The sequence below is a fragment of the Limanda limanda genome, chromosome 7 (assembly GCF_963576545.1).
Source record: "Limanda limanda chromosome 7, fLimLim1.1, whole genome shotgun sequence".
NCBI lineage: Eukaryota > Metazoa > Chordata > Actinopteri > Pleuronectiformes > Pleuronectidae > Limanda > Limanda limanda.
Genome location: NC_083642.1, coordinates 6367497 through 6474400, shown reverse-complemented (window position 1 = coordinate 6474400; position 106904 = coordinate 6367497). Strand labels below are relative to the sequence as shown.

At 44.0% G+C, this 106904-nt stretch overlaps 7 protein-coding genes across 9 annotated transcripts in view; 2 read left to right on the top strand and 5 right to left on the bottom strand.

Annotated features, from left to right (window-relative positions):
• The window catches only part of camta1a (calmodulin binding transcription activator 1a), a 294400-nt gene extending 278343 nt beyond the window's left edge, over nt 1-16057 (top strand). The window contains 13 exon segments of the mRNA XM_061075151.1: nt 7321-7502; nt 7617-7813; nt 7924-8002; nt 8099-8447; nt 8531-9006; nt 9652-9830; nt 10630-10873; nt 11672-11743; nt 11863-11883; nt 12028-12227; nt 13619-13693; nt 14043-14073; nt 16025-16057. Coding sequence (XP_060931134.1) covers nt 7321-7502; nt 7617-7813; nt 7924-8002; nt 8099-8447; nt 8531-9006; nt 9652-9830; nt 10630-10873; nt 11672-11743; nt 11863-11883; nt 12028-12227; nt 13619-13693; nt 14043-14073; nt 16025-16057 — 2138 coding nt within the window.
• A 5302-nt stretch (nt 16058-21359) lies between these two features.
• On the bottom strand, nt 21360-22280 carry LOC133004782 (urotensin-2-like). Its single transcript, XM_061074299.1, has 4 exons — nt 22175-22280; nt 21794-21919; nt 21559-21602; nt 21360-21473 (listed from the first exon to the last, which is right to left on the bottom strand). The coding sequence occupies exons 1-4, from the start codon at nt 22278-22280 to the stop codon at nt 21360-21362; spliced, it is 390 nt and encodes a 129-aa protein (XP_060930282.1).
• A 3224-nt stretch (nt 22281-25504) lies between these two features.
• ccdc187 (coiled-coil domain containing 187) lies at nt 25505-46930 on the top strand. Of its 3 annotated transcripts, XM_061074293.1 has the most exons (13): nt 25505-25781; nt 26714-26812; nt 32863-32925; nt 33328-33466; nt 33742-33832; nt 40640-40718; nt 41898-43235; nt 43697-43833; nt 43920-43994; nt 44081-44215; nt 44879-44973; nt 45180-45274; nt 45544-46930. In XM_061074293.1, the coding sequence occupies exons 2-13, from the start codon at nt 26764-26766 to the stop codon at nt 45690-45692; spliced, it is 2445 nt and encodes an 814-aa protein (XP_060930276.1). In that variant the 5' UTR covers nt 25505-25781; nt 26714-26763; the 3' UTR covers nt 45693-46930. The 3 variants fall into 3 exon arrangements, with proteins under 3 accessions (XP_060930276.1, XP_060930277.1, XP_060930278.1); XM_061074294.1 differs by lacking the exon at nt 32863-32925; XM_061074295.1 differs by lacking the exon at nt 41898-43235.
• Nucleotides 46887-51740, bottom strand: tnfrsf9a (tumor necrosis factor receptor superfamily, member 9a). The gene is made up of 7 exons (XM_061074297.1): nt 51377-51740; nt 50768-50887; nt 50536-50673; nt 49631-49703; nt 49440-49543; nt 49187-49351; nt 46887-49051 (listed from the first exon to the last, which is right to left on the bottom strand). Exons 1-7 carry the CDS (start codon nt 51504-51506, stop codon nt 48939-48941), a joined length of 843 nt encoding a protein of 280 aa, XP_060930280.1. The 5' UTR covers nt 51507-51740; the 3' UTR covers nt 46887-48938.
• Nucleotides 51741-54109: 2369 nt separating this feature from the next.
• Nucleotides 54110-83582, bottom strand: LOC133004780 (segment polarity protein dishevelled homolog DVL-1-like). Its single transcript, XM_061074296.1, has 15 exons — nt 83196-83582; nt 75756-75825; nt 73586-73707; nt 68989-69107; nt 64917-65055; nt 64127-64220; nt 63925-63994; nt 63675-63814; nt 63132-63208; nt 61673-61740; nt 61475-61552; nt 61248-61382; nt 60472-60639; nt 59375-59590; nt 54110-56604 (listed from the first exon to the last, which is right to left on the bottom strand). Exons 1-15 carry the CDS (start codon nt 83363-83365, stop codon nt 56027-56029), a joined length of 2244 nt encoding a protein of 747 aa, XP_060930279.1. The 5' UTR covers nt 83366-83582; the 3' UTR covers nt 54110-56026.
• Nucleotides 83583-85092: 1510 nt separating this feature from the next.
• mxra8b (matrix-remodelling associated 8b) lies at nt 85093-95304 on the bottom strand. Its single transcript, XM_061074572.1, has 10 exons — nt 95191-95304; nt 91163-91189; nt 90762-91067; nt 90566-90667; nt 90014-90484; nt 86994-87152; nt 86766-86796; nt 86601-86680; nt 86459-86512; nt 85093-86342 (listed from the first exon to the last, which is right to left on the bottom strand). The coding sequence occupies exons 1-10, from the start codon at nt 95219-95221 to the stop codon at nt 86317-86319; spliced, it is 1287 nt and encodes a 428-aa protein (XP_060930555.1). The 5' UTR covers nt 95222-95304; the 3' UTR covers nt 85093-86316.
• A 2560-nt stretch (nt 95305-97864) lies between these two features.
• aurkaip1 (aurora kinase A interacting protein 1) lies at nt 97865-100384 on the bottom strand. Its single transcript, XM_061074988.1, has 4 exons — nt 100320-100384; nt 98851-98956; nt 98300-98763; nt 97865-98155 (listed from the first exon to the last, which is right to left on the bottom strand). The coding sequence occupies exons 2-4, from the start codon at nt 98900-98902 to the stop codon at nt 98039-98041; spliced, it is 633 nt and encodes a 210-aa protein (XP_060930971.1). The 5' UTR covers nt 98903-98956; nt 100320-100384; the 3' UTR covers nt 97865-98038.
• Between the last annotated feature and the right edge of the window lie 6520 nt (nt 100385-106904).

Sequence of the window (106904 nt, the reverse complement as noted above, 5' to 3'; positions counted from 1 at the left end):
AAAACAAATTTCCCGCCTGGAACAATAAAGAATAATTCTCTCTGTTGCTACTAATATGATAAGTTATATATATATGCAGCTGTTGTGCGCAAATTAGGTGAAAAATCAGATCAATATTATCAATTATTTAATGTTGGATGCAGTAATATCACCGGTGTGGCTCCGCTCGTCCCATAATATGAGAAACAGGAGCCTTATCAACAGTAGTAATTCTACTCACAGCAGCTCTAATGTGAGAGAGCTTCCACCTGCAGGTGATGGATCACCTCAGACTGGAGGCTTTAAAGAGACAGTAGTGGGACATTGGAAGAAAAACAATTTGGAGAGCGCACATCATTTCTGGCTGTTTATGTGCCCGAGTCCCAGTTCAACACTCCTGATTTATGGACTTCTAATGTACTTCATACTGTTACATATTTGATTACTGGATTTGGGTTCTCATTCTTTCACTTTATGGTCTATTTGAATCCAAAATACAGTAGTAGGAAGGTGTGTAACACGGTGATGATTGAATGCTTTCCCACATCATCGTCATGCAGAATGCCTTTGTGCAGCTCGTTGTGTGTAGTTTGGGCTGAAAGTGTCAAAGACGCCTTGATTTATGCTTTTGATCGCTTTTTGTGAAGCTGTGTTTTGTGATTTGCATTTGATTACATTATCAGTCAGGATATGTCAGCGCTGTGATGTGAAATATGCATTTCGCTGCCCACTCCTGTCCTAACAAGACCCAGTCTGCTATAAATCATAAGGGGATAATGTGTTTTTTTCCTGTATTCTCAGCTAATTTACTGTCTGTTTCAATAAGTGCAACCCAGGGAATGTGCTTGTTTAATGTTATGTTGTTAGCTCTGCATTTGTGGGTCACTCCGCTATCCTTCCTGCCGTGCAGTCGTTTCTCTCTGAGCGGTCATAAGAGCAAATTAAAACAGAGGGGGTAATTTAGTCCCTCACCAAACATAACTTACATCATGTTCAAGATCAGATGGCTCCAAGTCTCAGCTCTGCCTCTGCTCTCTGTCCTCAGTTGTAAATTACAACCCTACAATATCCTCTCCATTCTGCAGCCTTCCAGTATCTGACAAAGGACTGAAATGTGATTCAAAGTAGCTGCCAGTTTTATAAACCACTGAGAGGAGGAAGAGAAGGGAGGCTGAGGATCCTGTGAATGCATTTCGTCTTAACCGTGTTGTCCTACTATTAATGGAAAGCTTGGGAGACGTCCTGTCCCTCCGGCCGTGGTGGTGTTTTTATCTCTGATGGATTCATCTTTGAAATCATTCCTCCACTCATCTCTCCTCTGCAGCTCATGTGTCAGGCAGGATACAGTGGCTGATGCAAATAAGGGGCTAATCGTATGCTGTTGTTACTGTAGCGATTGAACGCCTATAAAAAAAGAAAAATCAAACCACCCTGCCGTCCAAGACAAAAAGCCAATAGTGAATCACTCTATTAGGGTGATAGCGGATGACAGTAAATCCCCAGTGGTGTACGCTCTTGGCATTTTACCTTCAACGTGACACAGTGTATCTATTCAGCGTTCAGACTAAACTCATATTGACCTATATAGTTGGGTAAATGCCAGTAGGTTAAGAGCTCCTTCACCTTTGTGGCCGAGCGGAAAAGTATCATTCAAGCTTTGTGACCTTTGTTTGCAGTTATTCAACTTCAGCTCCCTGTGTAGTCGAGAGTAAATTAACAGTGTGGGAACATCATTTTACAAATTGACCCACCTGTTGCTGTAGTAATTTGTAGTAATATACTGCAGGATAAATATATATATATACCAGTGATGCAGGCATGTGACTGGCTTGACTTTTGTTTTAGTCTTGAACTTAAAATGTTGGTATCTTGTGCGTTTCTGCTTTTGAAAACAAATTGCAAGCAAAACTAGTAAAGCGATTAAAACCTTTGCCTGCTGACTAAATGATTTTGGGTTGAGTTACAAGATCTGATCAACCATCTGACAAATAGAAAATGGCAACGTATGGAATCTCTAGTGGGCGTTTTATTGCTCTTTTAAAAGAAAGATTCACTTTGTGTGTTCGCTCCATGTCGGAGGAAGTTCCTCCCGTTTCCCCTCGGCTGTCCAAAGACTTTCAGGTTAAGTGCATTGGAAACTAATTTACTGCTCAGTGTGAGTGTGAATGCATTTGTCCGTTTGTGTGTGTGTTCGCCCTGTGAAGGATTGACGAGCCGTCCGGCTGCACCTGCCTCTCGCCCCACCCCCCCCCCACATCCCGGAGCAGAACAGCAGATAAGACGGATGGATGGATGGATGGATGGATGGATGGATGGATGGATGGTGTCTTCGAATTGATTTGATGCCGGAATAATAGACTCAACAAAAGAAAGATGTCTCTACCACATATATTATTGTCTTTCGGGCAGTTTAAATCTCTGCTAACGGGACTGAAATGGGAGGTCAAATAACAGTAGATGGAATGAAACCTGCACCATATGTCAAAGTTAAGTTGGTCTTTGATCAATAGACCCCCCCCCCGCGTGCTCCAGCTGTGAGGGCTGCTGCTGCCAGATGGCCAGAGCCCCCTTCCTCTGCTCAGTCACAAATACCAGCCTCTGTCAGTCAGCTCACACAGACCCAGAGGGGGGGGGGGCGGCCTCTGGTCTTCCTCCGGGGTTACAAGCTGGGAGCCGCCTATCTTCAGAGAGATAACGAGGTCCAGCCCTAGATTGATTGGCACGGACACAACCGGGGGGGGGGGGTTCAGAAGTGAGGATTCAAGTTGTCCACCTACACTCCATCAAAAGTTCCCTATACGTTTATGAGCTATTCCCGGATTAAGGATAGAGGAAGGGTTCCATGATCTATAATCGGGAAAACAGATGCTGGACTATATAGTTTGTCTAAGACCCCCGACTGCTGCTGAAGATGAAAGTTGTTTATTTGCAGAAGTGTCCACATGTTTCTAAGATAACGCAGCTCCACGGGTAGTTCTCCTCCTGAACTCATCCTTGACATTTCCGAGTCGTGACAGATGACGCTGCCTCTCGCTGCCTGCTCACCTGACCCAGCCACGGAATTCGTCAACCTGTCTCAATGACGACGGCTGCCTTGGCGTCTCCTCCCTCTCTCTCTCTCTCTCTCTCTCCTGACCTCTTCCTCTCCTCTTCTCCTCTCGCCCTCCCTCCCTCCCTCTCATCTCATCTCTTCCTCCTTGTCCTGTCCTTACCTGCGATGATGTCTCCTGCCGTCTCCTTCCTCCCTTCAGCGTTCTCACTCCCACTGTTCTCCACCGCATGTCAATAAACAACCCTGTCCTTCCTCCCGTAATCCCTCTGTATGTCAACCTGCTGCCATGTCCCCGAGACGAGGCGGATCACGCCGGGCAGGGCTGTGACGCTGCATGCGCCTGTGTGGGTTGAAACCCAATGCACATCTTGCGGGTCCTTTGCTCTCTGAGTCTGGTAGAGGACACCCATGTCCTCTGAGAGCAGCTAATAGGAAGCAACAGCAGAGCACTTCTGACTCAGCACAGATCAGGCACTCGTTTTATCACACACAGAAAGTATGTTACAGTAGCTCTACTGTAAAGTGACTTCCCAAATTAGACTTGTGACTTTTTCCCTATGGAAGCCGGCTGTTTTATCTTTATTATGGGACGTGGTCACGGGACTCTGTCTAGTGGATCTCACGTGGCAGCAGTTGAAATTCACTTTCACTAGTGCAGCTCTTGTTTAATACATGGTTGTTTGTGGGGGGGCTGTTTGGTGATGCTGGTTACAGCTTTCTTTTGGAAACTGTAAAAGTGACCTCCAGTAAAGAGCGGCTGCAGGACTCAGTCCACAGAACCCTGAAGCTGCACCACGCTGCTGCACATCGGTGCTTCTGGTTCCTTGTTTATTGAAACTTTATTGATATTGAATTTTTTTCTTGTCCAAAATGCACCAAAATTGACAAAACCCTTAACAATTCACACACAGACAGAAAGACCTCTGTAATTAGCAGATAGATGAGTGTTGGTTCAAATCCAAGCTACAAACTTGCTCATTTGCATTATCGGTCATTAAGGTTCAAAGCCTCTCTCACTAATATGTGGAGGTGCTCTTCACATTCTCGGTGCTCGTAGTTTTCCTCTTTCAGCAAAGACAACAGTTACTCTTTTAAAAGACCTTTAATTGAGGCACTTTCCCTTCATCTCCCAGCTTTCATCTCAGAGGTGAGAGGGTTTCCACTCAGTCATTTCAAAAAGACACTCTCCGATTGTTATGTGACAGAGTGTGCAGCCTTAAATTATATTCGTATTAATATAACTCACAATAGATGGAACCAAGTACTGCACAGGATAACCCACAGTTCAGATGAATCCAGGTAGATACAAGTGTGGGAGAAGTGATATTCATAGAGGAGGGGAACGAGTTATCTCTCCTGTCGTATTTTTTTTCATATGCAATTTGAAATCCTGCAGTGGAAAACAGCACCTAAAGCACGGGAGTAAATTTATAATACATCTCCATAACTGTGGAAACTTGTCTCATCCATGGAAACATTTTTCCATTTATGGAAGAAATGGAAAAATACAAACAAATGCATAAAATACACAAATAATGAAAGATCACCACGCAGAATAAAAAGGAAAATCAAAAAGAAACTTAGTCTGGCATTGAAATGGATTGTACTTTCGTTTGACTGATGATTCCAGTGCTCACAATATAATGAGTGCTGCTCATTTCTGCACCCACTTGCTTTTTTGTATTTATTTTTAAAATAATAGCATGTCACAGTCTACGCTAAATGTGTGCGAGTGACCACGTCTGCTGCCACACACTGTCACAAGGGAGTAAACCGGGAAAGTGGGAGGGCGTTAACGGCGTCACCCTGTTGTTACAGTTCTGTTTGGCTGCGCACCTTCCCCGGTTCCCTCCCTCTCTCCTCCCCCTCGGCTCCACCCCCATCCTCCCTCTGCAGTGGACGTGCATCGCATTTGGAGCAGCAGGCAGCAGGTGGAGATGACATCATCTGCACTGCAGCACACTGCAGCACTGGGTCTGAACAAAGACATGTCAGCCCACCGCTAACTATCCCCCCCACTCTCTCTCTCTCCCTCTCCTCTCTCTCTCCCTCCCTCTCTCTCTCTCCATCTCTCTTCCTTTCTCTTTCTCCCCTCATCTCCCTGTCTACGTCTTTCTTTCCCCACCTGTAAACCAGTGGGAGAGAAGGAGCAGAGCCGTGTGCCAGGGCAGGTTGTAGTGGGGTGGCCTGTCTCCCCCCTTCCCCCCCCATGACTCCCCTCTTGACACGAGCGCTCCGTCTGGAAACAGGCTTTCAACTCTTCACCTCACCTGTCTCGAGATGGCTGCGCACAAAGCGAGAGTCTCTGCGAAAAGAAAAAAAAACATCCCAACTGCTCGATTATTGGAGCAATCTGCTGATCCGACAGCAGCCTCACTTACGCAGTCTATAGCACACACACGGGGGATCGAAGGGGGAGAACTCAATGTTGTCCTCCAAGTCCATTATTCACACTGCGGCATGTTGTCACTGAAGGCAGTAATTTACCAGCCGGTGACATTATGTTTTCCTGTCCAATGATAGCACTTACTTGACCTGGTTTTTCAGCAGCTTATAGGAGGTTTGCCTGTGACATTCGCTCTCTCCACGGAGCCCAGAGCCACGAATGCCGAGACAACGTAAAAGCGCAAATGTCACCGGGTCGTCCTGTGACGGCTCCCCACTTAGAGTCATTAGCTCCCCTACACCTACAGCATCAACGCTGAGAAAAGACAGTGGGCAAGAGTACACAAAAGCACAGCGATGAAGATTTATGGACTCCATTTTTTCATTGTTTGCCTTTCTCTCACCATTTTTTTTTTTTTTTTTTTTTTTTTGCTGGTGTACAGAGTCCTTCTCCTCCCCTTCATCAATAAGCCAATAGCACGCTGGCAGACCATACACACACAGCCATGTTCCTGTCGCCTAGTTACCGCTCGGCAGCAGGTTGCCACAGAAACGGCCTCATAGTGGCTAAATGGGGAATGCTAATGCAGTCTCTATACTCCCTGCTGCAGTGGTCTCTCTGTGCCCATCCCATTCCACTGTCTGCACATAGGATTGTGTGTGTGTGTGTGTGTGTTTGTCAGTGTGTGTGTGTGTGTGTGTGTGTGTGTGTGTGTGTGTGTGTGTGTGTGTGTGTGTGTGTGTGTGTGTGTGTGTGTGTGTGTGTGTGTGTGTGTGTGTGTGTGTTGGTAAGGGAGGTTTGTTTCCTAAATGTCTCTGTGATCTTTGGCTCTTAGATCGTATTATCTCACGTGCACATATTGCAGCAAGAACACATTGCAGTGGTTGTAAGAGTTTAGAATTTCTGATATAAATGACCATAAATGAATAGTTTTTTGTGTACTTGTTTCAATTAAAGTCTTTAGAAGAGATTGTCTCTGCCCTTTGTGCACTTGGGTCGCAAATTATGCAACATGGTCCTTAATTCTGACATCTGGATGAGCTTTTTCTTGTCGCAACTGAAAAGCTGATCAGACACGACTCTGCTAAACTACTTTGACACGAGGTACAAAGCAGCGGTCGCCTCAAAAGCAGCAAGTAAACACTCCGAGTCTTATACACCTCCCTCCATCTTGATGCATAGAAAGGCCGCATCTCAAGGGCCGTGGAGAGGTGCGAGTGGTGATTGATTCCGTACTGTCATTCTCTGTGGTCCTCCTACCACACAGGCTTCTGGAACCAGGGTGGGCTGGAACTCTGTGACCATCACAGGCTGCACTTAATCAGCTGGAGAGGCCCGTCAGCTGCACACTCCCCCCATGAGTGTGTCGGAGGCCCTGTGTGAAAGGCTGGACACATTCAGCATGCCCCCACTCATTGGCCAATCATTCAACCTGTATTAGCGTGCTGGGCCGGTGCTTGAGTAATGCATGAGAGAAGGCAGCAGGAGTTCGGTGATGGGAGCCATTAGCAGATGATTGATGGGCCTGAAAGGTTATTTTAGTAAAGTCGATTGTTTTGATGAAGTGAATGATTGATGCCATTGTTTTTCACTCACATTCTGGAGAGATTAAGAGTGATTATCGGGGGGGGGTTGTGTGTTACAGCTAAAAGTAGGAAATTATATTGCCATCAGCGTTGCAGTATCTGAGAAATTTGAGTTAATTCCCTGGTGATGTTAATCCCCGAGTCACTGCGACAGTCCTCCTGCCGCTCAGAGCCCCTCATGGTGCATTCTACCTGATCATGTGTCTTGTCAGGAGGACTCAGGGTTGTTTGTGCCGGAAACAGCAAAGACATATTTTTCTCGCTACTTGTGTGCTGACGTGTTCTTCATCTTCTTCTGTGTCCCACTGTTTGCCTAGATAACCAGTTCAGAATGTCTATCCTGGAGCGCTTGGAGCAGATGGAGAGGAGGATGGCGGAGATGGCCAGCCACCAGCAGCCGGGCGGTGCAGGGAGCGGCGGAGCCGGGGGAGGGACAGGGGGGACAGGGGGAGGTGGCGGAGGAGGTGGAGGAGGTGGAGGCAACAACAGCCAGTCACAGGTAAAAGGCGACATCATGTTCCTCGTGCTTTTAGCGCTAAAACAACATTTTCCATGTGTCAGTACACAACACGCACATACTCATAATAACGTCCTGCTCCTTTTGGTATGTGAGTGTGTGTCTGGCCAGATTCAAGCCGGCAGCTCCTTTGAGAGCCGCGTGGTGGTGGTCTGTGAGAAGATGATGAGCAGAGCTTGCTGGGCCAAGTCCAAACATTTAATCCACTCTAAGACCTTCCGAGGAATGACACTCCTTCACCTGGCTGCGGGCCAGGGATACGCCACCCTCATCCAGACACTCATCAAGTGGCGGTGAGAACCAATCTACTCTAGAAACTCTATAATGGAGCTTTGGTTTGTAATTGGTGTGCACCACACCGAATGCCAGTGGGTTGCTGATTGTTTTTCTCTCCTGCATACAGCACTAAGCATGCTGATAGTATCGATTTGGAGTTGGAAGTGGACCCTCTGAATGTGGATCACTTCTCCTGCACGCCTCTGGTAAGTGAGCATCCGAGAAGTTATTACTGAACCTGTAGTCGGTGTAGATGGATGTTTCCTGATCTGACTTCTCTGGTCCATCTGTTCTCCACCCAGATGTGGGCGTGTGCCCTGGGTCACCTGGAGGCAGCAGTGGTCCTGTACAAATGGGACCGACGTGCTCTCGCCATCCCGGACTCTCTGGGCCGCCTCCCGCTGTCGATCGCCCGCTCTCGTGGCCACACCAAACTGGCTGAATGTCTGGAGCAGCTACAGAGGGAAGAGCAGCAGGTTCCGGCCCCTCTCCCCCCCGCAGCTCGCATGTCCTTCTCCCCCGGCCCGGACGCCCCCACCACAGACAGCTGGATGGTCAGCTGGGCAAACGACAGTGTAGTCGCACCCAGCAGCAAGAAAGGAGGTGCTGCCACCACCACAACCACATCCAGCACCACCAGCCTCAATCCAGGTCAGTGGACTTCTCTCTTTCATGTTTCTAACACTTAGAAGAAAAGGGTTTCACCTCATGGTTTCATGTTTTGTTTACTGCAGACCTGAGAAGGCCCCGATCAGAGCCTTCCAACTACTACAGCAGCGAGGGCCAGAGAGACCTCCCACTGGCTAAAAAACATAAACCCAACCCAGAACTCTCTCAGACACGGCCGGACAAGGCCATGTCTGTTCCTCTGAGCCTGGAGCAGCAGCAGCTCCACAAGCTGTCCTCCAGCCCCAGAAGCCTGTCCTCCGAGGGCCTGAGCTCAGACAAGAGCCTGTCCACAGGAGGCTGCACGGGTTCGGTCCGATGGACCTCGAGAGAGAGCTTCTCCAGCAGCGGCGTGGGGAGGAAGCCGCCGGGGGTCGGTGGAGGCAGCAGCCTCGGGAAGGAGAAGCTGGTCAACCGGTTGCGTCAGCGAGAGCAGCTGGGCATGCTGGTGATGGCAGACAGAGAAATGGCCGATGCAGAGCTGTTGTCCTACCGGGAGGATCTGGAGAACCAGGACTGCCTCACGCAGATGGACGACCTACAGGTGATTACACAACAAAACACAACAGCGGTGTGCGTGGTCGGTGTGTAGAACCTGGCACCGGCAGTGCCGAGGAATTAATTTGGGCCAAAAGCATTTTGCGGTTGATGTAAAAGACTGCATCACAGAACTGGACTGCAACACCACAGCAGCAGAAATGTCAGCAGAAATGTCAGAGAGTCCGGAAGAAAAGCATCGAGCAGAAAAGTGGCAAAGTGAACTGATCTTCATACTGTGAGTGAGAGAGAAAAGGAACAAGCCTTTCAATACAAATACACATCAGAAGCTTTTGCATATAAAGCATTCGTACTATTAGACGGAGGCTGTTGTTAGAGCTGCACAGTCGCCAGTGAAGAGTGAAAGACTTTTATACAGTTCCATGCCATCTCTATAATGTCCGCCCTCTCCACTGGGCAGGCAAAGTGCACCAGGACAACCTGACACATAATAATGACCGTCACAGAGTAATAAACTCTCTCTATTGATCCACGTCTATAACCTGGGAATTCTTCCAGTCGTCTTTCTCCGTCTAACGTGTCCTTCAAGAGATGTGCTTAGTGCTGGATTAGAAATGTTTCTCTATAACCAGTCGTTCCCAGTTTGATCCCTTGCTTTTCTCACTCATCTCTGTTTGTCTCCGTCGAACAGGTGAACATGATGACTCTGGCCGAGCACATCATCGAGGCCACGCCGGAGAGAATCAAGAGGGAGAACTTCACCGCTGCCGACTCTGTGCCCTCAGACACGTCGGGGGTCAGCAACACCATGAACTGGCTGGCCAACTACCTGGGAGACGTGGAGCAGCTGCCGAGCATCATACACCTTCGGTAAGGAGGCATTTCAATATCCATATTGAAATGACAGTGTGTGTGTGTGTGTGCATAGTACGAGTTCCCCTCCCTGCAGAGGCATTAATATTCACTACCTGCAGTTTTCGTCCAGTAACAACAAAGAGGAAGAGGAAGTTTATTTTGAAGAAATTGGACTTTCTTGATTCTTGTTGTTCTGGGTCTGTACCCTCGGGGTTGAATGCACTTAATGTAAGTCGCTTTGGATAAAAGCGACAGCTAAATGAAATGTATGTTAAAGTGAATGTCGTATATTCGTTAGAGTAGATCATTTTGGTATGTGTTCAAAACATAATGACAGGCTTACGTTTATGATACCTGCTTTCTGGACTCTCAGACATTCTCAGAGAGTCCTCCAGATGTTTAGAAGTTCTCTACCTTTTTGAAATGATCCTTGACTTTGGGAATGACCTCTGACCAGCTAATGGATGGGTGTAGAAGGAATGTTCTTGACCAAATGTGTCTTCATGTTCGGACACAAAAACATGTCCCTCTTTAGCCAGAAATCCCATGGGGGACGGCATTTACCTGAAGTCATGGGCGGAACCAAACTCTCTATATAAATGTGTGTAAGACCACGGCTGGTCAGATTTTCACTATTTGGCCTGGGTGATTTCTCCGAGTTCTAGAGCTCGTCTTGACCTGTACTACTTTTGTGTAATAAACATCATTATACTTGTAAGTACTGGGTCCGCGGTCCAGCTTCTACAACAAACATCGACATCTCGGCTGACAAGAAATATACTTCATGAACACGTGTGTACTGGTCTCTCCTCAGATCTCTGTACAACGAGCCCCTGACCCCCTCGTCCAACACCAGCCTCAGTCCCGGGGGGTCTCCGCTCAGAGACACGCCCCTGGAGCGCTCCACCCTCCCGTCCCCGGCCGACTGGAGCGAGTTCATCAACGCCTCCAACAGCAAGGTGGAGCGAGACCTGGCCCAGCTGACTCTGTCCGACCCGGAGCAGAGAGAGCTGTACGAGGCCGCCCGCCTCGTCCAGACCTCCTTCCGCAAGTACAAGGTACAGGCCCGGCCCCGGCGCCTCATGCTGTGAGTCCTGCAGCCCACAGCGGCAGGGCTGTTCAGTGGTGTTTCTCTTTTGGGGTCTTCGGGGAGATGTTGACAGGTTCCAGGGCTGTAGAGTTCTGGTGTTAGCAGGAAAAGGTCGTGATGCGTCTGGAGATTTCCTGTTTCTAATCACGCTTAATCTGATGCTCACATTTTTCTATGTCTCTGTCTCATCCTCCTGTTTCTCCGATCACACGCCAACACAAACAGAGACAGACTCAGAGACGTCCCTGTGGTTTCAGCATGGGAAGGTGGCTTGAGCAGAGCATGGCCTTGCTTAGAGGAACGATGCATTCCCCCCCCCCCGAACCCCTGCTCCAATTAGACACAATTAAGTTTATGTTCTCTTCTCTCTCTCTCTCTCGCTCTTCTCTCACTTACTTGTTTGGAGCCTGCTACTGCCTGTTTTTTAACTAGCTCTCCACACACCAGTCCTCCCCCCCCACCGCCCGATCCCATTCCCTCAACTTGCTACCCGACCTCCCGAAGCTACATGAGGAGTTCATATGACAAATCCTTTGTGCTGTCGTTCACAGTCGTCTGTGGTGTCAGCTGATACCGAGCTTGACCTTTGGCTCTGTGACCTCCTTCTCCCCCCCCCCCACTGTCCAGTTCACCAGGTGTGGACTCATTCCAAGGTGGCAGCCACCGGGAGACCTCAGCGAGACTTGACATGGCAGCTAATGTCCTTTGTGGCGAAATTGCAGGTTCTACTGTGACCTCTGACCTGTTCCACTCTGCTCTCCAACAGGGCCGGCCGCTCCGAGAGCAACAGGAAGTAGCTGCTGCTGTTATTCAACGTTGTTACAAGAAGTACAAACAGGTAGGGACCACAAAGTGCTGAGCGAGACAAATGCAAGAGGAATTAATGACTGAACTCAGTACAGAGCTTTGGTGAATATCAGTGCATCATTCACAATCTTTCCCTTTTCTGTTTGCAAGCTAACATGGATAGCCTTGAAGGTAAATTGCTTTTCACTACCAGCAGCCGAATTCATTGCCAAACTTCAGATTGTGATCCTCTGCTGCAGCGGGATCCCGTAGCGTTCACTGCAGCGTTCACACACTCAGCGAAATCCCCTCACGTTGTTTTGTTCTCGTCAACAGTACGCACTTTATAAGAAGATGACGCAGGCCGCCATCCTTATCCAGAGTAAATTTCGCAGCTACCATGAGCAGAAGAAGTTCCAGCAGAGCAGGAGGGCGGCCGTGCTCATTCAGCAATACTACCGCAGCTACAAGGAGTTCGGGAGGCTGAAGCCGCACCACCGGGGGGCCGCTGCTGCCCTGGTGCAGCACAAACTGAGGTACATATGTGCATCCTGCTAGGAACAGTATCTTAATGAAGGAACCACTCTATCTTGCTGCCTATTACACAATTAACTGCAGTAGTTTTGTTATTGGAATTGATTAAGGAGAAGTTGGGACTTAAAGGCCGGCGCATGCTTCTGCAACGGCGTCTGCGGCTTTTCACGCAGTTTTGACGCAGGACTCGTCATTCATGGTTTTCCAAGCGTTGCGCGTGTTGCCATGCAATTCCCCGCCAGAACACTAGGCGGAGTAATTTTTTTTTGTCGAAGTTTATTTACATCGCCGTGGCGGCTCCTCATAGCCTTTTTCCGGCGGACAAATCCACCAGTCAGTGATGGGTTATACTAGTGGTCATAGTTTCGGATCTCTTCTGCCAAGTGCTCTTCTATTTGGTCCATATGCGTTCTTCTAAATCTTCCGTGGTTTCCGGTATTATCGGACAGGAACCGGAAATGACACTCCGGAAATGATGTAGTTAGCAGACCAATCATAGCCTTGCCGGCTCCGTGACGCTTGCGGAGCTTTGCCGTCTAGTTAAAAAAATTGGGCGACGCACGTAAGCACGTAAGAAGGGCTACGTAAGTACTTAATGGGCCCGGAAGGGCTCTTACGCTTCCGGGCCGGTGAAAACACAGAAGCATGCGCCAGCCTTAAATCAGATACTTTTGAAGATGGAACCCTGACTGAGCACTCACACGTGACGCGTTGCTTGAACACAGCGATGAACCTGATGCTCGGCGATGATTCAATCATCATAACCATAACAACCAGTCAGTTTCCTGCTCAGTTTTAGTGGTTACCTGAAAATGCTCAAGTGAAGGAAATAAACTCCACAACTAGATGAGCACTGACCAGGTTCAGCAGTTGACTCTGCCTATTCTCTACAGACTCATTTTAACGTTAAATGGGTGTATTAGCATTATGTCTATTTCATTTTTATGATGATTGTGGCATTTACCGAAGTGTTCGGATGAAATATTGGAAAGAGAACTCGATAAGAGAACGTCTTGCTCCCTTTCGGACATAATTTATTTCCTTTCAACATTTTGGTTAAAGTTCAAATGTTCTTTGAGCCATTTTCTCACTTGCTTGTATTAATAATTCTATTTTTATTTTAAACCTCTTTGAAATATAACACTTTAACCTAACCATTAATATGATTTGTGATAGTTGAGCTTTTCTCAGTTAATTCCTCACAAGGAACAGAACCACAGTGAACGAGCAGCGTTTTGATTGAAGCCGACGTGTGAGTGCTCGGTAAAGACTCTCAGGATGATGAACAATCAGTTTCTGGTTATTAATAACTGTACAAATTGCTATATTCAGTTGCAGCTGAACTGTTAACATCGTATTAACATGAATCTGTGGCTCTGTGGTGTTTTTATAGAGGTAGTCTGCTCACAAAGAGGCAGGACCAGGCTGCCAGGAAGATCATGAGGTTCCTCCGTCGCTGTCGCCACAGGTACACCCCCGACACCTAACACACACACACTCACATACACACACACACAGGACTTAACATAGACAAAGCAGAACCTCAGTGGTTGACTCCTGGTCTAAAGGAACAATCTCCCACTGAGCTAACCAGTAAGACACAGTACAAACTTCATACCTTTCCTCTTTACTGTGTTTTTTTTATTTACCTTTTTTAATTGGGTGGTTAGAAATGTCTTCCAACACCTTAGCTCCACCTCCCCCCTCCCCTCTCACTGTATTTGGCCCTCCCACCTGTCCTTGCCCCCCCCCCTCCCTCACAGTGCCTACTGTGTGCTAATAGCTCTCTGGTATTGTTTTGCTGTTTATGCCACAAGCCCCTTGATGGACCATAGACTGTTCAAGCGGGTGAGTGCAGCCTCAGCAACTCAGTTCGTGCCTCTCTCTCTCTCTCTCTCTTTCTCTCTTTCTCTCTATCTCACTCACTCTCTCTCTCTCTCTCTCCCTCCTTATCTCCCTCTTGGCTCTGTTTTTCACTCTCACTCTCTAATAATACAATTATTTCCTCCTGCCTCGACCTTTGCATTCTCTCCTTTCTTCCTTCTCTCTCTCTCTCTCTCTCTCTCCTTCTCTTCCTCTCCCACCCCTCCACCCAATCTGCCTCCTTCTCCATCACTGTTGCTTGATGCCTGCTTGCATGAAGGGCTGCCGACGGGAGCCACAGGTGGACTGAGACGCTCAGATTTTAGAGCCGAAACCGATTCTCGAACTAACAAAATGCTTCTGAATGACGATGTCACTGCTACACTGACCGGGCACTTCTCTCTGACTCTCTCTGTTATCTCTCTGTCTTTTTTCTCCCTTGGAAATGACTTTCTGTTTCACGACGGTTTCTTCCTTTTTTAGTTATTTTTCTTTTGACTTTTGGTTTTTGTGTGGTTATGCAGATGATCGGCAGCTTGAGAGAGAGCGGGAGGCTTTGTCCTCCGTCATGTTTTTGATTCTGCTGCATGTGGAGTGGTGACACCTCTGGGCCTTGCTCCTCTTCCTCCAGGCATGCTATGGGCCTGCTGTCTCTCAACTGGATGTCTGTCTGTCTGACTGGCCTTGTGTCCTGTTTCTAGCCACTCAACAGACTGGGATGGGAACCTGTCCCCCCCGCCCCGCTGTCTTCCATATGCTTAAAGCCATGTCCGACTGTTGAATGCAATTTGCCCTTTGGTTCATCAAAAGCACAATAAGATCTCTGCTGAATGAAGCTACACCAACACCACGTTATGGAAGATTTAACATTTGATTATCACAGACCTTCAGCCTGCTTGCTGTTGACATGTTTACCTCGGTTGTTTACCGTCCTGAATGGGGACACGGTGTCTTTAGAGAATTGTGGAAATACCAACTCTAATTCAGGCGTGTCTGCTATAGTGTGATGTTACAGTAGGTTAGGAAGCTGTGATAGCATATAGGTCACAGTGGAAAAACAAACAATAGGTTCCTTTACACCCAACCCCCCCCCAGGACTACTATCACAAAGCTCTAATGGATTCATTCCTCCAGGGAGCTCAGCAGTTGTGCATGAGAGGATGCAGCAAACACACACACACACACACACACACACACACACACACACACAGGCTGCATCTAAACATGCATCCAGCTCGTCTGCCTCTCTTCAATACATAAATGTTCCAGTATTTACCTTCTGCTCAGAACTGCCGGAGCAGAACCAAATCCATAACTTGACGGTGGTTGATGTGTTAAAATCAAATTTTTAAGGGTAAAGAGTTTTGTGCACTCAGCAGAAACACTTTCACTCGTCCTCTGCTCCTCCGTGAACTAATCACTCAAATCTAAATTGTACAGCTCATATTCACAAATCAGTTTTGCCTCACTGGCTTATTAACCCACGACAGAAGTCCAAAAAAAACTTTAAGTATAAACCCCAGGGAGAGTCACAAGTACTAGCTACATTTCAAAATTCTATGCTGCAGTGTATCCTCTTGTCATAATTAAAGTCAGTTACGTGAGTGTCACATTTTATAATTAAACTCATTTCATGAAAAGAATGCCTGTCCTTATTCTGTCACTTAACTGTAATTAATCATTAATGTAATAAGTTAATAAAGTAATGATTTTGTAATTGTGCTATGATAATAATCCCTTTTGTCCAGCTCCATCCTGACCAACGCTTCCTTTCACAGAGCAGCCGCAGTTCCTGTTGTTCTGGGCGGACTTGATATTGTTCTGATACTGTGTGTGTGTGTGTGTCTGGTGTGTGTTTGTGCGTTTGATGAGCTTGTTACTCGAGTTGTGCCCGTCATATTTTCACTGACACCTGTCTCCTCTGTCTGTGTTCCAGGGTGAAAGAATTGAAAAGGGCCAGGGAACATGAGACCCCCCAGACGAGCCCCCTGGCGATGTGACATCACTCTCCTGACTCCTCCTGTTTTTTCTTTTTTCCGTTTGTACCCAAGACATTTTACAAGAGAAATGGGAAATGAAAAAAAAAAAAAAAACATCAATGCAAGCACTGCAATTATTACTACTTCTGCAGTGTTACTGGTTCAACTACTATTACATGTACGACAGCATTTTTTTCACATATCTTTTCTCTCCACTGACTTGATTCGGTCAGAGAGTGGCAACTTCTACGGGATTATAAACTCTAAGGGTCGGGGTGGGAGGTGGGGGGGGGGGGGCTTGCTGAACATTTGCTTCATGGCATTTTTTGCACTTTTTTCGTGGATTGCTTTGTCTTTATTTGGACGTGAAGAGGTTTTGGACGATGGAGGGACATGTCCGAGGAGGTCTGTCACACGAGGACCTGGAGAGACGTGAATCACGGCTGCTGCAGAAGATCCCAGAGGTTTTCGGGGCGAACACGCAGAAAACACTCTGGGCTCTAATCGTAATTTCATATTTTTTTAAGTGACCAGTCATTCGAGGACGGATTTTTTTCAACCAGATGTATTGGTGACCCACACGCTCATTTCTACCACTGCTGTAGATGGTGATTATTCAATTTAGCTCCACACTTCCTCCTGTCCCACTGTGCTCTACCCCACCAGTCCGCCCACACGGGTGGAGCTACAAACGAATGTAGTCCGGGGGTTTGACCATACGGATGCAGATGGGGGTATAAAATATTTCTGTTTTGCCATTTCTTAAAGAAAACCCTATGCTTTATGGTATATATCGTCACTTTATTACTTGAATTTGCTCCATACTGTCCGATGTATTCGTTCCATCACGTCTAATGTATTGATGATCTGTATCTTCAGACTCTATGTTGTTGAATCCTACCAAGAAAAAAAATGCATGAATTCTTGGCGAGAAAAAGTCTTTGCTTGTGTGCTTATGGTCTAGTCTTTCAGCCTATCCTATGATTTCCCATTGGTTCCCACTCTAGTGGCGCACACATCCATCTTCTCCTCCATGAGTTCTGACATCTCGGTAATGAAGCTATCCCTGTATTCGTCCATTCTGTTCGATAGATTGCTCCTCTCACACCTAACGAGAGAGAGAAGAACTTGCCTATTTTGTGTTGTAACGGTTCTGGTCATGCAGGTTATTACTGTTCTTTTTAAACGAACTTCAGAGCCTGTGAAGGCTTTTGAGGGGAAGATCACATACATTGCCTTGACGTCTTAGAGATTCTTTGAGGGGTCCCTAAGCTTGTCCCAAAATAGGGGTTTGACAAATCCATATTTTTGACAATTGAGCGATTTCTGTATATAAAGAAGGCTGAAAGTACGTAGGAAAAAACATTTACCCAAAAGGGATTGTATTTTAGAGATATATTATTTTATTCATTAAAAATGGGTCAAAAACAGGTACGAGACAAAAACAGAATATTTGTATAGTTTTGTTTGAATGCCTAAGAAGTATGGTTGTATTGTTTGTATATAGTGTAAATACCTGGGATAAAAATGAGCTATGTGCATGAAAAGTATGAACAGAGTCAAAAGGGAAAAAAAATAACAAAAGCAGTAGTGGCTATGCTCTGTAAAGTTAAAACTATTTCACTATTAGAGTATTTTATTTTATTTTGATCGTTCTTGAGAAGAACATTTTGCTAAAGCATGATATTAATGCAATATGAAAAAGTAAAAAAACTGTATTTAGAGTTAGGAGAAGTCTGCAAAAATTATCTTTAAAGTACGGTTACGTTTTATTTATTTTTTTCTTTCCCTTTGTTTTGGGCTACCAAGAAGATTTTTGCCAATGGTGCCAAGGTACGTGAATGCTAATAATAGCTTAAGAAGAGAATTAAGTTCAAATTTTTTGCAGAACAGATAATCATACAGTGAAATTCACACTAGCACTAAAGACCATAAGATCACAACTGGCAGAGGATCAATAGATCACCGAGGTCACAGTTTGCAGAGGGAGTCGTCGTGTTCTAGCGGAAAGCAGTTTAAACCTCTCATGCCCCCCCCCCCGACCCCACAGATACCTGAAGCATTTACCATCACAGAATTTACCACAGATGCGTTTGAGATTTTTATTTCTTGTTGTCATTGCAAATGGAATGTGACGCGTTTCTGAGATATCTCGTCTGCTCTTGAAGATTGTAACAGGCAGCCTTGCCCTCGGCGTCCCTATAAAGCAAATCCACGTTATTACTCTGTGTCACTGACAGAAAGATTGAACTCCCCAGCCCCCCCCCCCCCCTCTTCCAAAGCTCTGATTTATCCCCTGTCGTACTAATCCGGGGGACCAGATTTGACTAATAAATGTTTTAATGAAAAAGAGAACTCCTTGATCAAGGCTGCCAGGCTTGAAATGTGACCTTGTTATTCCAAAAGTTGAAAAAAAAAGCCATGTGTAGCGAACTGTGCATGAGTGGATTAGCGAGCTGAGCAGTCGCAGGTGCTAAAGCGGCGTTTGGAGTCGCCGCTCACCTCGATGCAGGGTCAGTGATGGCTGTGATGTACCGGTGCCATTTATAATTGTGCGACCTGCGATGTGTCTTGTGTGTAGCAGTTCTGATCGACCCAGTGTAGGAGGACACACACAAGCCTATAATCCTTAAATAATATATATCTATCCCCAGCAGAAATACCAGAAAGTGTTTATTCTGTGTCCTAGTGATAATTCAGCCAAGTGCCACTGAAAAACATGAGTCTTCTCTACCCACGTGTTGTCGTGTTTGTTAAAAAAACGATTATTAGGCTCCAATGGTTGGTTCTAAATTGTTTGCCTGTTTTTTTTCCCGCTCATCTGACTCGTGAACTTTATTTCCTGAGTGTTAATGTAGAAAGTGCCTAATCATATCCTGACAACAGCGAGCTAACGTCCGGAAAACGCAGGCGACGTACCCGAGGTCGCGAGGAATCCCAGAGAACATGGTCGCCCCCCCCCCCCCCAGTCACCTCCCACTCACCACAATACCAAACCACACCAGTATCAGTGCAGCACTCCAGCTTGTCTACATGCTACGTTTCTTCTTCTTCTTCTTCTTCTTCTTTTCTGTTTTGTACTGGGAACAGCTCGTTCAAATCACACTTAGGAAAAACGCCACTACTGGGGTTTGTTGCCTTTGCACTCCTCCCCCGGTGCGTGTGGTATGGAATGCATCGCCGGTGCAGCGTGGTGGCGAAGCGGAGAAGGATTTATTATGCTTGCATGGGTTAAAATAGTTAACAGGGTGACAGAACTGCACCTAAAGCATGCTTACTTTCCTAGAATCGATAGTCAGATAGACTCGTTAAAAGAATTGCTGTTCTGTCAAAACAATGGGCGTTGGTTGGACGTGTCACAGAACTCCGAAAGACAGAGGTCATGTGACTGGAGGGCACACGCCGACCATCACACACCCAGTCGCCGCTGACGCTTCCGTGGCCGAGCATGAGGACAGGGTTGTTTTTCGAGCTTTTTCCCCCCTTTGGTTTTTTCGATTCATTTCGATTTGATCAGTGTGCTCCCAACTTCAAACAGGAACAAACGGACGAGGGGTTAGGAGGCCGTGGTTACAGCATCGACACGTCACACACACACACACACACATGCACAAGACGCCACACGGGACAGGACACACACACGCAGTCACGTCCAGGTGTCAGATCCTCTGTACAGGACACCGGGCAGCACCGCTCTTCTCCGGGCCGAGGGGCCGGTTCACCTCCCTCACGTATTTTACTCAGGGTGCCAAAATGGGGAGGAGGAAACAGAGCGCGACACGTGATTGACAGCAGGAGAAGCTGAGAAATGAACCTGAACGTCTCAGCGATGCTTTCTGGGGAAGAATCTGCGATAAGTCTTTAGAATGAGTGAATATGAAGTTTAATCCATTTCCTCTCGGTATCGCTGAAACCTTACAGACACCGGTGGAGCCCTGGACAAAAGAGACCAGTTATATATATAGCTCATTAAGATAAATGATTTGACGTTCTCCTGTCGAATTCCTCGTATAACTCCGGCCCGTTCTTTAGGCCTCGAATTCATCTAAGTGACAAAGTGTGTTTGAGATTAAGAGGGAAATTATACAAAAAAAGTTCACCTGCAAATCTTGTTTTACTGCCATTTATGAATGGGATGACAGGTTCGCTGAAAGCTGGCTCTCTGCATTAGTATATCGCCGACTTCAAGGTGTTCTGTGAAACTGAGGATCTGCCTTTCCTCCTCCTCTTCTTCTTCCCCCCCCCCCCCCACACGCACCCACACCGGAGAAAGGCAGGCACATCAGGACAACACAACAGAAACCGTTTTAACGACACGTTCCCCTCGGGGGACACAGAGCAATAAAGAACTCTTCTTGTGGAGACCTATAGGCCGAGTGAAGTTTCAAATGATTGGACACATGTAGTCGACTTACTCTTATGCAAATGCCAGTATTGCAAGACAAGCATTCAGTAGTTTATGGACAGCAATTATATGGCACCCTTTACTGAACTGCACGTTTTCATCAATTCCAAAACCAAGAAGAAAAAAAAACAGACCCTGCTTTGATAGAAAGTTCCGGGTCCTCGACACTTTGCATGTGAACTAGTGTTAGATCTATTTTCCTCTCCTCTATAGCTGTCTTTCTCTCTGTCTCTCCCTGTTATGTGACCCCCCCCAACCCCGCCCCCTCCCTTAAAAACGTTCATCTCCTCTCGGTTCTCCCAATGTGTCTTTGCGTTACCTCCTTTTTCTTCCCTTCTCCTGTTTGTAAGTTTTATTTTTGTAATTGTGCATGTACAAGCGTCACTGACTCGATGGATATGTAAAAAAAAAAAAAAAGATTTCAGCTGCTGAAGCCATGCAAAACGTTTTGAATTGCCCTTAAAATATGGAAGATGTTTTTCTGAATGCTTTATATTCTTTCTGCTGTAAAATAATAAAAAAATGAAAAAATTGAAGAAAACTCGAGAACCAAGCTTGGAACGTCTTTTTGTTTCCTCCTTTTACTCTGAAGTGCATTTCAAGAAAATGACAAAATAGCAGATTTGTACAATATAGCTGTTTATTTCTATTCGGCTTTAACCTTTCACATCACTCAGAGGACTTTGTACACAAATGTAGTTTCAAATAAACGTAGAGGTAAAATGAATAAATCATCCTGAACTGAAGCAACATGTCCCAATGATTCCTGCCTATAAGTGTGTATAGTGAGAACATGAACTAGGCAAATGTGCACAGACAAGCATGATGTGGATTTTGTCTGCACGTTTTTGTTTCTTGAGTGTAGCGTTAAGTTAAGTTAATCAGTTTTAAACACAGTATTTCCAGAAACACTCAGAGGTCCCTGCTCTCTTCCTGAACTGCTTCCGGATCCCGAACACGTGGCTGAACGGATTCAGGAGACTTTGCTTCTCCAGTAGAACCTGAAAGAGAAAAGAGATAAACATTTTACTCACAACTTATAGTTCTTGTATTTTGATACTTTGGTGTTGTTGGTAGAAAACCCACCTCTCTTTTCATCCCTCTGGGAAACAGGCCTGTTGTTCTCACACCTGAGAGAACGTGAAGCACAACATTAGGAGCTGGCCGTGCACGAGCGGCATTAGGAGCAGAGGTAAGATAAAGACTTAAAACAATTTAAACTACCCACTTCTGATCAATGCCTCCAACGGCCTCATGCCGGAGTGGATGCAGATTATTCCTGGATTAAGTGGATTAACTGATATTTCATGTGTTCTCTTACCGTCTCTGTTGATCTCCCCAGATATGAGGGTGGCGTATCTGAGACCAGCTCCGTCCTGGGGGGGGTAGTTCTGCTCGGAGAGAGAGAGATCATCCAGGGAGGCGACTCCTCGGTCCTCTAGTGATGCTGAGGACGACGGAACAGGAGACACAGGGTATGCTTCCAATGCTTCAACACATCTGTCATGATAGATTCTACAACAATTACTAATAACTGTTTGAATATTTGAACAGAGAACTGAAATTTGTAAGGTTTTAGGCAGAGAAATCCAGCATTGATGGTCCAGGATACATGATTTGTCCAAGTTTCATGACTAAAAAGTCCGATCAAGTACCAAAGTAGTAAATAGCAGGTGTAACGGAGGTGTGACTCTCCACCTACCAGGTCCTGGATAGGTCATCTCAGCCGACTCTGTGATGGGATGACTCAGCGCCGGGCCGGAGGCGGCGAGCAGGAAGGCCCAGGACAGGAGATGGTTACACTTCATGGTCAGGCTGCGGTCGGAAGTCGCTCTGACTCTTCTGGAGGTCGTCAGGCAGGAAGAGAAGACTTGTCCATGCTCTGCTGGTTCCAACCGGGTTATATACTTTGAGCTGTAGCCTCTTCCCCCCCCCCCCCCCGCCGCCCTCCTCTTCCCTCTTACTGGCCACCACAGCCGTCAGCAGCATCCTCAGTCCCATCCTGTCTATCTACCAGTCGTAAATCAGCCGGCAGTCACAGGTGAATTATGGGATCAATAAAAACACAAGTGCCGTGGCCCCTGCTTCAAGGGCACGGTCATGTTTTACCAGCTCCTCAGCCTGATTGACTCTTTTCACTGACTCTGTAAACGCCGGTGTTTGTGATGTCACTCTCCGCGGCGTCCCCCAGGGGAGCAGCTGGACAAACCGCCGGCAAATCACTAATGTTTTTGTTTTTTTCGAGCCACCAGTTCATTAAACTCTGGGGCCATTTGACTCAAAAGAAAATCTCCTGGATGGGAGCTGCATACAAAGCAGGGAGAACTCATAAAACCACGTAATTACTCCCGAGGAAATGCTAAAGCGTTCAAGGCCTCGTGGTGCGTAAGGCGTCTGACATTTTGAGGCAGCGGAGGATTTTTCCGACGGGTCACTGAGTCAGGTTGATTCATGCACATTATTCAGAGGCCTTGTTCTGGGGAGATGTTATATTTGTGCTTTCACTTCTTTGTTGTCGTGCAGTAAAACTCTCCTGTCTGCTGGAGAACGGGTGACAGGTGGAGACGGACGCTCACAAAGCCCCACTTTGCACCTCTGTATGTGATTTGTATATTTATGGCACGTGTGACGTCAGGGTTTCGGTGTCTTGTATGTTAATGATCTCCGATGAAACGACGGTGACATTTAATTTTACGGTCAGAAGGCCAAACTCTCCATTAGCTGATGCCGTATATCATGAAAAGCCATTAAGATTTATGGTCTTTATTAATAGGCAAGGACCCGCTGCAGATCCCAGGTTATTCAGCCTCTAGAATAAATGTTGTCTCTTCCGTGTTTAAGCCTCAAGTTGCTCCCGGGGGAGATGATTGATTCCTCTGTGGCCTGAGGTGGAAGGAGGTGAGTTAAAGGTCTTGTTGCGTCTTAGGTGATTTCTTTGGGTTGTCGTGCAGAAAGTTTGACGTTAGAACTTTAGCTGTGTTTCTGTTTTGGGTTATTGAACATTTTAAGTCTGCAAGGTGTCATAAAATAGATAAAAACGGCCTTTGTGCAGTCGTCTGCCGCCTCGATGTCAAGGACTCATCACCGAGAAGGTCCAGGAGGACGGGGGGGGGCAACACGAGGACAGGGGGCCCATTCATCATTCCTAAAAATATTTAAACATATTTTTATATCCTTTCCTTGAGGTAATAAATACAAACTAATACATTTCCTTGAAGTAAATCTTCACCTGATGTTTTGGAGCAATATATCAATGGAAAAACGTTGATTATAATGAAGTTCTGCCTCTAAAGCAGTAAAATAAACTTAAATAACAACATTAAAAATCATAAATGTGAGAAAAGGTCCTGTTTAGATTCCTTTAACATATAAGCAGCATTGTCTCAGACCGAAGTGTTGCTTGGTCTGACTGGATCTCAGCTGGTGGGAGGTTTAAAACATAGAATACATTGTGTTCTGTAAGTGTTTCACAATAAAACATTTTTTTTACATGAAAACAAACCTGCAGCTGTTGGTTAAAACTAGAATAGATCATTTTATCTGTTTAATGTACTTAAGTAAGTGCAAACTTTCAAAAACAGTAATTAAACAGGTTTAATCAATTAATTATAAGCAAATTAATTAGGATTAAGCAGATTAACTAAATCTTCCAAAGCGACAACACAGTAGTATAAATTCCATTTTGCTGGTTTTGTTCCGTCATCAAGAAAACACATGGAAAACTAAAAGGAGACTTGGCACAAAAGTAAAATGTTTGGAAGATATTTGACTTTCTACAAATGTTGAAGCCGCACTGACCCACAGAGATTTTCTATCCTCATCAGTGTATAGAACTATTATATAATGGGATAATAATTTCCATCTTTCATTATATGTGCAATAGCAATGTGACTTTTCCATTTAAGAAATCAACAGTTGATATGTGGAACAGCCTGATATGCAATACACACCAGCCATGATTCTATTACACTAACTTATTCAGAGTTTATCTCTTAAAATATCTAATTTATAGATTATCTTAACCTCGTGACAGCCATAAAACCCAAAGTTACCTATTAATCCAAACAACTGTAATCAGTCACTCGTCATTTCCAGCCAGCAGGGGGCAACATTACGTTTAAAACCAAAGTAACAAGTGCACAATGATCCTGTAACAAATTGTCATTGTTCTTCCTTCATCTTTATTTCGTCTTCAGACTGAAAGAGAACAAATCATCAACATCTGCAGCTCAACGACAACAGACAGTCACTGACATCATCGAGAGAAAAGACACTTTTCACATTATTTATGAACCTTTTATTCTCATCTGAGTTTATCAGAAAATTCTCACATTCAAACTGTTTTCATAATCACTCCCCTCTTGATTTACTCAGTTCTTATTAATAATATACAGATTGTAAGTTAACTGTTAGTTTGGAAAAGCCATCATCATTTGAGCAACTTCTGACTGGTAAACTGCTGCGTTCAATAACTGTTGGACAAATTGCCACTTATTCTATGTATCTATTTATCTATTTATCTATTTATCTATTATTTATTTATCTATTTACCTATGTATTTATTTATCTGCTCATCTTTTTTACTTGAGGATCTTGGACTGAGATTCATTCAATGATGGTTTAAGAAAAATTACTTAACACGTATTGCAATCTTTTAAAATACTTTATTTGTTCACCAAGATGTAGACAAATAAATCAAATGTAATCATCCCAACAAAGGAAATGTGATATAAAGAAAATAACCAATTGATAAGAGGACAATATTTATACAAACTCAAAATTAAACATAATATATTAAAGAAAAACACATTTAAAAAATGTAATACATAAAGTTGATTATTATTACTATTATTATTATTACAATTTACTTTCCAAGGGAGCAAATGAAAACTGTACAAACTGTATAAACTGTATTCAGGGTGTTTCTACGATCAGAGTCCAGCAGGACGGTTGTGAGATTCCCGGGGGACCGTGAAGGCAGCAGCTGCGGAACAGGAGCCGTCAGACAGATGAAGTTTGTCCGTCCCGGCTTCCGTCCGCCTGCAGATCTTTTTGTTTCTCTGTAGCGACTCGAATCCAAAGTTCAGAAGAGAGAAAGAGACCGAGACGTTTGTTTGAGGAGAATCCGACTCAGAGATAGAGAGGAAGAAGAAGGGGAGGAAGAGGAGGAGGAGGAAGAGGGAAAGTGAGACTGAGGAAGACAACACAGACGGACGCCTGTTGAATAGTCTGTTGTGTGTCTATGTGTCTGTGTGTGTCCCTGTGGGTGCATATAACACCACAGTGCGGTGCGTGGGCAGCTGGAACAGGTAGGTTTGAAAACAGTGTTGATTTAACTCTAAGTGTTTTAATGTATCTATAGTTTATGTGTTAATGCAGCTTGTTGTTGTTAATGTCACTGGTTCTGACACTAGATACTTTATATCAATTTAATGTAGGAATCGAACTTTATAATGTTTGCTTGTTTAGTATATGAAGTTTTATATTGTTTTAACCCAAAGGTGTTATTTATTTGTGTCAATAACTATTTAACTAACATTTAATTAACTGAAAGACACTGAACGATCAGTAATAGAGCTGCATGATGTGTCCCAAGATGTTATAAAGACAAAATTGCTAATAATTATACGAAATAATCATGATAATAAACTTTATTTGTATAAAATATGATCTGTATTTCAGCAATGACTCTAAAACCACAGAATAAACTTACTGCAGTTTTGTTTGTTTTGTGCCAAATCACAACTTTCTCTCTGCACTTTGCGTAATGAGGTAGAGACTTTACACAATTACAGAGGAACCCAACAAACACTTAGCGACCTCGGGTAGAACCAGACTCAGTGTGGGTGGACGTGTGGGCGGGAGAGGAGAGGTAGAGAGTCATGAGCTCACTTAAAATGTAGATTTTTCTGTTCAACCTTATGTTAAACACGATATGAGAATAATTTCTCTGTGAGCCATATTTAAGGAGATATGACAAATCAAAGTTACGTAAAAGTTCAAACTTCCTGAGCTCATATCGCCTTTAATTAGGATGTGAGACACATTAAATTGTGGGATTTCTCCCATGAGCAAATCGTTAAAATTAGTGACAGTAAAACCCACGAGTGTGATGATTTCACACAGAATGACTTGTTATTGTTTTGTCTCCCTGCTCTTCTCACTTAATGTCTCTTTGTGTAGCTCGGTGGTTTCGGTCCTTCTTCATTTTGCTTCACATGAACTTCCTCTCTCTTCTCAGGCTCTTGTGTATCAGCTTCACCATGAGGCAGTGACAGCACCGGGACAGCGATGGCAGAGCTGGAGATCGACCAGTCCAACCTCCCACGTGTCCAGGAAGGTAAGAGCGTGGGGAGTTTCACCATGCATCCCACAGGTTGTGTGAAATGTGTGTCCTACCGTACACGCTCTTTTTCTGGGGGGGTTTAAGTCCCTGCACAGGAAGGTCAGAGGTCAGGTTCAGCCACTGAACCACAGACATGAAGCCGGTGGAGATTCAGTGTTTCAACACAGATGATACTAAACACAGAGATGTCAGCCGCACACTCGAGAGCAAATATGACGACTTCCCATCTCTTCCTTTTGTGTTATGAACAACTGACATTGGCACCAGATGGCCGCTCTACTTTTGACCTTGTGTGCTTGTGCTTGACTTCTATTCTTCAGGGTTCAGCTCTGATAAGAAGCGGTTTGATACAGCTTGTGTTTTGACTAAACGCAGCTGACTCAGGATCAGTCTGGAGCTTTGCCAATGAAATCAGCCAATATGAGACTTTCACAGATGGATCGGTAGCAGCACTTTTGAAAACCTTTTGAAAATATGTATTTAGATTTACATTTTCCTTATATTTGAAAAAAAAAATCCATATATTTGGTTATATTTGTGTTTTATTTTTATTTGTAATTATTTCTAAATTGTGATTAAACTGTAACTGCAGCCATTTAAACAATGAAAGTATATTTATGAGTAAATTATTTATTTCTGACTCCTTATACTGGCATCGGACACCCCAAATGAATCGATATCGGTCGGGCTCCAGCTCCTCCAGCTGCACAGAGATGTTTCTCATCATAGACAGGTCTGGTGTACAAGGTGCAGATAAGAGCAAGGAAGGAGACGGATGTTTATGATCCGTGATGTCTGGGAGAAGAAAGTGCAACAACTCCAGATGGAAACTTGCACCGCGACATAAGTCAAGTTAGAAACAGTCTGACTTGCGATGTAAATACTTGCTACAGATCGTTTAGAGAGAGGACCAAAAACCAGCTGCAAAACTCTGCTGGTGATAAAAAAAAAAGCACATATTCAGACACAGAATTGTCTTATTGTTGTTAAACTGCAGCTTTAAATCAGTTTAATGAAAACCCTCTCAGGTAGGAATGTGTCAGCTGCGTCCCGGCTGCGGACCGTTGACTCAGTCTTCAGCGTGTACCCGCTAATGAACGGGATGGAAATAGGTCTCTGAGTCTTTTATCAGGGGAGATAACTCAGCACTCCACTCTTGTTTCCACACACACACACAAAGGGCGCAGTGTGCAGCTTTGCATTTCCATGCTTTATTGAGCAGGACGCTGTGCACAAACAAAGACGGTGACACCAGCTGGAGAAACTGCCTCATTGAGACAATCGCTGTCTGTAAATCAGTCATTTTTTCACTCGTTGTTGTACTTTCATGTGTCACGTTTGTCAAAGTGTGTCATCGAGAGTCTGGGGTTGTTTCCATAACGGGCAGTTGTCTGTGTTTATGATTCCATTTCCCTAAGAGCTGCTGCTCCTCGTGTTCTTCTCCTCCTTCACTCTCCTCCTCATCCCAGCCTCCCCCGGGGCCAAGTCGACTTTCTTTGTTTTCACTTCACCCCCTCTTATCAGTTCCTGTTTTGTCCCTCCTCTGGTTGCTCCTGATATAGCCTGATGTTCCGAGGGAATGCAGCTCCCAGAGGAATTCCCCCGCCCCCCCCCCGTCTGCCCTTCTTTCCCTCGTTCCCAATCTCACTCTCACCAACTGACCCAGAGTCCCATTGCCCCTCACCTCTCTTTGTTCTCCTTGGCAACACAGTCCGGTTCACGAGCGGCCCGGCCCAGTCCACCTAGTTTCCAATGCAGCAGAGAGAGCAGGAGGATGGACCGAAACTTTACGGTTGAAATATTGTGCAAAACAAAAAGCAGAGAGGAGAAGGAGGAGGAGGAGAGAGGGAGAAAGAGCGCGTGGGCGGTCGATGGGGATTTTTGGCTGAAAATAGACCCCTTGTCATTCTCTCCTTTCGCCAGTTTCTTTGTTTGGGAGGCACTTGCCACCGCTGCTCTACGAGTGGAAGTGAAACAGAAGAAACATCTCTGCTGCTCCCTCACGCTTCGTAATTTTTATTTTAGCTGATTGGAAGTCAGTTTTTATAATGTTGGTGGGAGTTTTTCCAAATTTACATCACCTGAAATAAGAATAATAGTCACATATAGATTTTTAACCAACAACAACGAGGGGAGCAGAGGCATTTAAATCCACTTTGTTTTTGCAGTTTAGTCTCCGAGGTCACTCAGGTCACGGTTTCCTGCTTCGTAATATCCTCTTCTTTCCAGAGCCGGTCCGCACGCACTGCTGGGAAACACTGCTGCTTTACATACTGGGAGCGGGTGGATGCTAATATTCTGAGATTTGATCTAGTGGCTCTTGTTGCTTTTTTCACTCTTTCATAGAAAGTCCTAGCCCCCCACCCCTCACACACACACACACGCACACACACACACATTGCACTTTAGCTTTACGTGTTCAAATGCTTCGTCCAATTCCTGGATCTTCTATTCACTATCCTCTTAGGAAAGACACACAGGATCTTTTTCGGTGTCCTTATTAAGCAGCTTAAAGTCAGAGTTTCTGTACGATTATGAAACAACACTCAGTCTGGACCCGCTCTGGTTTTAGAGAGTCGGCCTCACGCCCTCTTTCAAACCTGTTCAGCAGTCAGAATAGCACAGACTCCTTGTCCCTCCCAAAGAAATGTAAGGTGGCCATAGTTTAAAGGAGTTTTGGAAAAACAAGTTAAGCCACAATGCAGACACACCCACAGACACACACACACACACACACACACACTCTCTCTCTCTCCTTCAAACAGAGGAGACTTGTCATTTTTCACCACTTCTCCTCTCAAACAGACTTTAGAGTAGTTTCGTGTTTTGAGCCGTGAATTTGTCCTTTAGGCTTAAAACCGAACGATTTGACTTAATCCCTCCTCATTGACAGACTGGAACCAGACGGGGTGGAGATCCAGTTAGTAGATAGTCTCTTAATCTCCTCAACAGGTGTAAGTTGTAATGCATGTCTGTCTTGGTCTGGGTTGACTCTGGACTGGGGACTTATGGGACATTCTGGTGTAAATGGAACCTTTCAATGGCCTCGAGGTGATTTCCTTGACCTTTGACTGTTGAACCCAGTAAACCGAAACAAACCCGCTGACTTATGCTCAGCAGGAAGCTTTTTTTTTCTTCTTCTTCTCCATTTTGAGGATTTGGAGAAGTGAGTCTGAGAGACAGAGTTATGTCACGTTGTTCTCAGACGTGTTTACAGACCAGGACAAAGACGAGACATCCTCAGTTTGACTGGTTACATCAACTCACAATCCATTCTGTAAATGTTGTGAATTTAGCGTTTTCATTGTTTAGAGCCGGCTCTCGTGGTTCATGTAAGGTTCAGCAGCGATGAAACAGAGGAGGGGAAAAAAGAGACAAGATAGGGATCAAGAAACGCTAAGTGTGTTTGTTACTTATCACAAAAGCAAATGTGTTTTGCGTGTTTTCATATAGTCACAACTGTTCTCTCGACTCTGAGGTCAATGCTTCCCTCTGATAATGAACCTTGAGGCTTCCCACTCCTCCTCAGCCTCCATGACACCTCCCAGTGCTCCTCCCGCTAGTAAGTGAACTTCCAGCGTCTTTGCTCGTCTCCTGATCTCAAGGATTCTTTGTTAATGGGCTTGTTGTAAAATCTGAAGAAAACAAACTGAGAAGGAATATGGGTAGCTGTTGTTCCTCCTTTCCAGTGACAGCAGGTGTTCGTGCACAGGGTTCAGACAGGAGATCATATCTGCTTTTACGGCTCTACCACACAAGTCCTATTTGGGATTTACTGTGTTTGGAATGGATTTACCAAACCCAAAGATATATAACTGAGACTTGATATTTTGCAGTTTAACCGTAAACTTTGTAACAAATCTCAAAAACAACCAAATGTATAGAACTGAAACCAAGAAAATAAGCACAAGTTCTCATATCGGCACATGTCAGCAAACATAAACAGTTTTAATGCAGTTTAAATAACTTACATCTGTACGACCTATTGCAACAGCTCAGCCTTTAATTCTGTCTTTACTAAGCTCATAATGGTGTTTTTACTTTTAATCCTTGCTATTTATATCCTTGGTGCATTTTAGGCAAAAACAGTAGTGTTGGATATATAGGATTAAGCTTTATTTATGTCTCAAGCATTTGAAGTAGCTTAAGGTGTCCCAGCAGTATGAAATGCGTCCGAGTTTTCTCCAGCTAGTGTTAAAGAACTTTAACGGGCTATTATAAATAACATTTGTCATTTCTGTGTGTCAGCTCGTAAACTGGAAACTCGAGTATCCGGAGCATTTGGCACATGGATGTGAACATGGCGCTCGTGTCCACAGATGTGACTCGGTCTGGATCAGCGAGGGGGGATTAGTCGGACAGGTGTTTTTAATTGGGCTCAGACATGGAGGCTTTTCCCGCTGAACGCCGTCTTCTCTCCGTCTCTCGGTGTTTGACAGCAGCTCAGTGGGCGAGGACAGACGTCCCGGGCTCCCTGATGGAGAACGTGTGAGAGAGAGAGAGAGTTGAGGTTTTGTCTGTTCTCGGTGCGGGAATCCGGGAAGTGGAGACAAACAGCTGGGCCCCGGTGCCGCTGTCCGTCTTTGTTTGTTTTCTCTCCAGTAACTTTTCAGTTTGTTTGACATCCTGTAAAACACACACACGTCGAGTGAAGCTGCAGACGCTCCTCAAAGACGACTGCAAACACTCGGCTTGTTCGGTGATGAGAGGAACAGTCCACAAACGCTACAGCTATTAAATCCACCGTAGAGACAAATATAAACTGTGGGTTCACGACATTCTGCCACGGAGGTTTTATACTGAATCTCTTTGTTTGACTTCACACTTTTGGAAGGGAATTCTTTCTCTGGATAATTCCATAATCGCTGCCTTGTGTTTATGTCTTTGTCAGCTTTCTGACAAACGAGGACAAGGCTCAGAGAGGGTTAATGACATGAAACCGATATGTTTTACGACCTCATGCAGCAGCTGGCCAGACTGTGGGATCATGGGAGAGGAAAGACAGAAGGACTGGATATGGAGGAGCAGACAGATCTGGTGTACGGAGAGATCTCTGTCAAAGCCTCTGGATTTACTCTGCATACATTTGTGCCAACTGCACTTCCCAGTGTAAATGTTTGCAGGAGGTGGCGCCTAAACTTTGCATGTTCATTTGGTAGTGAGAGTCAGCATCATGGTGAAATACCTGCCTCCTCCTTCAAATACCTTTTCAACAAGGCTTTTAAAGATCAATTTATTTTCATACTAGCGTGCATATATATATATTTAAAGACTCTGTCTTAAACCAAATTATTGTTTTTGTTAGAATCAAGTCGACTTGTAGCAGCTACTGAATTCTGCAACTTTGGGAAGATGGTTAGTACTGTGGCCACTTGTGTGTTGCTCTGGAACGCTGGTGCATTTTGTTAAAGACAACAACAAAGACAATAACAGCAGCAACAGTATCCGTCTTCATCAGGATATCATTGACTACACTTACTGAGTTGCTGTCAGAAACCTGATTAAGTTGTTTATTGTTGATATAGTCAGAATGATCAGAATAATGTTTTGGACATTAGTCATCTTAAAATAACGTGAAACACACCCAGAGGAATAATAACTGTTTGTGAGTAAATCTCACATTTTCATCATTTGAATTAATTGTGGCACCAGAAGGACCTGGGTCAACAAACCAGTGGTTTTGAATAAGAAACCAGTTTGTGCTGGTTAGAGGTGATGAGCTTTGAGAAATATGTGGATGCCAGTGTATAGTGGATTCATGCCAGAGCGACATCTGGTTTGTTTTAAAGCTCCCTGTCATTGTCTGTGTTGTATAAACAGCAATCAACACAACCAGGACTCATCTTACTGTTTCCTTTTAGACAGCACTGCTCTACAAAGCGTTTCTGTTTTCACACCATCTAAAGAACCAACTCTGGTTCTATACGGAGCTTTAAAGAACCGTTAATTTTCTTTTCTTCCCACTTTATTAAACGCTTGTATCCTCCTTCCACTCTTGTTTGATTTGGTCACTGAACTGCTGCTCCTGTGTCCTGTGGTTTCAGTGTGCCAGGGTTTTGCCGTTCTGGAGGATGGAGCGTTGGCACACAACCTGCAGGAGCAGGAGAGTAAGTACCATGTTCAGCTGCCTTGTGTCTCTGTGGAGTGAACGTCTGTATCACTGAGTCGCCACCTTCTGTGTTGTGGGGCTTCATCTTTAGTTATCCAGTGCAAGAGTTGGATTTATACTTCAGCATCTATACAAATAGCAGATTTACAATATCAATCAATCAATCAAACAAATTTGATTTGTACAGCCAATATTCACAGTCCCAAGAGAAAGGAAAAACTATAGAAACCATAGAAACATAGAAACCTCAGAATTAGCCGCATGTGAAGGATCCCTCTCTGTTTTTTGGATACTTTAAAAGTTCTCTGGTCTGACAATTCCTATAATCCTGATCGCACCTTTATTGCCACACATTTTATATTTGCGTAACCTTTCTTTTTTGTCTCTGCCCCCCCATTAGTTGAGCAGTACTACACCACCAACGTCCAGAAGAACCAGCTGGTGCAGAACGACATCCGTGTGGCCAAGAGGCTGCAGGATGAGGAGGAGGATCATCGAGCCCAGCAGAGTGCCGACCTCCGACAGGCTTCCAGACAACTGTGGGTCCCTCCTCCTGGAACTCCTCACACTGTCACACCACTCATAAAGCTGCTAAACTATCCATACACTGTCCTTATACTGATGGTACATATCTATTGGGCTTCAGTGTCCTTTGGAGAGTTGACAGCATGTTTACAGAGTCTTGATGTTTTTAATTGCAACGATTAAATGCTTCAGTTCTGCTTTAAGAATGTGTGTCATCGTGTGTTAGGAGTTGAATCAGTAATTAAGAACAATAACGAGGCTCTTCCTTCTGACCCTCACTGTCCCGTAGAGAGGAGCAGGACCTGGAGTACGCCCGGATCATTCAGGAGGAGCTCCAGCGCTGTGCTGAGGAGGCTCACAGAAGGGAACAGGATGATGAGGTGAGTCCAGACACTACAGCTGCTTTCAGACATACACAGATATTATAGAAATCATCCAGAGGGGCTGTGTCACCCCTTATTAATAACTCCTCATAATGTCAGAATGAGGCCACGTGAGAACACAGCCGGATGTCGTCTGGAAGGTTGTGGATGCATAACTAGAAAAGAAAGATGCAATATAAGTAAAAGACGCCGACGAATATGTGAACTTGGAAAGACAAGAGATTCTAGAGCTTTTGGTGATAAAGGGTCAACGCCAGTGTGGATGTGCTGTAAACAAATCACTTGATCCCTGCAGCAGAATTTACATGAGTCCTCCCTCCTGCATGTTGCACCAGCCCTTGTCCGAGTGATCCACAGAATTTCCTGTTGTCTGACTGGAGAATCTCCTGCTGCTTCTTCTAACGCTAAAGGCAAACTCGGGAAAAATTAAAGGCCGCTGCATGCTTCTGCATGCGTCTGCGGCTTTTCACTCAGTTGTGACGCAGGATTGTCATTCATGGTTTTCCAAGCGTTGCACGTGTTGCCATGCAATTCCCTGCCAGACCACTAGGCGGAGTAATGTTTATTGTCGAAGTCGGCTCTTCTTCGTGTGTGGCACGAAGAAGAGCGGTTTATTTACATCGCCGCGACTGCTCCTCAGAGCCTTTTTCTGGCGGACAAATCCGCCGGTCAGTGACGGGTTATACTAGTGGTCATAGCTTCGGATCTCTTCTGCCAAGTGCTCTTCTATTTGGTCCATATTCGTTCTTCTAAATCTTCCGTGGTTTCCGGGCATGAACCGGAAATGCGACTCCGGAAATTATGTAGTTAGCAAACCAATCAAAGCCTTGCCGGCTCCGTGACGCTTGCGGAGCTTTGCCGTCTAGTTAGAAAAATTGGGCGACGCACGTAAGCACGTAAGAAGGGCTACGATAGCACGTAAGGGGCCCGGAAGGGCTCTTACACTTCCGGGCCCGTGAAAACGCAGAAGCACGCGCCGGCCTTAAGGGACCCTGTTGTCTGAAAGACTGATAATAAAACATGCAACTTATTGTGTCAACATTTATATTGACAGAGGATCTCTGATTCACAGCCGTCCTGGAGGGAACACATGTGTCGGACATATGTGTTGCAGGAATCTAAAATGCTCAGACGGATCCTGAAGTCTCTGACATCATCTGGATCTGCACTAAGTCCTATAAATCTTTTGGATGTTGCAATCTGAAGCCATCAGTGTTTGCATGAAGCTCTGTGTGTCTCTCAGTACACACATGGTCCTGTTCGCTCATACTTGGCAAACCGAAAGCAGTCTCACAAAAAAGAGGTTTCAATGATGCGTGAAGATATTTGATGAAGTTTTCTCCTCTTTGGACACAAGTTGCTGATCAGCCCGTACCTGAATACTTCAAAACCAACATTTATTGCATCACCCTTTCCTTTGCACAACATCCAAATCTTTTTATGGATAGAAAAGAGGCTTGTCAGCTAACACCCCCCATACCCCTGCATACTATCTGCTATTGGCTCGGAGGTTAGCCACATTTAACACACAGAACATTATCCAGGCATATTTTTAGACTACGAGAGGAAATTCATAGTCAACCATCAAGCAAGACATCGTTTGATACGATCAATAAACTCTGCAAAGGCCAAACAGTCCGCCTCATGAAACCACATTTAAATTCACTAGATCTGGATTTTTTTATGTGGATCTGCACCAGTTTGCACACACTCATTAATATCAGTCCCCTAAACATGTCCAACAAGATCCAGGAGTTAATCTCTGGGAGGTTAACCAAAAGAAAAGAAAGAAATAATATTTTTATTTTCAAACCGGTTTTTGATTTTATGCTCCAGTGTTGTAGAGAAGTTTTGAAAATCAGCGTTCCTTTACCGGTTGCTCATTTTATCATTTCTAAATTTACAGCTCTAACTCTGTTGGCCCAAGTGATAAGACGACTCAGACAAAAGTTTGTAAGGAGAAATATTTTGAGGGATTTGCTCCTGGAAGGGGAACAAATCCTCCCCCGTGGGTGTCGTGTTGCCGTCGGTAACCGGAGCCGAGCAGGACACTGAGTGAACAAATCCAAATTTAGCAGAATGCCGTCATGAAAAAGAAACAGGGACGACACCAAAGTGACTTTAAAGTATCTGATACTCACACATGTTAGTTTTAGTTGATCAGTTCCTCCTGATTCCAGACGAAGAAAGTGGCATTGATGTATTTTGTTTCCCAGTTACTATTTCCGTGGCAACGAAATTGGTTTAATCCAAAAAACCTAGTTTTAGACTCATTACTGTGATTCATGCAACAGAAATGTGTGTAATGGATTATCTGACGTCTGTAGAAAGTTAGTTACACGGTGCGCAAAGCTGAAAATGGGAACGTGCGAAGGTAGATTCATGACACGATGGTGCAAATGCACTCAGGACATAATTGTGCATATTTTAATTATCAGCTAGTGGGGGGGGGATCATATGCTTCACTTCGCTCTTTCCGATGAAGAACAGAGTCCGTGGTGAACGGCCTGTTGCTGCAAAGTGCTGCTCTGATCCTCTGATCAGAATCAGGTTTTATTGGCCAAGTAAGTTTACACAAACAAGGGATTTGACATGGAGAAGTGGCTCTCAATGTGCTTGCACAGAATACACATCACAAAACAAAACAATACAAACACAAACAGTACAATGGTCTAGGAAAAAGAAAGAAAAGAAGTGCAGGGATAAATATTAAGCAGTATGATACAGTAGGGGTGAATTAAATAAATATAATCATAATAAAATATAATTCCGGGAGTAATTTTACAGTGGTTATTATACAGATCCAGGGTTATTGCACAGTGCAACAGTGGGGTGGCTGTTCAGAAGTGAGACGGCGAGGGGGAAGAAACTGTTTTTGAGTAAAGTCCATGAGCAAATTCAGCTGTTGAACAGAGACACAACCTGTCAGCTTCCCACACCCGGGTGGGGGGGCTGGAGCAGTTTCTGTGGCGGTCTGTCGTCATGGACCCCCGGCTGCATGGACGACTTCACACGGAACGTACTCGTGTGGAGCCCGATGTGCATAATCAACACGTGTAAAACCTTAACGATGCACTTTCTGCAGGAGACGTGTGGCGTTAAACTCTAAGTGCCGAGTTTAATCAGGAGACTTGATGAATGAGTTTGATTTAAAGCTCCTACGAGGACTTTCTAACTGGCTGTGAAACGGCCTCATTTTAATATCGCTGCCTCTTTATGACCGACAACAGGTTCTGTCCCTGTGACGAATCACCTGCCGACAAACAGATCACACCCATCAACACTCATTTCCTTCTGTACATTAAAGACACTGAAAATAGGAAATCCCTCCCGACAGTGATGAACTAAAGGCCGATTTATGCTTCTCCGTTTTTACGGATACGGACAGATAGGACCGCCCTCTCCGCCGTGGAACGCCCTCTCCGAGCGCCTCGGAGAGCTTTTCGTGCACCTCTGATTTTTCTAACTATCCGTGGATATTTCGGATAGCCTACGGACAGGCCTGGGCTGTGATTGGTCCGCTAACGACATCATTTCCGTACGACGTCATTTCCGGATTTCACATTTCCGGACCTCAAACTTCCGATTTTCTTCCGTATATCATAAGACGGCCACGTTAAAATCCAAACACAACTACGATACGAATATGGATAGCAACATTGAAGAGCGTCTAGTGGCCTCTGTCTGTTAGTTGCCATGGTTCAGTGTGTGGGAGGCAAGCCGACAGAGGTAAATAAACACACGTGGACTTCTTCTTCCCAGAAATGGGGTAGGCTTCTCTGAGCTCGTCTTCCGTTGCGCCACCTACTGTTTGGCGGTGAATTGTTTTCAGACGGACGGTCTTCGGAAAAGCATAAATCAAAAAGAGTCCGTGGTATCCGTGCGTCCCTCTCCGCGACACAGATACGTAGAAGCATAATGGAGCCTTAATGCAGATGAATTGATGAACCGTTAAAAAGTAAAGCTTTACTCCTGCTCAATATCAGCATGTTATCAGTGTGTTAATATTAGCATGATAATTATAGCATATTGCTCAAAGTGATATAATCACATGTACGCTTTCCATATATATCCTTTATTGTGGTTTCTTTAAATTTTGTGTTAATGTGTACAAAACCGATTCCTCTTGCAACGCAAACACAACAGGGAAAGCAGATGGTTTCCATCAATCTCTTCCCCCCTGTTGTCCACACAGAAGCCCAACCCCTCCAAAACTTTATTTTTAAGTCCCTGTACATTTTCTTTTTACAGCGCACATGTGCATTTCCCTCACTTCAGTTGCTTCACAGACCCCCCCCCCCCCACTGACTGCCCACCAGTAGAAGTGAAGAGCTGAGCTGTGTAACTCCCCAGCTGGCCCAGTGCGTCACAAGGCGGCTCCAGCATAATATTTTCCTTCACCCTGCAGTTTCCTCTGTCGGGGGGGAAGGAGGCTGCCATGGCCGGGCTCATAAAAGCTCCTTGTTTGGAGGATGTGAGGTCCGAGAGGCTGTGGGTTTCATTCATCAACATTAAAGTGGTTTTGGGTTTGAAACCCACACGAGGCGTCTCCACTCAGATTAAAGACGAAGCCTCATTTACCTGCTGAGTTAAGAGTCGAGCCACTTAATGCATCACACGGCTGGTGAATACATCTCTTCCTGTTCTTAGGGTTGCAAAATTCCTGGAATATTCAATGTTGGAAACTTTCCATGGGAATTAACGGGAATATACGGGAATTAACGGGAATAAACTGGAAATGTTGTGGGTAATTTATACTAACTGTATTTACCTTGTCATATACAGACATAAATATAAACATTTATTTTTTTCATAGGCTGATTTGAGCCCTGAGGAAACTTTGGGCACTTGACTATTAGTGGTGGGGGAGAAAATCGATTCTGTTCAGTATCGCGATATTTTGCGCCCGCGATTATATCGATACTGTAGCACAAAGTATTGCAATATTTACAATTATATATGTAACAGCCCCTTGCTGGCAAAGCATGACGAGGAGAGTTTCAGAGTTTAAAAGATACCTAGTGTGTATGAAAGGATGTTCTCCACTGCAGGAGATATAGTAACGGCCCAGAGGAGCACTTTAACATCTGAGCATGTTCACCAACTCCTTTTTCTGAACAAAAATGCCAATATTCCCAAATGAATTTAACATTTTGGGTCATGACCTTGCAGGTCTCAATTTGATTGAAGCTCTAGGTTACTCTTATTTATATGATGGAGGTCAGTGTTCATGTGAGAGGTCTCCTATTCAGTAAATAATTACAAAGGTCCTGTGTCCTGAATGTTCAAGAACAAAGTTTTTGCACTACCCTTTCTTAGTTTTTGCACTTCAGTTAATAAGTAGGAGACAATGTTGTTCACAGAATTAAATGTGACATTTAAAGTGAGTTGAGCAGTCTTATTTTCCTCATTTTTTGTAATGCCTTTGAATAATATGGGGGACATGAATCGCAGTATATCGCAGAATCGAATCGCAATACTTGCAGTATCGCAACATATCGCAGAATCGCAATACTATTGAATCGTAGCCCAAATATCGCAATACTATTGAATCGTCACATTTTTGCCAATTCCCACCCCTATTGACTATATGCCTCTGTTTAAAGACGAAGCCTCATTTACCTGCTGAGTTAAGAGTCGAGCCACTTAATGCATCTCTTCCTGTGTGGTTCTCATCATTTCCTTTTTACGAGTGTTGATGTTCGGAGCGAGTGATGACCTATTAACGCTCCCATTAACTTACCTTCTTAATGACGGGCTGATCAGAGGTGTTGATTAAATATTTGCCTCCCTGCAGATCGTGCCTTTAATCACAGGAACAGAAGGCGTGAGGCTGTGCAGGTTTTAAATGCCAGATCCCCGTGGCACTCAGCACCTAACCTGCCATGGCAAGCTGCTAATTATCCGCTGATGCTGGCAAAGTGGCCGACGTGCCTGCCCCTGATTGTGAAGCAAAATGAGCTGCGTTGGCTTTTAGTGTTGATTTATGATGCAAATGCCGTGTTCGGAGAGGGATTTCATAAGATGCACCGGGAGAATTTCGCTGATTTGTAGAGAACATAATTAGTCCTGGCCTTTCTTAGAAAAGTGGCACAGGGACGTGGGTGGGGGGGGCTCTGCCTCAGGGAACAGACGCATATCACAGCTCTGGTGGGAGCAGGCATTCCTCAGTGACAAGGTGTTACTTCAGGAGAAACAGTCCCGGTGACCGGCCTCTGTTGGCATGTTTCTGCTCCTGAGTCCAGGGCTGGATTCTGTGTTGTTGTTCCGATCAAATCAGAAGAGGCAGAAGAAATGAATCAAAGCAGTTTCTAAATGAGCGATTCTCTCTGCTTCACCACGTGGAATGAGCAGAACAGAAAAGCGAAACCATGGTGGCTAAAAATGTTTAGAAGTTTCCTAAAGACTTTTCCACTTTAATGAGTCACTGGCTCCTGTTCGGTGGCTTTCGGTTTCACTCAGTGTGTCATGCTGCCACCTGCTGGTTGGAAACTGCCAATTCTGTCTACTTCTGGCAGTCGAGTTAACGAATGGCTGAGCTCTTCACTGACTTTTGTAAAAACGTCAACATGATATCATGATGAATTCCAGGATTGTGAGGCTGTAAATTTACAGTCTAATTTGAAGGTAGTTGGCAATTTTCCTCCTGCTCTTCGATGATCGGTCGTATATCTCTGTGTTTATTTGCCTCTTTGACAGAACAGCTCCATCTCCCTGTGATCCCAGTTCAACATGATTTCCTATGTGGTCACTCATTGTGATTTACTACCTAAAGAAGCAATCAGCTCTGCCTTGTCTCCACAGGAAATAGCTAAGAGGATGCAGGAGGAGGAGGAGCAGAGGATCAGAGCGAGGAGCCGAGGGCAGGAGGGCCGCAGCCAAGGTACAGATTCAACTGTCATCATTTCCATGAGTGTTTTATTGCCTTTGTGTTAATGTGGAAACCCAACATGATAAACATTTATTTACAATATTTGTATATATAAATATTTAGTTTTTTCACATCAGAAGATGTCATTACACATCATTACAGATGTTCCAATTCCATTTTTCCCTTTCTGATACCTGGAATTTGCATTGTGGCCAATAGTGATTAACAATCTCATACCAGTTTAGTTAATAAAACTTGTATTACATATTTAAACAGCTGTTTTTATATTAACTTTTTATTGAAGTGATGCTATCGCTGCTGTTTGGCCTGGTTCAGGTTTAAACCCTTTGAAAAACAAATACATACAGATAATGGAGTTATTATCTAGTCTGGTCGTCCAAGCTGAAAACAAAGAAACACAACTGAATGAATGTTGGCAACACAACAATTTATCATTTTACATTGCTCGGAACTGAAGTCCTACACATGGTGCACGTGTTTGTTTCATCTTGTGGGACTTTCCAGCCTAACTGACATTTTACAGCTCTGGCTACACATCTGGAAATCACTTCCTGTTCGCTGGTCTGAAATCAGTGGCAGCGCAGCGCAACTACTGATTTGGAGCAGCGAAGAAGAAGAAGTTATTTCCATAAAAAGAGAAAAATGCATTTATCTGGGTGAAACTAATATACTTTAAAGACCTGGTGTTTGACCAATACATAGATTAAAGCACTCGTCTTTGCCCGACCTGGTACTTTCAGCAGTATCAGAGACACAGAGAATCTGTATCTGAATCAAAATGTGTGTTGTATGAGTGGAATATTTGTTTTTACTGGCTCACTTTCTCCCTAACAAAGCTTTAATCCACTGCTACTTTTTACTACTGTTGTATTTGGAGATATAATATTCACAGATATTATAACAGCATGAACAAAAACATCCCCTAAGTAGCTATAGCATGATATTGTCATCTGCATGAGGTGTTGCATGCATATAACATGTAGCTGTTATTCTATCCATGTATTTGAAAGCCTCAGTTGTGTTTTAAACATTTATATATATATATATAATACACTGTTTTTAATGCTAAATGTTACCTCATCATTAACTGCACTTGTCTACTGCCCCCCCCCCTGACATCCTCACCCACCCTCCCTGCTTTTGTGTTTGCATGTCTTGGCTTTACTAAAGACAGCGCCGGTGACTCTGCTCTGCCGGCCTCACACCAGCACACACTCAGCGGCCAAGGAGGGGAGCAGTGCTCATCTTCCAACACGAGGTGGCAGTATTCTACCTCTCACAACCATTCAGACCTAACTGTGACTCGGGCTGCCTCCCACTGGGGACCAGTAGCTCGGGGAAGCAGAACTTCAGGGTCAAATCAAGGACACGCAGATTCCATTAGGCCAATCAGGGAAGAGTTGAGAGAAGCTTTGAGCGAAGACTCCGAGGAATCAGACACAGTTTTCTCTGCCCAGCTCTCCAACTGGTCCCAGAGACCCAGTAGAAGAATAAACACAGCCCCCCCTCAACACCGGGCCGCTTCACGCTATCCACAAGAGAGAAACTTCAGAAGTCTTAGCTCACGCAGCAGCTTCAGAGGCTGGAGCCAGGAGAGAGGGGAAGGGGATTATTATGACAATGAACTTTATGACAGAGAGAAGAGGAGGAATGGGAGTCGGCAGCAGGAGAGGAGCCACAGAGAGGATTATGAGCGATGGCACAGGGCCGGGGATCAGGATAGAGACTCCGGGTCGGTCGAGGGGAGAGAGAGGCGATGCAGCCGCAGTGAATCCGTCCGATTACCTGACCGGAGCAGACACGGCAACCGAGACCTGGCCAGGACCTGGAGCCAAAGGGACAACCCAGACAGACGTGTCCACTTCCAGGAGGACGCCAGGAACTCTCACAGGCAGCCGGACGGAAGCGGACAAGTCTGGGAGATGCTGGGCCAGGTCCTCAGGGAGAGGGGCGTGGCCGTGAAGGTCGGCGCCAACGGGGTGCCGCTGCAGATCGGCCCTCAAAGCCGAGAGAGCCAGGTGCTTCAAGGGAGCGAGGTCTCCTGCTGCAGCTCCCAACCACATCAGAGAGCCTTCCAGAGGGCGGCCACCACCAGGCACAGTTTCCATGGAGACATCAGGAAGAGGAGGATATCGTCACACCGGGAGAACAGCGGGAGAGATCACAGAGAAGACCCGGACGGGCGCTGTGACACCGGGGAGCGTGGTGGAGAGGTTTACGAGATCAGCAGCAGAGACTCCAATCTGGCGAGAGGGGAAAGTGGAGGAAGTAGAAGGTGGAGCGAGCATGACGAGGCGAGAGGGAGGAATGTGAATGATTCCAGGGTCAAGAGGACAGCGAGTGAACGCCGGCCTCGGCACACGACCACGGAACGAAGGTTGAGCTCGGAGGAGGTGCGGGAGGAGGAAGGGAGGGCGGAGTGGCCCCCCCGACGAACCCCACAGCGTAGCCTCAGCCTCAGCAGCACCGGGGCCTCCTCCATGGACAGGTCAAGGCACGAGGCAGAAGGTAACACCTCGGATCTGCCTGAGGGAAACTTCCTCTCTGTGTTCCACTCGTTTCCTCTCAATCAGCTTCTGATCTGGACAAAATTTGGCTCTATTGGTGATTTGGGGTCTCTTCACTTGAAGTGGGACGTTTGCCTTGTGTGTATCTTTTGATTTTCCCTCTAGCCCTGAGATCATCTTCAGTGTGTGCTTTCCCCTTCACCTTCATCCTTCATCTTCATCATCAGTCTTGATGTAGTGACAGGGTAAACACTCAGGAATCTGTTGTGTTTCTCAAAAACAGTTGAGAAACGTGCCTTCACACGCTGTTATCTTCTCTTATCGGTGTGATTCAAATGTCACCGGGATGACTCACCACTGATTGGTTTTGTATTATTTGTACGCTGTTTTTCATCCAACTCACTCTGTGGTTTTTGGGATTTGCATGTTTGATCTCTGATGTTGTGAAACCCCGGTTCTCAGGTGTGTCACTGCAACCGGATCCGAGTGAAACGAGCCTGAACCTTGGGGAGCTGCAGCAGGTCCTGAGGGATGAGGAACTCGCCCGCAAGCTGCAGGAAGAAGAGGACAAGCTGCTGAGGAGGATGAGTGATCCAAGGGTTCGTCGTGACTCACTGTGATTTACGAGCAAAGGAGGAAGGATGGATGATGTGTTTTTCTGACATTAATCGTCTTGTTCTCACAGAACTCCCAACCCCCTCCTCCACGTGGTCCCTACCCACAGGGAGACTTCAGGGTAGCACAAGTGGCGCAGGACGAGGTACGACTGGGATCCGACACGTCTGCTGCATCCATGTCTCTCGTGTTTAACATGCGCCTGTGGAATGACGCTTTGCTGTGTTGTAGGAAATCGCACGTTTCATGCAGAAGCAGGAAGTCAAGTCGAAGCGCCGATCGCGTGAGCTGGAAGGGCCGGGGTCGTGGCGTGAGCACAGATCGATGATCAGTCACCATGACAGACGATCGGCAAGAGAGAGACAGGTAAAGGTTAGGGTTCCTACGGTCATGAAAAACCTGGAGAAGTCATGGAATTGTAAAATGTGTCTTTCCAGGCCGGGAAAAGTGCTTGAATCCCAAGTGCTTTGGAGAATTCATGGAAATTTGTTATGTCCAGTCGTTCATTGCTGAATTTGAAATAATTCATATGCTTTTAAAAGAAATACGCTCAAAATATAAGCAGGCCGGTTAATGCACTATGCCAGGGAAGTGTAGATTTAACCAGGCTTGGCTACAAATGGAAAAGTACACACCATGGGTTACAACAGACTAAGACCTCAATCAAACTATTGTCTCTCATTCATTTGTGTCATATAATGTATACTGTATGGTTTGGAATTCTCATTGTTAGCTTAAATACTAAATGTTGTCAATTTTTCATGTATACATTGAGATTTCACAAAATGTTCGGTCATGGAAATTTGGTTTAAAGTTATTGAAAAGTCATGGAAAAGTCATCCATTGGTCAAAATGTGTGTGAACCCTGGGTAAAGGTTTGACATCCCAGTGTCATGCACGTCTTTTGAAAGATCCACTTTACGATATTTGACGTTTGTGCCCTTTTGCTGCTGTAGTCAGAAGTTTTGTTTTAATTTTCTAAAGAAGCCGATGAAATGAGTCAGGACTCCTTTGTGCTCTCTATCCCAGGTCCAGCGAGAGAGACTGGACTCCGAGGGACTTCCTTCCCCCACGGACGACTGCTGCCCGGAGAACCAGCCGCCCAGTCCCAGCGCCACTTTACTGTAATTGCTCCTACATAAACACACACGTCTACATGTGGCAGACACATCTCCAGAATCGTTCATTTTATCAGATTCACTGTTGTTAAAGGCCACAGGAAGTGCAGTGTTGAGTCTGCACCCACAGACCAAACAATCCGCCCAGTCACTGCACTGGTTTGTATAAACCTGATACTGTGTGTGCTGAAGTGTTACTGCTGCGTCCACAGCCCGGCCCAGCAGATCAGGAACATCGCAGAGGAGCTGGACCCGACCTTCCAGGCCCGGAGGCAGGACACGGAGCGCCTCCAAGTGGAACAAACTGGTACTTATCAGGGTCAGAGCCACTTGACATGATAATGTTCAATCAACAGCTGGATACCTCACATGTGTCTCTCTGAGGTTTCTACGTATTTTTACCGGTAAAAGGGTTTTTAGTCGTTTTTCCTGACTCTTGCTGAGGGTTAAGGACAGAGGATGTCACACCATGTTAAAGCCCTATGAGACGAATTGTGATTTGTGAATATGGGCTATACAAATACAATTTGATTGATTGATTGATTGATACTCACAATCCTTTTCCTCCGTGGACAGGTCCGGCGTGTCAGTCACTTCCTGTGCCGCATCCCGGCTTAAACGGCTTCCTGGTGGAGCCAGCGTTCATCCCGCCCACCAAGCGGCAGCCCGAGAAATCAACGCACTCGAAACCAAAAGAGAAGAAGGAAAACTGCAAGCAGCAGTGATGTCCAGCACAGAGTCGGATTGATGGATTGAAAATATATCTCATAGCACTAAATATCCGTTCTCACGATCCCATTACTTTGAGGTTAAAAGAGTTGACTGGCCACTCCCATTAGCACTTTAGACCAGAGAAGTGACATTTTAAGAAAAGTCCTTGATTGAGTGAACAGTGACAACACTTTGGACTCAAGCCTTTACGATTATCAAAGGGAAAACTGAGGCTTATTGAAGTATTGTTTGAATTCATCAGTGTTGCGTGTTTAATTTAAACAGTATAACATTTTATATTTGTATCCTGTGTGACTGTGTTGTCAGCATCCAAAATGTCCTCTTTGTTTATATGTGTTTAAAGAGCAGCAGCGTGTACATGATTCATTTTCCACAAGAAAGACACAGAGGAAATAACCAAGGTTGAATCAGAGGTAACTTCCTCACCTTCAGTTGAGCGATGTCTGACTGTACAGGACAAACCCTGAGTTGTTCACTTTACCAAGAGGAGTAAACAAGAAGTTAGTCTGATAAACTGAGTGGGGGGTTTTCGAAGCTTTGTTTCAGAGCAGTTTGACCAGACTCCTGCTGTGTCTGCAGAAGCACTACGACAATCACATGAACTTATTTAATCATTATTTAAATACGGAAACACATATTACAACTGTCATCATTTTATGTCACGGTGCATTGTTTTATCAAAATGTAAATATAACCCAACCTGAGAGGACGGATGTTCGATCTCTGGGATCATTATGTATTCAGCAAAGTAATCTAAGCACAAAGGTTAGCAGCTATTTTGGACATTTTCAAGATGACCCTGGTTTCCCCACACATCCGACCGCTTGTTATCGTGTGACGGATTTTTTACACTGACACCAGGTCACATGATCACACCCCTGAGGTCAAGAGATGCATTTGAAAACTCCAAAAAAAACGTGTATGTGGTACTTTAGGCTTAGATTAATCGGTACAGTATCCAGAGCATGGTTTGTATATTTTCTTAGGAGGATTTTTGTATCAGTCCAGACCTGCAGGACACGAGAAGGATTCGATTTTTTACACACACAACAGCTCTGTAGTTGGTTTGTTTGTATAATGTTCATTTTATTCCCACATTTAGAACACCAGTTTCTTTTCTTTCAGTTTTTTTATTCTTTACAAATGAAATGTACCACTCTGTGTAGTGGACCACAATGAATGCGACTGTACAACAACAAATAATAAAATATTTTTATTGGCTGTTTCAAAACAGTACAATGTCATGAATGTATAATGTAGCACAGTGTAAACCGGTGTTCATAGATAATAATGAAAAGATGCATATAATAGAAAAACAAGTAATATAAACAAACGTGATAAGGCAGAAAGATACATTTACAGACGTGTGTAACATTAATTCCAGGAGCGGGGGGGTGAAATAAAGTGCGTCAGCTGTTTTGCTGGTTGACTGGTGACGTTCACCTGAGGTCTGTGGTCTTCCACCTGACGTGGCGCTCTGGCTGTGACTCATCGCGATTACAAGTTCATCACAAGCCCAGGCAGCGTGTTGCACAACTTTTCCATTCAAGCCTGCTGTGTCTCAGAGAAGAAAAGGTCGGGGTGGGGTGGGAGGTTTCTACGTGACGATTGAAACTCGATCTCATTTAATGAGCGCCTATAATTAGTTTGTCAAATGTGTGTCATTAAGAGGACGACTCACTTAAAAGGAATCTCAAACTTGTGTACTTGGGACGTCCCGATTGAAAGGTTGGACGAGCTCCAGCTTGTTTAGTGTAAAGCTGGACTTTAAACAAGTGACTCACTAATGACAAGCTGTGTTGATTTGCATTCTGTGGAGTCCCCGGTGCTTTACGTGATTGAGGATTACTAATTCACAAAAGCTGAAAGTCCCTCTAATGGACTTTCTGTAGTTCCTTGTTCCTTCAATGTGGCCATCATTAGCTCCAGATAAAGCATGCGCAGAAACTGGTAGACAGATTTCCACGAAACTTGGTAGAAGGATGCATTATGGGTAAGGAAAGAACGCATTAAGATTAAGATTAAGATAGAGATTAAGATTAAGATACATTTATTTGTCCCAAACACAAGCACACTCATGCAAGGAGGGAAATTTAACCTCTGCTTTTAACCCATCTGGTGCAGGACACACAGAGCAGTGAGCAGCCATGTACGGCGCCCGGGGAGCAGATGTTGGGGGAGTAAGGTGCCTTGCTCAAGGGCACTAGACAGGGTAGGGAGAATCCTCTTGGATTTTTGGACAGATCAATCCAGGTTTGTCTTTTTGTTGTTGTTTCTAACCAGAGACCTTTTCTGCCCATAGTCCAAGTTTCTGCCACTAGTCCAACGCCTCTCCCACGAATCGAGAGGAGGGAGCAGGAATCCTTTTTCACCGTCTTTAACACTGAGAGTTGGAGTTTTTTAACACTTTTGTTGATTTCTCAGAGAATAACTAATTGTTCTGGATAGAATAAGGCATTTGTTGTAGATCCACATAAATATCAAAATTCCATTGGCCCTTAGCAGAGAAATGCTCCCTGCTGACTGCCATTCTTATCATTTACACAGTTTATCACAAAATAAAGTCCCCATCAATTTTAGAAAATAAACTAAACAAACCACAGCGAACAAAACAACCTCTTCCATAAAAATCTTGATCAACAGCATCGTCCTGCTGCTGCTACAAAGTAACAGACATACATGTACAGAATCAGCAGTAAACAGGAGGTATAGTAACTGTAGGTGGAGCCCTGAAGTCACACTTCTGTTTTGGAACGTGTGGGCTCAGCTTCAGAACTCCCACCTGCACTGTACGTTCACACTCTGCCCACTTAAATACCACAGTAATACAATTCATTTAAACTCATTCCACACAGTCCAACTACTTTGTTTGAAAGTAGTTAAAAAATAATTTAAAAAAAGTTGCTTGGGTTCTTTGCTCCTTTGGTTTTTATAACATGTTGTTTTACCTTTTATCTGGTGTCTAAATCTAAACATTAAAGACTTTCCACGACTATATCAGGAACAGCTAAGCTTTCAAGATTGACTGACGGGGGAAACACAGTGAACATGATGAATTCCCCTTCCTCCCATGTGCACATTTCCTGTCGTAAATTGTTTCCTGGTTTAATTATTGAGCAAATGTTTGACCTTGATCTCTGCTGAGGTAACAGATGTTTTCAAAGATAGCCGGGTTGTTCACCTCCGAACCACAGCAGGAGCAAAGAGAAGGATCCCATCTTGTTCTTGATGGCTTCTTCTCATGGGAGGAGCTGGTCCCTGGTCACCAGCGTCTCTGAGCTGCCGCCTTCCTCCTGCTCGGCCTCGTGATAACTGCACTCCACTGCTACGACTCTGAGTGGCAGCGGATGATCTAAAGAAACAAAACAAAAACATATATTTGTGGGTGTTTCTGAACAACTTAATAAACATCCTGTATAATCACAATAACTCAATTAGCACAAACACAATAATGTCTTCGTGGTCGATAATTCAATATCGTGTTTACCTGTGGGGGTTCGGATTATCATAGTCTCTGGGACGGCCTTTTGTGTCTTCTTTCTTTTCTGGACATGTTTCATCGTCGCAGTGAGGATGACGATGATGATGAAGCTGGTCAGAGCTAAACTGGTCACCACAGATATGACCAGTGGCCATGTGTGCTCTGTGGTATCTGAAACAGAACAGCAAGACATTACAGCTGATCTCTGAAAAAAACAGATCCAAAATGATTTCTTGAGGAGCACAGAGTGGAACCTCACCTGGGCGGCTGAGAGTGTGCACTGGACTCACTGACACTTCGGCACACGTGATGTCAGAAATCGTAGTTCCCTGGTCCAGAATATATTGACCTGGCTTTGGACACCTGTGGAAAAACATAGAAATATATCAGTGAATTTGGTGGATTCAGATTGTCAGTAAATCAACAGCAAAAGAGCAAAGCATTTCTCACTTGATTGTCCAGGGTTTACACATCTGATGGCCCTGGTCGTTGAAAGTTCCATTTCGACACGGTCTGCAGGAACCTGTAGAGACAGCCGCCATTCATTTATTTATTAATCCATTTATTTTGAACACGTTAAAATATAGAAAAAAATAAGGCAATCCATGCTCTAAAAGGAGTTAAAACTAAGAATATCGCTCTGCAGGTGAATGCCTCCGCCAACCAGTGCAGTTTCAGTTTGCATAACTGTTTTTCCAGATGTGACCTTTATCTTTGGTCACCAAATTCTAATCAGTCGAAGTTGCTATTTGTGCTAGATGTGAAAAGATTCCCTCAAGGCGTTCTGGAGGTTAAAAGATAAAAATGTTTTAATCCTGAATTACTTATCATATAATGTTTTCTTTGTTTGGACTCTTTCACTCACTGGATTTGCATGACATGCTCAAAGTTGATCTCGGTTATGAATTATAATGATTTTATTTGTTTTACAAAGTGTTTTTTATTTCAGAAACTTATATTGAAATGCTGCATTGTACTCGTCCTGATGTTTTCTGTGTAAAGCGTTTTCTTTGTACTATTGATGCATTTCTAATTGGTCACGGGGCAAAGAAAAGGTGTTTGTGAGGTCACGGTGACCTTGACCACGAAAGTCGAATCAAGTCAATGTTGAGATATCGTGTTCAACCAGAATGAGACGGACAGATGGACAACCTGAAAACACGTCTTCTAGTCCCACTAGTGTCCAACATACACGTCTCTTTCACATCACATGAGAATCACACACTGAACGAGACAATCGGAACACATCCAAACCTACATTCAAACAATCCACCTCACAAGTCCATCCCAGATTCAATATATGACGAGATATATATAAATATATATATATGATAATAACTGTAGTTTCTACTTACGATCCTTTGTGGGCTCCTCCCCTTTGTCACACTTAGTGATACAGAAGGAACAGCTGCCGTCCCCACAGAGAAGTCCTTTTTTACAGCCGCACTTTGTGTCAGTTGTGGGGGTGCAAACTTCCTTGTTCACCTGAGCCCCTGAACGCACAGAGACGTGGACAAAAAAATTGTTTTATATAGGATTTGGAAATTGTAAAGCTGTAAACAAAATGTGGTTGTGACACTAACATACCTGCACATTGTGTACACGGGTCACAACTGAATTTTGTAGGGTCCGTTGTAAATGTGCCGGAGTCGCAAGGGGTGCAAAGATCTCCCAGCGTCGGACCATAGCGGTTGACCATGCGGTGTCCTGCAAACACACACACACACACACACACACTGAGATTAGATCCTTCAATGATGTAACAGGTCTGGTAACACGATGGTAATGAACGATGAGATACAGGCACAGGAAAGCTTTAAAAACACAAAACACGTAATGATACTTGAACTAAACAGTAGAAAGTCACTGCTCCTGATTAGTATCAATCAGTTGCATCATCCCTGTCTTCTCTCTTTGTTGTGGTATTAGCTGAAAAACCACAGAAACTAAATTTGGTGACAGGAAACCACCACAGAGGAACTGGAATAAATTATTATTACACACACACACACAACTTGTAACATTATTTCATAAGAGCTGGTTTTCTGAAGAAAGGAACTCTGTCTTGTTGTTCTTTCCCTATTTTTAAACCTTTTAAATGCAACTAAAACAGCAGCTATCTCAGACAATTCTATAAATATATTAGGTCTACATCTACAGTGGAGTCTTAAAAAACTCAAGATCTCGATGACCTACCTGGTTGACAGGCATGACAGCAAAAAGTATTTCCATCTTGGGACCATGTCTTGCAGCTCGTGTGTCCAACGCTGCTCAGACATCCCTGCATGAGCAGAGAGAAACCCATCAGCTGCAGGATCGCAGCCATTCTGATGTCAGCCGTCACGTCTTTAGTCAAGGATGCTCCTCAGGCTTCAGGGAGATCGTGAGGGACTTCAATCCAAGAACTTTCCCAGCTATCTTCTTCTTATTATTATTATTTATGGCTCCTAGTTTTCTGTTCCTTTAAATCTGCACGTTCAATCTAAACATACATTAAGTTTCTTGACATTATTCTTAAGCTAAATACATTAGGCTGTGATGTCCCGTAAAGAAATTATCTCTGTGCTATAGCCTGCTCATTCAGAAACATGAGTAACCCCGAGCTTTCTATTCACCCTTCATTTATCCCCCAGGTGGGCGTGTCTGAAAGAAAGAGAGAAAGAGAGAGAGAGAGAGAGAGAGAGAGAGAGAGAGAGAGAGAGAGAGAGAGAGGGAGGGAGAGAGAGAGATAGAGAGATATTCTTATACAAATGGAGCTTTATTTAACTATATTAAATATTATATAATATAATATTCATTTTTTTTAAACAGCTGTTTTCCCCATTAAGTACTTATTTAGAGCTTTATAATACAACATGGTCTTGTTGCCGTCGGCGACATGCTACACATGTTCCAACTTGTCCAGATTTAGGAGAAGTAAAAGTGTTTAATCCTTTTACACCACTGTAGAACACAAAGGTGTGTCTGGCAAAGATAACATTCCACAAATGTGTAAATCAAAATAAGTATATTTGCAGTTCCATTACTTTTTAAAATATACTTTATAAATTTAAATTACTTTATCAATAATTGCACATTTCACTAATGCCAGTTGTTGATTAAGCACTGAACTAAACTTCTTTGGAAAAGTGCAACCAACCCAGAGAAAATGCTTTTAAATTTTGATACTTTAACAGACATCATATGTAACTCAACATTTGTTTTTCTGTTGCTGAGGTTACCAAAGGTAAAGTAACGGTACTTTAACTTATAATTAAACTTCACTGCAGTTTAATTTGATGTAATTTGACAAGTTTGAACCCGCATTCAAGTTTGAATCGAGTGGCTTAGTGAACAAAGCTTAAACGTGTTGGGACGGACTTTCTGTGGAAATCTCTATCTTTATATCAGAGGAGGCATTCAACGATAAACAATAGACACTCAAAGCACATCCAAAGGTCATTGTTATAGTTCCAACGAAGGCTTCCGGTCACAAATAATACTTATCCTGCTGAGTCACCCAAGTCAGGCATGTCATGAGCTTGTTTAGAAAAGTTTTAAAAATTCCCATCCTTGCCCTCACCACCTGTTGTTATTGGTCTGGTGATTAAGTCTTTTCATCCCCCCGTGAAAGGAAACCACGAGGAAGCCCGGAGCATAAGGAAACTGAAATCAAAAGTGAAACATGATAATCTTTTGGAATTTTCAAGTTATTATTGTCATTAAACATTTAAGTAGCTTCAGTGGAATGGGTTCAAGGTTAACTGGAGTTTCCCGGCTATGTTGATGAGTAACGATGAGACAATAAATGACCTTTTATCAAGATGACTTCTTCAAGGCTATTTGAGGATATCGATGACCTGGCATCCAGTCAGGACTAGAAACCTAATTACAGAGCTGTGTGCTTCCTGGAGCTGAACATGCTCGGTATCCTCCACTTTTCATTCCCACTCCTCCACCCTGAATGTCTTCTGCTCTCTGTAACCCTGGTGACCTGGTGTGATCTCCTGTGAATGATGGACGCAGGTTCACCTCCAGCCGGTGCTGAAGAAATGCTAAACTTTAGATCAGTTAAAAAGCAACCATTGATCGACCTACTCTACGAGCAGACGCACGTCTCGAGACACAGTGATGTCAGAACCTTGTGTGCCCACACGGCCTCGACCAAGAAACACTTCCCACACTTCCCCTTCTTCCTCCCTCTAAACTAAAAATCCAGCTCTGAAGAAACGTAAACCCCGACAGCCCCATTAACATAAAGAATCTGGAAATACTTTTGAGATGTTCCGTAAGGAGATGATCATTATTCTGCTGGTAAATGAGTGTGTGTGTGTATTTGATGTAGGTTGACATCAGCTCTCAATGAGAGTCAAACTCCACCAGTGGCCGACGTCAGGATCGGAGGCGACGGCTCCAGGCTGCTTCTTCTGCATTATACTTTTTTCTAATCTGCCTCTGCAGACGCGAGTCTCAAGAGCTTCGTAAGGCTCTGACGTCACTTACTTCCTGACTAGCCTCCAACAATGCGTGCTCTCGTGCGGGGGAGCGTGGGGGCGTCACCTTCAGCGACTCAAAGGACGACTGACGCAAGCGTCTGTGGTTGGTGGGTCAAGCCGAGCGGGGTCTGTGTGGGTACTGACATACAGTCAGGCCTGCTGAGAGTAACAGCAGCCCACTGGGAAAGTACACGCAGCAGGTGGTGCTCGGAAGTTCCACTGAAGGGTGTGAACTGTACGAAAGCCACCGCCGAGGCGCTGACACATTTATGGCTCCGGGGATATAACAAATATGTTTTACAGTTCACCTGACATTTTAAGACGCGTCTGAAAGTTCAACAACGTACCCTCCCACTCAGTGACTCCTCACAAACACCCACTTGGATGCGTCATACATTCAATATACTAAGGCCTAATTGAATTTGGCATTTACTGACCAAGGTGATTTCCAAAACACAGTTTTATACTTTTATAAAAAACACTCAAAACAGGAACATACAAATGAATGAGAGATTTGATGTCTCCATCTAGTGGCCCAACCTAAAAAGGGGAGAAAAGTGTATTTTTTCAGATTTCAGTTAACATCCAGGTGATTATCACTGAAAATGCATCCAAATGTTGAACATATATACTTTTATTCATATATATAATAAATTTCTATGTACAATTTATTCTTCTTTTGTAAAGAAACAAAATTAAAGAGAAAGCTTTTGATTGCAAACAGTGTTTCATACTAAAGGGAGGGAGAGAAAAAAATGGAAAAGTGCTAGAATGTGTGTGTGTTTGTGTGTGTGTGTGTGGACATGTCTTCCTATGGTTGTGTGGACAAATACTGGCTGGAAACAATCGTTGTGGGGACATTTCGGGACATTTTGGCCGGTCCTCACAACTTCGGTGCCGAGTTTGGTTTTACGGTTTAGGTTAGAATTAAGTTAATGGCAGGGGGAGGAGTTAGGCATATATGTGTGATGGTTATGGTTAGTGTACAGATCCAGGGGATGCATTATGTCAAATGAGTGTCCTCACAACAATAGAAAGAGCAACATGTGTGTGTATGTGTGTGTTTTCCTTCTTGTTTTCTATGTTTTAGGTAGATACAACAGGGGTTTTCCATTGTTTTACAAGGATATGAGCGTCTGAAGGCCAGGACTCCCCTTAAAGTCACTTGGAACTCGCGAAAATGAGAAGTGTCTGAAGTCAATCATGAGGAGATTTACATCACAAACAGCTTCCAAATGTCCATCATACACAACGTGAGGCTTTGGCTTTGTAACTTTTGTTTCTCCGAAGCTCACACTCGAAAGAGTCACGACGATGATGCTTGAAAAGCAAACTGGTTCTATCTCACGCCAACCCTGCTGTGGTGGGCGTCCACTGTTTGCAATCCTGTACGTTTGTTGATTGGCTCACGTAGAAGTGTTTGAACCGAACTGTCCGGAGCGTCAGGGTTTAATCACCGACAGGAATAACGATACATTCGACAAAGAACAGCTAGGACAGTGGGCACAACTGGCCACTGGTTCACAAAGGGTGATGTCTGATTGTCTGTCAGTCAGTCGAAGTAGACAAAGTATGACACCATCAACGCAACATGGGCACATAAATAACATCAAAAATTTTTATCCAGTGTACGGATTCTTCCTTTCCTTTAGAACGTTTGGCAAGAGGTAACGCCTCCCCTCCACAACAATGGTAATACTTTAAAAACAAAATGTATTCATAAAACGTCTTTTCTTTAAAGCAGTTGAGACAGTCATGCAAGAGGCAGCCTAGTTAAACTGGCTGCGGGGGGGGGCCTCCCTTGTTGAAGTCTTGGCAGGTGAAGAACTTAAATAAACCGGTGGCAGTGCCACACCAGAAAGGAAAAGAGGCCGAAACAGGTTCAGTGAAAAGAGTAAAAAAATGTTTGGCTATCTGAGTCAGGAGAGATCCAGTCCGAGTCCAAGGATCCCAGAAAATCAAAAAGTACTTAAGTGCGGGTTGAAGGTTTTCGGTCTGGGTCCTGGGGATTGAGATCCAGGCCCCGGACCTCTTAAAGGTCTCGCAGACCCCCTGGAGAGCATGTCTGCAGCTTTAAAGAATCACCACATTGAATTCACCGTTTCACAAACTGTACACGTCACGTCAATACAAAAGAGGGTTTCCAGTCGCCGAGGACCCGTGGTTGTAAGTGTGAAAGGACTCCCCCCCCCAGCTGTGCTCAGTCCTTTGTGTGGACATCAGAGGGAAAGACAGACAGCGGGGGGGGGGTGGAGGTGGAGGCCGAGTCAGCGTCTACATTCGGAACTTGGAGACAGAACAGATCTTAGAGGGAGGGGCGGGTTGGTGGAGGATTGTTTTGTGCTCGATGAGTTTTCAAGGCACTGTCCTGTCACATGATGTCAACAAAGAACTCACAGGGGTTGCCCATGGCGTGCTGGAAGGACTGGCGGCTGGCGGTGAGCTCGGGAGGAACGGACGCTAACTCTCTCCCGGGGGGGGCTCCGGGGGGCGTGCTGCTGCTGACCGAGGTCTTGGGGGCCAGACGGGCCAGACAATAGGGAGGAGGCAAGCCGGGGGGGCCGTAGGAGGAGGCGTGGCTCCGCTCGCTCTGCGCACAGGAGCCTGGCGCGGCGGGCTTGGTGAAGGGGGCGTGGCTGTAGGTGAAGGGGGCGTGGCTGTTCTGTGAGTGATGGTGGCTCCTGTGGGACTGGCTGTGGCTGAGGCTTGACCGGGCGTGACTGTGGCTGGAGAGGGCGTGGCTCTGGCTGGAGAGGGCGTGGCTGTGATGGCTTATCTGGCTGGAGTGGGCGTGGCTGTGGTGGCTGATCTGGCTGGCGGACCTGTCTACGCGCCTCCCTCCGCGGACGGCGGGCTCTGACTCGCCGCATGTTGACCTCTGACCCTTCTCCTGTGGGGAGGAGCGTCTGCCTTTGCCTGCACTGGGGTTGGATCCACTGCTTCGGCTTCCTGTTGAGAGGTGGAAACAAAACACTTTAGCTTCTCCTCCTGAAATACAAACACAATCAACTACAAATACACAAGCTGGGTCTCAATCCAGGAGCAGAATCTTTCAGAGGCTGCATTTGAAAACTGTTTGCATCTCAGCGGCGTGACTAAACTGTTTGATTTGAAGGCTCCTTCAAATGCAGTTAACAACTTCGTCTTCTCATCCCCGACAAACAAAGGCTCCAACAGGTGGATCCTTCCTTGCCCCACTAACTTTATAATAGTGTATTTTACAATTAAATGTAGATAGACTGTTATATATTTGAGTACCAATGTCATCTGTATGAATAAGAGAATGAAAGAACAAGGAAATCTTTTGGACAATCTGAAGTGGTACATAGCTGTTAATATTGAGGTGAGATAATATATAGTAATTAAACACATTTAAATATATTTCCCACATTATAACACTCATTCTTGCCAGAAGTGCCTTTTGAGTACTTAATGCTTTATGTACTAATTTCTAGATTTCATTGCGCTTTTGGAACAAACTGTTTTTCAAAGACGTAATTTCGCTGGCAAGTAACGAGACGTCCAATGCTTGGGTATCACACTACAACTCGACTGAAAAACTAATGTTGGACATTCAAATCCGATCACAGACGTCCTCTGTAGACCGGACCAGGAGGTGGTCTACGTGGGTCGGGTGGTCTGCGTCCTCTGAAGGATGAAGCCCCGGAATTGAGACACAGCTACATCACCTGCAGCTGCTTCAGAAACAGCTGGATTTTTATTACTGATCAATAAGGAGGCAGAAGGTCACACGTTAAACAAAATATATTGCAAAAGCTTATTGAAGCCTTCATGAACGACTGAAGACACAAACAGGCAGCGTCTTTGTTGTTATATATATATGTGTATAAATGTTATTTGGTGCACATTTTGTTTAAGGTGTGACTAATTATTTTCTTATGCAGTTTATCAAGAGTCAACAGTCAAGGGCAAACGAAATTAAACTCAAAGGTTTGTTTCCCCAAAATCCACCTGCAGCATCTAATCCCATCGACTTTCATCTGATGCTCGTGGAAAACACCGAAACATTCACAGATTAGAAATACAAACATGATACACCCGCACCAGAGAGACACTGCTACACAGCACTTTGTGCACAGTGTAGAATAACACAACTCTTATTATCTACACATTGTCACTTTAGTTTTAAAAGTAGAGGTTTGTGTCACGTGTCAGTGCTGCTGGTGGGAAACTGATGGAGGTGTACCATGTTGTTGCAAAATCAAATATTCCTCCATCACTCCCACTTCCTCACTGAGCCCAACAGTACTGGGTAGAGTGGTGCATGATCGCCCCCTGTCTGTGGGAATGATAGCCACAAGCCTTGGAGTGATCATCCTGCGTCATGCACCCCCCAGCACAGTATGAATGCCCCCCCGAGGTGCAGAGAGGGAGAGTCACACACAGGAGACAAACGGACGAAGGGAGACGCATGGGATGGGCGGAGAGGGAAAAAAAATAATCTCAAGAACTACAGTAAAATAGGTGGAGAAAAGAGGGATGGAGAAATAATCAATGGCTAAACAGAGAGACAGAGAGAGAGAGAGCAGCAGAGGAGGGGGGGGGGTTAGCAGGCTTACCAGTTCCCCCAGTGTCCTGGGACTACCTCCTCCTTCAGTCTAACGTTGCCCAGCAGAAACAGAGGGAACAACAGAATTACACACACCTCCCGGCCCACACTACCTAATGGGACCCGTCTGCATCTGGCCCATGGGCTCATAGATTTAGCGAGCAACCTCTGGCAAGATGGCCGCCATGTGGTGACGTCCGGCTCCGTCAATGAGACATCGAGTCTTTATATATATCTATGCATGGGCTCATCACCTATATTAACCCCCCCCAGTCTGTCATTGGTCCTGTTCTTGTCATCCAACTTATAAAAAATAACATCCCCTCAAAAAAATGCAAACATGCACACATTCAAACAAGCAGGCAGCCGCATCGTTAGCAATGAGCTGAAGCCAAAAATAAAAATAAAACTGCAACTGGAATTAATAAAAAAAATTAATCTAATGACTGTTCCTGTTCTTGCAAAGGTGGCAGATAAACCAACAGAAAGAAAGACGTGAAGATGAAGTGGATGAATCACTTGAAATCGAATGAGATTGGACTGATGGACGCTCACCATGATCTGTCTGCAATGCTTGGTTTCAAACATATAGTGACACGTATGAACCCCACCCCCCCCCACCCATCCTTGTTCTCCACTCTCCTCCTCCTCCCAACGCAGGTGTCCACAACCATGCAGCAGCCACACAAAGCACCATCACGCTCAGGATGAAAAAACAAAAAAGATCACTCGAGAAACTGAAAACTGGAGACGGATGGATTTTGGGCGCCGATCAATTCAAGCTGGCGACTGATTGGATATTTTGAATTTGTGTTTTTGGAAGTACACACCCAGTACTGCAGAGCTGTCCGCTGCGTGACTCAAGATGCTCATGATTGACCTTCACAACACAGGAGGTGTTTTTTAGAAATGACACATATTTCATGAAGAAGAAAAATGCAGTTCAGTGTCAAACGTCTCAGCTTCTATTCAGATACGTTAGCATCGGAGTCAGACGTGTGTTTATAATACTGACGTCACGTGTCAGGAATACTTAGGGAACAATGTCATGTTGCATGTTGAGTCAAATTATTACATTAATCAATTAAAAAGCTCAACATAGGCGGGTCTCTCCTCCTTCTCCTCCTCCTCCTCCTCCTCACTGCTCACCCTCGCTGTGCTGGCTGCCTGCGCTCCCGCTGTGGAAGCTGTGGCACGGGTCGGAGTATCCTGGCGGGAAGCTGGGGGGTGCGGAGGGGAAAGGAGGGTAGGGGAACGGCTGCCCGCCCAGGGGCCAGGGGTTGCTGGTGGGGGGGAGCGGTGCCAGGGTGTCCTGCTCCGAGCCGCCGCCGCTGGATCCCTCGTTCAAGTTGAGCGACGCCATGTCTTAATGGAGAGGGAAAGATTTAGTGCGATCCTTAATAGGGTTTCGGGAAACTTTCCATGGGAAGTTAAGCTCGGGAATTTGGGGAATTTTGAAGAAAAAAAAAACTACGCAAATTAAACGCTGAGCAATAAAAACATCATTCAAAACTCTATTTTAAAGATGTATGGAATGCATTGCGTTGAATTTCCCAGCATCCTTCACTCTACAGCAGGGCTATTGAGGCCTGCTGTAGAGTGCAGGACTAGTCAGGTAAGTTTTGATGATATTACTGGGGAGAATATATTAGCATGCTGATTGAGGATTGTTCATCTGTTCATCTAGCCTATTTCCATTAATTTATCCATCAATTGTAAAATATGTTTACAGACGATTGCAATTGTTTGGCTAACTATTTATATCTCTGGCATTGCATTAGTGTTTTTTTACAAACTTTTTTCTCATCTTATCTACAGAACAATGCCACGTGCACTATCTCATGTGTGGAGACATTTCACCCCATCCAATGTAGAAGGAAAGGCTGTGTTCATTAGCAAATACTGTGCAAAGACCTATGTTAAGAATGACACAAAGATGCAGAAGCGTATAGACAAGTGCCCAAAGTTTCCTCAGAGCTCAAATCAGCCTAAGACAAAACAAAATGTTTATATTTATGTCTGAATATGACAAGGTAAATACAGTTAGTATAAATTACCCACAATATTTCCACTTTATTCCCGTTAATTCCCGTTAATTCCTGTATATTCCCGTATATTCCCGTATATTCCTGTTAATTCCCATGGAAAGTTTCAAACTTTGAAAATTCTCGGAATTTTGCAACCCTAATCCTTATACTCTTTAAATGGAGATTGCATTATTGACACAGGGAGAGAGGTGGCCGTACTTTGGCAGAGATCCCCGAAGGTGTAGTAGCACTGCTCGGAGAAGGTGATCTTGTTGACCGTGTGTCTCAGGTAGCCGTGTTTCAGGAGGCTGCTGGCGTACTTCCTGGCATCCCGCCGGTCCTTGAATCCTTCCACTCTGGAGTAGAGCCAGTCTACCACGTCAGCACCTGACACACACACACACACACACACAAGCACAGACACACACACACACACACACAGGTAAGCTCCTGCACTGATGTGTAGAACAGATGCTAGAAAATACTGGTGATATACACAATATCCAGAGTAACCTCACTACAGTCAGACGAGCTGCACAATGTTACAACAACTTTGAACTAAGTTAGTGGAGTTAATGCTGAAACTATGCAAGATACTTTTCAGTTCTCAAGCTTTAGACTGAGACTTGTATAGTTAAAAGAAAGATTGGAAATGATAATAAATGGTTTTGGTTTTGTATTTATAAAGTGCTTTTCTAGTCTTGATGACCACTCAAAGCGCTTTACAGTACAGTTTTACATCCACCCATTCACACACACATTCATACAGTGCATCTATTCACAGCACTTTGTTATTCTATGGGGGGCCATTTAGGGTTCAGCATCTTGCCCAAGGACAGTTCGGCAAGCAGATGGTTCAGACTGAGATCGAACCGCCGATCTTCAGGTTGGAGGACGACCACTCTACCCCTCAGCCACAACCGCCCATTAGGAATAATACATTTCTACCAAAACTTTCTTTCTGTTTTGTTTCCGGACAACAGAGAGGTACTTACCGATGACTGCGTTGGCGATTGTGATCTTCAACCACATCCTGTCTCGGATCTCGAGGCCGGAGTCCGGCAACTGCATCACCTTGACGATAGTTGCCATGTCCGTTTTACTTGCAGATAAGGGCAAGTCGTCAAACTCTGTCACAGGGAGAGGAGTTTTGAGAAATTCAAAATGTTGCAAGGTTATCATAATCACTTCAGAAAGGATGTGTGTGGTTGGTGGTTTTTACCGTAGTGCGGGTAAGGTCCTGTCAGGGCAGTGGTGTGAGAAATCCAGGCTGCAGGGTCAATGGGTCTCACTGGTTCAGCTGCAAAATGACATGGCATCAGTTCCTCTGCTACAAATGTAATACAAATATATTTGATCTGTTTTATGTATTTGCTAAGTAGAATTAGGATCTATATCCACATGACTGCACAGGTCTTACCACGAGGGATCGTGAAGTAGCTTCGTGGAGACGGGTCCCAGCATTTGGCAACGGTAAGACTAATAGGACTGGAGAAAGAATATAGTAAATTAGTATAAAGAATGCAGAGAACAATATAATATTTCACATATAAAAACATAAGTAAAAGAATAAAAACAGAAATCAAGCATGACCACTTATTACAATAATAACAACTAGATTTAGGTAAAAACAGGGAAAGCAGTACGATAAAAAATAAATGTTATGCTTTGATTTAAAGGAAGCTACTGACTCAGCCTAACACTTTTCCTCCTCTTATGAATATGAACCTGATATGAACCCTATTAAGCCATTTAAAAACCCAAAAGTTAGTTTAAAGCTAAATAATGCAGCAAACAGAAATCTGCAGTCAATACACTACTGAGCCTATTTCCTTGAAATTATGTGAAGGTGTGTGTCGTGACCCGAAGAAGAACTCATTACATTTTGGAGCAGATCCAGATAAAATGTGGAATTTTAACGAAATTTAATTTGTTTTTCACTTTCTTTAAAGTCATGAGACAGGGCGTTGTGAACTGTCATGTCAGAAACTGATTTATATCAGCAGCTCCATTTCATGCATGAGCAGAGAGATCAGGTCTCTGTTTCCTGAGGATAGCACTTACAACAAGTCAAACGCAAACTGACTCCCCGGAGATGATCTGCTTATTTATACTATAGAGTATTAGTGCGTGTGCTTTGAAATCTTGCTCTCAACTTGTTTAACCAGCGAGAGAGCGAGGCAGGAAAAGAGCTGATCACATCGTTTTACAAGAGGTCGCAAAGAGGCTGCGGAAAATCTAATCAGCAATCAGCAAATCTAAAAAAACAAAGTGTATTATATGAGTCAGCAGAGTTCAATCCTCAGCCAAGGCACAGCAGGCCCCTTATGAAACACATTAAGATTATCTAGATGTTTATCTGGATGTGCACACACACGTAAATATCAGTCCTGTAAACGTGCCTGATTCTACATAAATTATTCTGAGAAATCAAGGGAAGCGTTGAAAAACCCTCTATCTCACCATGTTAGAGAAAGAGAATCCACCCCAAAAATCGAAATAGTTCTTTCTTGGGTCATACCCTACCGCTCTATAAAATGTCATGGAAATTGGACAACTAGTTTTTGCTTAAAACAATCTGACACAGACGAAAAAACAAAACCCTTCTCTGGCCGATGTCACAACTGTTTTAGCAACAACAGATAAACATTTAGGGATGTGCTCATATTTAAGAGTCATGACCTTTTCTCAGCGTGCTTTGCTTTTAATTCTTTAAATCCTACGAATACCAGAACAGCAACCTCTCTAATTCCGTGTAAGATTACACCCAACATACAGTGAGTTGTTCTGTAAATCTGATCTGAGACTAAATCTGATCTGAGATCCGAACGATCCCTAACGCTCAGGAAGTGATCTGAACAGGTTTTTAATGTTCTTACCCGGTTTTGGAAACGATCTCTCTGAGAATCCTGACGGCGTCGTCATTGCTCATGTTCTCAAAGTTCACATCATTCACCTGGTTGACACAACACAAACATACATGTTCAACTCCACATGTCAGATTCCACTCATTATTTGTACATTGTGTGTTTTTTGTGACTAAATCATTATGTTTAACCTCTGCTACACAACTCAATGAACTCACACACATTAATCTCTGCCGTGCTCAGATGCCTGCAAATCCTAAGCTACTTCCAACGTAAAAAATAAAACCTATATTATGAATGCTGGTGCGGCAGGAAAGTGGAATCAGCCGTCGTGTGTTCGCCAGTAGGTGGAGCCACTGAGATCAAATAAGAAGAAAGTGGCAGGAAGTGGATTTTAAAAGGGCCAGAAAACCTAAGTTCAGCTTTCACGCTGAGAATCAGCAGCAGCAGACGTGTTGTCATCACACCCAGCACTGATATATAACACAATACTACATCACAAATACAAAATTCTTGAATGTTAATTTGTTAAACTGAAATCCTGGGCTAATGTACCTGGAGGAGCATGTCTCCAGGTTCGATTCTCCCGTCAGCAGCCACAGCTCCTCCCTTCATGATGGAGCCGATGTAGATGCCCCCATCTCCCCGGTCATTACTCTGACCAACAATGCTGATACCCAAAAAGTTGTATTTCTCTGTCAGGGAGAAAGCACAGGATTATTCTAGCCATGTGTATATATATATCAGAAATGATTGGTGTAAAGTTGTGATATAAGCGTTATAGTTGTGGACGTATCAGCTCTACCCATGTTCAGTGTGACGGTGATGATGTTGAGGCTCATCGTGGAGTCGGTGATGCTGCTGAAGGATGAGGACTGGAAAGAGAGGGAGGAGGACATGAGAATATGTAGAGCAACAAATAGTCAATATCAATCAGCTCTCTCATCTGTTTCAAACTGAAAAACGTCAATTTCAATTGCAGCAGCGGGCGGATGTAACGTGCTCACCCGGTCTATTTTGGCCACTTTGTGCCTCCGTCGGCGGCGCTTGTGTCTGCGCATCAGGTGCGAAGAAGAACTTTGTTCTGTGGAGCTGCTGAGCCTGAGATGCAGAAGGAGAGAGGAAAGGAAAGAAAGAAGGAGACAAAGATAGGATGTTAAAATAAGACGGAAAAAGCAAATGGCCGAGGAGTGTGAAACAGTTTATTTAATTCGAATATGACCTGGTATATGGTTAAATGATCTGATAATGTGATATTTGACACAGAGCTGATTCGTGTTAATAGTCCATTTGCAAATTGCATCTACAACATAATTTTTCAGTGTTTACAGTTAGATTTAGATTTTTCATATACTGTGCTGCTAATTAATATTTAACTGAATCAGAGCCCCCACGGAATTTCTGGCCTGGTTCAGCATCTGAATTTGCATTTGCTGAAATATAAAATTACTTTACAGAATACACAATGCTGAATTAATGTGCATTTTCATTTTACAAAAGAAGTAGACTCTAAATTGAGTAGAGATTTAATGAAGTATCATGAATTAGTGATGGATCCGCCACAACTTATGCAGAATAAATGATAAGTCAAGTAAAAAAATCCCCCAAATTACTGTAAGACACTGAAACTACTGAGTTTCAAGGGAAAACACTCGAAGAAATCATATCTACTGCAGAAATAATATATATTTGGGTGTTTCGATTTTTTTATAAATTGAAATAAAACAACAGATATATTTTAAGAAACAAACAGTACTGATACAAGAGTCTGGGTGCAGACGAGGAGTGGTGTGTTACCTGCTCGCATCCTCATCCTCCTCACTGTCAACAAAGGAGCTGGACTCCAGCTCGCTGCTCATTACTGAGGCGCTGTCGTAACCCATGGCCGAGTCTCTGGCAGTGCGCTCTGATTTGGAGTGACCGTTGATGCGAGGGACTGGAGAGAGAGAGCAGAGAGAGAGAGAGAGAGAGAGAGACAGAGAGAGCAGGGAGAGGGGTGAGTCAGACGAGAGGTCATGTTGTTCATCGACGGGTTAGATCAAAACGAGGGGGAGGACGTCTATGTGAGGTTTGAAAATCAGAAATCAGAGTTTACAGAAGAATGAGTCACAGGTTCAGTTCTTTGAAAAAGGTAGAAATACAGATGTTTGGGATGTATTCTCAGTCGAGTGTCTTCCTGTACACAGCTCTGCATTAATTAACTTCCTCACACAAAGAAAAGTCCCAGGTACGACCACCCTGTCCAACTCCATACGTACATTGCCACCGAGGTGGAGACGTCTCAGGGAAACAGCGGATTGGGCGGAACGATCTCATAAGGCCAAGAGGGCGTGGCAGCCAGCGCTTTGGCCGAGAGCAAGCAAAACATTCCAGCAATGTGGCAGTTCCCATCGCTGGCTCCGCCCGGGAGGTTACTCTTATGAAAGCTGAGCCACTGCACATAAGCACTCAATCAGCAGAGGGACGTGACATCCACCGAGAGGATTCACTCAAACAGATTTCCTCCCGCGCTGGGACGACTGCCACACCGGAGAGAGAGCAACACAAAGGGGAAACACACGGGTGCAGGTTCACAGGCTGAGGTCTGTGTCCGTCTGTGCGAGTCCGTCTCTAGAAGCCGGCCTGTGCACCCCCGCTCTCTGCCCACCGGCCGGCTGCTCGTCTACAACACAGGCGGTGACACAAACAGGTCATCAACATGAAAGATTATCACTGACGAGCGAATATATCAAGTCTTTTTCCAAAGATGTGAAGTTTAAAAGGAAATAAATTAACAGATAAAGAACTCAATAGATAAAAGCCAAAGGAACAATTTAAACTGATAATTTCTACACTCGTGGGTAACATTAAATTACATAAACAACATAAACCTAAGCGCTCAAAAACAAGCAATAATAGTTGTAACTTTCAAAATAAAACACCTTGGAATAAATGAATAAAACCTCCAGTAGCAAAAAATGTCAGATTCCATCAACACAACAAATCCCTCTCACCACAGAGACACGGCGATCTCTCATCCGACGCACGCACAAACTGAGCCGAGAGTCGGGAGAAAGTATTTCCTCACCCCCACCTGCCCCTCCCTCTCTCCCCTCCCTCCCTCCCTCCCTCTCATCGCACGCAGCTATAGAATGACTACTAATCGGCTCCTGTCCAATCAGTTGATGGGTTCCCCCCCCCCCCCCCACAGAGGGAGATAATGTGGGATTTGAGCTGATGGGCCGTCCTCTCTCTCGTCTCCGCCTCAGGTGAAAAACACCATCAGGGTTGTTAACAGCTCAGAGACAGGAGGGTTTGAAGACACTTTTTTTTTTTTTTAATAACGCAGGACAGCTGAAGTTCACCAGCTGTGTTTGTGTTTCGTGATAATACCTTAACACGAGCGTAAGTGCTCCGGCTTAGCCATGTATGCTCTGACTTCAGCCTCCAAATCCCAGCAGCACTGAGCAGCATAATGCTTCATGCAGTTGTTCTGTTTTTTTTTTTTTTTTGGGTGGAGGTATTAGATGTTCTCTGCTACGCTGCAATAACCGAAACATCAGAGTCTTGTCTCACGGCCTCGAAACGGATCGGATCCCATCACGCCGTCACGCCGCCCTCGGGGGTCTTACACCTGTTCATCCCTCCCTAAAAGTCTCCACTGCTACATTATTCATCCGTTCACACTCAAACGCTTCAGCGCAGACAGACTAACAACAAGGGCTGGTGTTTACCGGGGGGGCAGAGCACTTTACCTGATCGCCGTAGAACCAGCGAACGTTCACACAGAGACGGGATCACTTGAAGCGTGTGGATAAGGTGACAGGGGAATTCCTGCTGCTGCTGCTGATGCTGCAGGCAGTGAGGTGAGGAGGCGGAGCCCGGGCGCCGGCTACAGCTTTATATGTCTCTACAGCCAGGTCATGTGACCGTGAGGGCAAACCACTGAGCAGAATTAAACTCCACTTTATTAGGTCCTGCTAGATTCATGAGCCGTGGAACCACAGGGAACACACGCCCAACTGAGACAACAAGTCCCGTGGAAGGGCGAGGAGATGTGAGGTGAGGAAAGAAACACTGTGTGTGTGTGTGTGTGTGTGTGTGTGTGTGTGTGTGTGTGTGTGTGTGTGTGTGTGTGTGTGTGTGTGTGTGTGTGTGTGTGTGTGTCTGTGGTTCAGGTATTACTCCTGTTGTGGGGACCTAAATCTGTTTAACCTACACTGTCACATGGTGGGGACTTGTCTTTACTTATGGAGACAAATTTTAATCCGTAACATAAATCTTTACATTTTAAAGTGAAGAAATGATTTAAGGTTAGGTTTAGCTCAATGTTAGACAAGTAGTGACTATGGTTAAGTTATAGTTAGTCTCCAGGAAATCTATGTAAGTCAATGTAATGTCCTGGTGCTATAATGAGGTAAAGGTACATTTCCTAAGTCCTGGTTAGGGTTAGATGTACGATTTGAATTGTGTTTGTGTTTACATAATGTAATGTAATGTAATGTAATGTGTTTAGGTTTAGATCCATGTTAAGTCCTAATAAGAATAGGTGGCAAACCTACACATGAAGTGATCCTAAAGTAATTCTCTTTTCTCCATTATCTGTACAACAGCGCCTCACGTGTGCTGACATCAGTGAACACAGTGGATTTTGGTGGACGGACATAAAGTTCATTAAACTCGATGTATTTCCGTTTCACCGGCACAACAACAGATGTGCAGCCAGCAGTCGGCAGCTGTGGCTCTGACGCCGTCACCGTCAACAACACGTCACTTTGAGCCGAGTCAATAAAACAAACACACTGTCCCAAGTTGCCCAACAGTTCGATCCCGATGAAATCAGTCGATTGAATAAAGTTCCCAGGTTGCGAGACGGTAGCTGCTCGTCCTACAACCACAACCTGATGCTGATACTATGTGATACCAATTGCACCAAATAAATTAATGAGTATTTGCTTAATGAGCCTGGAGCACAGGATACAAAGAGCCAGACTCGCTGTGAAGAGAGGATGAGGGGAAGCAGAGACGGAGGGAGACAACTGGCTTTGCAGGGAGGAAAACAAAAAACAACAACAACCGGCTGCATCAGAGGCTGCGTCTTTATTACTTCCTGCCATGAATCCAATTAAAAATTACCAAAAATCTCTATTTGGTAAGAACAGGGAGAGAATGAAGTGGATATCTGGATATTCAGGTAACAAAACACGTATTTTTCCTGCAGCCCTTCACTGTTCTCTGCTGTGGACAGAGCAGATATCTGATGTCGCCTGTTGAGGCTGTCATATTAAAAAAAAATAGAGCCGGTAAAGCCGACAGAGCAGTTCAAGCACGTCCTCTGAGGGATCAGGGAGAAAGCGCCAAATAAATTGCTTCAGTAAAAATACCAAAACAATAAAGGGAGAAGATGTGTTTGCTCCTGATAATGGTTCTCAGGGCTTTTGAAATCAGAAATCCCAACAATTTCATGTCCAGGTAGATGGTGGATGGCAGGATTTGTATCTAAACAAAAGCTGGAAAAGACTCTCCTCTGATTTTTCATGAAACACAAGTGTCTTCTGACAGGGTTTCATCAGTGGACAAGTGGGGAGGGTGACGACCACCTGGAACAGCCTCTGAGCATAAACCTGAGTCACACAGGACACAGCCGGACAATCTCCAGGCAGGAAAGTGGATTCCAGAATCTTTAACCAACAGTCCAACTGATTCACCTCTTTCTTCTTCTTTACTCTCGAGCGTTTAGATATCCGCTCAATTTTTTTTGTGGAGGTGAGTGACGTGTGCAGAGTAGAAAAAGTTGAGATTGAGTAAAAAGCACCGAAATGTAATAAGTTGGGATGACAGGATAATTGCATTTTTAAGGATCCGTCTGCTCCACGCTGATAATACTCACGCTCAGTCTCTCTCGCTCTCCTCCGCGCCCGCTCCCTCTCTCGCTCCCTGCGGTGGCTCAGCAGAGACTCCGTTCCCGTCTCCGTGTCCAGGCCGTCTCGACTGCTGACCGCGTTGGCACTGCAACACACAAAGAAACACACACACACACAAACACACATCAGAAATACTTCCCTCAGATTGATATTGATTGATTGATTAAATATTTATTTAAGCCTCGGAAAACACATTGAGGGATAAGACACAAATTTTCAATGGTGCCGAGGGTACAATAAAGAGTTGATACATTGAAGAGTTAATACATTGAATAAATAAGAGTGAAATAAATATGCATATATATATATATACAGTAATACAAGGTATTTAACAATTCGTCAGTATAAAATACTAAGTCAACTAGCAGTTACAATCACTGCAGGAGAAGTCAGCTGTACATGAGATCAGACTCGAGAACTCCCTCAATGAAACTAATGAGCACAACCTTAAAGGTTTTTGGACCTCATTCCAGATGTAGGGCGCCTTGTAACAGAAAGCTGTCTTCCCCAAGTTGGTCTTAACACGAGGCAGATATAAGGAAAGCCAGCTCTGGGAGCGGGTATTGTGGGTATTACAATTCCAGCTGATGAGAGAGGAGAGATATAGTGGCAGTAGCCCAATGATTGTTTTGTAAATATAAATCGTCCAATGACCATCCCTTTTTTCAGACAGGGCTGGCCAGCCAACCTTGTTATAAAGAGTACAGTGGTGAGTGCCATAGCGGTCTCCAGTGATAAAACGCAGGGCAGAATGGTATTGATATTGATGCACAAAACACACACTCTCTGCCTCCCTCGCAGCAAATCTTTCAGATTAATTAACACAGGTGAACATAATCCCCCAGCCACAATACACTTCTGTCTGTTATAATATCAGTTTGCCTGCCATTCAACCTTAGGGGAATATGGAACTCATATTATGACTGTTTCAAATTCAGTCCCTCGGGCCAAAACAGCACTTTCATTGTTCTGCGGTATGTGATTTGTTTTTCACTAAGTGTCTTTAATGACCAGATACCCTGAGAGGGAGCCACTCTGCACAATACTTGCATTAATGAGACCTATTGAAAGCCCAGATGGTGCCGGGAGCGTGATTGGGAGAGAGAGAGAGAGACAGGGGAGGATGACAGATTGTATAAAAAAAATTAAAAAAAGCGAGAAGTGGTAGATCAGGTGTGGGCCGAGCGGTGAGCCGGCCTGTGTGCTGGGGGTCTGGGAGGAGTCTGAGGGGCTCTGGAGGGGCTCTGGAGGGGGGCTGGAGGGCAGATTGTTATTCTGTCAGAGGGATGGAGACGCCGTGGCCTCAGGCGTCGGGGTGAAGGGACGTCCACCGCCACCAGGCACCGAGGAAACCTGAAGCCGGTGAGAACTCTCCTCAAGCCTGTCAGTCTGTCACACACACTTAGGCATGTGTGCAACATGTACTTTACACCGGCACAGATAATCTAACCTGCATTCGTGTCCACTCACGCTCACGTGGAAGAGCCTGTAAAGTACACAGACACGTGTTGTATTCATAAAACACAAAAATGATCCTGCAGTGGCTGCATTTTGTTTCCCTAACAACTGTATGGATGTGATTCTTCTAATGTGAGCTCAGGGAGTCACAGGTGTCATCAGGTTCTTCAGTGAACTCGGTTCCTGACTCTACTTTCACTGGAAGTATTTCTGCAGTTTCCTATCTGGAAACACATCAACAATGAGTACATTTCACTTTGGTCCTTGGTTCAGCTGATTTATAGAAATTTGTTATGATAATAATAATAATAACTGTATTCGTATAGCACCCTGAATACAAGAAATGCCACTGAAACTGCTTCACATATAATATAGACCAAATTAAAAACATGTTAAAATGAAATTTAAAATCAGAAGAAGAGCGTGGAAGAGCCTGTAAAGTCTACAGACACGTGTTGTATTCGTAAATAGAAATAAAACACAAAGATGATCCTGCAGTGGCTGCATTTGGTTTCCCTAACAACTGTATGGATGTGATAATTCTAATGTGAGCTCAGGGAGTCACAGGTGTCATCAGGTTCTTCAGTGAACTCGGTTCCTGACTCTACTTTCACTGGAAGTATTTCTGCAGTTTCCTATCTGGAAACACATCAACAATGAGTACATTTCACTTTGGTCCTTGGTTCAGCTGATTTATAGAAAATTGCTATAATAATAATAATAATAATAACAACTGTATTTTGTATAGCACCCTGAATACAAGAAATGCCACTGAAACTGCTTCACATACAATATAGATCAAATTAAAAACATGTTAAAATGAAATTTAAAATCAGAAGAAGAGCGTGGAAGAGCCGGTAAAGTACACAGACACGTGTCGTATTCATAAATAGAAATAAAACACAAAGATGATCCTGCAGTGGCTGCATTTCGTTTCCCTAACAACTGTATGGATGTGATTATTCTAATGTGAGCTCAGGGAGTCACAGGTGTCATCAGGTTCTTCCGTGAACTCGGTTCCTGACTCTACTTTCACTGGAAGTATTTCTGCAGTTTCCTATCTGGAAACACATCAACAATGAGTACATTTCACTTTGGTCCTTGGTTCAGCTGATTTATAGAAAATTGCTATAATAATAATAATAATAATAATAATAACTGTATTTGTATAGCACCCTGAATACAAGAAATGCCACTGAAACTGCTTCACATACAATATAGACCAAATTAAAAACATGTTAAAATGAAATTTAAAATCAGAAGAAGAGCGTGGAAGAGCCGGTAAAGTTCACAGACACGTGTTGTATTCGTGAATAGAAATAAAACACAAAGATGATCCTGCAGTGGCTGCATTCTGTTTCCCTGACACACCTCGATATCCACAGATCAATGCAAATTAAAAACACAAAAGTCGACTGGATGCTGCGTCTGCTGTGTTCCCTCAGCGGGGGGGGGGAAGTGCTCAACCAGCCGTGCTCACACGCTCCGGCTGCAGAGAGCTAATGGCTGCACCTCGCCAGGACCTCACCGGCACTGATCACCGCATGTTTTGCAAATATCACCAAAGAATAAAGATGCACAGTTTGGATGCGTTTCTACTATCGGTGGCGACTCGGGGGGGCAGGTGACGCTGACAATCAGGCCGAGCAGCCGAGCAGCCGGGCGGCAGGCCTGCTGATCCGGGGGGGGGGGGGGGGGGGGGGGGATTATCCAAGGCGCTGGGCTGCAGCTGTGAACAAATGCCACCTCCTTTCAACCCCCCTCCCCTCACACACACCCACCCACCCCACTCCTCATTGCTGCCAATAGCCTTCCCTCCTCCCTCCTCCCTCTTGGGAAATGGAGATGGGGCGCTTTTTAATGTACGTTAATCCGGATTACCAGGCAGCAGCAGCAGCACATCAGTTGTGTCCATTTCGCAGCGACACCTATTCGGCGTGCTCATCAAACAGAGCCATTCACGCCCGACAAACACATGAGATGCATGAATAAAGCACAAAGGGGAAATGAAGTGGTAATAATATTCCTCGCTAGTTACAGAGAGCGGTAGAAGGTGGGAGCCGGGATTAATTTCAGGGGGGTGGGGGGGGAGAGGGCGTTCGCTCGCTGTGGGGAATTCAGCACGCCGCCCGAGAGAGAAAGGCCTCGGTCCGTCTGACTCAAAGAGAGAAACACAGAAAGGGAGAGTGAGGGAGGGGGGGATTACGTGGGGGTGAAGGAGGATGGCGCACTTCCATTTCACTCCACAAGGTGGCGGTAACCGTGGTGAGAGCCAAGGGCCCCGGGAACAATAAAAGCATCAGGCCGGCTGACAGGCGGAGCAGCAGGGATCGGCCCATAGAGGGCAAAAGAGAGCTGAGATGTCAAAGAGTGGATAAAGAGATACACACACAGACATGACAGATTGCTTGTTCTCAATATAGAGCCGCGGCCGTATTGCTCCGGCGATGCGATGGCAACAACTCAACCCTCACTGCCCCCACTGCCCCCAGTGCGTCCGGTTATATTTAGCCCGGGACGTCTCCTGAGCCGGTGCAGTGATATTCTGTGAATCTGCCCTGGCTGGAGTTTTAAAGTCCGGGGCTCAGGTGACCGGACTCAGGCGGTCGGGAGCATCTCCATTTCTCTGCTTTCAGGCACCACTGTCTGTTTCAACCACACACGCCTTCATTAGCCGAGTATGGACGAGTGCTCTGAGTGACTGGATACAAAGGGCCTCACTGAGTGCCAGGATTCGCCTGAAGATGTTTAGGCCGCGATGGCTATTTCAAGATTCAGCGGCAGCGGCGGCTCACGGTAACATAGATGAGCGTACTGATGTCGAGTGGAGGGAAGGGAGCACACACACACACACACACACACAAGTGGGAGAGCCGCTCATGCATGTTTGCACTTTCGAGCTGTAGCATGTGTCATGTTAGCACACGGGCCACCTACACCACCCATATGAGTCCTGTGATGATGAGCTCTCATAAGCAATCCTCATTCCGATTAGCACATATTTTGTAGGCTGTGAAAAAAGTAATTGGTGTGCTTGAATACCTCTGCCTACATGCATGCGTGTGTAATTGTGCGTGTGAGACGAGCGCTTATCAGCCTACTCACTGGAAGGAGGGGGGGCGGGAGTCTCCGATGCCTCCTGTCCTCTCCAGAGGGGGGGGCAGCTCCGGGTGGCTCTCCGTGCACTGAGACCCTCCATCCGAGTGAGCGCTCTCTGCCAGAACCAGCTGAGGGAGACATGGGAAAGGTTCGTTACGGGTTTCGGCTCGGTAGAGAAACACACACAATAATAAATACTTTGTGGGATGATATCGGCGATGAACCCGGTGATGCTGCCCCCTGGGAGACAGACGCACGGGGGGGGGGGGGGGGGTGCAGTAGGAGCAGCGGTGAAATGAGATGCTGAGAAGCGGCCCGGAGACGACTGGTGGCGACGCATAAACAACTTGAGAAACACGGCGAGCGACGCAGAAACTTAAAAGACCTCACTGCTTTTACCCAGGTGAGTGTCAGAACAAAGGATGACGCACAATGACCCAGAGATTCGGCTCCTCTGCTTTCATCTGAACCAGAATGATGAACGTTGAAGCAGGCGGCCGTGGAGACTAACAACTGTATGGATGGGATTATTCTAATGTGAGCTCAGGGAGTCACAGGTGTCATCAGGTTCTTCAGTGAACTCGATTCCTGACTCTACTTTTACTGAAAGTATTTCTGCAGTTTCCTATCTGGAAACACATCAACAATGAGTAAATTTTACTTTGGTCCTTGGTTCAGCTGATTTATAGAAAATTGCTATAATAATAATAATTATTATTATAATAATAATAACTGAATTTGTATAGCACACTGAATACAAGAAATGCCACTGAAACTGCTTCACATGCAATATAGATCAAAATAAAAACCTGTTAAAATGAAATTTAAAATCAGAAGAGAACAGATTTATATAAATTTATTTAAACGTTGAGGATTTAAAAAAAAAATTTGGTATCACCTAATCTGTGGAGCTCATTGGATTATTTAATATAAACTAACATGTGACCAGGTGTTTCTATAGAGCTGTAAAATGCCTGGTGCAACTTAATGATGGTAATGAATGATCCATGCACAGTAATATGGGGTTTGGGGAGGTGTCTCCCATATTTTACATCGTATGGTACAGGACAGGTGCATGAAGGTTGGACCAGGGGTGTCATACAATTTGTCCTTTTACTTCGTTTAATTGTAAGTATTCTAATAAAATCTCACACAAATTTAAGGCACCTATGTAATTAACTACCTTTCTTATTGATTTCAAACACAAAATATAACGTGTTACTGGATCTAATATCAGGTTAAAGCATCGTGTTATTCTTAATCACAACACATTTCAGTGAAAAGGTCATATTTGCAGCCAAACTAAACATAGAACAATTTCAAAAACTGGAAACTAATGGTGTGGTTTTAAAAGAATATTCCTGCTAAATGTGAATCACAAGTTTAAATGGTGGGCCCTGTTATTAGGTAGTAACTACAATGCTTAGTGACACTGAGGAAGATGCTCCCTCACAACCTTGAAGCCAGCACCATGTGGCTGAGTCTGACCTCCGACCTCCCTGAGGAGGAAAGTAAGTAGTTAAAAGTAAAGAGACGCAAAGAAGGCTTTCAATTAGAGCCAGTGTGAGATTTGTCTGTTCTGGGCTACAAGCGCAGAGCAACATCGTGGGCTCCATGGGAGATGGATGTAAATAAAAGTGATGAATATTATAGTCCATCAGTAAATTCCCTTAAATTGTAAATACTGCTCCTTTAAATGAACTTTAAATTTGATTATACTTTGCTCTTAATCTTCCATCAATATTTACAGTTACACCAAAGCTTCTGTGCAGTGTGATAGATTTATGATTAAGATGTAAATTCTCCTCCTACGTGACAGATTGATTTGCTATTCTTAATCGTCCCTTCAGGGAATCTCTTTATCTTCTATAAATACAAACAGAGTCGATAGAGTAACCTCTATCAGTCAGGAGACACCAGATGGAAGGATTTCTTGTTTTATTGTCGAACTCAGCAAACGGTGATTGTATTTCATAACTGTGGCTAATTTTACAGTTGAGATGAAAGCACTCACACCATTAGATCTGCGCTGAACAGCGAGCTGAAGGTGAAGAGTGTCTAAAAAGCTGTGGAGGCGTCACACAGCTACATTTACATGATCCATGAGTGCTGCACATATCTGTGGTCCGGAGCCGAGGCTGCTGGGAGAGTGGGGCGCACCATCAGTCTCACTTACCCAGGACACTACTCTCCCGTTGAAGCAGGGCAGCTTGGCGTTGTCATCGGAAATCTCTTCTTTGACCACCCTGGGGAACAGGCAGACAGATACGGTTAGGTTCAACTGACCGGGAGAAGGACACGGAGTCAGCTGAACGACACAGACACAGAACACAGCCCGGAGAGACACTTCACTCTCCTGCATCGCTGAGAAACCCTGAGAGGAATTCACCTCTTCTCCACATTCAGGCTCTAAAACACATTAAACTCAATGAGCAGCAGCGACATCGGTTTCTGTGATTTATGAACATCGTCTGTGCAGTTACACTAAACACAATCATGAGATAAGAGCTGGCTGCTCCCCCTGGCAAGGACCAGACCATAAAACTGCAATGATTGATTCTGACAGGTGTTTCACAATGATCCACTGTATACGATAGATAGAACAGTAGATAGATAGATAGAGAGAGAGGGAGAGAGAGAGAGAGAGAGAGATAGGATACAGACAGATAGATACAAAGATAGATAGATAGTTGGAGAAAGAGACAGACAGACATAGAGATACAACGATAGATAGATAGAACGATAGAGAGACAGACAGACAGACAGACAGACAGACAGACAGACAGACAGACAGACAGACAGACAGACAGACAGACAGACAGACAGACAGACAGACAGACAGACAGACAGACAGACAGACAGACAGACAGACAGACAGACAGACAGACAGACAGACAGACAGACAGACAGACAGACAGACAGACAGACAGACAGACAGACAGACAGACAGACAGACAGACAGACAGACAGACAGACAGACAGACAGATAGATACAAAGATAGATGGATGGATAGATAAAACGGTAGAGAGAGAGACAGACAGACAGACAGACAGACAGATACAACGATAGATAGTTGGAGAGAGAGACAGACAGACAGACACAACGATATATATAGATGGATAGATAAAACGGTAGAGAGAGACAGACAGACAGACAGACAGACAGACAGACAGACAGACAGACAGACAGACAGACAGACAGACAGACAGACAGACAGACAGACAGACAGACAGACAGACAGACAGACAGACAGACAGACAGACAGACAGACAGACAGAAAGACAGACAGACAGACAGACAGACAGACAGACAGACAGACAGACAGACAGACAGATACAAAGATAGATAGATAGTTGGAGAGAGTGACAGACAGACAGAGAGATACAAAGATAGATAGATAGATAGATAGATAGATAGATAGATAGATAGATAGATAGATAGATAGATAGATAGATAGATAGATAGATAGATAGATAGATAGATAGATAGATAGATAGATAGATAGATAGATAGATAGATAGATAGATAGATAGATAGATAGATAGATAGATAGATAGATAGAGAGACAGACAGACAGACAGACAGACAGACAGACAGACAGACAGACAGACAGACAGACAGACAGACAGACAGACAGACAGACAGACAGACAGACAGACAGACAGACAGACAGACAGACAGACAGACAGACAGACAGACAGACAGACAGACAGACAGACAGACAGACAGACAGACAGACAGATACAAAGATAGATAGATAGTTGGAGAGAGTGACAGACAGACAGAGAGATACAAAGATAGATAGATAGATAGATAGATAGATAGATAGATAGATAGATAGATAGATAGATAGATAGATAGATAGATAGATAGATAGATAGATAGATAGATAGATAGATAGATAGATAGATAGATAGATAGATAGATAGATAGATAGATAGATAGAGAGACAGACAGACAGACAGACAGACAGACAGACAGACAGACAGACAGACAGACAGACAGACAGACAGACAGACAGACAGACAGACAGACAGACAGACAGACAGACAGACAGAGAGAGAGAGACAGACAGACAGACAGACAGACAGACAGACAGACAGACAGACAGACAGACAGACAGACAGACAGACAGACAGACAGACAGACAGACAGACAGACAGACAGACAGACAGACAGACAGACAGACAGACAGACAGACAGACAGACAGACAGACAGACAGACAGACAGACAGACAGACAGACAGACAGACAGACAGACAGACAGACAGACAGACAGACAGACAGACAGACAGACAGACAGACAGATAGATAGATAGATAGATAGACAACAGGGTGTCACGGCTCAGTCGTGTATTAATAGAGTGATCCCGTGTGTCAGCCTCAGCCCGGCTGTAAATTCTCTACAAAAATACCTCCCAGTTAACCTTCGACCTGCTGGGACACAGTTCAGATCACCTGCCTCCAGTGTGACGCTCTGGCAGCACGGGGCCTAAAACAACCTGATACATTCACCAGTTTCCAGCTTAATCCCTGTGCTTCTTTACCATTTCCCCCAGAAATGATATATCCGAGCATTTCTGAAACATGTGGACATCTCATATTAGCTTCTGGGCTTTGAATACATAAAAAGGTAAAAGCACGACTCCAGGAGAGCAGGACAGCGTAAGAACATTTCATGCAAAGGGTGTCTCTGACGGCTTTCTCTCTCCACCTCTCGTTTGCCAGAACTTCCCTGCGACTGACATGATTAGCCAAGCTGTGTTGTGTGTGTTTTTTTGTGTGTCTGCCGCTGCTGTGGGAGCGGTGTTGCAGGGAGTGTCGGGCAGAGATAACGCAGCGCTCGGGCTTGGAACTGACGACCACAGAAGTCTGCGGCTGTGGCCTGTTCCACCTCGGGGAGGAAGAGGGAGGGAGGCGGAGGCACACTCTGCTTGTTAGGTAGGAAGTGTTTGCATCCTCTCTGTCAAGCATGACCAGCTGTAAGGTGACTTGGGAGGATGTGGGAGTGGCCCGGGCTAACGATATTTTCAGCAACGCTCCCTCTTCCGTATGCTTGACAAGGACAACCAGTTCCACTCACAGGGTTCACAGGCGTGTTTTACAACGTCTGAACGAAACCAGCGTGCAAAATAAATCTGTTAAACGTTTATCCATCTGTGGAGAGGGCTGGAAACTAAAGGAACTGGAAGACAACACCAGTTATAATAACAGATGACGTCTTCGATATACCCTTGACCTGCATTCTTTTCAGCTTCCATCTGATATCAGGAGCGTCAGTGTCAGTTCAACTTCTGAACTCATAACAACCACAGACTCACACACACACAGACACACACACACACACACACACACAGACACACACCATGTCTAGAGAAGCATGTGTCTGCAGGGCTTCAGACTAGTGAGCCTAACGAATAAAGAATAGATAATTTAGGTGCACCCACATTTTTTCACTCCACCTTTTGGCACCGCAATAATAAACCTTTTCTTGACAGCTCCCATATTCATTAGTGTTTTCTGAAGTAGGGCTGGGCCACTGATTTCCCAATTCGATTTGATTCCGATTCACAAAGTCTTGATTCAATTCGATATCCAATTGGATTTAAAGTCGATTCAGTTCAGGATGTTTCTTTGTACAATGAGCTTTTAGGTTGTTATAGTATTAGATCTGTATTCCAGCGTTTCACCTCGGATTTTGTGTGTGTGTGTGTCGCTCTCCACACAGACAATCACATGTATCACAGTTGATGATGTCAGATCATGAATCATCATCCCAATTCCGAGTCTCACCCCACAGAGTTTTGTCCGGTCGCTCTCTGGAGCCCTGGTCCGGTGCTGTCACAGATTTGACTTCTTCGAGCTGACAGCTTTTAATGGGTCTTAACAGATTTCACAGGATAATGACACGAGATCTACCACTGAATATTCAACTGCCGGGGATATTTGTGTAGCTGGGGAAGATTAGACCTGTTTGTTTATGCTGTGAGAGACGGACGGAGGAGGGCCGGGGCGTTGCAGCCTAAACCAGAAACCAGACGCATGGGAAGAAAACCACCAGCACCGGCCAACAGTCCAAGGACGACTGCTGGGACCGATGCTAATGATACTATAAACAGGGAAGCAAAATATTTGCAGTCAAATAAGATTGTGAATAGATTTGTGACAGAGTGTCTGACTCAGTAAACATGCTGGTACATTTAACACTGAAACCACGAGGTTCAGGCAGCACCACAACAACAGATGTTCTCGTTGTTTTCCATTTGTAACGTCACAATAAGACACTAAAAGAGCGAAATTATAGTGTCACTATAAAAGTGAGAGATTGTGTGTTGATGCTATGACGCCTGAGTAGCAGTAAAACCTTCAAATGTCGAAATCTTCAAACGGCAAAAACAAAGTGGCATTTGTGCAAAATAAAAAGCTGCAGATTTGTTTGTGTCCCGTCCCCCCCCCCCCCCGACTACAGCATCACTTCCTCAGCAGAGGAAAAATCCCCCCATACCAGCCCCCCTATTTTCTGAGGCACAAACAAGACTGTTTCTTTCAGAGCTTCAGCTTGGCTGCTTCCTCGGCTCCACAGCTCCTCTGTGACTTGCATTATACTGAGGTCTCAAACCCACTCACCACCAGTGGCAGGGACAAAATAAAAAAAACGCCAAATCATCACCTTGAAGTCTCCGGATAATAAAAGAAAGAAAAATGGTGCCTTCAAAACAACCCAGCCTCCATTTAACTTCCTGTCTTATGAATATGGATGAATGAAGGAATATGACTAGAAGAAATAAGACAAAAAAACAACGGAGGTGTGAGATGTATGTAAAGAATCGTCGTTTTAATTTGCCGGAGACGCCACAGCCGCTGGTTACACCGATTCCAAAAGGAGCTGAACTGGCACGTTGGCTGCAGTCGTCTGAGGCGTTTCGGGGGGGCGAGCCGTTTACCAGCTTCATGAGGCCATTGCTTAAAGGACCGATATGGCCGGCGCAAATGTGGTTCGGCAATCTCATAAGAAAATGGCTGTTTTTTTCCGAGAACAGCAGGGGGTCTACTACAGAGGGCCCTGCACTGACTGCTCATTTACATTTCAAACACTGTCTATAACTGCAAGGGATTTGATGTTTTCCCTCTCTGCTCGGCGGTCTTATTCCTCCCCAGCTAATTCTCCAGCAGCCATTCTGTCTGTGTGTGTGTGTGCAGCCCGGCCAGCATGGCTACCACAAAGCTATCCTCCGTGCCTTTGACTGAGTTTGCTTCCATACTGTGCCAGTGCCATACGGCGCCTGCAGAGCCCGGAATATTCAACCTTAACTCAAAGGGCCCGAATGCTCAGGAAGACGCCTTTATAAAACTGTGCATAACATCCCTGTGTGGAAAGGAACAGTCCTTTGACGACGTCCAAGTCACAGCTGAACTTAACATGCTTTGTTGATGGCCGTGCAGGAGCCGGCTCGGCCTTCTGTAGCCGTGTGTTCAGCAACATGGAACACGTTTCTTATGTGGTGAGAGCAAACATGCCCTGTTTGTTTCCACAATCTGCTTGTCGATCACCTGAGGCCCACCGAGAGCAGCCCAGGCCTCGGGGAACCAGGGGCAGGAAGCCGGGGCCGGGGACAAAGCGCAGCACCGAGGCCCAGCCGGCCACCAGGAAGAGCCGGCTTCCCTCACAAGGTCAGGCTGCAGTGGAAACGCGTGACGCTCGGCTCTATAGCCACGGCCTGCCCCAGCGTTTCCTCCAATCGAGTTACTAATGTGTGTGTGGGCCCATGTATGACTGTTCAGACTGGAATGAGAAACAAGGCACTGACACAAATACGCCATTCCCAGCAGAGGCCTGATACAAGTGGAGTCTCAGTGACCGAGGGAGCCCAGAGAGCCTTGTTGACCTGAAAACCAGGATGGGATGTTGAAACGAGACGACAAGGAAGGAACAAAAGAAGAGAAGAGGGGAAAAAGTGAGGAAATATGTCTATTATTTTGAATTTTGATTATTCTAAATGTGAATTTCTGGGGTAGAATTCACCATTAAAACATTTTTTTTTAGTTCTCTTGCATCATCTTTAAATTATACGACAAGTTGTGCGTCATTAAATTTTCTTCTCTGTTTCCATAACAGAATCAGTAGTAAAATTATGCCCTTAGGTTTAAATAATTCGTTTCAGTTGTCTCCCTCCTCCCTCCTATCTACCACTGATTACAATATTGTATATTCTTTGGGAAAAAGTGAGGAAATTTGTCCATTATTTTGAATTTTGATTATTCTTAATGTGAATTTCTGGGGTAGAATTCACCATTAAAACTATTTTGTTAGTTTTCTTGCATGATCTATAAATGATATCATTCAATTTTCTGCTCTGGCTCCATAACATAATCAGTAGTAAAATGATGCCCTTAGGTTTAAATAATTCGTTTCAGTTGTCTCCCTCCTCCCTCCTATCTACCACTGATTACAATATTGTATATTCTTTGGGAAAAAGTGAGGAAATTTGTCCATTATTTTGAATTTTGATTATTCTTAATGTGAATTTCTGGGGTAGAATTCACCATTAAAACTATTTTGTTAGTTTTCTTGCATGATCTATAAATGATATCATTCAATTTTCTGCTCTGGCCCCCTAACATAATCAGTAGTAAAATGATGCCCTTAGGTTTAAATAATTCGTGTCAGTTCTCTCCCTCCTATTGTAATCAGTGGTTCTCTTACCACTGATTACAATATTGTATATTCTTTGTCCTCACTGCCCATCTCTCCTATATCCTCTTCTTGAAATCAGTCTTCTTAAAAACTTCAGTCGCAGCTAATCGAGCGAAAAACCTTGCAAATCCAAGGTCATGAAGAAGATGTGGTTCAGCTCGACATCTTATCTCCTGACGTTTATACTTCTCCACCTCTTGGGCAATTACTGCAAATACAAACACTGCTGATATAATTGCCCCTTGTAATCGTCCCAATCACTGTCTTGTGGTTGCTGTACTCTCCTGGGATTCACCTGCAGTCCATTATGTCAGAGTTCATAAGTGTGACCGAGAAATAAAACTCCCTCCAGGCTATTTGTTTAAAAAACAAAAATAAATGAAAAATAATTTGTTAATTTGTTATTTCATGGGGGGAAAATCCCTTGTTTCAATCATCAGGCTCAGGAGGAGGAGGGGGGAACCAAAACCAAAACAATATGAAACCTGAGAACTGGAACATGTGGATTCTTTTGTCAGCATCGCCTATGACATTTATTAATATGTATTGACATGATTATGGGTTAACGCGGTGTCTGTGTGGACCAGGGGTCTGGCTCTGCGTAATGCATGCGGGGCTGCGTCATTAGGGCTCTGGACAGATCCGGTATCACTTCAAACAGTGTGTGTGTGTGTCTGTGTGTGTGAGAGAGAGTGTATGTGTGTGTGTGTGTCTGTAATAATGAGCAGGTGCCAGGAGCATGGAGGCAGACATGGAGCTGTAGTTTGCACACATGTACAGATGTTGCAGCCTGCATCGTCTCATGACACGGCCCGTAGCCAGCTGTTTACACATGCACCGCTATAACACAGTAATAACAGGGTTATAACAAAATATGATAATAATAATTTTAATAATAATAACAACGAGCGACCGCTTACCCAAAATCCTGGTCCATGGATTTGAAGAAGAATTTGTAGCTGTTGACGGGTCTGTTGTTGAGGACATTTTTAAAATCCGCTAAGGTGACTTTCTCCGGAGACACGGACAGCTTGACCAGATACGGAGTCTCCTCCTCGTCTATGTGATAAATGATCTTAGTCTCCGCCATGAGCGTGGGGGGGGGACGGTCATTGGGAAGGACCGAGCGGGCGGAGAGGACGGGCCCGCTGTGCGGCAGCAGCGGAGGAGGAAACACAACACTAACACAACACTCCTCCTAACACACAAAGCCGAGGAGGAGCCCGAGGTGGGGAACGCAGCTCCGGGTCTGAGGCGAGCCGGATCCGGACATAACGAGGGGAGAGCCCGGGTGCTGCTGCTGCTGCTGCTGCTGCTGCTGCTGCGCCGTGCGTCGCTACGGTGGCTGGCTCGGCACTGAAACAGGAAGGGACAGTCCACATCCTTGCGTTGGGAATATCGCTCTTGATCATTTTTTTTTTTTTTTTTTTGTTCCACCATGGGCGAGAGAGTGCTGTCATCTAGTGGAGAGTCCGGGATGTGCACAGCCACCACCACCACAACACGCTGCATACTGGGAATAACACACACACAGACACACTGGTGTTCGTGCACATGTGGAGCAGAGAGAGAGCAGGTGCAGCTGGTTGAAGTCCAATGTGGAAAACATGTGTCCAACATCTGGAAACTCCATTAAATTCAGATCTAATTCATTATTTCATCAGTTATAATTTCATCACACTGACTCTGCCCCCCCTCTCGCACATAATTTATCGCCATAACTTATTGTTTCTTACTGTATATATTGTCTTACTGTATATATTGTTGTTTTGTTTTTATGTGCAGTTCACCAACCACACCATGGCAATTCCCAATATATGCAAATATACGTGGCAATAAAAATAATTCAGATTCTGATTCTGATAATCTGCTGATTAACGTTGTGTGGTTTATATAAGGTGTATTTCTTAAAGGCTCAGCGTGTAGAGTTTAGTGACATCTAGTGGTGAAGTTGCATGTTGCAGCTGAACACCCCTCACCTCATTCTCATCTTCCAAACATGAGGGAAAGCCTTCAGTTGTCATAGAAACTCAAAAGGTGTTTAGTTTGTCCAGTCTGGGCTACAGTAAAAAAATATGGCAGCCTCGGTAGAGAGGACCAGCTCCTGATGTAAATATAAAGTATTTAAATATATAGGAATTTGAAAACATATCCAGGAATATTTTATTTTACATTTTTGGCCAAAATACATAAAAAAAATTTGGCCAAATGTATACGTAGAAAATGTATAGCCAAAGACTAAAATACAGTTACATTTTTTCTCATGTTATAATTTTTGTATACAGCTTATATACAGTATAAATACACACACACATATTATTATATTAATATGCAGCAGCATTGAGAGATTTGGAGGAAACCAGTCTAAAGCAGAAACTAAGCTGATGATAATATTAACTAATGTGCTTTCTGCTGTAAAAAGGCTTACATATTATTGCGTCCATTATTTCCAATGTGAATAATACTAATTCGAGGATTATCCATCATATGATTAATTGCCTCATTGTTACTGAAATGTGACTGATCACACCAGGTCTGCTAATGTGCAGCATAGTTATAATGTTGAATGCATTAACAAAACATAAGAGGACAACATATTAGACTCAACTGTTTTCACTGTTTCTCTTCTACTCTACTGTTTTAATACGGTGCTTAATTACCTCAACTCTTTCTCCTTTTAAAAACATATTTATCTATTTTTATGTTAGTATCATAGTTCCCTATTTATCCCAACACCCAACATGTAGGCTGGTGGCTGTGGGGCTCCGCCTTAACAACGGGAACAAATAGTAATTCACGAGTCTGTGACCACTGTAGTGAATATTTTATGGAAGTGTTTTATTAGAAGAAACCAACAATACATTGTGTGCAAGTGATTAGACAGAGAGCGAGAGGCAGAGAGAGAATTAAAAACAAAAGGGGGTTGGTACTTTGTGATTATTACTGAGATAGTAGACACACTTCTTCTTCTTCTTCTTCTTCTTCTTCTTCTTCTTCTTCTTCTTCTTCTTCTTCTTCTTCTTCTTCTTCTTCTTCTTCTTCTTCTTCTTCTTCTTCTTCTTCTTCTTCTTCTTCTTCTTCCTGCAGTGAAGCTCACAGAGCCCTGCAGCTTTGTGTCAACCTGTATCATTAACCAGCAGTTTTAATCGTGAAAATTCAGTGTTTTATAAACCAGGATACATTGTACATGCCCGATGCAAACAAGTAGCCTACTGCACAGCCCGCTGGAAACCACATACATGGTAAAAACATTCTTCTTTGTCCTGAGTTTCGAGTTTAGACTGAGCCTTTAGTCCACCGTCCTATTATTCAATAATTTGACCCCTGATCATTTACATGTATTCAAAGAGACTGTATGTCCTTTTTAGGGGGAAATATGTTTCGAGAAGAATTTAAATCTCACGTTCTGTATTTCCATAAAATACATAACAGGTTAAATTTAGTCACTTTGTCGTCATAGCAGGTTTAAGAGGGAGAAACAGCACCATGACATGTGGAAAACTTCTTACAATCTGTAGATAGAGATGTGTTCAACTCGTTTCCAATCTCTGTCTACAGAGATACAGTAAATCAACCTTTGAATAAACCGTTTACAAATTAAAGTTCAGCAGAATGTCTGTAAAAAAACAAAAGAAAGAGGAATATCTAACAATTAAAAGGAGCTGTGAGCTTGCAGCTCTGTGAGCGTGCACAGTACATTTAAAATATACTTTAATAAACAGCATGCACTTTAATACGAACAATGATGATAGACAATGTCTAATAATCAAGATAAATCAACCAGTGAATGCAAAGTGTAAGTATCAAATAAGTGTTTAACCTTATAAGTACAACAGCTGGTGAAAATACAAGTTGCATATTCAAAAATACACATAAACAATGATGTTGCCTTTTAGTGGAAAAGCTTAGTGTGCCAGAGTTACAGCAGAGGGAGCATTCCTCCTGTCCTCTCTCGGGTTTCCTCCTCTTCTCTCCATGATCCTTTACTCTTCCGGTGTTTGCCCTGGACCTGCCAGCAGCAGCAGCTCAGAAATATCCCTCTCACTTCCACATTTTCCCATCGAGGTCTGAACGGCAGAGAGGGAGAGAGGGACGTCATGTCAATAAAACACGTTTCTCATATTAAATTAAACCGTTGCTCTATGAATGTAATTGTGTATTTAAGTGTGGAACATGGGCTCACCCTTGTTGCACTCTTTGGTCATATCTCTCTCTTTCAGTAGGTTGTTTTTGTACTCTGTGGGTTGTGGCAGACAGAGTTATGAGGAAGTAATGAGGTAGGTTATGTGTGTTTATTGCATCTTTGTGGATGAGGTTCACTGTACCTGAATTCAGTGATTCCTGGGTGCAGGGCCTCAGCTCTGTGCACTCTAACGACACATCACCTCCAACCATCACCGTCCCCCTGCAAGAAATGAACGTGTTGCTTAAAAGGTGGATATAATTTAAAGGAAATTTGGAATGGAATTTAGGATATAGTCGTGTCTTACCGGTCAGATCTACGCAGCTCATAGTCCAGCCCTTAAATGAAAATAAAACACACAATCACAAACACATTGTTTCCATAAAAAGTGATACTCTACCCTAATGAAAGCGTTTTTTATAATTATAGAGAACAAAGAAGGTGTCAGATACAAGCCAAGAACTCGGAAAAGACTTCACCACACACACACACACACACACACACACACACAACTATACACACACATTTACAGTACCTCTCTTTTTGCGTCTCCGTGTCAGCACAACGATGGCGACAACGACGAGCGCCAGCAGCAAGAAGGTCGCCAGGAAATATCCCAAGTGCTGCACGAAGTAGCCTCGGTGCTCAGGGAGGATGACGTTCACCACACGTGGACCCTCCACCTCCTCGGTCCCTATGAAGACACCGAGCAATACTTAATATCCCACATCATAAAAATCAATAACAATAGGATGTCTTGTTTTAGATTTATGCTCTTATTCTGCATTTGATTATTAGTGTGATTAAAGTTAACGGCGACAAACAAGAAACAGGTTCAAATGCGTTTCCAGGACTAAAGATTGTTATTCCCCCCGAGGCTCCTTCTTTTCTCATCAGAGCCCAAAAGCCAGACACAGAAGGAGGGAGAGCAGGAGTAAAATGTCAAAATGCTGTTCGGCGGAATAATGGCTTCCAGGCCTGGTGTCACGCAGCTGTTTTTTTTTTTTCTTCTCTTCTCAGGGAAAAACAGGCTGACCAGAAAAGAGGAGGAGAAGTGTGAGGAGGGAGGGACACATTCTGTAATGTGGTTTGTCTGTGGCTCTGTATTAGTTTTCCATTTAAGCCTTTTTCCGTCCTCAACCAAACACACGAGTCTGGTTTCTGCAAGCACGGAAAATAAATTCTAAGACGCCGACACTCAGCAGAGCTCAACAGTCAGGACAGGGAGGGGGGGGGAGGGGGGAGTCCCACTCTCCCTGTCACACAGTTTGTTTGTGTGCACTTTGTGATGGATGACGATAAACATTAAAAATGACAAGTGCAGAAAATACATCCTACAGGGTTTTAGGAAGAATCTGTCCTGACCTGGGAAAATTGATTCTGACCCCTTTTAAATGTTACATGTTTCTATTTAACTGATTTGAATGTGGTATTGAACCGAACATATCATTTTAATTAATTTTAAATTACTGAAAGGCTAAAAAGCATTAAACTAAACTTGTTTTAAAGTTAACAGTCTCCTCAGAGCATGTACTTTTAACGTAAGCTTCAGACTTTTAATGTCTATAGCACTTTTATGAAAATGTTTTATTCTTGTTTTATCAAATCTCTTCTAATAGTATCTCTATTATCTGGTACCGGCATAAATGACCCTCATGCCCAGCACAAGGTCGAGACTTTAAAGAAGACCTGACACTCCTCAATGATTCCAGCCTCCAACTTTCTGTTGCTTCCATCTGGTCGTAGATACAATATTCCAAGATGAAGAGCTAATAGATTTTAAAATTCAAATATCCATGATTTCATTGTGATGTTTTTGTATTTATCTATGTATTTACTGTCACTGTGTGGTTACTGCTGGATGTTCAAATCTCTGCTCCTCAGGCCTGGAGGATTGTCTGTCCACTATAAGCAGTGTGCAGAAACTATTTTTGCATTCAGAGTTGCTGTTGTTATCGTCTTTCAATGTCTCTGGGAATTTAAAAGCAACAGAATCCCAGAAGCCAGATCAGAGGGAAAAAATCTATTTATTTTTTCTTCTTAAATATATTTATGTTTAATAAATAGCTTTACTCTGTGGTCTCCCGTGAAGCAGTGAAGCTGGACACCACTACAATCAATCACTACTGAGAGACTAATGAGGACAGCATTCTTGACTATGCTTTCAAAACCAGCCAATAATGAAAAAAATTATATAAATAAAATAAAATGGTCATTGACTCAATCACACTTCTCCAGTGGGAGCCTGATCGGTAATTATCAGCTGTCATTGTTTAATGTACCAAATATGCACGAACCAGCAGCGGCACGTCCAAGGTCATCGTCTCTGAGCTCACATGTTCCATCCACAGCTGCAGACGTGTCCCAGCAGTGGCTCATTTACATTTCCCTGACAGATCTGTGTTAATGGCTACTTCACATACGCTGTGCAGAGGTTACACCGTCTTCTCCCCCCCCCCCCCCCTCCTGCAGGACGTGCATCATTTGCAAGTCAATGAACTTCAGGAGAGCGTCTTCATTTTCAAAGATGAAGATTTCTGTCGAATTGCTGACAGCTCACAAAAACACCCCCCCACCCCACCCATTCGTTATTATAAAGAAGTAATGATGCATTCTTGTGTTATCGTGGAAACGCTCTCTTGATGTTTGTAATTTCACGTGGTTTGATGGTGCCTGGGTGGAGATCAGTGGCGTGTGAAGATAAAGTGAATTCCTTGGCGGAGGTTTACTCGGAGGACGCAGGCAGGACGCCATCGATCCACGTGTGCACTTCCTTCCCTCCCTACTTCACAGAGTTATTAAACGGGCTGTCATTTCTTTAAAGGGTAGGAGGAGGATCTATAGTCCAACACATACCTTCATCCCCCCTCCCCTCCCCTCAGTTGCATGCTCTTTCATGCCGCAGCTGGTCCAGATGTTGAACAGATGTATCAGCCTTCCTCTGACTGCTGGTAAACATGCCCCGACCAGAGGCTGATACACATCAGGGGAGAGACGGAGCAGAAACCCAGGGAAAAGACGGATAAACAGAACTGGAGATGCAGTGTAACCAGTCTGAACACGTGGTCGGGACTTTCTGGAAATTGGGTCAAACAGAGGAAGAAAACACATCCACGCCCTGAATCATGCCGGAGCCCACTCATCTGCTCGGCGCGGTTAAAACGTCTCCAGCTGTAAACGATACGGTCTTAGACGACAAAAAGACGCCAAGGAAAATTAGCCCACTTCCGCTGCGGCTCATTTACAGCAATTTACTGTCGATGAGTTCTCAAGAAAGCAAGCAGATAAAAAACATTTTTCTTTCTTTCTTTTCTATCTTCTACATTCCTTCTACCTCCTCCCTCTGAAACTCAAACACAAAAACAGGGAGTACTGGGAAGAAACTGCCAAGAAGAGCAACTGATTCAACTGACCAACTATGCCTATAATTATAACAACAGGAGCAGGGTGCACTGAGAAACCATATGGGGGGAAAACATTGACCATTGCTAGGGTCTGGAAAAACAAAGTCCTGGTGGTGTCTCTGGTTTGTTTTTTCGATTGCGAGTGGCTTACTTGGCACAGGCACATCATTCTGGAAGATTCTGGGCGCTGTGGTGGAGGCGGGTGGAGGAGGTGGAGGTGGGGGTGCCACGTTGAGCCGGAAGATGCGTCTCTCGTAAAGGCCGCAGTAGTGGTGGTGCAGGTGGCAGGAGTACAGGCCTCTGTCGACAGGCTTCAAGTCAGAGATGGACAAGGAGAAGTCTCCCAGCGTGAAGGCGTCCTCCTCCACGCTCATCTTGCTCTGGGCGTAGAGTGGACCGTAGTCCCGGCGCTCCCCCGAGGCGTAGAGGTCCACCAGCCGGTTGGCCTGGTCCTGACGCACCCCCGGGGCCTGGAAGTCCCAGTGAGCCACCTGCTGCTGGTCCTCCAGGAGACCATCTCTCCACAGGGGGCGCCGGTTCACACAAGGCAAAACCACCGACTTGCCCAATAAGACCACGAATACAGTCCTCTCTCCATCCCAGTAACGTTTCTCTTTGCGAACTGGAAACAGAGGAGTGTTAAATTGAAATAGATGGTATTTGATACATGCTGACGAACGGATTAACATCAGTGTGGCCTCACCTGACTTGGTGACATTGAGCTGGATTTGAATGGATTGGTGAATCTGGCAGTAGTGATGGTGCAGATTACAAGTGTAAACTCCTCGGTCGGTCGTGACCACATCTGAAAGAGAAAACATCCAAACAGTCATTAGATTAAAGGGTCAAAGAAAGAGCGGAAGGTTCACGGTGCTTCTGGAAAACTAAAGAAGCCTCACTGTTGAAGACGAGGGAAAAGTTGCCGTCGTTGAAAGCCGAGTCCGGGACGGAAACGCGTCCTTTGTTGAAACCGTTGTAAACCCTTTGGCGGCCACCGGGGGACATGTCCAGGATTCTCTCCACAGAATACTCCGGGCTGCTGCGGACCAGGTCCCAGTGGACCACCCTCTGACGGTCCTTCAGCCGGTCCTGGGTCCACACCATCCGGGGGCTGTGGCAGGGCAGCACGGCCTTCGACCCCACGGGGAAGGTGATGTTCTTAGTTTCCACCACCGCTCCGAGACTGGTGCTGCTCTGGGTCCATGCTGAAACACATAAATAACCACATGTGCTCAGAGGATCAAGAAACATGTGCGTTGCTAAACACTCAGGTTTTATGAAGACGGTTAAAAAGTCTCACCTCCAGGCAGGAAGAGCACAGCAAGAACTGAAACAGACACAAACATGAAGGGTTAGAGCTGCATCCTGCATCTGTTAATTCACACTGCATGCTGTGGTTGTATTACTAGTCTCGAGGAATATATATAATCAAAACCAGCAAAAGTGGCTCCAGTGGCTGAGAGTCTAAATTTGCAGCAGGCTGAGGAGGCGGTGCAGGATTTCAGAGTTGGGTTCAGTCAGAGGACTGTTGACATTATCACAGGAAATCAGAAGAAACAGGAACATGGTTTAAAATAAAAGGCCACAAACGACAACAAGACCAGAAAAAAAACACAACTCGGTGCCACGAATATTCCGTGGAAACTCATTCTTCCTGTTTGTTTTTACTTATTCTACAGATAGGAAATGTTCCTGCGGAGCATTTGCTATTTCTAATGCATCTTTCCCACAGTGCTATTTGGTAGAATGTTTACCGAAGGGCCGGTGGAGACGCATTCGGCCAAAGCACACAGAGCCTCTATTCATGCAGGCTGCTGCTGCTGCTGGCTCGCTGCAGGGCCGTGATCCTGAGGGGATGAAGAACCGAGCTGCTATTCAGCTCACTTCACTCACTCTGTACCTGGTGTCAAGAGTCTACAAACATGACCAAACACCTGTGTGTTTTCACTGCCCTGGTGACGGGCTCAGTGAACTACAGAGGCTAGAGGTGCGGAGCCTTCAGTGCAGGGAAATATGTTCAGTATATTAAACATATCACACATGTAATATATCTCAAATTTGATATTGCCAAGATTATCAATTCTTTGGAAAACACAAGTTATATAGTGTTTCACTCTAAAAGTTTTTAAACATGCTGCTGACTCTGCGAACTTGATTCCCTTTGGCAGCTCATTCCAGTGCACTGAGGCCTGGACTTTAACTGCGCTGCACCCACTGGTTGGAAGCCAGGCCTCGGGGCCAGTTAAGAGACCAACACCTGTGATGATGTGGAGGATCTTTAACTATCCACAGGCTCATATGGCTCCGTGTAAGAGGTAAGAGCGAGACAAGAGGCCTTGAAAAGCCTTGAAAGAAGTGGATGAGATCTTAAAGTCAACTTTAATACAGATGAGGAGCCAGAGAAAGTAAATCTGAAGTGATGTTGACTCAACAAAGCCTTCATGGCAGTGGAATTCTGTACATTAGTCAAGTAATTGATTAAATCCTTTTGAGTTATTTGCATTGAGTGATCATACGAAGTTTGATTAGCACTCATGGGGTTATTAAGGATTATTTGTACATAGCCCATGTATGTGAAAGTAAATTCTGTTTTTGTCTGCCTTTTACTTTTCCTCCACAACAACTCAAAGGAAAATATTTTACTTTTAACGTGACTACATGTGTTTCACAGCTTGACTTATTAAAGAGTTTGCAAAACACATGTTTATGTTGTTAGAGATTAATCTTCTCTACACGAAGGAGTAAAATCAGCTCCAAATGGGCCATAACAATAAAATGCTGCAAACAACAAAGAGCTGTTGTTTTTTAGAGCTTCAAGCTGCACAGAACTTATTTGACACAGGTTGAGGGACCGTGCATCCAGATGTTTAACTCATCATTGCTTCACATGGTTTATTGGTTTCACATGAACACACAGACATGGGCAGAGAGGTTTCCTTTTCACCACAGGCAGATAATAACGCAGTGATTTGTACCAGCAGTAATGTCATAAGAATGCACCAGAATATAATAATATTCAAAGATGAGAGAAATGATTTCAGCAGACACACACACACACACAGACACACACACACACACACGCACACACACACACACACACACACACACACACACACACACACACACTGGCATCAGACATGAGACCTCAACTGGAAAACTTTGGTTTTTCTATTGACGGGTATAAACTTTCCTGCAGAAGGTAAAACAAAGTTGCCCCCGACCCTGCAATTTTCTCTCATCTCTGCTGCAGACACACACACACACCCACACACCCACACACACACACACACACACACACACACACACACACACACACACACACACACATGCAGGCTGATGACTCACACTAAAGACTTAACAATGTGCTACTGAATCACCAGCCTTAATAACAGACATTTAACAAATGAGCTGCAAAATCACTGTTGTCGTTTTTTGACACGATGACCACACGAAGAATCACTGCTGAGATAAACTAAAACAGGTTTACACGAGCGAGTCAAACACGAAGCACGAATCTACTCTGAGTGAACCCAGTGATTCACGGAGGCTGAAGGTGAGTAAAGTTTACTCATCGATGTTTGTCGGTCCAGCTGCCGACTCAGCGAAATATACAATGATGCATTGAGAGGCCTGGACTCTGTCTGCAAAATGAAGAACTCGGTTGCAAAAAGTAAGTTGCAGAGAAGTTTTCATATACTTGTACTTTTAATAACTATTTCCATTTTATTCTACTATATTCTTAGATTCCCCCACATTTTCAGGGGAAGTATTGAGCTTTTCATTCTATTACATTCATCTGACAAATATAATTATCATGTTGAGGTTTTAGGTTCAATAAAAACCTGATACCCTTATGCAACGATTTAAATGGTGCCCTCTAACAAATATGTATTTTTTACTTTATTTACTTCACATTTGAGTTTCAGTTTCACCAAAGAATGATTTTCTCTTTCGACATATCCAAGTATTTCATTAAAATAACAGTTTAAGGTCAAGTGAGATAAAATTATCTAGAATTTCACAATAAAGCAAATTTTTTAACAAATAAAAATATTGACAATTATATGTATAAGTCTCTTTGTACTTGTCTTATTGTGCAAAAGCAATAAAGTTAATAAATTACAACACTTTAGCCAATTCTAGATTCAACTAATCTTCATAAATAGGCTTGATTAGACCTGAGATAATAATGCTAACAAAATTATTGTTTGCACCTTTTATGGACAGGGTGCTTTACAAGTAAGGAGAGAAACTAAGCAAATTAGGAAACATGTACATTTATCTGAATATGTCCAAACATTATAACTTTAAAGACAATTGAATTACAGGATATTTGGTTCAGAAACTTTTATCCATACAAAATCCTGTCCACTGAGCAAAGTGGGATCAAAACATTGGGAGATTGTCAATTATTATAAGTTTATAATTTCCCCCCAAGAACGAATATTGTATATTACTGTAGGTTAATGTTCCAAAATTAATTTTCTTCAAAGCAACTTTTACAATCTGTTACCTGCCACGTTGTAAGAGGCTGTTAATGAAGACATAAACATGGTGGAGGCAGTAAACCCCCCCTCCACCTCCACGGGGTCCGGACTCGCAGCGGCCCACTCGTGGTGAAACACTCATTACTGACACATATAATGACAGGCTGCAGGATTGTGCTGACTCCTCTCCCCAGACCGCAGGTAACCAGAAACACATTGGGCTCCAGCCATAAAAAAAAAAAAAAAAAGTCCCACATGCACAATATACCGTCAACAGGCTGCAGGGATCCACTTCACTTGGTTTGTTTTCCCAATAACAAAACAATAGGCAGAGTATAAATAAAGTTAAATAAAGAAAACGTAAAAAGTGAAGCGTATAAATAGACGACGTTTATAGCGCGTATAAAAAATAAACAGAGGAGCAGCTTTCCATCACCATCACAAAAACGTTTAAGAAAAACAATTCACAAATACAAATGTAAGCTATTTTATTTAGTGACTCTTAATAATGATATACAAAGAGAACGATAGTCCTGTTGTAATTATTACTAAATGTGCAGCTACTAAACTTTTGTCATGTTTATTCACCTCCAAAAAAAGTATATTTTTGCTTTCACTACAAGTACATTCTGAAGAAGCAGCCTGGCACAGAAAATCAAATTCAAAAGAATAAGTTTATATATTAAAGCTTCACGCAGCTGAGATCTGAACAGCTTCAGGCTTTTGTTCCCGGCGGGTGCTTCTAACCTGGATCCAATTATGGCACAAAGAAAGTTTCTGCAGAGTTCTTTTCTTCTCGGTTTTCTCTCTTGAAACAGAAAAGACGAGTGAAGGCACTTACTCTGAAGAAGAAGAGTGATCTGGAGCTGCATCTTCTTCTCGGTGGAGGTGCAGGCCCGTCAGAGGAGCTGCGAGCATCAACAGATGAGAAGAGGAGGAAAGCTTCAGGTTCACAGAGCTGCGGCTCAGCTGTGTTTTGGTGTAAATTCTGCAGCGTCTGGAGCCCGAGCTCGCTCCGCCCCCGGAGACAGTGAAATCCTAAACCTCTGGTGCGAGCTCTCCTCACATGAAGGGACAGAGAAATCAACTGAAAGGTTCTGTAGCGAACTAGATCACAACAATTACAATCACCACAAAATATCATTCAAATGTGAACACACTCACTAAGGATTGAGAGGTCTCATTAAAATAGAAAACTACCAAACAAAGGACTTTGATTTTATGATGGTTAGTTTTTTTTTAAATCCTCACAAGAGTTAGGTTATTATGATGGAGTTTAAGGGCCACATTGAAGACACTTCCAGAATAAAGTGGAAATATTGTCTGGTGTCCAGAGGAGGCATTCACTCATACATATATTATACTAATACATTTTTCTAACCAAAGATTAGGTTTCAGAGATTTAAATGTTTGCCACTATTCAAACATTTCACATTGCTACCAAAAGAGAGACATATGAGTACAGAATTTGTACCTTATGTCAACAGCAACTGTCAAATTTGTCGTTATGACAACTTCCCTGTAACAATCAATTTTACTATACACAAACAACAAAATTATTTTCTGGCTTTCCAAGGCCTGCAAATTTAAATATTTTTAGACTTTTCCATGTTTTCCAGGACAGTTCTACAGTCAACCTGCTAGTGGTTTGCAGTTTGGAGACAAGTTTATTTATGTATTTGTTTGTGAGGCAGTATAAAGGGAGGCTGACTCAGTGAGATCAACACGTAGTCACTTATTTAGCCTTGGCTTGTTTGGATAGTTTGCTACGAAGCAGGCTACAGCAATAAGCTGGTTGTTGCTGCCGGCAATTGTCAGAGGAATAAAAGTGTGAAATAGTTTGTTCTCTTAGATAAATCCTCTTCTGTGCAATGCCCTGAGTGACCAGCACTTTGTCACGAGACAGCTGTGACTTCTTACTTTGAAATGGTTGTCTGTAAACATTGCAGGGCATGAGGTCATCGATTCAGAGTCCACCATAACAGCCACGGCTTTATCCAGAAGAGGAACAGAGCCAGAAAACAAGGAGGATTTATACTGTGAAACCATCTCACTCTGTAAGAGTAAAGATGAGGGGATCTGACCTTTCATCTCTGCAAGGCCAATAAGCACTTGCGTGTCAGAGCACTTGCCAAACCCACTTGGCATCGGGGGTCTACATTTCTCAGGAGACATCCATACACCAGCGTGCTCAAAACTTTCACCTAGGTTTTGATTATCCTGCCGACAGTGAATGTTGAAATGATCAGGTTTTAGACGTAACTAAACTAATTGTCTGTTCATCGTAAATGTCTCCATGTGTGTTTACTCAGATTGAATTAGACATTTAATGCTCTCTTGGGTTCTGATGAATCTACAGGCTGCTGCCATCCATACAAATATTACCATTAATTAAATGCATAACCTATTATTGATGTTAACCTGCAGTAGAGTGGCAGTAAACTGGCTTAAATGGTTTGTTTTTGTTAGAATAACCTGTTTTAAATCACATGGTTTACCTATTAATTTTACGATGAACTGCACTTATTCCAGCAATGTTTGAGTGAGTGAGTGGAAATTTCCATCATGTTTAACTCATTAACTTTTAGTTGTTTATTTGTAGGTTTGTGTTTTTTGCCTTCTTATCTTGCCTTTATTAATAAACTTATGTTCCTGTGTTCTTAAATTCCCCTCATAAGAGTTACTCTCATTGACCTATAGTAAAATCAAATGAAGGTAATGTATATGAAAATATGATAATAGGTGAATATGAATACAATCTTGCTGTGAAACATTAAAGCCACAAGAGTGAGCAAGTTGAATATGACATAACGTAACTGGAATCTGATGTTATCATCGGATGCTGAAAACCTCTCAAGGCCAAACAACAGCCTCTTCTGAAGCTCTTCTATCACCAGCTGTTGGGCCTGTTTTCTCACATTCTGCATCCAAAGCTGACGGCTCTGGTTTTGCTTCGTAATCCTGACACTGACTCAACAATTCAACATCAAAACTCTTCTTCCGATTCCTCCTCTGGCCGTTGTGTTGTCTCCCACACATTTGGCTTGAGGCAGGGAGAGGACGTTCCAGGCGAACAGCACAGGCACTGTCTCCTTTTTCTATTACAACTTTATCCTCATAAAACGATGCCTTTATTCTCCAAATGTGCAATTTTGTTCCCATCACTGTGGCCCTAATACTCCGTCCTACATTATAATCCAAGGCCTAAGAAGAGATTTTATTGAACAATGTAATTTAATCTAAAAACTAGATGGGTACTCAGAGGGCTTAAGTAATATAAAGCTTAATAAAAGAAAAATAACCAAAAGCAGATGGAAATATTACCCTCTTGGTGAAGTGGAAATATTCTCGTTGATGACCAGAATTCACTTAGTCATTTCAGTTGTGCTATTAAACAGATATTTTAGACTTTGCACAATACTGCCACCCACAGGAAGAACAGGGAAACTGTAAGCTGCTCATAAACACGACTCTGAACCTGTCAGCAGAAAATATCACACACACACACACCATGCTTTGGACCGTAAAAGCTCTTTATTAGATCACGTACACTTTGTCAAAAATGTGTGTACACAACATTGTACACCAGTGAAACACAGAAGAGGGTTTAAACTGCTTTGTGTTGAGTGTTGTACAGAGACGACCAGTGGGGGGGATACGACTCAGTCTCGAACAGCCGTGGATGTTTGTCACGACCTTCTGTTTCCGTGCTGTTTGACGAAGATCTTCGGTGCTCTCCATCCCTCAGGAGCCTTCTTCAGTCCGGCTCGTGTCCAAATCCTCCTCAGATCATCCTCAAACCGTTTCTGTACAGGACGAAGACAGAGTCGGCCATGTTAAAGAGGCAAACTCATGTTCTGCTGGTTATGGAAAATTGTGTTTTCATGCAGAAGACTTCAAGACAAGAAGTTACCATTACTGGCCTTAAGAATTCCAGAGAACAAACTCACCTGTTTCTTCTTCCCCCTGCTTTCCAGCACTCTCCTTTTCAAGAACTTAATCCGTTTCTGCAGCTTCCTGTATTTATGCCGATTCATCATCCGCCGCCTGATCTTCAGAACATTCTTACAACTGAGGGGCGTCACCGAGCCCGTGTCATCCTCCAAAACAGGGACACAGATGGGGGGAAGCAGCTTCTCCTCCAGCAGCTCTATGTCCTCCATCGGGTGGTAGGACTCCAGGAGGGGGGGGAGGGAGTAGCGCAGGGACAGCCAGCTCTCCAGAGGACTCACTGAAAGTTTACGTGGCACGAGAGCCTCGTCCAGTTCTGGCTCGAGCTGTGTCCATCGGGGCGGGGGGGTGTTGTCTGCTGCTGTCGAGTAGTGACTGAGATTCTGACTAAGTGGGAGGAAGAGAGCAGGGAAGACCGGCTGGACACATCGGTTCAGAAACTCTCCATGGATGGGAAGTGCACCTGGGTAAAAGGAAATGATGTCATCTTGAGTGTTATTACTTCCTGAGGAAAAGAAGTGGCAGTAGACAGACGGATGTTCACACTTACCAGTTGCTCTACGTAATAGACTGAGACACGGGACGACCTTTGAAGTAAACATTGTTGATGGTCATCCACGTACAGTCATCAGGAATGAAAGGACTGGTCACTGGTCCTGTGGACGTGAGCAAAGTACTGAGTGTTAGTCAAATAACAAATATTTTAAAAGTACCACTAAAGGCCAGAGACAACTTGGACTGTGTAGTTGTAATGTTGAACGTTAAGTTCTATATTTATATCATTGGACAGTTCAACAATTATCAATCAATCAATTAACAATCTAATGTCAGACAAGTAGCCAACAAAAGAGAAAACTACTCATTCTCACATTAGAGAAGTTGGAAACAAACAGTGGTTGGAATTTGTTAACTAAAGTTTGAGTTTAAAGATGGATCCATTCATCCATCTCCTGCCAAATTGAGAAATATAGATCTGGGGTTCCAGTGTCCAGACACACTCTGCAGCTACTCCTGGCCAGATGAGATAGTGTATTTAGTTTCTGTGTGTCCTGGATCTACCCTTGGAGCCTTCACCTAGCTGCACACGTCTGAAGAAGGATCATGATCTACTTTTACCTCATCTGGCTCCTTTTAAGGCTGAGGTGCAGTGGCTCTACTATAAGCTTCTTATCATAACCCTCACATTATCCTGGTATGTGTGGGAAATTGCAACAACCTTACAATCATTCAATTATGAATCAGTGCTTATGTTAATAAGTGAATAAACAGATTGGTTATTAACAGACAGGAAATCTAAATGGCCTAATTTCAAGCTAAAATATGAAGTTTTTGTTAGAAGAATATTGATTGAATATTTATTTAAGCCTCGGAAAACAAATTGAGGAATAAGACTCTCATTTACAATGGTGCCGAGGGTACAATAAAGAGTTGATACATTGAAGGGTTAATGCATTGAATAAATAAGAATGAAATAAATATGCATATATATATACAGTAATACAATGTATAAAAAATTCGTCAGTATAAAATACTATGGCCAAGTCAACTAGCAGTTACAATCACTGCAGGAGAAGTCAGCTGTACATGAGACAAGACTCGACAACTCCCTCAATGAAACTAATTATATGATTTAATTCACAATACAAACAACACAATAAACATGACTGTCAGCTGCATCCACACTGTGAGCTAACTCCCTCGGTGAGATGCTAGCAGATGTTAGCAACTATCCGGTTGCTACATATTTAATTAAACACGTTAACAACCATTAAATCCACACACGTCACACGGAGAACGTCTGAATACAAACACTCAAGAAATGTGGTTGTTTCTGCCAGAGTCACAGCGAGGTAATTCTTGGGTTGATGCTAATGCTAACTAGCAATGTAGCTGCGCTGAGGACGTGGAAGTCGAGATATTATAGCTACAACAAATAAAGGTACAAATGTTTCTGATATAAACAACGCGGCAACGTGAATAAAGTATAAATGTTATTGTTTATAAACTGTGATAAGTTACCGGTTATAACTGTGACCGAGGTCCTCCTCTTCAATGTGACTTCAGGAACCTACTTCCGGCTGGTGCGACTCTTATTTACTGCGTTTCCTGTTTCTCAGGGAAGAGAAAGGTTCCGCAGCAGCAGAAAAATAAAAGCTGAGCAATTGGAGATGATTTGATTTAATATTATTATTAGTTCTAAAAGTAGGAGTAGTAGAAGTAGTAGTAGTAATAGTAGTGATACTAGTAGTAATAGTAGTAGTAGTAGTAGTAGTGGTAGAAGTAGTAGTAGTAGTAGTAGTAGTAGTAGTAGTAGTAGTAGGTGTAGTAGTAGTAGTATTAGGTGTTGTCGTAGAAGTAGCAGTAGTTACGGCCTGAGCACTGACAGGCACTGACGGATTATTATTATTTTTATCGCTCTTCACCTCCACCTCACTAACAAACACGTCGATGTCAGTGTCAGAAAGTTTCACTTCCTCTTCACATCGCTTGCTGCGGTGACTTCGTCAGGACTCACGGTGGAAACCCATTGGTCAGCAGCATCATTTGATATTCATGCCGTGCTTTGCATTGATGGTTGAAAGTGGGCATGTGGAGGGCGGATTTGGAGGCAGATCCATGTACGAACGTCTTCAGGTTGACTGGGATCTATAAAGCGAACATTGCGTTCAGGTGTGCGTGCGCATGGTTTTATAAATCGGAATTATCTTTTGCGTATGCCATTTCCGGCCTTGGTGCGTGCGTACACTTTAAGTAAGAGTGTGTCGAGCTAGAGGGGATGATTTGTGGGCTTTGTATGAATAAAAATAATTTCCTCTGGACCTACGCTGATCTCCTGGCAGGTAACTCCCCGACTCACAGCGGCTGTGTGATGTGTTTCCTGCATGTGACGACTTCCTGTTCAGTCTCAGGCGCTCAAAACTCTTCTCTTGCACCACCTGCCAGGTAACGAGCTTAAATTTCCATCAGCTGACGCACTCATGATGTCAGCGTGACATCCTGACGTCCTGTCTGTGCGTCCTGACCCTAACCCTAACTCTAACCCTAACCTGACCTACAAAAAGTCATTCAGGAAGAAAGTATTCCAAACAGGATTCACATTTACAACATACAAACCTTTGGCTAAGGCTAATATTGATTTTATAACATCAATTAATTACAAAGAACAAAACATTCAAATTGAAATACAAACAAATATATCAAGAGCTATTAAAGGACAAGCCTTACAGCTAAGTGCAAGTAAACACACACAAACACCACTAAATGATAAGTGATTCCCCGAAACAGGGTTTTGTGTTGCCGTTAGCAATAGGCTAACGGACACTGACCGAGACAACACACACGGGTCAAACTAACACCGTGCTATAGCGGGAATCATATACAACGCCAACATAGTTCAACTCACCGCTGATCACTCAATGCCGAACTCTGTTTTACACTGCTCAGACCGGGAAAGAGGAAGTGACCCTCCCGATCCGGTTGCTAAAAATATTTTTAGATTATTTTTTAAATCATTGAGACCTAGGTTACATACAGCTAACTAATAGTAGCAGAGTAATCATTGTGTGGTATCAATGATGTCATGACAGATATCATAATTGATCATTATTAAATTGTATAACAATATAATGAGTGATTATTGATGGTTCAGTGTATGAACAGTGTTTCCATTCTGCTTTTGAGTTTCAGAGGTGATTGAGTATGTGTGACACGTGAACATGTGACAAGCACATCTTCCTCATCTCTTCATCGTGCAGGTGGCTGATCATGTTTAGCTCCTTCAGAGGTTGGACCAGTTCAGCTTGGAAACAAATAAATTAGGGTCTGCGTGCCAGAAAGTAATCAGATTACATTGTACGTGTACATACAGGCACCTTTTGGGGGCTTTTTTCTATCATTTCTTTTTGGCAGGAGATCAGAAAATCCTTTCAAATTTGGCACAAATGTACATTTAGACTCAGATGAACTGATGAGTCTCAGTGGTCAAAGGTCACAGGGACACAGAGTTGGTTGGTGGAGGTGATCCTAGCATTGGCTGTTGTGTTTATTTGACTGAGGTCAGAGAAATTAAACGCTGGTCCATCCAGTCGGGAATTGAACCAGGGACCTGCTGCTCAGGTGTGTGGAGAAAATCATTTTCTGAAATAAAGACCCTAATTGTCTTTTAAGTGCACGTATTCTTTGGCAAAGACGATTAAACCGATCTTACAGCATCCGGACGTGAAGATGGGTAAGACCAAGAAACATTGTAAATTGTTCTCTTTCATACAAAAAGAGGTGAGACCGGCACCTAGTGAGTCACCATCAGTCATCTTGTCACATGTGATAAGATGACTGATGGCTGCTAGCCATTTTTGTGCCCTAAGCATAACTCCTTTATGATGCCCCCCCCCCTCCCCGAGAAAAAAACTTTGTTTCTGCCAGTTTAACATTTTATTAAAACGAAAAAGGACATCTAGCTGGCGTCAGTTAGGCCTAATTGTAAAATGCATAATGTTTAACAGTAAAATCTCAATTTAGCTTTCACCTAAGTTATAACATATTTGAGTGTGCTAACATTAGCAATAACGTCAGCTAGTTCGAGATGTATCCATAGGCTAACCATTAACGAACCAACGTAACTTTTGAGCAATTAAATATATCTCTTGTTCTGCCTGTTTTGTGATATACATGCCTAAAAGGTGCCTGATATTTCTATACTGAAATAATATCTGCATTATAATTGTAAGCTATTTTATTTAATGACGTTATTGTTGAGGGTTGATATTTCCTGTTCTAAGCGGGTTGTTGGTGGTGACTCATATTTTGAAAGGGGGTTTTAAAGGAAGTGGGTTCTGTGATGAGTGAAGTTGCAAAGTGAGCAAAGGATAAATGGGTGTGCTGTGCCGAGCGCATGACCTGCTCTCGTGTCCTTTGTCGGCTGAGGCCGGACCTATGATACAACCAAATGCTTGGCTACATAATTATTATAACTATGATGATTTTTCAGTTTCCTATTTTTTGGTGCCCCCTCAGGACTTGGTGCCCTACGCACAGCGCGTAGTTCGCGTTATGGGAGCGGCGGCGCTGTACATATGCATGTATAATACAGAGTATCATTACAGGTGCGACCATGTCGGACACGTCCCGATTCCTTCAAAACATTATATTACATTTGATCCAATCAGTCGACCATCTTGTTGGAGGAGGACCACTCGACCCCCTCAGCCACAGCCGCCCTACATCAGGGTTAGATCACAGTAAATATGATTTTTATCGTGTGAATCTGATCAGTGGAGAAAACAGAGGTCGTGGTTTTCTGGCTGCTCAGTAACTCCAGCTGCAACTCGTTTTTTTTTACAAGTTTTCAAATTGATTCTAGACCTTGAACACGATTCCGGGCACTGGAAATCATCTCTCAGATTAAAATGGGATTGTTTGTTGATACCGACGTGTTGAAACACTCAGAGATGCATCGAGCTAGGAAATCATTTCAGCTTGAGGCATGGACAAAACATTCGCTGGAACAGAACCCTAACCCTAGCCCTATTGAATATGGCCTGTAGGTTCCTACAGGTCGGGGTGGGTGATGTCCAACATGGGCTGCCATGTCATAATGGTGTCGTCAATAGTGTAGGAGTACTGATCCTCCAGGAACTTTCTGGGAAACTTCTGCCCTGTAGATCTATCACGCAGACAGGCGGCGAGATGGACGGTGGCTTTGATCCGGACGAAAGATAGCACCAGAGACATGACCCAGGTGACGATGTAGAATGGGATTCCTTCTTTCAGACCACCAAGGTTGAACGGGATGACGATGCGGCCTCTCCCTGGTCCACCATGTGTTTTTGTGAGATTGATAATAGTTGTCCATGTTCCATCTTTTGGATCCCCAAGAGTACTTACCATGATGTTGGGAATCCATTCTGCTTCCTTCATTGAGTTCCAGCCAGGTGGCAGTTTCTTGGGCTGGTGTCCTTCATCAGGTGAATTACAGCTACTTTTTGCAAAACAGAATAACTTTCTGTGCTGAGGTTGTATGAGTCCTGTAGTGATGCCGTACGCTGCATTAGCAGTGAGGAGACAGTTCCAGGGGGAATACAGGAGCACATCTTTGATGTTGGCCAGAGGCAGCAGACAGGAAGCTTGAATCTTGGGGTGGCTGATCAATCCATGAGCCACAAAGATGATGTCAACTTCCCTCTCTTCGTCTTCGTCTTCGTCTTGGTCATCAGACTTGTCCTCGTTTGACTTCTTGATGATTTCATTTTTCATTAATCGAAACAAATTCACAAGTTTGCCAAAAGTCTCTGACTCTGAATCCTTTCTCAGCCATTGTCGCACCACTTCGATCTGGCATTGTTTAATGGAAAACCTAATTAATTCTTCTTCCATCTTCTCGAACATCTGCCTACGAATAAAACAGCACAAGGTCCAGTTAGCACGACTTCAAACACATTTTACATCGAAATGAGAAGTTAAAACTCCTAGTGGATTTTTCAAATGTGTGTTTGCTGTTCTAGTGTCTAAACGATTGTTTCAGAGCTTACATTCAAATCTTCTGTTCTATCTGACAGGAACCAAACTAAACCAGAGCCTGTCCAGACAGCCTGAAGAAATCAATGAGAATATCCTGTTTTAACAGCGCGGTATCTGCACGCATCTCTTTGTGTTCATGGGATTTGTTCATCTTTTGAGGTGCGGCCTCCCACTTGAAAGATCATTGGATCCTTTGGTTGTCTGAACGTGAAGTACTTCTGCTTCATCATCCTATGGCCCATGAACCCGGAGAGTCTGAACCTCGGGGACACAGCTCAGCCAAAACTGCCTTTAAATCACAAAGCAGCTTTAACACCTGGGGAAGTTGGAGTTTCTGGACTCTTCTGGACGGACATTTTACTAAGAAGCTGCAGGAATAGCTCAAGAAAATGTCCAGAGAAACGGATACATTTGTTCAGAACCTGCAGAACATGTCGGGAACATGTCAGGAACATGTCAGGAATATGTCTTCAGTTTATGTCTGAAAACAGCTTCAGCTGCTAACTGGTTGCATTAAGGTGTTGATCTGTGGTTCCTAGTTTGCAGATGTAAATATTAGAAAAGGTCAAACTGCTTTGAGTGAAGGTTTTGCGCTAAACGTCTGATGCTTTTCTTATTAAATTGCGACAAAACCTGATGTAACAGCACAACGTGGAAAATATTGCTCAAATTGCTGAGAAGTGAAGGTCAGGTTGTAGAAGTGGTTTGGATGTGTTGACACCGGTCTCCCGCTGCAGCTTTTTACCTGAGGAAACAAACCTGCAGGAGCAGAAACTGAGAATCACTTACTTAATATCTTGTAACTGATCCTTCAGGGCCTGCGAGATCTTTTGGAGGTCTTTGGCTGTGTCTCGCAGGGATTGGCTAGCTTCAGTCACGTTGCTGTTCTTGATCAGATCTGTCCAGTTGTCAATCGCTTCAGTAAGCGCAAACGCCATTCCAATAACTCCTCCCACAAGCTAATGATTGACCGAAACAGATGATAAAGGATTAATTATCAGATGATCAAATTATCCTTCATAAAAACATTCAATTAAAAATCGAATAAGATAAGTGTGTGTCTTCAGGAAGTTGATCTCACCATGCTGCCTCTTTTGAGCACTGTTTTCAGTCCAGTCACAGATATTTTCTTGATCAGCTGCTGAGCTCCTTTAGCAAATAGAAAGTCACACCTCTTCCCACTTGCGCTGAGCGTGAAAAACGCTAAAACTCCAGTGACTGACACCATAATAGGAAGGTTGAGGCCGGGACTGAGACTTGTGTTATGTTGTCCGCAAACAAAAGACAAATTCGGCACGTCACCGATCATTCTGAAGTTTATCTCCATCTTCACTCCACTTCGTCTTGCCACAGCTCTCACGATTTCCGTCAGGATGTGTCTGTCCAAATCGTCCGGGTTGGTGTTCGCCTTCTTCTTCTCCGACTTTAGTTTCTCAAACTGTCGCTGAATGTTTTTTGCTAATTTGTCATTTTTCTCTTCGATTTCCTTTGCGTCTTTCATGGTACTGCCGGACAGGAAGTGCTCAACAAGTTTAGTGGCCACAGAGATGACGGTGCCGGCTCCTAAAACTATTGTTCCCAACAAACCTAAAATTGGAGCAGCTGCTCCACCGGTGAGGAGGGTGACGCCAGCGCTGATCGCCAATGCAGCCCCCCCCACAGCCACCGAGCTACCTACACATTCAGCGCCTTTGCAATTCTGCCTGAGGGACTCGAGCTCCTCAGCCAGTTTGACCAGTTTGTCCGCACAGCGACTCCTCTGGTTGATCCAGGAGAATATCTGCTCCAGCAGCTTGTCAGCGGTGGCCATGTTTCCTGGAGTTTGTCAGTGAGATGAACGTGAGGCTGGAAGACAAAGGTCAGACATTGGGTCAGAGAGAGGATGTTTGACGTTAAAGAGACGAACAAGTTGATATTGAGGTTGATTATTTCTGTCTTTCTGTGTCCGTATGCTAATGAGAAAGGCGGTCCTAACCTCAGTCTTACGCAGGATTGGTCACAGCAATGTGATGATCCAGTTCTTCTACTTCTGCCTCTCAATGCTGACTGGTGTCCAGTAGCTGTTTGCAGTGTTGGGCCAGTTCACAC

What these genes read in the sequence shown, in the direction of transcription:
- aurkaip1 (XM_061074988.1), bottom strand. Translation starts at nt 98,902, where the DNA reads ATGTTTACTTCAAAGGTCGTCCCGTGTCTCAGTCTATTACGTAGAGCA. An exon ending in TCTATTACGTAGAGCAACTG is followed by an intron (nt 98,764 to 98,850) that starts GTAAGTGTGAAC and finishes CCTTTTACCCAG; the next exon opens with GTGCACTTCCCATCCATGGA. An exon ending in GCAGGGGGAAGAAGAAACAG is followed by an intron (nt 98,156 to 98,299) that starts GTGAGTTTGTTC and finishes CGTCCTGTACAG; the next exon opens with AAACGGTTTGAGGATGATCT.
- LOC133004780 (XM_061074296.1), bottom strand. Translation starts at nt 83,365, where the DNA reads ATGGCGGAGACTAAGATCATTTATCACATAGACGAGGAGGAGACTCCG. An exon ending in GAGATCGTTTCCAAAACCGG is followed by an intron (nt 61,741 to 63,131) that starts GTAAGAACATTA and finishes TTCTTTCTCCAG; the next exon opens with TCCTATTAGTCTTACCGTTG. An exon ending in AGGCAGCCAGCACAGCGAGG is followed by an intron (nt 56,605 to 59,374) that starts GTGAGCAGTGAG and finishes ACCTCTCAACAG; the next exon opens with GAAGCCGAAGCAGTGGATCC.
- ccdc187 (XM_061074293.1), top strand. Translation starts at nt 26,764, where the DNA reads ATGGCAGAGCTGGAGATCGACCAGTCCAACCTCCCACGTGTCCAGGAA. An exon ending in CCTCCCACGTGTCCAGGAAG is followed by an intron (nt 26,813 to 32,862) that starts GTAAGAGCGTGG and finishes CTGTGGTTTCAG; the next exon opens with TGTGCCAGGGTTTTGCCGTT. An exon ending in GTCAAGGCACGAGGCAGAAG is followed by an intron (nt 43,236 to 43,696) that starts GTAACACCTCGG and finishes CCCGGTTCTCAG; the next exon opens with GTGTGTCACTGCAACCGGAT.
- tnfrsf9a (XM_061074297.1), bottom strand. Translation starts at nt 51,506, where the DNA reads ATGGCTGCGATCCTGCAGCTGATGGGTTTCTCTCTGCTCATGCAGGGA. An exon ending in CCCGTGTACACAATGTGCAG is followed by an intron (nt 50,674 to 50,767) that starts GTATGTTAGTGT and finishes CTGTGCGTTCAG; the next exon opens with GGGCTCAGGTGAACAAGGAA. An exon ending in GCACACTCTCAGCCGCCCAG is followed by an intron (nt 49,352 to 49,439) that starts GTGAGGTTCCAC and finishes GTTCTGTTTCAG; the next exon opens with ATACCACAGAGCACACATGG.
- LOC133004782 (XM_061074299.1), bottom strand. Translation starts at nt 22,280, where the DNA reads ATGAAGTGTAACCATCTCCTGTCCTGGGCCTTCCTGCTCGCCGCCTCC. An exon ending in GATGACCTATCCAGGACCTG is followed by an intron (nt 21,920 to 22,174) that starts GTAGGTGGAGAG and finishes CGTCGTCCTCAG; the next exon opens with CATCACTAGAGGACCGAGGA. An exon ending in TGGGGAGATCAACAGAGACG is followed by an intron (nt 21,603 to 21,793) that starts GTAAGAGAACAC and finishes ACGTTCTCTCAG; the next exon opens with GTGTGAGAACAACAGGCCTG.
- mxra8b (XM_061074572.1), bottom strand. Translation starts at nt 95,221, where the DNA reads ATGCAGCTCCAGATCACTCTTCTTCTTCAGA. An exon ending in GATCACTCTTCTTCTTCAGA is followed by an intron (nt 91,190 to 95,190) that starts GTAAGTGCCTTC and finishes TGTCTGTTTCAG; the next exon opens with TTCTTGCTGTGCTCTTCCTG. An exon ending in CTTTTCCCTCGTCTTCAACA is followed by an intron (nt 90,668 to 90,761) that starts GTGAGGCTTCTT and finishes TTTCTCTTTCAG; the next exon opens with ATGTGGTCACGACCGACCGA.